The sequence below is a fragment of the Citrus sinensis genome, chromosome 5, assembly GCF_022201045.2.
Source record: "Citrus sinensis cultivar Valencia sweet orange chromosome 5, DVS_A1.0, whole genome shotgun sequence".
NCBI lineage: Eukaryota > Viridiplantae > Streptophyta > Magnoliopsida > Sapindales > Rutaceae > Citrus > Citrus sinensis.
Window position 1 is genome coordinate 32782914 of NC_068560.1, and position 121896 is coordinate 32904809.

General features: G+C 34.7%; 20 protein-coding genes, 1 long non-coding RNA gene and 1 pseudogene across 29 annotated transcripts in view; 14 read left to right on the forward strand and 8 right to left on the reverse strand.

The window, feature by feature from the left end:
- Positions 1-109, forward strand: part of LOC102619579 (DIS3-like exonuclease 2) — a 6242-nt gene extending 6133 nt beyond the window's left edge. For both annotated transcript variants that reach the window (XM_006472678.4, XM_006472679.4), the window contains exon 7: positions 1-109. This exon is cut by the window's left edge and continues 903 nt beyond it. The gene's annotated coding sequence lies outside the window, so the exon portion shown is untranslated.
- A 499-nt stretch (positions 110-608) lies between these two features.
- LOC112497738 (uncharacterized) lies at positions 609-3418 on the forward strand. Its single transcript, XR_008055287.1, has 5 exons — positions 609-998; positions 1097-1283; positions 1387-1507; positions 1759-2216; positions 2347-3418. It is a non-coding gene; the product is annotated as an uncharacterized LOC112497738 (long non-coding RNA).
- LOC102620057 (uncharacterized) lies at positions 3179-5581 on the reverse strand. The gene is made up of 3 exons (XM_006472680.4): positions 5423-5581; positions 5191-5284; positions 3179-3518 (listed from the first exon to the last, which is right to left on the reverse strand). Exons 2-3 carry the CDS (start codon positions 5238-5240, stop codon positions 3284-3286), a joined length of 285 nt encoding a protein of 94 aa, XP_006472743.1. The 5' UTR covers positions 5241-5284; positions 5423-5581; the 3' UTR covers positions 3179-3283.
- Positions 5582-6041: 460 nt separating this feature from the next.
- LOC102620335 (hypothetical protein) lies at positions 6042-8520 on the forward strand. Its single transcript, XM_006472681.4, has 3 exons — positions 6042-6307; positions 6926-6994; positions 8073-8520. Exons 1-3 carry the CDS (start codon positions 6107-6109, stop codon positions 8268-8270), a joined length of 468 nt encoding a protein of 155 aa, XP_006472744.2. The 5' UTR covers positions 6042-6106; the 3' UTR covers positions 8271-8520.
- A 123-nt stretch (positions 8521-8643) lies between these two features.
- On the reverse strand, positions 8644-10286 carry LOC102623322 (chalcone synthase-like; annotated as a pseudogene).
- Positions 10287-18400: 8114 nt separating this feature from the next.
- On the forward strand, positions 18401-19835 carry LOC102620619 (chalcone synthase-like). 2 transcript variants are annotated; one of them, XM_052442083.1, is made up of 3 exons: positions 18401-18623; positions 18721-19089; positions 19174-19835. In XM_052442083.1, the coding sequence occupies exons 1-3, from the start codon at positions 18446-18448 to the stop codon at positions 19728-19730; spliced, it is 1104 nt and encodes a 367-aa protein (XP_052298043.1). In that variant the 5' UTR covers positions 18401-18445; the 3' UTR covers positions 19731-19835. The 2 variants fall into 2 exon arrangements, with proteins under 2 accessions (XP_052298043.1, XP_006472745.2); XM_006472682.4 differs by having other exon boundaries at positions 18402-18623; positions 18721-19835.
- Positions 19836-31297: 11462 nt separating this feature from the next.
- LOC102620887 (protein NODULATION SIGNALING PATHWAY 2) lies at positions 31298-33050 on the forward strand. The gene has a single exon (XM_006472683.4). The coding sequence runs from the start codon at positions 31507-31509 to the stop codon at positions 32998-33000; it is 1494 nt and encodes a 497-aa protein (XP_006472746.2). The 5' UTR covers positions 31298-31506; the 3' UTR covers positions 33001-33050.
- A 6713-nt stretch (positions 33051-39763) lies between these two features.
- LOC102621176 (uncharacterized) lies at positions 39764-42331 on the forward strand. Its single transcript, XM_006472684.3, has 2 exons — positions 39764-40077; positions 40988-42331. Exons 1-2 carry the CDS (start codon positions 39820-39822, stop codon positions 42137-42139), a joined length of 1410 nt encoding a protein of 469 aa, XP_006472747.2. The 5' UTR covers positions 39764-39819; the 3' UTR covers positions 42140-42331.
- A 7396-nt stretch (positions 42332-49727) lies between these two features.
- LOC102621463 (hypothetical protein) lies at positions 49728-52003 on the forward strand. The gene is made up of 3 exons (XM_006472685.4): positions 49728-51021; positions 51335-51563; positions 51654-52003. The coding sequence occupies exons 1-3, from the start codon at positions 50039-50041 to the stop codon at positions 51816-51818; spliced, it is 1377 nt and encodes a 458-aa protein (XP_006472748.1). The 5' UTR covers positions 49728-50038; the 3' UTR covers positions 51819-52003.
- Positions 52004-59582: 7579 nt separating this feature from the next.
- Positions 59583-62270, forward strand: LOC102622239 (E3 ubiquitin-protein ligase RING1). 2 transcript variants are annotated; one of them, XM_052441398.1, is made up of 2 exons: positions 59583-61424; positions 61581-61919. In XM_052441398.1, the coding sequence occupies exons 1-2, from the start codon at positions 60386-60388 to the stop codon at positions 61613-61615; spliced, it is 1074 nt and encodes a 357-aa protein (XP_052297358.1). In that variant the 5' UTR covers positions 59583-60385; the 3' UTR covers positions 61616-61919. The 2 variants fall into 2 exon arrangements, with proteins under 2 accessions (XP_052297358.1, XP_006472751.2); XM_006472688.4 differs by having other exon boundaries at positions 59584-61424; positions 61578-62270.
- Positions 61929-66854, reverse strand: LOC102621756 (uncharacterized). 2 transcript variants are annotated; one of them, XM_006472687.4, is made up of 12 exons: positions 66688-66854; positions 65444-65503; positions 65290-65343; positions 65106-65166; positions 64871-64947; positions 64256-64305; positions 63500-63582; positions 63317-63387; positions 63080-63236; positions 62740-62882; positions 62534-62632; positions 61929-62296 (listed from the first exon to the last, which is right to left on the reverse strand). In XM_006472687.4, exons 1-12 carry the CDS (start codon positions 66724-66726, stop codon positions 62216-62218), a joined length of 975 nt encoding a protein of 324 aa, XP_006472750.2. In that variant the 5' UTR covers positions 66727-66854; the 3' UTR covers positions 61929-62215. The 2 variants fall into 2 exon arrangements, with proteins under 2 accessions (XP_006472750.2, XP_006472749.2); XM_006472686.4 differs by having other exon boundaries at positions 62534-62647.
- Positions 66855-68983: 2129 nt separating this feature from the next.
- Positions 68984-70263, reverse strand: LOC102622538 (ethylene-responsive transcription factor ERF014). Its single transcript, XM_006472689.4, has one exon. The coding sequence runs from the start codon at positions 70026-70028 to the stop codon at positions 69294-69296; it is 735 nt and encodes a 244-aa protein (XP_006472752.2). The 5' UTR covers positions 70029-70263; the 3' UTR covers positions 68984-69293.
- Positions 70264-76148: 5885 nt separating this feature from the next.
- LOC102622833 (uncharacterized) lies at positions 76149-79726 on the reverse strand. The gene is made up of 4 exons (XM_006472690.4): positions 78776-79726; positions 78538-78675; positions 76577-76816; positions 76149-76483 (listed from the first exon to the last, which is right to left on the reverse strand). Exons 1-4 carry the CDS (start codon positions 79709-79711, stop codon positions 76394-76396), a joined length of 1404 nt encoding a protein of 467 aa, XP_006472753.2. The 5' UTR covers positions 79712-79726; the 3' UTR covers positions 76149-76393.
- Positions 79727-80857: 1131 nt separating this feature from the next.
- Positions 80858-83322, forward strand: LOC102623139 (transmembrane emp24 domain-containing protein p24delta5-like). The gene is made up of 5 exons (XM_052441400.1): positions 80858-81221; positions 81606-81818; positions 81932-82008; positions 82465-82525; positions 83094-83322. Exons 1-4 carry the CDS (start codon positions 80988-80990, stop codon positions 82520-82522), a joined length of 582 nt encoding a protein of 193 aa, XP_052297360.1. The 5' UTR covers positions 80858-80987; the 3' UTR covers positions 82523-82525; positions 83094-83322.
- Positions 83323-84760: 1438 nt separating this feature from the next.
- Positions 84761-86999, forward strand: LOC102623413 (hypothetical protein). Its single transcript, XM_052441399.1, has 4 exons — positions 84761-85097; positions 85189-85278; positions 86071-86175; positions 86661-86999. The coding sequence occupies exons 1-4, from the start codon at positions 84768-84770 to the stop codon at positions 86736-86738; spliced, it is 603 nt and encodes a 200-aa protein (XP_052297359.1). The 5' UTR covers positions 84761-84767; the 3' UTR covers positions 86739-86999.
- On the forward strand, positions 86857-94627 carry LOC102623917 (WAT1-related protein At4g08290). Its single transcript, XM_052441355.1, is given in 10 exon segments — positions 86857-86982; positions 91852-92009; positions 92217-92279; positions 93545-93629; positions 93839-93952; positions 94079-94144; positions 94146-94238; positions 94472-94495; positions 94497-94548; positions 94551-94627. Coding segments are annotated over 10 exon segments (858 nt in total).
- A 4073-nt stretch (positions 94628-98700) lies between these two features.
- Positions 98701-101248, forward strand: LOC102623712 (WAT1-related protein At4g08300). Its single transcript, XM_006472693.4, has 7 exons — positions 98701-98979; positions 99129-99191; positions 99451-99567; positions 99993-100230; positions 100324-100482; positions 100558-100709; positions 100822-101248. Exons 1-7 carry the CDS (start codon positions 98768-98770, stop codon positions 101042-101044), a joined length of 1164 nt encoding a protein of 387 aa, XP_006472756.2. The 5' UTR covers positions 98701-98767; the 3' UTR covers positions 101045-101248.
- Positions 101249-102238: 990 nt separating this feature from the next.
- On the forward strand, positions 102239-105337 carry LOC102624007 (gamma-glutamylcyclotransferase 2-3). 3 transcript variants are annotated; one of them, XM_006472694.4, is made up of 8 exons: positions 102246-102485; positions 102624-102700; positions 103283-103336; positions 104043-104099; positions 104190-104230; positions 104323-104394; positions 104817-104896; positions 105000-105337. In XM_006472694.4, the coding sequence occupies exons 1-8, from the start codon at positions 102383-102385 to the stop codon at positions 105086-105088; spliced, it is 573 nt and encodes a 190-aa protein (XP_006472757.2). In that variant the 5' UTR covers positions 102246-102382; the 3' UTR covers positions 105089-105337. The 3 variants fall into 3 exon arrangements, with proteins under 3 accessions (XP_024952296.2, XP_006472757.2, XP_006472758.2); XM_006472695.4 differs by having other exon boundaries at positions 102250-102485; positions 105009-105337; XM_025096528.2 differs by lacking the exon at positions 103283-103336 and having other exon boundaries at positions 102239-102485.
- Positions 105338-105515: 178 nt separating this feature from the next.
- Positions 105516-110594, reverse strand: LOC102624672 (uncharacterized). 2 transcript variants are annotated; one of them, XM_006472697.4, is made up of 9 exons: positions 110376-110594; positions 109906-110011; positions 109042-109352; positions 108753-108858; positions 108314-108667; positions 108155-108231; positions 107951-108075; positions 106841-107110; positions 105516-105901 (listed from the first exon to the last, which is right to left on the reverse strand). In XM_006472697.4, exons 1-9 carry the CDS (start codon positions 110492-110494, stop codon positions 105876-105878), a joined length of 1494 nt encoding a protein of 497 aa, XP_006472760.2. In that variant the 5' UTR covers positions 110495-110594; the 3' UTR covers positions 105516-105875. The 2 variants fall into 2 exon arrangements, with proteins under 2 accessions (XP_006472760.2, XP_015384183.2); XM_015528697.3 differs by having other exon boundaries at positions 109906-109994; positions 110376-110530.
- Positions 110595-110917: 323 nt separating this feature from the next.
- On the forward strand, positions 110918-113578 carry LOC102624967 (uncharacterized). The gene is made up of 6 exons (XM_006472698.4): positions 110918-111376; positions 111605-111722; positions 111808-112019; positions 112100-112127; positions 112701-112809; positions 113217-113578. The coding sequence occupies exons 1-6, from the start codon at positions 111086-111088 to the stop codon at positions 113296-113298; spliced, it is 840 nt and encodes a 279-aa protein (XP_006472761.2). The 5' UTR covers positions 110918-111085; the 3' UTR covers positions 113299-113578.
- Positions 113579-114001: 423 nt separating this feature from the next.
- Positions 114002-118326, reverse strand: LOC102625253 (general transcription and DNA repair factor IIH subunit TFB4). Of its 2 annotated transcripts, none has more exons than XM_006472700.4 (11): positions 118038-118326; positions 117852-117940; positions 117465-117735; positions 117133-117179; positions 116685-116707; positions 116560-116605; positions 115587-115640; positions 115422-115490; positions 114900-114976; positions 114391-114486; positions 114002-114280 (listed from the first exon to the last, which is right to left on the reverse strand). In XM_006472700.4, exons 1-11 carry the CDS (start codon positions 118066-118068, stop codon positions 114202-114204), a joined length of 882 nt encoding a protein of 293 aa, XP_006472763.2. In that variant the 5' UTR covers positions 118069-118326; the 3' UTR covers positions 114002-114201. The 2 variants fall into 2 exon arrangements, with proteins under 2 accessions (XP_006472763.2, XP_006472762.2); XM_006472699.4 differs by having other exon boundaries at positions 116685-116722; positions 118038-118325.
- Positions 118327-118803: 477 nt separating this feature from the next.
- LOC102625707 (lysM domain-containing GPI-anchored protein 1) lies at positions 118804-121544 on the reverse strand. The gene is made up of 5 exons (XM_006472701.4): positions 120729-121544; positions 120250-120367; positions 119974-120135; positions 119812-119843; positions 118804-119304 (listed from the first exon to the last, which is right to left on the reverse strand). Exons 1-5 carry the CDS (start codon positions 121378-121380, stop codon positions 119021-119023), a joined length of 1248 nt encoding a protein of 415 aa, XP_006472764.2. The 5' UTR covers positions 121381-121544; the 3' UTR covers positions 118804-119020.
- Between the last annotated feature and the right edge of the window lie 352 nt (positions 121545-121896).

Consider the following 121896-nt stretch of genomic DNA (forward strand, 5'->3'; position numbering starts at 1 on the left):
GAGCTGTCAAATTTCATTCACTGCTTCTTAAGAGTGATCCCCCTTGCGTTGAAATGGAAGTGTTAAACAATGTGTGAGATTTTTTTTTAATGTTCTCCATTGCAGATTATTTTGTCGCGGATTTCTTCCTTTATTATTACTACAGTAATGTTTATGTTTAGCTGTTGGAGGAGTATAGACAAAGGGTGACTTGGGGATTGATGTGTTGTAAATTTTAAGTTATAGTTGCTGTGAGAAAAAATTGTAAGTATAAAATAAAAGCTAGTAATATACAGTAAATGTAAATTTTAAATAATAATTTTAATAAAATTATTAAAAATATAATAATTTTTTTATTATCATAGTTTAAAAGTTACAACAGTGAGTATTTATTAAATATCTTAGTATTGTAATTTTTTAAGCTATAATTTTTTAAACTACAACTACCTAATCTTAATTTCAAACACATCTAAATTACTGTAGTCAAATTGAGCTGTGATATGTATTTACAAGAATAATATGATATATTATTATTAAAATTTATACAATATAATCCATCACTATATTTTAAGACTGAACCCAATTTTAATTTAATTTAAAATATAAGATATTTGACGTTATCGTAAGTGGATTTAAAAAACAATAATGCTGAGATTTCATCATCTGAGCTCTAGCTCTAACATATTAATGGATCGTTTTGCAAAACAAGAGTAGCATAAAAGAATAGCATTACATGCTCCGGTACCGCTGGTGCTGTATCCGAACACCGGGATAAAGCCCTAACCGATATTAATTAATTAATAACGCGCCAAAAATGCTACTTGAAGTTGAGCGATTAGACTGTTCTCTAACTCTTGATAAAATTCTGAATTAAAATGTAAATTAGGCATGCATACTGAGAAATGACGTCAACAATCGGATGGTACGGACCATTGATCGATTTATCCCAAGCGGCTTCTCATTTCGGCGATTTCGTCGTTCAGCTTATCGTCTCCGTTCATTGCTCCACTCCCGTCCAGGTGTCTGTCTCTCTTTATTCCATATTCATACTTCGTGTACCCGTGTATTTATTTCTTCTTTTGTTAATTATTATTGATAACTGTTGTGCACCATCCAGTACATACCATCGAAAGGTGGACGGTGGGAGATGAGACGCTGCGGTTTTTCTCAGTTTCTTTGTGGCAAAAGCTATTGAGAAGGCAATGCGTGGCATTTGCCGGTGATGTCGTACTGTTACAAAGTAAAGATATTTCATCATTGCAATGTTCAATCAATCCACCCTTATGAATCACTTATTTCAAAAGGTACTGCATTCTGTTTATCTCAAAAGTTAAAAAGAGTTTGAAGCGTACATTGAACTTAGTTAACGCAGTTCAAAAATGTTTAGTCTTGTCTCCGCTCATGCAGGTGTTGATGACTTACTGGCTGGATCTCAAGTAGGAAATCGATAAAAGAGAAGCTATCGAAGGTCGCAGAATGGGTTCAGCGGACTAAGTCTGCTTTACAACTTCTAGTGCACAACTCCCAGGTACTTTCAGACAAAGAAGGTTTTCGTTTTCGCATGGACATACGCGTTACACCAAATTTTTTAACTGTTTTCATATGTACTAGTGCTTGTATTTGTACCATGTATCAACTAGTTTGTTGTCTCTTTCCTTTTTCGCCCTCTCCAATGACAAATAATAATCATATTTTTCTTCATGTGTGTGATCTCCATGTTAGACTGCACCATCCATAATTTTTTCAGTAGTAACTAATGTGTGGGAATATCTTGCGCAGTCGAAGGAGGCAACTCTCTAGGAATTGGAAGGTGCCTGAAGAAAGAAAATCAAGGGATTGTTTTTCGCTTTCAGAAGTATCGTGATTGACCAGTCCCCGTAAGGCAATTTTTCGATGCATGTACTGGTGAAATTTTTTCTGCCAATTACCTGGAAAGCACTTGGTGAATTTGGGTGTGAAAAAAATGTTCTTCAGCCGGAGACTATGTAGAACAGAGGATAAAGATTTAGTGGAAGATCTCATTTGTACAGGCTGCTAGCCATGTGGTTCGCAATTATGCAAGAAAATGAATTCTGAATGCTTTCTATAAGGCAATTGTTATGATTATCTAACTTTTTTTTTTGTCTTTTTCCCCCACACGGCAGGTCCACATTCGGGCAAAACTCTGTGCCCTACTCTACCGTGAACGATGCTCAAATCGCCGTCATGCAGTGGGCTTGATCTATAGGCCTTTTATGGTACAATTCATTTCTTGAATTTATAAGCCTGCGGCTTTCTTTTTGGAGCGTCGATTTAAAATAATGCAACTTTTTTCATTTGAACTTGTTGGCCATTGCTAATGCTAGTCTCTCTGGCTTTTTACTGCAGTTATATATGTCGGGGATGAATTGGAATACATGCCCCTCCTCATCAGAAACAAGGCGGCTGAATTTTTGTTCGGAAACATCAGGGCTGAAAGAGTCTACCAGTGCTATAGAGGTAAAGATCATGATCAGTCCCCTCATCCAGGAGGTGTTCAAAAGGAGAATCATTATACCCCCAAAGCTACTAATCTTCGCAAGATGACTGCAGAAGCATTTGTGGGGTCTTGCTTATTAGATGCAGATAAGACTCTGTAGGGGAAGGAAAAAAATACCAATGTGCTAGTAAGTACTTTTATCTGATTTGGATAATTCTTCTGAAAATGCTGCTGGAGCAAGGAAAAACAGTCCCTTGAAATTTCGGGTGATTATAAATTCCAGCTTACATAGGGAAAATGGAAGGCTTGAAATGGTTCCTGTCTGGGCTCCATGCTTTGTGATGAAATAGCGTTGTCACTAATCGCCGAAAAATATATTCATTAAATTTGGGTGTAAATATTATGTTACATGCTTGCGCTAAAGATTGGCCAAAAACTCTTCCATTTATAGTTTCTGATTTTTGACGACTTAAAGTGCACTCCAAATTAGGCTCATGCAAAGGAGAATAACTGGATAAATTGGAGGACATTTTGCGGTTGAATAGAATTGTAGAAGTGACGTGGAAAAGCACATCTCAATTCTCAAGCTTCCACCAACTCCTCTTGGCTGCCAAACGCAAGCACATTTATGAAAAAGCATCTCCTTTCTGGATGAACACTCTGATTTTTATTCGCTGATATTATAGTACGCCTGAACAACATCAAAGTCATTGATCGTGCAATGAAAAGACGAACGGAAAATCAAGGCAAAGAGAACTGATATTCTAAATGAGCGAGTCTCCTACAGCAAGAAAAACGAACTCAGAGCACCCTCATACAGAGATACATGGTCATCTAGACTTTAGTTCAAGTCTCAGTTCCTGTCTCAGTTAAAGAAGCATCGGCTGCAGCATTTTGGGCTTCCAATAGCTTCATTTGGCGTTCTGCATGTTCTCTTTCACAAGCACTGACCCCCATAATGATGTCAAGCATAGTACCAGTTGTGCCAAAAAATACAAGGGGCGCTAAAGATTTGCGTTTTATCCCAACCGGAATTGCAAGCAAAGCTCCGGCTACTGAGAATACCCATGTCCCCAATGCACTGCAGACATTCAACATCCAAAGAACACTCGATTGTGAAACACAACATAAATTTGGATCAATAAAAAGGCCATAAACTTTAAAATAACTTGGATATCAATTCTACCATGGGTAAGAGAATTTTGCGAGATATGAATGAAAAATGAGACATGTTGACGCTCTATTGAAGTATGCTGAGCAACATAAACTTGTGACCCTTTGGTATTTTATGTATATATACATGCTTCGTTACTAACTCTGACATACGAGCTCAAAATGAAAATCATGCTAGCTTTCAATGTTGCAATAGCAACTTCAATTTATATACAATTCTAGTATTTCATAGCAAAGATTTGAATTATTCTCATTTCTGTTTTACAGCTTGTGCCAGCTAGGGATATTATGGATCAATAACAATACAAGCCAAGCAATTGAAAAGAGAAGTACATTTTCAGAGCACAAAAATCACCATAATCACTAGCACGCATTGAATCATCAAAATGAAGAAACATTTCAGTAACGGTAAACATCACTGAGGTTAAGTGATCAAGATATGTGTGGAGCACTGCATCAACATTCTCCAAATAATGCTGAGTCAAAAACATCCAACCCTCATATTAGTTGACTTGTCTGGATACTACCACACATAGCTTAGAATATTACATATCATTCGCTATCCATGTTATTGCAAAAGATACCAATATAATGGTCGTATCTTAGATATCTGAGTTATTTACTTAGTATCAGAATCCAAAATGCATAATCGGCAATGGATGTGCTGGCCCACTCCCATGTAGTATGATATTGTCTGCTTTGAGCTAAGCCTTAGCCTGGTTTACTTTTGGATCCCTTAAAGGCAGTAAACTGTTCGAGCACGGGCTCTACAGATAAAGCCAACAACCTTGTCTCACCCAGTGATGTGGATTCAAGCACCCTCATCCTTGGGTGCTAGTTACTATGAAAGCGTGCAAAGTATTCATAGTTTACCTATTATCAATATGAAAAACAAATTGTGTGCACTTTTAAAAGTTCCAAGAGAAAACTCATCATTTGAGACCTCTGGAATGTAGAGAATTATCAAGAAATTGAATAAATAACACTAACTACTTATTGACAACACAAAAGGCAACCAACACAGCATCAGGAAAATAGAGTTGTTGGTATGCCAACCAAATTATAATATCATACAATGGAAAAAAAAAGCACTCGCTGCGTCGTTGAGGACTGTCTTGTGTCAGTCGAATATCACACAAGTTAGATAAATCAAGAATTCAAAAAAACAATGAAAAATATTATTGTCAGTTCCTTGTTTCAATAAAAACTAACTAATTACTTCTAACAACTCAACTCTAACAAAGAACACGGTGGCACTAAGAATTCATTAAAGAACATTTGAATTGCCAATCAGTCCAAATGAACATATAAATAAGCAGGCTACTGTTACATACCCTTTGTCTGTATTTTTTTCCCCCAAGAATTTCACAAAACCAGAGGGTAGCATAAGACTCCAAGAATCACAAAGATGGAACTTACTGTAAATGCATACAGTTCAAGCAAAACTTTCAAATACACAAATACTATAATCCAATTAAGAAAATAGCTTCAGTCTTCACCAACATATAGAAGAACAATTGCAGATTCGACTCCATTGAAATAGAAAGACAGATTAAAAGGTTTCTTGAAATATCACTGACTTGGAAACTGAGCAATCTTCAAGTTGCTTCACTGTCTCCTGACTAGCCATTGTCCTCACTCTTTTAACTGCTTGTGCTTGACTAGCCCAGTTATCTGCAAAAATGACAAAACTTTCAAAGTTCAAAAAAAAAAGTACACAAAAACAAAATTTAAAACAACGACGACATAAAAGATCATTTAATTTCTCAAAATTCTGGATACCCATATGATTAACTAAGATTCGAAACTCACCTGATCGAAGATTGAGCCTAGAGGAATAACACAGCGCCACTGTGTCTGTGTATGTAAGAAAACATTGAATTTAGTGGAGTCGCTCTTCTCTTAAACGTGAATTCAAAAGGGGTATTTTATCTTATTTTTTATAAATTCACAGTTAAACATAGAGTTTTGAAGTTTTTATCATATAGGTTCTCATGAAAGTATTATGCATTGTCAAATTTTGTTAAGAATTCACTCCTGAGGTAGAATGGTAGATATATTTGGACGGGTCCATCGTATTATTTTGTTGTTTGTGTCATATAACTCTATTATTTTTAAAGTTAAATTTACTTGGTGCGAGATTTATTATTTTATAAATATCAAATATAATCTAATAATTCTACTGTATTTATGTAATAATTTAATAAAATTATCTACCATATTTTGTAATAAATTATAAAAATATTCTGACACATTAAAAAAATTTGAAAAGATAAACAAATAAACAATACTTATAGACACAAAAACTCACGTTCTTATGACACATATCACTATTTTTATCAACAGAAATTACCAAATCTAATTACAGGGACTCAAACGAACAATAATATAAATAATATCCCTGTTTGTGGTTTTCTTAAATATCAGAGAGTATCGAGATATTGTAATTTGGTAATTGGCATCGTTTACACCGTACCGGGCTCCGGTGCGTATAAAATGGAAAATAAAACGAAGCTGGAGAGCGAGATAAAGATGAGAGGAATAGGAGGGCCACTCCTGACAATCGGAGATCTGTTAAGCGATGTGGGAGGAGAAACTGTTACAGCTTCTGACAGTTCCCATTCTTCTTCACCATCTTCGTTAGTTCAAGATTCCAATAGTACCCCTCATTCATTGGACCTCACCAAGCTTTTTCAGGTTCTCTTCTTCATCTATATTTTCATGTTCGTTTTTTTTTTAAGTTTATTTTTTTCCCCACCTTGTCTGACCTTGATTTGTTCGTTTTTTAATTAATGGGTAATTGTCAAAATGAAAAAAAGAAGAAGTTCTTATTGCTAGCTCAATGCCATCGAATTATGAGTAGCTCATATTTGTTGTTAGATTAGTCGTTCAAGTAATTTACTGAATCTTAGCCGAATTTACCCTGAAATTTACGAAGCGATGAAGCCAAAAACACTGTGTTGAACTTTGTGTCTGTTTAACATTAAGTAATAGAGCCTAGTGCTGTAATTTGTCCTTTTTAAATGACTTAGTTTAATCTGTTCTTGATTTGTTCTATTGAGAAGATAATTTTATTCATTGAGATGGCATCTTATGGCTTGCAAGTTAAATGCACATTAGTGTGGTGTCACTTGATCCCCTTCCTATGGTTATACAGGGGGATTGGCAAATTAAAAGAAATAAACAGGAGGCTCACCAACAGATTATGGTTATTGCATGGCAGGATAACTTGTATATGGTTCTACATAATATGGTTAACTTATCTAATTACTTCTCAAGATTGTAAGCACGTTCATTTCAATCATTTTGCTTCAGGAAAACTACGATCAATTAAACAAGGCATTTTCTGGTTCAGACCACTCATGGACAGCTCTAACACTGAAGGTAATGGATCATCTTTATTGAAGAATGTTTGTTATATGAAGAATTAGCTTTTCTTTAATGATCATATTTTATGGGATATTGTGTTCTACAGCTAATTGGACATGTATTGAAGTATGTATAGCACGTATTTAATTCAGTTATGCTGTAGGAACCATCATCATCTTATGTTATTCTTGATGTGGCACTGCTTCTTTTGTATCCGCATCCAAGGGACTGATGTTGATTCTTCTATCTCAAAAAACATGTTGTTTTAGTTTGACAGTAACCTTTTCTTCTATGTCCTCTTTTTTCTGTATCATTTTTTCATCTTGGGCGTGGCAAAATGGGAGAAGGCATAGATGAGTGGCAATTTGGGTTGGTGTGTTGTGGTTGTATCGTGCCAAGTTGAGCCTATATAGATCTGAATTGTTGGTTAATCATGTCAGGAATCCTGAACGCTATCCTGACACACATATAGGATGTGCTATAATTTTTTCACCATTTAACATAGTTTAAGATTTTTTTCTATAATTTTGCCCATTTAACATGTTTATTTTAATATGTTTTCCAAAATATTTGCAGTAATAACTACACAAATTTAATCAATTTTGGTCTCAATATGACTAAACACTTTAAAATATGATAGTTACAACATAATTCTATTGTCTATTGTAAAAAGTACGAGTCAACATGATATGATTAATTGTATAGTTAATTGTGTCATAAACAGGTTTGTGTGTAGGGAACTCTAAACCTGAACTTGACATGTTTAATAAATTGGTTATGAAAATCTAAATCCACTAATTTTGTACTGTGCTTGTATCAGTTTGATGGGTCTTGTTGCAAATTTCCACCGTTAGGCATAATGGTGGTTTGTGAACTTTATCTTTTATGACTTAAACAGGCAGGCTGTTCTTGACGACCCTCAATTTCCCCTTTATGTAATTCTTGCATACAACTTTTGCTCTAGATTTTAGGTTATTGCACTATTCTATACTCAGTTTGTTTCCTAAAAGGGCAGTTACTCGAGGAAAATAGTTATTTTCAGTTATCTGACTGTTTCCCTTTTTTTACTCATTTGTTTTTTCCCGGTTACCAGTTATGCACTGCTCTGGAAACTGCAAACAAATTGGTCCAATCCACAAATACAAATGTTACATTGTTGTCAGAGAAGGTTTTAGAGCTTGAAAGAGTTGTCAAGAGGGAAGACTCTGCCACAGCCGCAGCCAAAGCTATAAATGTCTCTCTGAACCGGAAGCAAGGACAATCTATTGGTAGTGATCAACATATGACATAGTCCAAGTCTTTCAGGATTAAGGTTTTTGTAGCCATTTATAGGATATTCACATTGTTTGTGAGGAATATATTCAGTCTGACCCAGTTTGCTGTTAATATTGTCTTCAAATTGATTCTGTAAAAATAGTGTGATAGATAACAAATTGTGGAGCTTTTCATGGTTTTGGTCCTTTTTCCTGGGAATGTTGGTTAATTTGGAAATGTGCTGGTCAACTTGATGGATTATTGAATGTTAAAAGCCAATTTCAGTACGCCAGGCATGTGTTCGGAGCAGTTTCTCTAACGTTAAGTTTTTCGATTCTGGCATTTGCAGCAGTGATTTAAGTTGCACAGATAATGCTCGAGTGATAACAATGAATTTGAACTTAGTGGATCTCTAATCTTTATTAAACCACTTAATAGCATTTCAGGTATGCCGGTGTCCTCCGCCAGATTTATTTGTAAATACATGAAATGCATGCTTTCGTTATCATTGCAATAGATTAAGCTTATTCAGCAAGTGGTTTCAACTCCTCAGTTAGAAACCATAGGGATGCTACGCAACACAATTGCTTCAACAGTGAGGCCTGCCTCGAATCCAAGCAGGACTCCCCATTCAAGTTCTTCTCCTGTGGTTGCCTTTCCTTCTTCCACCGATCTCTTCCTCATCTCATCCAGAACAAATAATACAGTGGCGCTCGCCATGTTTCCATACTCGCTTAGAACGTGTCGAGTTTCTCTGAGTTTCGTTTTCTCTAGTCCAAGTTTCCCTTCAATCTGGTCAAGAACTGCTGGTCCAATGGGATGCATCATCCAGAACAAAGAGTTCCAATCATGATCATTCAAGCTAACTTGATCAAAAGATTCGGCCAAGAACTTGTCAATGTTATCAGCAATCAATGGGGACTAGTTCTTTGACAAATGAACAGTCGGACCGACCTCTCGAAAATGCCCCTTGATTGCATCTTCCGAATCTGGAAGAATTGTCTGTGCAGTTGGCACAATGTGGAACAATGGTCGCTCTGTGTTTATATCAGGACAGGCACCAACGATCAGAGCTGCTGTACCGTCACCAACAATTGCCCGGTTTACAAGACATGACAAGTTTTCATCAGAAGGTGCTCGGAAAGTACCAACAGTAATCTCAGAGCAGACAACTAGAACGCGTGCACCAGCATTGCTTTCAGCAGTCCTTGGCGAGGCGTAGAACCGTTGCGCCAGCAGAACAGCCTTGCGCATACAACATCACTCTTTTAACAGATGGTTTAAGGCCAAGAAGTTTTGTAAGTTGATAATCTGCACCAGGCATATCTACACCTGAAACTGAACAGGAAATGAGATGAGTGATCTTTGATATGGGTTGTCCCCATTCTTTGATGGCCTTTGATACTGCTTCTTTGCCGAGTTTTGGTACCTTAGGAACTAGAATATCTTGACGAGCGTCAAAGATGGGGCATCATACGTGCATAAGCTTGGATTCTCCTTGAGAACTTCTTCAGTTAGGTACGTGTAGCGTTTCTTTACAGTTAGCAAAAAAAACACAAGATAACAGTGGCAAAATGATGTTTATTTGCCTGCGTGATCTATATAAAGCTGCTTATATATGATTCTACAACGAGTCATCAATAGATTGTTTAAGTGATGCATAGATGAACAACTAAATGTGCGTACACATGCGCTTGAATTTCTCCTTCAACTCTGTCATGTGATTGCTGCTAGTGATTCGGAAGTAAAAATCAGGATAATCAGTTTGGTACACACAGTTTGCTGGATTTGCTGTGCCTATGGCTTAGTATTGAAGCCAAACCTTGAGGTCGTTGGGTCTCTTGAAATTTCCCCAGCAATGCCATCGATTCCTAGCTACTTAGATTATTTCCACGTGAAATAATCTGCAACTTCTTTTTCCATTTTTTGAATTACTGATATGTATTTTACAATGAGACGTCTATATTAATTTTTATCGCCTAAGTAAAATTTATTGTGATATAGACTCAAGCAAATAATGATATGGTTAACTTGAGAATTTGAGGGGCGGCTTTGGCGGTTGTGTCCATTATAAACTTGATCCGACAGAACCTTTCAAATTCAACCACCAAACTGACGAACAGACAATAATTGTTGCGCGGGCTGAAACACGTTGTCATTTATTTTATCAACTCTAGCCTATCAATGTTGACCATTTTAACGTTGTCACAGTTTTGGTACGTGGAGCTTCTTGATCAAGAGCATATGCACGTTATGGGGAAAGCTAAAAATGGAGGCATCTTATCAATAATGTCTAGTAATGGGACTTGCTTTTTCTGACAAACTCAATAGTTGTATCATACATGTCCCTGCGTCAATTTAGTATTAAATGAAGTTGATGACTCTATCCAAAATATAATAAAGTGACTTGCTTTTCATCCTATCTTTTGTTAAGTTATATTCAATAAGGGATATTATCATTTTCCTACCAAAAATATTCTGATACATCATGTCAGTACCATAGTTTGGTAAAATCATCAAATTTTCACTAAACGTTTAAACTGTTAGTATTTTCCCACCATTCCGTTAAAATTCAGTTAATATGTAACGAAAAATTCATAAAAGATTAATTTTACTCCTGGAGCGTAAAAAACCATGTAATTAACCTTGAGCTTATAAAATTGAGCTTTTGCTTTATCTCAGCAACACATAACCTTGAGCTTATGTGATTTAAGAATAAAATATTAATCAAACTACAAAATTATGTCATTTAAGAAATTATATTTAAGTATTTACTTAATTAAAGTTTTAGTTAACCAACAAGTGACTTAGATTTAAGACTCTAGTTGATCCCTCATTTGAGAATGTTAATTCACTTACTTAGCATTATGTGATATTTTCTTTAAAGATTTTGAATTGTTTGATGGTTGTGAGAGTAAAATTTAAAATAATAAAAACTAATATAATTATCATGTTAATGTAATAGTATGAGTTTTAAAAAATTTTAAAAATAAATATTTTTTTCCGTGTGAAAAGGCTCGAAAAAAGGTTTATTCAACTAAATATTATTTGGTCCCTATCATTTTAAATCCTATGGTATTTCGCTCCAAAATTTTCAATTCTTAATTTGCCCTAGCCAGAGGACCCAATCCATTTTTTTTTAATTTTCTCCTAAAGATTATTTGGATGTGAATAAAAAACCTCATCCACTAAATTCGTGTGATAATTATATGGTCTTTTACGCTCCAGGGGTAAAATTGACCTTTTATGAATTTTCCGTTACATATTAACTGAGTTTTAACGGAATGGTGGGAAAATATTAACAGTTTAAACATTTGGTGGTAAATTGATGGTTTTACAAAACCGTGGTACTGACATGGTGTGTCAGAATACCTTTGGCGGAAAAATGATAATATTTCTATTCAATAATGGACACATATATATATAAGGGAAAACATCCACCATCCACCTGTTTTTTCTAACTTTTTCAAAAATACACAATTCCTTCTTTTTTTGGGCTGGAATCTACCTAAAGTTACATTTTGTTTCACTTTTCCACTAACGGAAACTTAAAAAAATGACCATTTAACCCCTCAAAACGAAATTTACAATTTCATCTTAAAAATTACAAAAAATAATCAGATTAAATCTAATTATTTTTTCCATCGGTTAATAAAGAAATTAATTCCACAACCATCAGGTGCAAGTTTTTTTTTTTTAAATATGTCTGTAATTAGAATGCTAAATTATAACAGTAGTATTAAAAATAGCTCAATCTCGCAAACCATCAACTGAATTTAAGATAAGTAGAGTTTTATTATTCATTGAGTGATAATCTCTAGTAGTTAAGATTTTTTTGTACTTCATTAACGTACCAATAATGATATTCATTATTAAATCTGATTATTTTTTGTATTTTTTAGGGTGCAATTGTAATTTTCGTTTTGGGGGTAAAATTGACATTTTTTTAAGTTTTCGTTAGTTTTCTGAACAGATTCCAATCGGAAGTGGAAAAGTGAAACAAAATGTTACTTTAGGTGGATTTCAGCAAAAAAAAGAAGGAAATGTGTATTTTTAAAAAAATTGTAAAAAATAGGTGGACGGTGGATATTTTCCCTATATAAAATGACAAAGTAGGTTCAAGAGCACAGCCCCAGAACACCCCCACAAATTTTTTTAAAAAATTAATCATATCATTATTTGTTTGGGTTATTTCATAGTAGATTTAATTTAGGTTGTTCCAGGAGATAAGAACAAACAAGAATAATAAAGTTATAAATCTCTATCCACATCTAATAATGTAGTCATGGGACTCAATATTGTTGCGCGAGCTGAAACACATTGTCATTTATTTTATCAACTCCAGCCTAACAATGTTGACCATTCTAACACTGTCACAGTTTTGGTACGTGGAGCTTCTTGATGAAGAGCGCATGCACGTTCTGGGGAAAGCAAAAAATGGAGGCATATTATCAATAATGTCTAATAATGGGACTTGCTTCTTCTGACAAACTCAATAGTTGTATCATATATGTCCCCAGGTCAATTTAGTATTAAATGAAGTTGATAACTCTATCCAAAATGTAATAAAGTGACTTGCTTTCCATCCTATCTTTTGTTAAGTTATATTCAATAGTGGACACATATATATAAAATAACAAAGTAGGTTAAAGATCACAGCCCCAGAACACCCCCACAATTTTTTTAAAAAATTAACCATATCATTATTTGTTTGGGTTATTTCATAGTCGATTTAATTTAGGTTGGTCCAGGAGATAAGAACAAACAAGAATAATAAAGTTATAAATCTCTATCCACATCTAATATTGTAGTCATGGGACTCAATATTGTTGCGCGAGTTGAAACACATTGTCATTTATTTTATCAACTCCAGCCTATCAATGTTGACCATTCTAACGCTGTCACAGTTTTGGTACGTGGAGCTTCTTGATGAAGAGCACATGCACGTGCTGGGGAAAGCCAAAAATGGAGGCATATTATCAATAATGTATAGTAATGGGACTTGCTTCTTCTGACAAACTCAATAGCTGTATCATATATGTCCCCACGTCAATTTAGTATTAAATGAAGTTGATAACTCTATCCAAAATGTAATAAAGTGACTTGCTTTTCATCCTATCTTTTGTTAAGTTATATTCAATAGTGAACACATATATATAAAATAACAAAGTAGGTTAAAGGGCACAGCCCCAGAACACCCCCACAAATGTTTTTAAAAATTAACCATATCATTATTTGTTTGGGTTATTTCATAGTCGATTTAATTTAGGTTGGTCCAGGAGATAAGAACAAACAAGAATAATAAAGTTATAAATCTCTATCCACATCTAATATTGTAGTCATGAGACTCAATATTGTTGCGCGAGTTGAAACACATTGTCATTTATTTTATCAACTCCAGCCTATCAATGTTGACCATTCTAACGCTGTCACAGTTTTGGTACGTGGAGCTTCTTGATGAAGAGCACATGCACGTGCTGGGGAAAGCCAAAAATGGAGGCATATTATCAATAATGTATAGTAATGGGACTTGCTTCTTCTGACAAACTCAATAGCTGTATCATATATGTCCCCACGTCAATTTAGTATTAAATGAAGTTGATAACTCTATCCAAAATGTAATAAAGTGACTTGCTTTTCATCCTATCTTTTGTTAAGTTATATTCAATAGTGAACACATATATATAAAATAACAAAGTAGGTTAAAGGGCACAGCCCCAGAACACCCCCACAAATGTTTTTAAAAATTAACCATATCATTATTTGTTTGGGTTATTTCATAGTCGATTTAATTTAGGTTGGTCCAGGAGATAAGAACAAACAAGAATAATAAAGTTATAAATCTCTATCCACATCTAATATTGTAGTCATGAGACTCAATATTGTTGCGCGAGTTGAAACACATTGTCATTTATTTTATCAACTCCAGCCTATCAATGTTGACCATTCTAACGCTGTCACAGTTTTGGTACGTGGAGCTTCTTGATGAAGAGCACATGCACGTGCTGGGGAAAGCCAAAAATGGAGGCATATTATCAATAATGTATAGTAATGGGACTTGCTTCTTCTGACAAACTCAATAGCTGTATCATATATGTCCCCACGTCAATTTAGTATTAAATGAAGTTGATAACTCTATCCAAAATGTAATAAAGTGACTTGCTTTTCATCCTATCTTTTGTTAAGTTATATTCAATAGTGAACACATATATATAAAATAACAAAGTAGGTTAAAGGGCACAGCCCCAGAACACCCCCACAAATGTTTTTAAAAATTAACCATATCATTATTTGTTTGGGTTATTTCATAGTCGATTTAATTTAGGTTGGTCCAGGAGATAAGAACAAACAAGAATAATAAAGTTATAAATCTCTATCCACATCTAATATTGTAGTCATGGGACTCAATATTGTTGCGCGAGTTGAAACACATTGTCATTTATTTTATCAACTCCAGCCTATCAATGTTGACCATTCTAACGCTGTCACAGTTTTGGTACGTGGAGCTTCTTGATGAAGAGCACATGCACGTGCTGGGAAAAGCAAAAAATGGAGGCATATTATCAATAATGTATAGTAATGGGACTTGCTTCTTCTGACAAACTCAATAGCTGTATCATATATGTCCCCACGTCAATTTAGTATTAAATGAAGTTGATAACTCTATCCAAAATGTAATAAAGTGACTTGCTTTTCATCCTATCTTTTGTTAAGTTATATTCAATAGTGAACACATATATATAAAATAACAAAGTAGGTTAAAGGGCACAGCCCCAGAACACCCCCACAAATGTTTTTAAAAATTAACCATATCATTATTTGTTTGGGTTATTTCATAGTCGATTTAATTTAGGTTGGTCCAGGAGATAAGAACAAACAAGAATAATAAAGTTATAAATCTCTATCCACATCTAATATTGTAGTCATGGGACTCAATATTGTTGCGCGAGTTGAAACACATTGTCATTTATTTTATCAACTCCAGCCTATCAATGTTGACCATTCTAACGCTGTCACAGTTTTGGTACGTGGAGCTTCTTGATGAAGAGCACATGCACGTGCTGGGGAAAGCCAAAAATGGAGGCATATTATCAATAATGTATAGTAATGGGACTTGCTTCTTCTGACAAACTCAATAGCTGTATCATATATGTCCCCACGTCAATTTAGTATTAAATGAAGTTGATAACTCTATCCAAAATGTAATAAAGTGACTTGCTTTTCATCCTATCTTTTGTTAAGTTATATTCAATAGTGAACACATATATATAAAATAACAAAGTAGGTTAAAGGGCACAGCCCCAGAACACCCCCACAAATGTTTTTAAAAATTAACCATATCATTATTTGTTTGGGTTATTTCATAGTCGATTTAATTTAGGTTGGTCCAGGAGATAAGAACAAACAAGAATAATAAAGTTATAAATCTCTATCCACATCTAATAATGTAGTCATGGGACTACATATTGTTGCGCGAGTTGAAACATATTGTCATTTATTTTATCAACTCCAGCCTATCAATGTTGACCATTCTAACGCTGTCACAGTTTTGGTACGTGGAGCTTCTAGATCAAGAGCACATGCACGTTCTGGGGAAAGCAAAAAATGGAGGCATATTATCAATAATGTCTAGTAATGGGACTTACTTCTTCTGACAAACTCAATAGCTGTATCATATATGTCCCCACGTCAATTTAGTATTAAATGAAGTTGATAACTCTATCCAAAATGTAATAAAGTGACTTGCTTTTCATCATATCTTTTGTTAAGTTATATTCAATAGTGGACACATATATATAAAATAACAAAGTAGGTTAAAAATTAACCATATCATTATTTGTTTGGGTTATTTCATAGTCGATTTAATTTAGGTTGTTCCAGGAGATAAGAACAAACAAGAATAATAAAGTTATAAATCTCTATCCACATCTAATAATGTAGTCATGGGACTCAATATTGTTGCACGAGCTGAAACACATTGTCATTTATTTTATCAACTCTAGCCTATCAATGTTGACCATTCTAACGCTGTCACAGTTTTGGTACGTGGAACTTCTTGATGAAGAGCACATGCACGTTCTGGGGAAAGCAAAAAATGGAGGCATATTATCAATAATGTCTAGTAATGGGACTTGCTTCTTCTGACAAACTCAATAGTTGTATCATATATGTCCCCATGTCAATTTAGTATTAAATGAAGTTGATCACTTTATCCAAAATGTAATAAAATGACTTGTTTTTCATCTTATCTTTTGTTAAGTTATATTCAATAGTGGATGCATATATATAAAATAACAAAGTAGGTTAAAAATTAATCATATCATTATTTGTTTGGGTTATTTCATAGTAGATTTAATTTAGGTTGTTCCAGGAGATAAGAACAAACAAGAATAATAAAGTTATAAATCTCTATCCACATCTAATAATGTAGTCATGGGACTACATATTGTTGCGCGAGTTAAAACATATTGTCATTTATTTTATCAACTCCAGCCTATCAATGTTGACCATTCTAACGCTGTCACAGTTTTGGTACATGGAGCTTCTAGATCAAGAGCACATGCACGTTCTGGGGAAAGTAAAAAATGGAGGCATATTATCAATAATGTCTAGTAATGGGACTTGCTTCTTCTGACAAACTCAATAGCTGTATCATATATGTCCCCACGTCAATTTAGTATTAAATGAAGTTGATAACTCTATCCAAAATGTAATAAAGTGACTCTATCCAAAATGTAATAAAGTGACTTGATTTTCATCATATCTTTTGTTAAGTTATATTCAATAGTGGACACATATATATAAAATAACAAAGTAGGTTAAAAGGCACAGCCCCAAAACACCCCCACAAATTTTTTTAAAAATTAACCATATCATTATTTGTTTGGGTTATTTCATGGTCGATTTAATTTAGGTTGTTCCAGAAGATAAGAACAAACAAGAATAATAAAGTTATAAATCTCTATCCACATCTAATAATGTAGTCATGGGACTCAATATTGTTGCATGAGCTGAAACACATTGGCATTTATTTTATCAACTCCAGCCTATCAATGTTGACCATTCTAACGCTGTCACAGTTTTGGTACGTGGAGCTTCTTGATCAAGAGCACATACACGTTCTGGGGAAAGCAAAAAATGGAGGCATATTATCAATAATGTCTAGTAATGGGACTTGCTTATTCTGACAAACTCAATAGTTGTATCATATATGTCCCCAGGTCAATTTAGTATTAAATGAAGTTGATAACTCTATCCAAAATGTAATAAAGTAACTTGCTTTCCATCCTATCTTTTGTTAAGTTATATTCAATAGTGGACACATATATATAAAATAACAAAGTAGGTTAAAGATCACAGCCCCAGAACACCCCCACAAATTTTTTAAAAAATTAACCATATCATTATTTGTTTGGGTTATTTCATAGTCGATTTAATTTAGGTTGTTCCAGGAGATAAGAACAAACAAGAATAATAAAGTTATAAATCTCTATCCACATCTAATAATGTAGTCATGGGACTCACGTTTCATCCCATCTCTTATAATGTCATATTCAATAATGGACCTATATAAATAAGAATAGAGCAGATTAATGAGCGAAATCGCAAACCATCCCCTTAAATTTTAAGCAAATCAACCATATCATTATTTGTTTGGGTTAGTCATAATAGACTTAATATAGGAGGCCCTGATATACAAGAATGAATAAAATTAATAAAGTTATAGATTAGTATCTACATTTGGTAATGGGCCTTGGTATATTATATATATATATAATATTTTGTATTCATAACGTTGTCATATTTACTAATGCTCCAAACACAATGTTATGGATACAAAATATTATATATAAAATATACCATGCTTTAAAAAATCCCATATCAATTAATAATACAAATTCAATTATGAATTAAGTATCATAAAATTAAAGCAATCCTCAACTCTTGAGTTGATCTTTGTATATGAGTTAATCATATATACTTTTACAAAAATTTACATGTTGGTAAGGGATGTGTGAAGAAAAATATACATCACGTGATCTACATGATTAGCATTCAATTTATGAAAATCTATCAATTAATTTACAACTATATACCAGCATTTTTTTCCCCTACTTTTTAAAATATTTTTTAAAAAAAAGAACTCTATAAATACCAGTATTGGAAATTGGTTAGCATGCCGTGTTCATCAAAATCAAGGTTGAATATATAATGGAGAAAGTTAAAGATGGGAAGAACCAACAGCAAGGAGGAGGGTTAGCCACGATCCTAGCCATCGGCACTGCAAATCCACCAAACTGCTTATACCAAGCTGACTACCCTGATTATTACTTCCGTGTCACCAACAGTGACCACATGACTCTCCTCAAACAAAAATTCAAACGCATCTGTGAGTTTATTACGTATTTTTATTTCATGCATGCACATTAATAAATTAACATTAACATATGCTTTTTCTCAGCATGGTTATTGTATGTGGTTTACAGGCGAGAAATCAAATGTGAAGAAACGCTACTTCCATGTTACCGAAGATATTCTCAAAAAGAACCCAAATATATGTGCCTACGACGGCTCCTCCCTCGATAGCCGTCAAGATATATTGGTTAGGGAAGTACCGAAACTTGGCGAGGAAGCGGCAACAAAAGCAATCAAAGAATGGGGCCAATCAAAATCCCAGATCACGCATCTCATTTTCTGCTCACTTGTGGGCGTAGACATGCCCGGGGCTGACTATCAGCTGACCAAAATGTTGGGCCTCAACCCATCTGTCAAACGAGTCATGCTATACTTTCAAGGCTGTTACATTGGCGCCACAGCCATCCGAATGGCCAAGGACTTTGCTGAAAACAACCCTGGTACCCGCGTTCTAGTCGTATGCTCTGACTTATCCCTTGGTACTTTCCGTGGACCTTCTGATGCCAACTTAGGCTGCCTTGCAGGCCAAGCCCTCTTCGGCGACGGCGCCGCAGCTTTAATCATTGGCGCTAATCCTGACACTACATTGTCAGAAAAGCCATTGTTCCAAATTGTGTCGGGTGCACAAACGATTCTGCCGGGCTCCGACTCAGATGTTGCGGGACAATTCCGGGAAATGGGACTCACAGTTCATTTGTCCAAAAACGTAGCCACGGTGGTATCCGAAAACATTGAGAAATGTTTGGATGAGGCGTTTAGTCCGTTCGGAATCAAAGATTGGAACTCATTGTTCTGGATTGTTCAACCCGGTGGCCCGGCTATTGTGAACCAAATTGAAGCCAAACTTGGGCTGAAACAACAGAAGCTCTCGGCCACGAGACACGTATTAAGCGAGTACGGAAACATGGGTGGGGTGAGTGTGTTTTTTATTCTAGATGAAATCAGGAGGAAATCGGCGGAGGAAGGGAAGGTCACCACAGGTGAAGGGCTCGAGTGGGGCGTTATGTTCGGAATTGGTGCTGGTGTCACTGTTGATACCGTCGTGTTGCGTAGCTTTCCCTTCCCTACTGTTACAACCTAGCTGGTGGACAGTGTCCTACTCGACACTCATCAGCTAGCTCTCAAAACTGTGTCAGTGTTTGCATTTACAAGCGCCATGCCATCCATCCAGGATTGATTATTATCACTTAGGCTTCATTTGGTTCTTATTCTACGAAAAATCTAGATGAATAACTTTTTCTAATTTATTAAGGTTACTAATTATAAGTCGTATTTACTATAATTAACAACTTTTAGTTTACGGCTAACTAAAATTTACTCTTCACAACATTAGGATTAGTATTTCTCAACTCTCAAGCCATAAAACATAATAATTTTGTTAACCTCAAGGTTGAATCAGTGTGAAATTTTAAATCTACATCTCTAAAGCAGCTATTCGCAATTTAAGGATACACATTCTGATTTATTTATTTATTTATTTATTATTGTTGATGTTTGTCTAAGAGTGTTGTTTCGATTAATGGTCAATATTTGTGATATATGGTTTAAAATTAGGTTACGGAATTAAGGGCTGTGATCGAATGATTATAAGTAGTTATCTTTGGTTGAACATTAAAAAAGAGTAGGTCTTTCGATACACGACAAAATTTCACATAAAATTCATTTTTAGTTTAAATTACCTAAATGATCAAATGCAAATGAATTCATTTTATGTTTTGAACGGAAATCAATTAAACACTGAAATAAATAATTATTTTCACAAACTTTTTACACTACCCCGTTATATAATTTATATTTATATTTTAAAAAATATTATTTTTAGAAAAGTTCAAGAGTTTAAATTTATGGAAATAAAATAATGTAATAAGAAGAAAATAATTTAAGATTTGTATATATTTTATAGATAAAAACTTAAAATAGATACTTTTTGAAGAAGGATACTATTTATGGTAAGATGGTTGATTTTAATATATAAATTTGTATATATATAAAATTAAACTGGAGTATTTTCAAAAGGGGTGTTATAAGGATTTTGGAGTGATGTTAAAACTCCACTTTTAAATGAAAACGCTCATGACTTTGTCAGTTACGCACTTGGATCCCGATGATGGGGTGTATTCGGAAGAATTCGTAAGTTTCATGGTCATACAAAGACATCAACTTTTTGTCCCAATGCATCAAGGCGACCTTGTCCCCTGACAATGTGTTGGGCGGGCCAAGTCGAAAAATTTTCACCGTCTTCATCTTGCATTTCGACTGCTAGTAATGTTACTGTAAAACCCATTAATTACTTTTATTGCACCTTTTTTTTTTTATTATTATGTATAATAAGATACAGTCAAGTACTCAAGTGCCGAGTTTTCCGGACATTTTTTTTTTAAAATTTTTTTATGGGTGCACCACATAAAGTCATTAACCAAAACTTTTGGGAAATTTACGAAAATAACCATAAAAATTTTGTTATTTTCACAATTAACCCTCTCAACTTTTTTCTATCAACATTAGCCAAACACACGCTTTTCTCCCCAAATTACCCTTCTTTACAGACCAAAAGCAACTTTCTTTCTCACATATCGTCAAACCAAAGGCAGCTTTCCACTCTTTAATCATCAACCAACGGCGACGGCAAAAGACAACGATAAAAGTGAAATCCGATCATAATCTATCCGGATCCAACACTAATCGGCATCACATGAGTTATTTTTTGAACTTGCTCGAGAGTTTCAGTGAACTGAGTCGTGGGTGAATATGGCGACAGGTGCCTGTCGCAAAAAAAACTTGGTGCGACAGGCACCTGTCGCACTTAGCTTGGTGCGACAGGCAACCTGTCGCACTTAGCTTGGTGCGACAGGCAACCTGTCGCACTTAGCTTGGTGCGACAGGCAACCTGTCGCACTTAGCTTGGTGCGACAGGCAACCTGTCGCACTTAGCTTGGTGCGACAGGCACCTGTCGCACTTAGCTTGGTGCGACAGGCAACCTGTCGCACTTAGCTTGGTGCGACAGGCAACCTGTCGCACTTAGCTTGGTGCGACAGGCAACCTGTCGCACTTAGCTTGGTGCGACAGGCACCTGTCGCACCAAGTTTTATTCGAGGATTAATCGCACCAAGTTTTGCTTTTCCATAAGTGCGAGCTACAGAGGGTCCAGCCTTCAACAAGTTCGGTTTTGTGTCACTTCGAAGCCATAAATCATTCCAAATTCTTATAGCTCAACGTCAAACTCAGCAACCCAGAACTTGAAAAGCCCCAAGAACGTGAAAGATCAATAGATTGAAGTGTAAAGCTAGTGATTTTCGATATTGCAAATAAAGAATGGTCATTTATGCGTGGATAGAGACTGAGATCAAGATGAGTTGTGTTTGAATATCGAATGAGAACAACTGGTAAGTGCTCTTGGCGAAGAGGCTTCAGTTTCTTGCAGTGCTTTGATTCTGTAATGTAAAACGATTTGCAAACCAACCTGTCGCACTTAGCTTGGTGCGACAGGCAACCTGTCGCACCAAGTTTTATTCGAGGATTAATCGCATTTGCTTGGTTATTATTTTGCTGGAAGAAAATAGAGTTGATGAAGATGGAAGTTCCAGAGGCACGCTTGCTCAACAACATGGCTTGGCACATTTTGTAGCTTGAACCTTTGGCCGTATTTGAGATGTCATATGTTACTGTTCTCTCTTTTTTTCTTTCTTAAATTTATTTTAAACGAATCATTGGTTGTCCAAGGTACTTGATTTAAAACTGCCAATATGTTCGTTTGGCTTCAGGCTTCAGGCACCAATTTCTAACAAATGAAAGATGAAGAAAATCCCAGAATTTGGAATCAGTATCCGAAGAAATTAAAAGATTCATGTTATCGATTATCTCAAAGTATCTATGAAAAATTTATTAACAAAACTTAGCATGAAAGAAAGATTGACTGCATTATTCCAAGAGCAGTACTCAACTGCCCAATCGTTCATAGAACAATATTCATCACTTTATGGTATCTTAAAAATTTTCTTCAGCACCTTAACCAAGTTCCAGTCTTTACGAGACATATCATCCTGAAAATTTGAAGCAACCGTAAGCAGACCAATATTACTGACATTTACCCCGTAAGCAGACCAACAAATTCAAAATTTGGAAAAACTGGATGCAAAAACATAAAGAATATAGGGTGCGAGAGGCTTGCTGTCGCACCAAATTGGTGCGGCAGTAGGGCGCTGTCGCACCAAAATTGGTGCGACAGTGGGGCGCGCATGCGCCCGCGCTGCTGCCCAGCGATGGGCGCCCGCGCGCGCTGCCCCCCACCCCCCCTCCCTCCCCACAACACTCAAAAATCCAAAAACAATACTCCCAAAACACCACCAACCACCACAAACACCACCACCACCACCATTATTCTCAAACTACAACCATTATTATTCTAAAATTTCATTTGAAATTAATGAAAATAAAAAAAATGGCTAATCTAGGTTTTGTTGAAAGTTGTAGATTGTAGATCGGACGTCGATGAAAGATGGAGCCACCGCCGACGAGGGCTGATGTTGCCGCCGATGATGGGAGTTGGTTCGGTTTGGGAGAGATGAGTGAAAGGGAGTGTTGGGGGAGAGATGAGGGAGAGGGGTATTTTAGTCTCAAAGCTTGTTTTATGGCTAATGTTGATAGAAATTTGTTTGGGGGGTTAAGATGAAAAAAACCAAAACTTTAATGGTTATTAGTGTAAATTTCCCAAAACTTTTTGTAGTGACAAATCTATCTACGCGTAAAGTTATTAAAATTTATGAGAGATAAATAAATACTAACCAAATAATATATTTTTAAATTTAGTAGATCTCCCCTTGGAGTTCCTTTCTTTTTGAAAGAATACCTGTATTAAACTTCTTATAAAAATTCGTTAAGAGTAAATATATATGTGTGTGTATTGAAGGAGTCTTATCGATTATTTTACCGCCATTATATACACCTCCCCCCCACCATTTTGTGTACTATTTACTTCAAAATAGATTCCTCAATAATAGATTGTCATTCTAGCCATGTTTTGCTAAATTATCTCAGGTTCTAACTTGATTTTATAAAACAAAATAATAATAATAAATTAAGGGGTTAAAAAAGGCAAGTGAAGGTGAAGGCCCGAAGGACGCATTTTTACTCTAATTTAATTCTTGAATTCTTACCTTTTAAGGCAAAACAAATCAAAAAATTCTCTCTTCCATAGTAAGGGATTTCTTAAGTTATTAGAGTATATATATATTGGGTCTTTTAACTTATTCTTTACCTTAATAACATAAGGATCTCTCATTATAATTTTATTATTCCTTACACACACACACACACACACACACACACACATTCTCATTTTAATAGAGTAAGGATGTCATTAGTAGATAAAAGAATACATATTTCAATACACTAACAGAGAAAAAAAAAAACATAGTCTCCAATGTATTGAAATATGTATTTTTTTTTTATATTTTAGTTATGCATCCTCAATATAACAAAATGAAAATGTCCTCACTAGAGAAGGTGTGTGTGTGTGTATAAAATCAATTTATATCTAATTTTAAACAAAAAAAATATAAATTCTTGCTGCATGAAAACATTCCATGGTTTAATTTTGAATATAAAATTTCTTCTTTTTATTGAAATGGAAATTTTAATTAGCTCAAAAGTTTGTCACGCCACCTAGAATGATTAATCTCTAAGTGATTACTCTCTAAATAAAATTTGAAAGCCATGAAAACAACATCCAAACCAAATTATTGTCATCGCTATCACTAAACTTCCAAAAACAAAACTCATCATCGCTGCTCTATTCAAAAAGAAAAGACAACCCTAGCAACAACCCTCTGTTTATTCTTTACTCTTTAAGTGTTCCAGTTTGCATGTTCTTTAACAATAACGTCACTATCTTAATTCCATAATTTAATCTTTAATGATGCTTCCACGGAAGCACTATTTTAAAGAATTAAACATAAAAAATTAAGTTGATTCTCTTCTAACCAGACAATTGTGTACCCATCACAGCCCTCTTTTAGTTTTCCAATTAATTAATCATTCATTTTTCGTTCATTATTAATTTTTATTCAGTTGATGGATCTGAGGCAGTGACATCACTGGCCTTCAGTTCTAACTTATTTATTATTGTTTCTTGACCGTACCTGATAAAAATTTTTATTTCGCAAATGACGTGTGCAAAAAAGTATGAAACTAGGTCAATTTTGCCAATTAAGAGACAGGAAAATTGAAATTATCGCTCCACGTGGAAGCTTACTAGACGGTCTGCCGGTGCCCAAGAAGCGCTTTTAAAACAAGTAGGAATCATTCCCGACCTCATTTTATTTATAATTATTTTACTAGTCTATATTCTATAATCTAATAACCAAAAGATCATGGCAAAGTACAATAGAGATGATTTTGGAAAGTTTCATTGTTTCGTTATCTTTTGTGTTTAGCCATTTTAACTTAGCAAAAGTTAATTATTTGGCTTTTGCTTTTCTAAATTTGCATGGTAACATTTCCCGTTGGGGGTTCATTGATAGGAATACAGAGTATCTCTACTGGTTAAGGTGATGCCTGTGCTACTTTAGGCTATAGGTCCCGCTAGTTCAGTTACGGGTGCCAGTATTCTTGGTCTCGTCGTTCAAGGCTTTTTTTTCTTTCTGGTGACTGCAAACAAAAAATGTATTGGTGATCATTCGAGCATCGAGCTAACCTATGGGATCGATCAAATTTATTATTTTTGTATCATAAAATTGATGAATGTAAACTCCTTAGAATGGACAAAGTTGAGATATACTTTATAGAGGTTTATTGTTATTCATGTTATTAGAGTAATTGGGTAATTTCAATATGATTATCGACCAATATGTTTCAAATGGAAAGTTATATCCTTATATGATGTTAGGAAATATGTCTCATTCTTCAATAAGGATTTGTAAATTCTAAATTATGATATTTCATATTCTTTTCTTATTTAGTTGTTTTCTTATTCAAAAGAATTCCTATTTAAGGAATAAATAATTTTCCATTTAGGACTTAATTTACTCATGGAGAAATATAACTTATATAAGAAAATGAATACTTATTCTATAAGAAATCATTATCATATATAGGGAAGTTGGGTTTACTTATTTACTTAACACAACAATTAGTTTTCTCTATAAGAAGACAATTTTTACCTTCTATTGTGAGAAAAACAATAGGTCCATTGAGAGAGTAGGTGTTATTGGGGTTTTGAATGTGATGAAAAATTATAAAGTAATTATAATAATTTTTCATATAGTAAATTTTCTCTCATTGTCCTTAATGGTTGTGGTTTTTTTTATAGTATAAGAGTTTTGCACATAAATTATTATGTTGTGTGATTGGTTTTATTTTCCATCTATTTTATTATTTATTATCTGTTTGATATTTTCGAAATTAAAATTTCCTAACGTATGAGTAAACATTTAAAAAAGACTCAGGGACCAAAACGTTATTAAACCAAATTTTTAATATTCATCACCCCCTTCGTTCAAAAGAAATATTTGTTTATCTCTGCAAGACTGCAATCCAATTGTTAGCTGAAGCAACAGTGTTTATTAATAACTTCAATCTATTCTGGGCCAAATAAATGTCAAAGAAAGACACCAAGAAAAACGAACCAGCACAAATTTCCAAATGCTTCGATTTGCCCAACAGTGTAAGCTGCAATAAATCTCTGCCGGTTGTTAAATGAACAAAACACCGGCAATGACCAATGAGTCATTCCTTCACTGCAACAACCAAAACCCGTGATTAATTTTTAACCAAAGTTAAATTAATCTTTCTAACAATTTGAGTCACCTTAATTGATAAATTTATGTTCACAATTCACTTTGAGCTGCCCAGAACTCTTTCAGTATTTTGAGTTTGTAAATGTATATGAACTCAGTGTAAGCAAAATTATCTTACTGTTTATGCTGGTCAGGACGCATGTATGACCTAAGTTTGCTCAAGTTGCAGCTGTTTTCAACTAGGGTTTTGCTCACTCTTTCCAATAAAAAAATAAATAAAAACTCTACGGCTCTTGGTCTGATTACGCCAACCCTGAGAGATTTCTTTTGCTTAAATAGTACAATGCACAAGAAATGTACTAAATTTCGTACAGCAGCAGCCGTTGATGATAATTATTTTTTACGTAGGGAATCTCATACGTGTTCTTGTTATATACGAGTAGATATTTATATTTAATTAAAAAAAAAATTTAAGTACGGTTGACAACTAGGGTTTTTATAATTATATGGTCAAAATTAATGGAATCTATAATTCTTTATTTTTTAAAATACAAGGCGTGTGTTACTGGCCAATGAGAGAGTGCTTTGACTCGAATAATGAAAGTTTTAATGTTTAAGCTTTCATCAGCATCCATTAATGTCTTGATGGTGATGGTTTTTTCTTTGCGAGGATAAATAAATACCAAGGATTAATTGGTAATAGAATTGATATTATAAATAGATCATATTTAATACCCAATTGGTAAATGTACATGAATCTGGCAGAGTTTTGACCATCGATTTAAATAATAACTTGCTATAATAAGTAAACTAATTTATATAGGTTATTTAGTTTCAATCCAAAAAAAGGGGGGTGATGAAGCAAATATTTTTCAAACAATTAATATAAGATTGAGGTGTTTATTGATTGGGGACATCATAAATGTTCAAATATTCGGTGATAGTAGTTTTTTGATTCGGAATTATAAAGTGCGGGAAATGTTCGAAAAAACTTTAAAACTGCGAGATTTTAAAAGTTTAAAACTTAAAGTGCTAAAACCACACGGTTTATACATTTTTCCGGACGTTCCTGCATTTTAAAATTCCAGATTAAAACATTTCTCTACGTGGTGATATTCGTGTTCCATTATAAATGTTCACATACAAATCATTCTCAAATGCAGGCACCCTTATTTTTTTAATGCAAGATACATTGGTAAGTAGTGTGGCTTAGTACAATTAATTTTCAATACATTATAAAGTCATATTGTTTAATAATATTAAAATCTAACTCTATTAAAATCTCACAGTTTAAAAGCGTGTCCGCATGAAAAAATTAATAATAAGAGCATCCGTGTGTATATATATGTGTGTGTAACATACCAAAAAGGCAAAAAAAAAATTCATATATTTTATATACTTAAAACAGCTAAATTCTTTCTATCTAAATCATTGAAATATCCATCGGCATTAAATTTCAGAAGTTGCTATAATATAGTATTAAAAATCGTGCTTGAATTCTACCTTCTTATATCAAACAAATTTTAAAAGAAAACTTTGCAAGATCAAATGCCAATCGGCTCATATTATAAAATTTCTTGTATGGTACCAGGGGTCTGGAAAGGCGACTAGGCGAGGAAGATCAAAATTTCATTTCTGTACATTCAATTCTTAATATAAAAAAAATCGTAACATACGCATATGTAAAATGTTACACACTTAGACAATTCATTTAAGCTTTTTAACTTTAATATTTTAACATTTTGGCCCTCTAGAGACAAGACTTCCAATTCTGGCTCCGACTTCAATTTACTTATCGCATGTAAATGGATAATTGACACTGATATTTTCTGAAATTTGTCACTAGCACAAAATTATAGGTAGCGTTCATTGAGTGATATGAGGCGTCAAGTTGCGATTAATAGCTAAATTAACAGATTAGCAGATGTCTTAGCTCTGGGTTAGGGATCAGAATTTGACCTGCACCCTAACTGCCGTCTAAAGTAGAGGACTGCGTGAGCTTGCCTCGCTTTCGCGGACCTGTCTGTATCAGTATTACATATTGCACGCCGGCCGTTGGACTTGGATCATTAAAAAACTATAATGATTCAATCAAGCGCCTCAGATATAGCCACGTCTTAGGTCATACACTACGCAATCCTTCACTGTACATTACAAATTTCCTTCTTTTTTTTTTTTTGCTTTCCCTGTTTTTACTTTCAGTCTTGCTTTTTACTATTTAATTTCTGTTTTACACTTTCGTCTTGAAGAATTTCACTGTCATTATCAAATGATTAGCAAGCTGACTTTTGACTAATTTAGCATTTAGATCCTAGAATCCCACTTAATTGTGATCGATCTCAGCCATCCATTTAATTGACATTTCTTTGAGGCAATCTTTTTTTGGGATAAGGATTTTCTGATGATATAATCATATACTGGACAAATAATTCAAATACTGATTGGTAATTAATAAATAAAAAAATTAAGTTTTATCCATATACATATATACTATCATTGAAAAACACATGGTAGGAAATCTTTAAAAACTAGTAGAGCCCACATCAGAAAGGATCCTATACCTTTCATTTGCCAATTAAAATGATGTTACTAATGTTTAATTATTTTGTACTTTAAACAACAATAACAACAATAATAATAATTTTAAGTTGCAAACCACACATCTCTAATTAGTGTCATTTAAGTTTGTGAAAAATTGGATGCACTTTCATATGATATGCCTTGTGGTGTAGAGAATAATAACTCTTAATTATGCAAAATCGTAATCTTTTTACTCAATTGAAATGACTTTATGTAACTTGCAAATATAGTAATAGATCTTCTACAAAATTCTCTTCAAAAGACAATAAACACTCGTCAAAATTCTATTCAAAAGACTAAATTGTTCGCCATAAATTAACTTTGACAGTTAATTTTTGCAGTGACAGGAGAATGTTGATGAGTTTTAAAACATGAATGGGAAAAAAAATTTATTCATGGGATTAATAACAGTTTTTTTAATTATATTTCCTAATCACATATAACGTAACAATCTAGGTTACGTTAAACTCATATGTAATTAACCTCGGACAAGTTATTAAATACATACACATAATTCACTACTTGTGTCGTCTTGGACTTTTATTATTAAACCACCCGTTCAAATTATTACAATAAGATTTAGTTGTATTTTTGTGGACATCTTTTACAAATATCAAGTAGTGTACTTATACATCGCACCACTAAAAACATGGCATAAAGTTTGCAACAAACATGCATGCATCAAGTACCCCATGCCAAAATTTACGATGAGCTTTATCTCATTTTATTTTTTCCTTGTCGCATTTTTTTTGGTTTCATCAAATTTTACTTATTGTTACATAATGTAATATTAACGTACAAAATTGAATTGATCCGGCCGAAAGTCATCCCGTATGTTCTATGGGGCCCATTGGTGTGGCTTCAAATCAACCAATCACGTCCATCAATATACATTTGACTGGAAACATTGTCGAAATTGTGGAGCCCTTTGATGGCGATTATCAGAACTGAAGCAAACATTCCCTATAAACTGAGTGTTCAGATCAGCATGCTGCATCCATATAATTTATGATTAATGATTTATTATTTTTTTTTCTAGAAATATGATTGGTGGGTTATGAGCAAGCAAGTAATGGGAGAAAATGGAGGTGAGACGGTGGAGCCGGCAGTGAGAGTGACGTGGCGGAGATGCTGACGTGGTCATACACGTAGTCATAGCAAATACAGACCAGTCAACTTAACTGAGTTTTGGAAGCACCATCTTTTAGGGTTTATCTGAATCGTAAGAGCCACAAGTGTGGGTTATGGCGTATGGTTAAAAAATGTCCAACTCAAAATCACTTTTCCACTTCATAGAAAAAAGAAAAAGAAGAATGGCGCTTTCCTCTAGCTGAGCTCTCATTCCGATGATTTCCACGCAAATTGATTCGATCTGTCCTTTCCATTAAAGTTGCTCAACTTTGGAGATTTTGCTGTTGTAGATCGGATTTTTCTGATATCAGTTATAAACCCCCCATTAGTTTGCCTCAATTTCCTTCATAACCACCAGCTTTTAATGTTGTAACCCGTAAATGATAGAGGTTAATGCTGAAGTTTTGCAATCTCTATATCAAAATTCATGCACATAACTAAAGTTTTGGCTCTTTTAATGATTGGTTGAAATGTATCCATGGTAATGTAGGGATTAAGAATTAATTAAAGTTTTTATGCTGAATGTACATTATTGAGTAGTTTTATTAATAATTAAGTAAGCATCAATTGAATTAGAAAAGCATCTTATGTATAAGTAAAAGTACTTTTTAAGTGTACTGAATGTCTAATAAGTGGTTTTTATAAGAGAAAAATTTTAGACTAAAAGAATATTTTTTTTCTAAAATATGACTTTAATCGTGTTCTGTTTTTTAAGACTTTAATTAGTTTACAATTGATTAAATTTTTAAAAAACCAATTGCGGCGCCTATTGAATAGTACGCAAAAAATAGTTCGGGGTACTCTAGGGCAATAACTCCAAAATAGAAGGGTTTTGATGTAAAGATTGGGGTACTCCTAAACATTGTTCATCAATATTTGTTTAATTGATTACGGCCCACTCGATTTTACATAAAGGAAAAATTAAGACCCCCTAATCATCGAGTATTTTTTTTTTAAAGAAATTATTGTTCGTGATATTTACAATTATATAATTATTGAGAATAATTTATATTAATTTTAATATAAAACAACTTAAATTAAAAAAAATTTAAATTAAACTTCTACAATACATCTTCACAAAATTAAACCACTTCCCTCACAGTTGTGAGGAAATGACTTTAACCACTGGGACAAACCCTAATGGTTAATCATCAAATATTTAAAACCAAACCAACAAAGGGATGTGCAGCCCATCTTATTCAATAATCAGTTAATAAAACTTTTAAGACTAAATCATTTTCTGCCTTCACTGTCTCTTGCTTCAGCTTCTTGCTCTCTCCTTACTCCCCCTCTATATATGCATCTCTATATACTCTATTTTAACGTTATAAAAAAACCCCTAAAAATAAACAACCTAAGACAAATAAACACACTACTCTCCTCTTTCTCTCTCTTCAGTGATTTCAGCCAGCATGGCCATGGCCATGGACTTCGATGATATCCTCCATCTTGATTTCTCCGGCTACAGCTCCACCACCACCACTACCACTACAGGCGACGACTATGCCTGTGACTGGAACGACTGGTCTCCGGTCGTAGACTGGGAAGCTCTATCTGGAGGTCAAGATGACTTTCACGACCTCATCGAGTCGATGATGGACGATAGCGGATTAAATCCTAATGCAAGAGTTGCAAATATTGCCCATGAGCCATGCAACTCTGTGTCAACTGAAACCAGTAGCAGCAGCATGGCCGTAGATGAAGAAACCAACGGCGAGGATTTCAAGGGCTTGAGGTTAGTCCATCTCTTGATGGCTGCAGCTGAAGCCCTAACCGGCGTCAACAAAAGCCGTGAATTGGCTCAGGTGATATTGGTTCGGCTCAAGGAGTTGGTTTCCCCTAACGACGGATCCAACATGGAAAGGTTGGCGGCGTATTTTACCGACGCCTTGCAAGGCTTGCTAGAAGGTGCCGGGGGCGTACATGGCAACAACAAACATAACACCAGCAACGGACCCCACCATCGTGATGACCATCATCACACGGACGTGCTCGCTGCTTTCCAATTGTTGCAAGACATGTCACCATACGTTAAGTTCGGACACTTCACAGCCAATCAGGCGATTCTCGAGGCTGTAGCCAATGATAGGAGAGTCCACATAGTTGACTATGACATCATGGAAGGGATTCAATGGGCGTCGTTGATGCAAGCGCTGGTTTCTAGAAAGGATGGCCCACCAGCCCCACATCTTAGGATCACGGCGTTATCTAGGGGAGGCAGTGGTAGACGTTCGATCAGCACCGTTCAAGAAACGGGGCGTCGTTTGGTTGCATTTGCAGCATCAATCGGTCAACCGTTTTCTTTTCATCAGTGTAGATTGGACTCTGATGAAACGTTTAAGGCATCAGCCTTGAAATTGGTAAGAGGAGAAGCGTTGATTATCAACTGCATGTTACATCTACCTCACTTTAGTTACCGGGCGCCCGATTCGATTGCTTCGTTTTTATCAGGAGCAAAGACCCTGAATCCGAAATTGGTGACTCTAGTCGAAGAGGAGACCGGACCCATTGGAGATGGCGGGTTCGTGAGCCGGTTCATGGACTCATTGCACCATTACTCAGCGGTTTATGATTCACTGGAGGCCGGGTTTCCAATGCAGAGCCGGGCTCGGGCTTTAGTGGAAAGAGTGTTCTTGGGCCCCCGAATATCTGGGTCATTGGCTCGGATCTACAGAACATGCGGAGAGGAGGAGGTTTACTCTTGGGGGGATTGGTTGGGTGCAGTGGGGTTCAAGCCAGTTAATATAAGCTTCGCCAATCATTGTCAAGCAAAGCTTTTATTAGGATTATTTAATGATGGCTATAGAGTGGAGGAACTAGCCAACAATAGGCTTGTTTTAGGGTGGAAATCTAGGCGTCTGCTCTCAGCTTCTGTGTGGACTTCTTCTCTCGATTCTAATTTGTAAAAAATAATAATAATAATATTATTAATAATTAGCTTGCTCATTTTTAGTTGCATCATTTGCTTCTTTGGGGTGGCCTATTTGTATTGTGTGTTTGTTAGAACTAAGTTATGGTTTTTGAACCTTCTCAGCAAAATTATGAACCAAAATCTTACTAAAATGTTGTAATTTACTCTTCAATTTGATTTTGCTGATTCGTTTTGTGTTAATGCGGCTTGTATAAGCTTTTGAGTTTTGAGTGTTTCACTTTCAGATGTAAGTTGTGCTTTATTTTAGGTGGATTTCAAAGAAAAATTATTGAATATATAACAATGACAGTCATCTAGGTGATGTTACAAATTGTACTTGTACACATACCGTTGTTTGTTTAAAAATTGGGTACCTGCTGTTTGTTTAACTGTGTGTATGCCTGTGCGCCTCTCTCTCTCTCCTTTTTTTTGGTAAGGAGTCACGAATCTATTAGAATTCTTACTTACATTATATATTGGATGTAGTATGATAAGTATAAAATTGGAGTTGTAACTTTTTACACCAAAAATCATTTATGAATGTATGTATAAAATTGAGAGGTCGTAACTTTTAAACAACTACAACTTTAAAATAAAATGACTAATTGTCATGTAAAAATGGATTGCTGGTTGACAAACATGAATTCCCAAATTATAAAAACAAATATTTATAGGTTATAAGTTATATCTCTACTATGAACTTAATCGTTTACTCCATATGCAAATTAGTTGCAACAAAAAAGAAAGGAATGTACATAAAAATACAGGTTATCTTTGAATTTGATAGTTGATGATTTTTTTATCACTTTTTATTATAGTTATGGGAAATTATCCCTCAAACATCTTTAAAATATTGAAAATGTAGGTAAAGTTTATAAAAAAAAAAGATTGATTGATTCATTTTTATTTATTTTTATCCAAAAAGTGTAAGTAACCACCATGAGTTTATGATAATATCTCTGTATTTCCTCAAGTTTTAGTCTTATATCCACCAACCACTTTTCCTTTAACTTCAATCACAATTAAAAAATATAATTTAAAAGACCATTTTTCCATTAAAATGAAAAAAAAGGAGTAAAATCTTTGTTACCATCTTAACTAAATCTAGGAATAAAATAATATTTTATCTTAAATTTTTTATTAATGACTTAAGGGGTAAACTGAAAAGTATCTAGTTGATATTAAAACTTGAGGTGATGTAAAAATATTATCAAAAACTCAGAGTGACTGCTTGAACTTTCGATATTTTTGAGGTGATTGGCGAATAATTTTCCTAAATATTAAGATGTCAACAATTATTTCAGTGTTAGAATCAATTCTCGTACAAAAATTACTCGAGTCAAAGCAATAATCACTCACCAAAAAATAATAATATATGCACCAAAAACAGCACAAAATTTAGAACAAAAGCCACAAAAGATTAAAAAATTTATTTTGTTGTGAATTTTTTTTTCTAATAATAATGTTCCATTTCTTCCACTACCTCTCTGCACATATCATCAAATTAACTTTAAAAGGTAATCGATTCTCTATAGCATCATTTACACCTACTCCAGCAATTGTCATTTTCCCTTTAAGTTCGGCCCACTATAATCTATAAATTTCAACCCAAAATAATAATAATAAAATTCACAAAATGAAGATCTTGGTATATGCTGAAGGGTGGTTCACGTTTCCCTATCTTTGTACGTATAAGCTTTGCTGAATCACATGATTAAGAGGCGAAGATTCTTAAGAATGTACCTTTCACAGCAATTCTATATAACTTTTCTTCGTCAATTTAAAAACATAGACAATCGACATGGTTTTATGATAATTTAGATCACCATCGTTGAAAAAATTAACATGATGTCATCCCAAAAAGTTCTCTTTTGTACATCATTCTCAGAAATGGCATCTAATTTCTCTGCTGATATCTGCTAATTTTGTTCATATGAATGCGTTTTTTTTTTAATTATTATTTCTCCATATAAAGCGTCGGCGTGTCATCAGCTTAATTTTTAATAAATTTGAATAAATCCGAGTGTATGATCAATCATGTAATCTGCAGTAATTAATATATTTTGGTCCAGTTACGTTGTTATTGATGATTTTTATAATTTTTGTATTTGGTTAATAAATCAAGATTCCATCGACGAAAGCTCAGTTCCCTGTCAAGAATAAGCCTGATACGTTGTGCAATTGCAGGCGATTGTCATGTATGAGCCCCTTTGACGATGCAACTACAGTCTACAGGCAACTTGGAGGAAGTCAAGGCCTTGAAAGTACAAGAACCAATAGTTTTAGTAAAGCTTTATTTGATGTCTAATGATTCCAAACATTGTCTTTTGAAGATGCCATGCGACCCTCCATATCGTCATGGTGGAAGTAAATAATTTGGACTTTAACTGCAGCGCATTGCCACTCGGTCAAAATATTCTTAAGTCCTTCTCGTTTGCGAAATGCGAGCAGAGCATAGACATCTCTCGTATGTGAGTATTATTTATTTGGATGTGTACTTCATAAAATTTAATGTAATAATGTAAGTCTCAATTATGTATATATGAGGGCATATACTTCATAATACAATAATCTGATATGTAATCAATATTAAAAAAAAAAAAAAAACTGCAGCGCATTGGTTCTCAAATTGTAACGTTCTACTGAGTAAAATATAATGCTGCGATTATTGATTATTAAGATAAACTTGTATAAGAAAATAAACTGCGCACGTACGTGGTACAGAATTGTATTGACATAGTATTGCAAGATTGTCATAAACATGTATTAAAAATGAGCTAGAGACCTACATTTATGTGTCCAATACGGTATTTAACAGTAATAACCCTTTATAATAACATGCATTGTCGGTGTGTCATCGCATTTCTAATGATTTTAAGAGTAATCGCACATAATCCTAATACATTATTTATCATACAAATGGTATGATTAATCATACAGTAATTAGGATTATAATTTATTTTTGTATCTAGTAAATAAATTAAGGATTTCCATCAAGAACCCAGTTCGCGGTTAGCAAGCCTTAGCCTGTTTGATGATTCAACAATTGGCCACTTGTCACTTGTAGCAAGTTAAGGCCTTGACATTGGACTTTGAATTTGTAAATTCTTTTATAAACTCCTGATGATTAAGTAGAATAATTACTTGCCTCTGAGAAGTATAAAACCCATATTAAGCCTGTGGACGAATCCTTTAGAATGCATCTTTCGCAGCAATTATGTATAATTCTTCTTTGTTAGTTTAAAGTTAGACCGCCCTCGTTGAAGATATTAGCATGGCGTCATTGTAAAAAGTTATTTTTTTGTATATCATTCTCACAATCAGTGGTATCTATTCACTACGCTGATTTTTTAAATTGAACTGAAAAAATCAAATAGACTTGCTTCTTTTAAAATTCCTCCCTATCTTCGATGCATCATCCTTTTCTTTTTAATAAATTTTAATCCTAATGTGTAGCACTACCCTTAATCATATACTTTGTAACTGTAAAATGACTGGTCTAATAAACCAAGGATTCCATCGACAAATGCTCAGTGAGCCTGCTCTATATATGTCCAATTGCATCAAATACTAATTAATAATGGAGGTACGTGGAGTTTATATTTCTTTATTTAAGATTTAGATGGAGATAAAAAGTACTCATAAAATATCAATCTTTGGTAATTGTAAGTAGTGAGCATTTATAATAAATGAAATTACTCTCGAGGCAGGATAATAAAGATGTTATGGTTAATTTAATAGAACAGGTGAAAATATCTCATATATAGTGTGTTTATCAAAGTATCTCCAGCTTAAATTATTTAAAATATCTCCTCCCCGACTCCCCCATCCCCGCTCAACAACAATAATAATTTTTTTTAATAATCTAGATTTTTGCACTAACTCAGATTATGGGTCTGTTTTACCTAGACTCTAAATTAGGGGATTAGTTAGGCACCCTAATTTGATGGCCATCCCATGATAAGACAATAAATGATAGAATTTTAAACTTACCAAAAGGGTCAATTATGAGACCTCCATACATTCAAGCATCAAATCCTAAGCCCTCAACCAATTGAGCTGCTCTTTGGGAGCCCCTCCAACATTAATTATTGATCTAAAATCACGGTGGAAACGACGATTAATGTTATAAATCTTTGAATTTTTTTTTTTTTTTTGGAGAAAGCGGGGTGTCTAAAGGAGAACATCAAGTTTTAAATTTAAGACATATGCTTCACGAGAAATGGGGTGTGGAGAAAGCTTTTGATGAGTTCATACAAATAACGCCACCCGAAGAAATTTAATGTATTGTCATGTGTAAAATTACAAAACAAAACAAAACAAAATGAAAGTAAATAAATAAGTTAGGCTCATGGCTATATCATGCAAATGCAATTTGTATGAGTAAGGCTATTAAAAGCTCCTAAAAACATTATGCATTTATTTATTTCATACCACAAGAAGGTTAGGCAATACTCAATAGGCAAAGGTTCTTGCTTAATTTTTAATCTACTAGTTTGCGTTGAATAACAGGAACATAAAATTACTGGTTTTTTTTTTAAAAAAAAAATTATATGTTGATAAAATCATATGCGTATATGAGTCATTTTATTTTAATTGAATGTATCAATTGCTTAAGATTGATTTTTCAAATGTTGTTTAAGTGTGATCGTAGGCTGAGATATTAAAAACAAGAAGATCTTCGATCAGAAACTGAAGGAATCAAGGATTGACCTAGCTAGCTAGCAGAAAGTAAGTATAATAGTGGGAAAAAAAATTAAATTAAATTAAAAATATATTAAATAATCATTTTGATGGTTAATATTTTATTTTTTATAATGAATTTTGATATCCTTGCTTTACATTGTTTGTCTATTAATAAGTGTCCGAAGAAGTGGCTTCATCAAGCACCGTGGCAACAACCGAGTCCTCGGAAGAAGAGCCAGTGGTATCCGATTTGACCGAGTTGAAAGGCAAGGTCAAAGAAGCTGAAGAAGAACACGACAAGTTGAGTGCCGAGCTTGAGAAAAAGCAGAAAGAAAAGGAGGGTCTGTTGAAAGAAAATGAATTTTTGACCAAGAGGAGAGATGATCTGCTGCATAAAAATTGAAGCGGAGATACCTTATTTTCATCAAAATATATTATGATGAGATGAAACTTTTTATTTGCAGTTGTAATAATAAGATTTTTAGAAAAAATATACTGCATGAAACTATTTTTTAAGTTTTATGCGACCGGCCCAGTTGCCAGTTTCAAATAAGTTTATTGAAATCAGATTTCAGATTCAAAAATTTCTTTAATAACGTTTTCTCACCGATAAATATTTTAAAAAAAGTCTGAAAAAAACATCAAATAGCTAGCCATTAACGTCTCAAAAACTCTATTTATTTTTTAAAAACAAAATTCCCAAAACAATTTTTCAATCTAAAATATGATCACTAACATAAGGCCGGCTAGAGCGTTTGTGACATGCAAAATGGGCCGAGTCAATTGTCATCAATTCATGGCGCAGTACTGTCGGTGCCTTTCACAACAATGAACCTAACCACCATCGTCGGACGGACATATTCACATATTGTCTGTCTCTCACTTAGAAGAGAAGTTCTCTTCTCTGCGCATCGTCTTAGCTCAAAATGGCATCTACTTTCTTTGATGACAATTCTGAATTCAAGTATAAAAAATGCGAAGACATAATTCTTAATTGTATAATTATAATAATCACACAGAAGCATTGTCGGTATCGGTGCGCGACGTCATCAGACTCATCACCACCTTTTTAATGATTTTAAGAGTAATCAATTAACCCTAACACGTTACTTATCATATGAACGAACTTAACTTGTAATATTAAATTTTGTACTTCTTGGTATTGGTTAAAAAAATTAAGATTCCTTTCCTTCAACTCAGGACCCAGTTCAGGATTAATAATATTTAACCTGTTTGATGATGCAAACATTTGCTACTTGCAGCGTGTTTAAGGTCTTTCAAAATGCAATTTTTTAAAATAAAATCCAGGTTATTAAGAGGAGAAGCTTTGCCTCTGAGAAAATTATTAAATAAGATTCACATATTGAACATGATGAGCAAACGCAAATAGGTTTCTACTTTCTGAGGATGCAAATGGAGAGTTAATAAAATCAGAGTTCGAGGGGACCAAGTCTGTTATCTCGGCGTAAGCACCGATTAGTGTAACATTTTGATGTGGAACTCCAGGAAATTAAGGATAAATAAATCGATAATGGGTGTCTCATGATTTGGTGGTTCCGTTCGTATGACTTGCGCAACAAATGGGGACTCCGTAACGGGCCCAAGACGATTGCATGGCCCAATCAGTAGCTATTTTGTCATGACTGCGTCTTTACACCCATCTAAACTTTTCATTAAGCCCCTTATAGACTAATTGAAATTACATGGACCAACTTATATGAATTTAGAATTATGGAGATAGGAAACCAGTTGATGAGAAGAAAATAATTTAAAATTTGTATAAAATTTAGAATTTTATAGTGAGATGGTTGATTTTAATTTTTTTAATTTTAATTTCATAACTTAAACAAAGGGGGAATATTTTGAAAAATAAAATTTAAAACCGGTGTTGTAATAATTTTAGAGAGGAGGGGAGTGTTACAGGCTCCCCTCTTTTTGTTATTGGACCGCTTTAAATCTGAACGGTAAAGAAAAGCCCAATTCTAGTGGTCAACCCAGCTGAGTGCTAAGCGGGGGCTACTAGTAAACAATCCATTAACCATTTAATCCAAGATCCATCATCTCTTTTACCCTCATTTGTTTATTCGGAAATATCAAGGAAATGGGAATGCAAAATTAGTCGTGAATCATGCAGTGTCAGTGCACCTGGACATGTTGTGAAAGTAAGATGCTTAAGCCGTCCGCCTTCGGGTCTTCTTTTTCTTCCTCAGCTCTGCTTTCGTTTTCGAAGCATTTGCATACAATAAGCATTACTGATTCTGTCAACACCAGAAGAAGAGGAATCAGTACCGCTTGCCCTAGGTACCCTTCTCTCATGGCGAGCTTGTCCACCGTTTCCACCAATCAAAGCGACACCATCCACAAGACCAATCTTCAGCCTCAACAGGTTTCCCCATTTTCCAATCTTTTCATTTTCAGCTCCTTTTAGTCAACGTCTGTGTCATCTGATCCGGATTGTCTCTGCCTCTGTGTGTGTGTCAAGATTTTAAGTCATTTTCTGATTTCTTGTTTCTTTTGGTATAACTGGTCAAATCAGTAGTTAAATTGTGAATTTAATTTCAGCTGGGAAATTTATTATTTTCACTAATTATTGATAGCTATGGTTATTTATTTTCGTTTGTTTAAAATATGAAATGGCGGGGGGGTACTTTGAACCCGTGTAGGGTTAATATCTGGCGTAGCATAACATCATCCCTACCTATATGCAATTAACCTGCTTAGTTGTCTTGACGTGGCGATGGTTTCACGCCAAGGTTGGAATCAGTTGAGAAATTGGAGCTCTATATTTCTGCGCATATTTGTCTCCTGCCCTATATGCTTAACTTAGTGAATGAGAGAATTCTGTTGATACATTATTGGACGTGAACACTATCATGATTCCAGAAAGCATTTTCTTTGACCTTGTGCTCTAGTTTTGCCAATTGATTCTTTTTTTTTTCCCCCAAATATTGAAGTTCGTTTTGTCGTTTCCAAATGGTGGGACAAATTATAACCAAATTTATTATCACTTTATGGTTCCAAGAGTCGTGCAATCATAATAGCAGTACATTATTGCCTTGGGTCAAAAATCTGCACTTGAATAAGTTTCTAACTTTAAACAAACGCTTTCTATATTCTCGCTGTCTTTAATCAGTCATCAGAAGCAAGCTATTCTATTTCCCTCCATGTGCATGATTGTGGCATGGCTTAGCGTTGCATAATTCAGAAGTCCTGTCACCTTTAATCAGTCGTGTCATAAACAAACAGATCTTGATCTGTTTATCTGTTTGTTTGATATATATGCCTCTATTTCTCAGGTTGCTAAGTGCTTGGAGAAGTTTAAAACTACAATCTTTACACAAATGAGTATGCTTGCCATCAAACATGGAGCTATAAATCTTGGTCAAGGCTTTCCCAACTTCGATGGCCCAGATTTTGTTAAAGATGCAGCGATTCAAGCCATAAGGGATGGGAAGAATCAATATGCTCGTGGACATGGGGTTCCAGAGTTCAACTCTGCCATTGCTTCCCGGTTTAAGAAAGATTCTGGGCTCGAGGTTGACCCTGAAAAGGAAGTTACTGTTACCTCTGGGTGCACCGAAGCCATTGCTGCAACCATCTTAGGTTTGATTAATCCTGGAGATGAGGTGATCCTTTTTGCACCTTTCTATGATTCCTATGAAGCTACTCTCTCCATGGCTGGTGCTAAAATTAAATGCATCACATTGCGCCCTCCAGAATTTGCCATCCCCATTGAAGAGCTCAAGTCTACAATCTCAAAAAATACTCGTGCAATTCTTATGAACACTCCACATAACCCCACTGGAAAGATGTTCACTAGGGAGGAACTTAATGTTATTGCATCTCTTTGCATTGAGAATGATGTGTTGGTTTTTAGTGATGAGGTCTATGATAAGTTGGCTTTTGAAATGGATCACATTTCCATAGCCTCTCTTCCTGGAATGTATGAGCGTACTGTAACCATGAATTCCTTAGGGAAGACATTCTCTTTAACAGGGTGGAAGATCGGGTGGGCAATAGCTCCACCGCACCTTACATGGGGGGTGCGGCAGGCACACTCTTTTCTCACGTTTGCCACATCCACTCCAATGCAGTGGGCAGCTACAGCAGCCCTTAGAGCTCCGGAGACGTACTATGAGGAGCTAAAGAGAGATTACTCGGCAAAGAAGGCAATTTTGGTGGAGGGATTGAATGCTGTTGGTTTCAAGGTATTCCCATCTAGTGGGACATACTTTGTGGTTGTAGATCACACCCCATTTGGGCACGAAACTGATATTGCATTTTGTGAATATCTGATCAAGGAAGTTGGGGTTGTGGCAATTCCGACCAGCGTATTTTACATGAATCCAGAGGATGGAAAGAATTTGGTGAGATTTACCTTCTGCAAAGATGAAGGAACTTTGAGGTCTGCAGTTGACAGGATGAAGGAGAAGCTGAGGAGAAAATGATCAAAGTGAGTGCTAAAGGCTATTTTATTTGAATCAGTTGATGTAGTGGATTAAAGATTTGAGTAGTGTGATGTTAAGCATGTGGGGATAAATGGTAGGTACTATCCCAACAATTTGAAGACAAACTACCAAACTTATGAATGAATCAAATTATTTGAATTAATGAATATGGCAGAAACTGGGCTTGCAATATTTTGAGAACTAATTATTATGTCCTGCTAAATTTGATTTACTCTTCCAATGTCAAACAGAAGTTTGGCATTGAGAGCAATATTTGAAACTACCAAACTTATGAATAAATGGCCCCATGCAGAACTTTTTTCCATGTAGTTGGCTGGGTGCTGTTTATCTCAACAATACCCAACTATTTTAGAAGCCACATTGCGCCATTAAAATTTAAACACGCTGGTCCCCTGGGCAATTCGCGAAAGAAACATGGGCTCCCCAATATTGACGCCCACTAAAAAAGCCCGTGGGCAGACGTGAACGCAACTTGAAGAAAAGCCCAAGGAAAATAGAGTAACCAGCGAAACGCGGGATTGTTTTCATTTCCTCTTGAGAGTTCAGATTACCAATTTTGACAGGAGTAACAAACAACGCCTGGCTCCCTATTTTCTTTTTCATTTTTTTCCTTTGTTGTTTTCCAATTGAGGACATAATTTATCCATTTATATCAAGTAGGTACCTATTTTCTGTTTGAGATGACTGAAATACCTTTCATATCCAGTGATAATTATGGTACGGTGGTAATATACATAGCAGTCGAGGACCTTTTTAATACAAATGAACAAAACATGTCAATATTTTGATACATATAAAAAAGTCAGGGATCCAGCGTAATAAAATATAGCCATGATAGTAGTAGTATACCAAAAACTGCACGCATCAAGAATCCTTCTTTGCAAGAATATAAAGTAATATGCAAGAAAGTGAAGAGAAAATAATTTACTCATAGAGAAAATCCGAATTTTGTCTACTAAGATTACAAAGATATTTATATGCGCAGAGATGGGCAAATAACCTAATTTGACCCAATCTGAAAAATTTAGGTTCCGATCATATGTAAATGAAGACAACTCGATCAGATCGGGTCAGAACCAATCCAATCGGAACACCATGCACACACAAACCGCTTATGACACATAGTTCGGACCAAATCACAAAATTTGGATTGAGTTTGAATTACCTTTTTCCCAATCGATTAACTTGAAATTCAATCGGATTGATCTAAACTCGATTCAAACTCAAATTTACCCACCCCTATACATGATTATCTGGAAATTTCTACATGCAACAAAAACGTGAGCTCAAACTTAGCTCAGGTCAACCGCCTTTTTAGAGGGAGATAAAAAAAATTTCAATAAACGAATAGCCTGCATAACAACTTGCCAGCATGGCAGTTGACTCAGCAACTTGCTTAATAAGTTGTTGACATAATAGCTGACTTCATTAGTTGATTCAGTAACTATTCTTAACACCACTAAGACATGGCTAAAGAAAACCTCAAAATGACTTGAGACTTTGAGCTAGCTAAACACTGTAAAAGCTCAATTGTATCACTTCCAGTTTAGAGTTAAATTTAATAATATTGTTTAATTCTTTGTAATTCGTTTCTTCATTTAGTTGCACATTGTGGCGTGTCAGTGAATCTATATATTTAATTTTACTGTTATGTTAATTAAGAAATATTAATACTAATTGTAATTGTATGATCAATTGTTGAGTTATGTGCTATATAGTAGTTAGTAACGAAGAGCTACTAGGGAGTATAAGCTAGTGGCATGAGTCCCTCGATACAATAGGCTAGTCTTTTGGGTAAGGTACTTTGGCATCTGAAGTCCAACCTCCTCCTCCAACAAATGATATTAGGGTCAAACTCTAACAGTCAAGTTATGGTAAAACAATATTTAGATATCTCAATTAGATGAAACATTGAGATTCAACGATAATTCCCATCCAAGGGGGGGTATACGGAAGGAGAATTTTTTAGCCATATCTCACATTATTTAGTAACAATAATTCACTTGTGCTAATAAATAAGATTCAGTTGGATACTCGGGCAAGCCCCTAACATGACTTGTTCTATGTATGATAATGAATTGCCATTATATAGCGGTATACAAATTGTGACGGTCAGAATTGTGCTACCGAAGTTAGCAAAACAGAATGGCCCCTAATCCTTGGCAAAGCCCAATGGCCCTGTCCTAATCCATAATGAAACAAATGAACAATGTTATCAAATATACGGAAATGTGTCACAGGCAATTGTACAAATGAAGGATATAGCTTCTATATTTATTATTGTTTTCTAAAATGACCCTATAGAGTTAAAATTTCTAGATCCAAATCTGGATTGGGCAGGCAGTGAGCAGCAGGGCAGCAAGGGCTGCTTGCTCATGGTCATCAAAAGAGCATAATAAATTACTGGCAGGGTTTTGATGGAATCTGCCAAAGCATTGTCTCCTCAATTTAGAATACTGATGTATGGGCAAGCTCTTTCTCATACAAATTTATAGAGTAGGCAATTAATTACCAACATTTATGACTGTTGGCTTTCCCCCTTGAACATACCTTTCTTATTCTTTCATCAAATGGGTAATTCTAGCACTCTTCTGAACAACTCTGCTTTAAATAAAATGTTTCTTCTCTTTCTTTCTCACTAGTCACTGCACTTTCACTGATTAAATAGTCGCATACTCTAATGTTAATTTGGACACAATTTTTTTTCTTTTTTTTTTTTGGGTTGAGTTTCCACTTTTTGCTTTTGAATTCGGCTAAAAAGTCTCATGTTGTTTAAGGAGGAGCTCCATAAATATATGATTGATCAGTGACTCTTTCTTGATGATGTGAGATTCTGACAACCCCTACGCTAAAAGAGTTTCATATTGTTTGAGAGGAAGCTCTTTATATATAATCATCAACTTCCTCTTCCTCGACGATCTGAGATTCCGGCCTTCTCTCTCGAAATGTTACAAAGTCTTGAATTTTAATTTCGTTTCAAGCATATCGGATTGAATGATTTGTTTGCAATCCAACGAAACTAACCATAATATTAATACCATATACTGTAAGCCAACAGCACATATTTGTAAATGTGCCAAAATGGTGATTTACTTGCTCATCATCTGTTAAAAATGAAACCAGTACTGGTACTGGTCTGTTGGTTGGGCTTACCCAATCTGGTGAAATATCATACGGGGTTCCATTTTCCCAATGGGCAGTGGGGTCAATAACATATTTTGTGTTCTGATTGTTCAACATACACATTTATATATATATTCGATAAGATAATTAAATGCCCTTCGTACACAGCAGGCCAAAGACAAGCCATCTGATATTTGCATATATAAAAAAATAAAAGTGAATTGAAAAACTGAAGTAACACTCCTTGACAATTGCAGGTCCTGCACGTCCCTCCAAACCTCATTGATCCTTCCGTTGCCAAGAAAAATCTCACTTGGGCCATCAGGATTTCCGGGCAGATAACAGATTGCATTTCATATATTATTATTTAGCTTTACTTTCAAACCTAGATCTTATATATTGCCCTAAATGGGATTCGTTTTGAAGGTTTAATACAGATTTGGGACAAGAATAACAATAATAATCTTATGATTTATATTTTTATTAGTCTTATATCCCTCTACTTAAAAGAAAATAATAATGATAATAATTATAATCTCTTTACTATACGATTAGTTTCAATAATTGGGTCAACACTCAACAATGGAATTTAGACCTTTGAACTGGCTAATAACAACGTAGCCCCTAGTTTATTCATTTGTATCAAATAGGTCCCTGATGCGAAGTCATCCCTAATGAAATGATCATCAAATTGCCCTTATAACATTGAATTCTGAGTTCTGACCAAGTAAGTAATTCACAAATGGAGGGCATTAATTTGGTCATTTGAATAGGGTATTCAATAAAAATGAAGGACTCTGTCTGTCTTAACCTTTTTTTTTTGGTTTCTTTCTTTTTTTTTTTTTTAGAAGTTATGAAAAATTAAATTTCCCATTGAATTGTTCAAAGAGCATTTCAGCGTGAAATCTTATTAACATTACCTATAATGCCATCGATGGTCAAAAAAACCAACAATTGAATTCATAAAAACTTTATTAGTGAATTTTTTACTTTTTATCAAAATTGTACTTGAAACTTACTGCATCAATCAAATATCTCAGTTTAAGATATGCCGCCACACAAAATCCCCACTTGCACCCTCCTGCTGCTTTGTCGCACATGAAAATTGAAAAGTACTTTTGACAACAACGCTAAAATAAAATTTTTTGTTGTTTAGAGAGTTAAAAAAAAAAACAAAGAAAAAAAAAATCACCATTCGTTCACCTTCTGAAAGTGACATCATGCCGTCGATATTTTGCTATTTTATTTTATAGTTTATAGGTTAGCCTCTAACGTGGGAGTCCGCAAATGTTGAAAAACATCAATCGCTTACAAAGGCTACTTATGTAATGGCGTATATTTTACTTTTCTCGTTTGACGCTGACATTCGCAATGAGGAAGCAATTAAGATTTTAGATCGGACCGATAAATTTTAGAATATATCAGAGATATTATGTTATTTATATAATAAATAATGATGTTATGACATGTGTGTATTTATTTTAAACTATTATCATATAAGTGGTGATTATATTAAATTTAATTATACATGTTATATATATATTAATTAATTGTAATATATATGATGCATTCTAAAATTTCTCATCAGGACAATTCTATGCTTAATTATTGATTATAACATGGGCGAACGAAGTATTGTGTCTGTTCAATAAACAAATATGTTATTATGAAAAAATTTACAAGCCCAAAAAGTTTGTGATTTAAGACTAGCCCAAAAAGGTCTTGCGCATAAACCTTTTATTTTTATTTTTTTTTTCAAAAATCGTACTCCAAAAATTATAACGAAAAAGTCATTTAGTGAATATTTGAAAATGCATAAAAACAATAACAAAAATAATATTAGTTATTAGGTAACTAGGCCCTCTTGTACGTCCATTGATTATAAAGTCAGTAGTGAATGCTTTTCGATTTTATTCTCAATAATGGAACTAATTTTTAGGTTAAAAATATAACGTAACAAATAAAGTAATGAAGTGGATACGAGTAAGGGATCACATGAAAACAGTTAACAGTAAAGATGGGTTGAATTTCCAAAGAGGTAATTAACATTTTTTTTTTCTTTTTTTCTTTCCTGGTTTCCTTAATGATGTATGGCTGAAATTGCATGGGATAATTCTGCTTTTCAAATTTCAATGGAGGTTTTGTGAGTTTTAGGTTAAAAATAATAATAATAATAATAATAATAATCTTCCAAGAAACATACACTGAACAGGCAAGAATCTAGCCTTTCACATTACATGACTTTTCAAAAAGACGGATTTGATCTTTGATTATATAATGAAAATTGCATTTCTTAAATGACGTAATTACGAATGGATCCCTATTTTCTATGTTTTCATAAATAGTGGCAAAGTTTAGCATTTTGTATGAAGTGGCCCATAGGTTCTTACTGAACCAAAATTCAAAAGGAAAGCTTATATTGGACAAACTCACAACCATTATATTTTTATTTTTTATCAACCAATCGAGAATAAAGACATATTTTATGTATAATAAAATGAAGAGAGACAAATTTGGTATAAATAGATAGATTATGTCCCTATTTTGAAAAATGTAAGAAAATACGGACCTTGAAGTTATTATGCCCAAATCATAATCTGTTACTTTCTGTCTACTCCACTCACTTTAATCCTCCATATCCACCGCCCTCTGATTATTACTTCGTGAAACCGATCCCTGTCCCACGCGACATCCCGTCAAAGCCCTCCAAAATTTGTCAAAACCAGCTAATCGTGGCCGTTCAACTCCACAATCACCCTTTCCTTAAATGATGTCCAAATCAACGGTGATGAGATTGTCAAATATTTTCAATACCACGGCGAACCCCGTTACCTTCTAGAAGCAATAATAATTTCGTATAGTAAGATTGCGAGAATAAATGCACCACTAATTTAATTAAGAGAACTTATCATTGCACCACTTTTATTTTATCTTATATTTATCTAATTATTATAAAATTTTAACATATATCTTGCACTACTTTTTTTTTAATATTTGTATCAATTAACCATTTTTATATTAACACTATTAAATTATTTTAATAAAATGACAATTTTACTCCTAAATAAATTAAAAAGACTATTTTATCTTATAAAAACTTTTAAAATTAAAAATTATAATCATAAAAATATCCCTAAATTTAATAAAATAAATAAATCCCAAATAGAGGTGCTCAACTGATTTTTATTAAATTTAGATTTTACAAAATTTTAATATAAATAAATGAATTTATTTATTAAAAAATTATAATTTTTTAAAATTTTATTAAAATAACTGAATTTATTTCTTAAAAGAATAAATCCTAAAATTTTAATAATTTAGGGGATTTTTATTAAATCCCAAATTTTTGTAATTATTTTTATAATTATAATTTTATATTAAAATAATTTTTATTAAAAATAAAATTTTAATTTTGGGATTTATTTTTATTAAATTTATGGATATTTTTATCATTATATATTTTTTTATTTTTTAAAGTTTTTATAAAATAAAATGGTCTTTTAATTTATTTGGGGGTAAAATTATTATTTTATTAAAATTATTTAATAGTGTGAATGCAAAAGTGGCTAGTTGACACAAATGTGAAAAAAAAAAGGTGGTACAAAGTACATATTAAAATTTTATAGTAATTGGATGAACATAAGACAAAATAAAGGTGGTGCAATGATAATTTTCCTTTAATTAATGTATCATAATTTGCATTAGCATAAAATTATTTGTTATTTTTTATAATCACACACACACACACACTTTCTTTTTATTATTATTATTTGTCTTAATGGCAATCCAAACATCTCGTAAATAGGAATTAAAATCCAGATCGTTTATGTTCAACACAAAATTTTTTTTTATATATATAATCATGGTTTTCTTTTGTTTTTGATAAAATATAATGATGGTTGTTTTATTGTTAAGTGGTTATTTTATCTTAAATTAAATATTATGTATGTTAACTCTCATCCAAAAAAAAAAGGAGGAGAAAGAAATTTATTTCCTAAAACGACATGGCTTCAGTTGCTTTTTGTAACTTAAAATTTCTATTTTAAAATCATATGGGTAAATACAATATCCAATTATGATAAGAGAGAGACGGGTTCAATCAATCTTAACCCTTCATTTCGGGGACCACTAGCAGTTACCGCAGAAATTTCAGATCAACGGTGAAGAAGAACCCGAAGCAATTGACTGGCGTATGAATGTGAAACACGTAGCACAATTTCAAAACAATGGTGGCACGTGCCGGCCTGCCACGGTAAAGCTAAAAAGGAGCGGGGCGGAATCTAGATCCGGCGACCGTATCCTTACCGTCAAGACCGGATCCAACGACTATAATCTTCCCTCTTAAATCAAAGCGTATAATCTTCGTCGGATTCTAATCTGACGGTCAAGATTGAATTACGTAGCCTCTCCCATTACAAGATAAATACCCAAAAACCCGGTCCAAATAGCCAGAAAAACTACTCGCCATCTCTTCTCTCAGTTCTCTCCAAACCAAAAAAAAAAACTCGGATAAATTTCTCTCATATTTTCTTCTTCTTCTTCTTCTCAGTTCTTTCTCTTTCCTTGAAAAGCGCTTGCTTTTTGATTTTGTCTAAGTTTGTACAGCTTGTGCGCACCGTTTCACTTCTCTTAATGTCGCTAGCCAAGCTCATTAGAACTATACTCGTAAGAATCTCCCGCTACCGGAGGGCCCAGTAGGAAAAATCAGAAAGAAGATTTTGATTAATCCAACGGTCGAGATTGGAAGATATCCAAATGGAGGGCCAGAAATCGCAGGCGAAGCTGACCAGGACACAGTCCTGGCTTCTCCGTTCGTCACCCACCATCCGATCCTCCATCCACAGCTTGAGTTTGAGCTCCGTCACCGAAGGTGAGATTAACAAAGACCACAGCCACGAGCACGTGGATGAAGAGCAACAAGCAGCAAAAGAGAACAACAACAAGAACAGCAACAGCAGAAGAGAAGAGGAACCGTTACTTCAAAAACAAGAGAAGAAGCGAAAACCACCCGGTTCGTCTAATTTCCATTTCCAAAGACGAACCGGTTCGGGCCGGTTCGTTGTCCCTGTTATTGCCATGGCTTCCCTCTCGTTTTTCACGCTCATTTCTCTTTTCCTTCTCGTTTACTTCTTGAATCTCAAACGAGAAGAGATACCCACATCGGAGAATTTGCTGTTAGCTCTGATCTTCATTGCCATCACTTTGTTTTTAGCCAACAAGAACAAGAGATTACTCAAACAACTTACTCAACAAACCACTAAAAGATTGAATTTTTCCTGTCGAAATCAACCAAAACCCATCCAATGGTTCATCGGGGAAGCCAACTCGAGCTTAAAGCAGAGAAATGAGAAAGAAAAAAAGAAAATAATACGGGAAGGCGTGGAGTTTTACAGCAACGGGGACTTTTACGAGGGGGAGTTCCACAAAGGGAAGAGTAATGGAAGCGGGGTGTATAATTTTTTTGTGAATGGGAGGTACGAGGGCGAGTGGATTGATGGTAAATACGATGGCTACGGAATTGAGAGCTGGGCGAGGGGGAGTAGATATAAAGGGCAGTACAGGCAAGGATTGCGGCACGGCTATGGCGTTTATAGGTTTTATACAGGGGATTCTTATGCTGGGCAGTGGTGTAATGGCCAGAGTCATGGCATTGGTGTGCAGACTTGTGCTGATGGGAGCTCCTATGTTGGCGAGTTTAAGTGCGGAGTCAAACATGGCCTTGGCTTTTACCATTTCAGGTATAATTTTAAATTTCGTTAGTAATTCTTGATGATTTTGATATGTTTGAAATCACTATTTTGGAGGTGCTCTGCTCCTTGATTGATATAACAGGGGAATTGTATTATTATTTATTATTGTGTAACCAGTTACTCTTTGAATTTGAAAGGGAGGGTTTTTCATTTGTTAGCTTCCTAACGTTCATGCATTGTTTGCTTGTATATCAGGAGATTGAGATGGATCCATTCATTAGGCTTGCCCTTTTTGATTGAATTTAGATTTTGTCATATTGAAAGATCCTATTCCTGACTGTAAATTTTTATTGTGTTCTAGAAATGGGGATAGATATGCTGGAGAGTATTTTGGAGACAAAATTCATGGGTTTGGTGTTTATCACTTTGCTAATGGGCATTGCTATGAGGGGTCATGGCATGAAGGTCGTAAGCAAGGCTATGGAATGTATACTTTCCGAAATAGGGATACGCGATGTGGTGAATGGGATGGCGGCACCCTCAAGACCCCTCAACCTCTGCTAACAGATGCAGTCCTTAGAGCAGTTCAGGTATTTTATTTGACACGTCATGTTAGTAATTTGACTTCCCCTGTTTCTCAGCTCAGTCTCTCATGGTATATGTTGGTTTGTAAATTGCAGGGTGCTAGGAAAGCTGCCGAGAATGCTATTCAACAGACCCGGGTAGATGAACAGGTGAACAAGGCTGTTTTGGCTGCTAATAGGGCTGCAACTGCTGCTAGAGTTGCCGCCATCAAAGCTGTCCAGAACCGGATGGACGGTAAATTTTGTGATATAGATGTTTAGGATTTTAGCTTTGCTGGAAAATGTAAATCTTTCTACTTTTATGTACTTGGAAAAGTTCAACCCGATTGGCAAAATGCTTATCAGAGGTTGAGGAGAGTGTGTTTGAGGTTGTTGATCAATCCGTAAGTTGTACATAGGCCATGTATATCATCAATGGAAGATAAAATGTTCCATAGTTTTGTTTCTATCTTGTCTCTTGCCCCATCAACTTGATCAGAATTGTGTGGGTTTGTTTCTTGGAACTCCATTATTATGTCTTGCAAGCTGCAATAATGATGAGTCATACTTTTGATCCCAACTTCTTGTCTGTTTCATAATATTATCATCATCAGCAAAAACTGTAATACATACGAAATCCTTATCTGCAAATTTGTACAATATGAAAGTCTTATCTGCAAATTCGGTAACCTTATCTCTAATAATTGGGCAGGGCAACTAAAACTTGATAAGTTAATTGTAAAAGAGATTGAACTCGTAATTAAGCCCCAAATATGGAAAGAAAAAGATTGCGAAAGATGAAAACGGAAAATTAAGCCCATGTGTGATGCCAGTTATATTCTTGCTTTTGATCAAATGAGCTTTGGTTTGGCCAATAAATTGACAGAAAACGTTTCTTTTGAGCTTCACTAGCTTTGTGCGAGTCATCTCTAGAGAGCTCCCCCATGTTTTTTCTGCCAATAAAAATGAACAACCAAGATTGACTTAAGAGTCCGCTTAGAATTGAGGTGCCATGATTTTTAAATTAAATAAAATGATATTACAAACTCTTAAATGATGGAGTATGGACTGGTGCACAATGCGAAACTAAGAAGGGGAGAGTGCGCTGCGTCGTATGCTTGTCATCCACACAAAATTTTGCCATCAACATATTTATTTTGAAATTACGTGAGAGAAATATCTTGCGCCACTTGTTCATCAGTGATAATATATGACTAAAATTTTGTTATTACATCTTTCTATGCTAATTATTATTAATTACCTCACCTGTGTTTTGAAAGAGAATCATGAACCGTACTCATAAATATGTGAATTGCTGTACTTTTAAAATTAAACCACGACACAAAACTGATCATTCATCCATAAATTTTTCTCCATTTTCAAAGCTTAAAATACATGTCCAGATATTTGTGTTTGCTGAACTCTATCCGTACAAAGAATAACTCCACCATACATGCCCATACCCAGATCAGAGAATGTCGACAGTAGCAACATGGTGATGGAAAAGATCTGGTATCCATGACCATGATACTTTGCTCGTTTAGTCAAAACCCTATCGCCATCAGCATGTGTTCTCAAACAAACCCAATAAAACTTAAAAGGACAGACAGGCTCTAATGCAGATTGCAGATGATTACTTAAAAGTTCAGCTAAAATATGGATTACGTAGTTGCCTACTACATGTATAATTAATAATTGTTTCGTTAATTTAACAACAGGAGGGCATGTGCCATCTCTCTTTGTGTAGGATAATGTTGGGTCTTGAGATTATTCAATCACAAAAGCACATGATGTGGTGGGTTCTTGTCTTTGTGATAATACTATTACTTTTCATGCATGCATGCTAGCTGCTGGATCCACAATCTTTAATTTTAAAAAAGAGTCACCATGGAAGAACTCTTTCTTTTCTTTTCTTTTCTTATGTTTGAATTTTAAAATGCAACTCTGTAGATTCTCCTCCTTGCTTCTATTATTATTATTATTATTATTATTTTGGATCATCTCTCCTATAGTTAGCTAGCTTCAAATCTACCAACCTCTAGCTGAAACTTTCAACTACTCCACATGCAATTTCACCAGCATAGGAAAATTGTTTTTTTTTTTTTTAAATAAAAAGAGAGAAAGGCAAGTCCACCAACGAAAAATACACTTGAAAGCATCTTATTATTTTGTTATTGAGATGCAGAGTTTGAGTAATTTTTTTTTTCCATTTTGAGAGTTTATTTTAAATTATACTTCAGTTATAGTACACCAATACATATTTTAGATTGTTATATCCTTATCGGCCACTTTATAATATATTATCTAATATAATATTAAAAAAATAAAGAAAGAAAAGTACAGTGTTTATTTAGATTCATTTTGGGGTTGTGTGTGTGGTGAGTTCATTTCTGCTTTCTTCTTTTTTGACTAATCCCATGGAGGCTTGGACGCTTGATTTTACCTCAGACCTGACGGCCAAACCCTTGTTTCCAACATAAAGCCCTGATTTTAATTTATTATTCATATATTGGGTAATTTTTAAAAATCTCTCCTGAAGTTTGGACTTGTTGTAAGTAGATGACGAAAATTTATTTATTTGTAAAAAATCTCCTACCGTCAGTTAACTTTAACATTGACCGTTAGTTGACTGTGCAAAGACAATATTACCCTCAACAACAATTTGTAGACGGAAATAATTAAAAAAAAATTAAAATTGTTAGCGCGAAAAGCACAAACCCTATTTTTTGACAATTTTATCCTTATCAATTCTAAAGATTTACAATATCATAGGTAAAGATTATAACTATTTCATTTTCAAGTTTTTAATTTTATCTTTTTTGTAGAAACTTTAAAAAAATATCAATAATTTAAAGAGGATTTTTAAAATTTTTAATTTTATCTTTATTGTAGAAATTTTAAAAAAATATCAATAATTTAAAGAGAATAAAATAGCCAACAATTTTAATTTTTTTTTAGTTATTTCCATCTATAAATTATTATTAAGGGTAATATTGTCTTTGCATAGTCAACTAACGGTCAATGTTAAAGTTAATTGACGGTAGAAAATTTTTTACAAATAAATAAATTCTCGCCATCTACTTACAACAAACTCAAACTTCAGGGAAGATTTTTAAAAATTACCCTTCATGTATTATAATTTATTGTTCTTGTTTGTGTTTATGATGGTCTCGTGGTTGTGGCAACATGGTCCCCACCACTACTAAATAAAAAATCTCTATTTGCAGCGATTATTGGCCAAGTAAGAGGTTTAATTAATAGCAAAGTTACAGTATTCGTTTGGGTGGTGTCTTGGGAAGCTGACACCTTTCGGGATGCTTGAGTAAATTATTTCTAGGGCTTGTTTCAAATGTATGGACTTTCTAACCTTGGTCAAATTATTTCTTGGGAAAAATCCCCATTTAATGCTCGTTAAAAACAATGAAGCTAAGGGAAGGGCTCGCCTCCGTGAAAAAAAATAAATAAACAAAGAGCACATCAGTGATAGTTAAGCAAATCTCAGTTAAAATCAAACTTTCTATTGGTTCTTGAGAGTTAATGACTCGTGAGAAATATTCTAAACTCAGGCATGTCTGGCTTCTTGCATTCATTATGCGTAATCTCCCCAGCATTTTCTTTTAAGAAACTGATGTTCAAGATTTATAAATAAACATTCAAGACATTATGGACAAGTGATATATACTGCAAGTCATATGCTGCCACATCATGATGATGAAGTTTGCTTCGACGTTGGTTTTGCGCCTGAAAATTAATTATTTCACGGGCCATACATATATATACATATGGCACATTATTATTGCAGCAAGGTGGCAATTGTTGTCCTAGCTGCAGTAAAATGTACCAACTACAGACAATTCCATTGAAGCTTCCCTCTTTTGCTTGCAATTTAATCAAACAATTGATAAAAGTGTTTGGACCCTTATTGGCCAATTGTTGTGGTTCCATAATTAGCCGGGCTAAGCCCCTCTGTTTGAACCACTTCTTTAAGTGCATTGTTAAAAACTACTTTCTTCTATAAGAGGTGCAATTTGTTTGGCTGCTGCATAAACTGGGAAACTTGCTTTATCCCATATAAAAGAAATTGGTTGTTCCAAATATTCGGTGTTATTGATTAAGGTGGGAATCCACAATCAGAAATGGTCTTTCTTAAAGCTAGATTAAATTTGTAGACCATGATGAGTAAAGCCCTTATAAAAACTGAGCAATTATAATCTCACTATATAAAAAATCTTTGGGAGTGGAAACAAAAATTCTATGAAAATACTACGTGGTACAAAAGTCCGTACGGAACAAGCTCTTTTACAATTAACACTACGTGGTAATGTTGTTTTTCATAATATATATATAAACAACACATTTCATTGAATTATTACTTGCCTATATATATATATATATATATATTAACTTGACTTTGGGTTTGTTGACGGAATATTTAGAATTGGCTTGAGACACAAGACAAGGGGTTTCTAACAAGTTTTCAAATTTTGTTAGCGGGTTCAAGCAAATACTTTGCTCTGACTTTACACGCAACGTCGTTTTCATTCCTTTTGTGTTGTTGTTGAGCTTTTAAACGTTTTTCAAATCAAGACCATTTTAAGTTTTTAAATCCTAACAAGTCCAAATTGACCATGATATATATCTATACATATATATGCATATACATACTCGCGCACATTAAAAAGCTTTAACTGTTGCAGCCAAATGTGTTACATTTCTTTATTTTCTTTTTCTTTCTGCAGTATGACGAACTTTCTTCTTTTTTCCGTCACAATTATGGAGCCTGTGAGCTTGGTTTAAGTCACCTAATCCTGTCTCCTTTTTTGACTTTGAGGAAAGTTGGGCACTCAATAATAATGTAAGGTTTCATTAATTTAGTAGATGGATCAAATCTCTCCACGCTTACTCCTTTTGCATATACATATAAAAAATATATATATATATTTGGTGTTGAGAAAAATGAGAAAACTAAAGAAAAAAAATGAAAGAGAGAGAGAAAGCAAATTTCTCTCGTCTTTTTCTTATCTTTCTCTACACCGAATATTACACTTAAAAAAAAAAAAGAACCTAATTATTTATGTTTATAAAATCTTTCTTCTGAACGATTAGTTTAGAAAATAGCAAACGATCAATACTTTTTTTTTTTTTGGTTTCCCTAATTTTGTTTGTAAATAGAATGTTTTTAAATTATAGACTAACATTTTCTTGAATTTCATGCATATTCTTTTTATAAAATGTTTCCTTAAAAAAAAAAAGAAATACTTGGCATACCCTGTATATATATATATATATATTGAAGTCAACCATGGATGATAATAAAAGTAATTAAATGGGTTTGAAAATAATTCCCACCCACAACCGTACGATTGAATGAGTTGGTGGGTCCGAAATTTCTGACAGCGAAGGGTTGACCGTGTGATTTGTTCAAAAATACGCGCGGCGCTTACGATGATTCAGCAACATTTATGAGGGTAGCTCCATGTCACGGTCTATAAAATCTTGATGTGGTCGGCTTTTGTTTATTATTATTATTATTATTATATATTTTATATTATCATTATATCGTCAGCCTCTCTTTTGCTTGCGAAACACTCTTCGTTTCCTTCTTCTCCGGCCTTTTAAACAATAAACATTCAACGTTCCTCTCGCCCTTTTAGATTGATTATACACTGCCGTCTTGTTATAATTTAACATTTTATTAATTAGAATAGTTGTCTAATTTTACGTTACCATTTTGAATCCGCTGGAGAAATAATTTTAATACACATATAATTGCGTGTGTATATTGAATTGATAGCTTCATAATGTAACCAAAAAAAATTATCGTTAATGGATATCGAACACGAGATCCCCGAGCCAATTTCGTCCAAATGATATAACTAAGATGATCATAACAATTAACTTTAAATAAAATGTAATTACTTATGATTATAATTTAACTATATGAACTGTTGTAATTGTTATTTTATTTGTGTAACTACATGCAAGTGCAAAAAGTTATTGGTTATTAACATAATATAGTATAGTTAATCAGCATAATACATTGATCAAAAGAGCCTTTTCTTTATAGAAATCGTTCAACAGTTTGATAAGTAAATCATTTATTTTTTTTCAGTCATGGGAAAGGAATTCGAAGCTTTTCTATATATGTGCATTTATGTAGGTTTAATTTTTTTTTTTTTAAAATATATAACGTAAGATCCGACTGTTCGTAGCTCAATATCTGAACTATTTTGGGGCAAAAAAAAAATTAGTTGATTTAGGAGGTTGGGTTGTGTTACTCTCTAATTTCTGGCAAAAGAATTGAGTGAAATATATTGATGTGAGGCATCTTCTTAATTACTAAAACCCACCCAAGTGATATCTATCATTTTTGCGCCTGCTTATGATATTATTATTCCTTTATCATGCTATCAATTACACAACACATATTTATTCTTTTTCGAGAGGAACTATTTTACATTAAAAGACTATGATTTAGTAGACAAAATTATTTAGTAGCACTACTATTTATGACAAGGCAATTATAAAGAATAAGTGAAATGTATACTTAATCATTAATCTCCCTATCCTGGCTAGCTCTTCATGAATCATGATCATTTTTCACTTATCTTCTCACATAATTAAGTTATTTGTCTTTTTCTAGCCATCGTCTCGTTAGATTTTTTTTTTTTTTTAGACTGATTTCATCAGATTACTGCATTACACAGATATTTACAACAACTGCTTATTGTAGCAGAGGTATTACACTGATATTTATAATCAGATATACATGATTGAGACTTACATTATTACAATAAATTCTATGAAGTACATGCCCAATACAAATAAACCCTCACAGGAGAGGATGTCCATACTCCACTTGCATTTCGCAAGGGAGAAGGATATAAAGAACATTTAGCCCCCACAATGCTTTTGTGGGGGCTAGAACCGCTGCCCTCACAATGCTTGTGAGGGCAGCAGCCCACCACTTCGGCCAAGGCCGAAGTGGCCGTCTCGTTAGATTTGCTTACACACAACCAGTCGCAAAGCTAATGGGGCTGTACCCCGGGCTAGACCTTGCAAATTTTTTTTTATTTAACTACAAAAATACTCTTATAAAAAAATAATCATATTAATTAATTACGCCGCCTCTCAACTATCATTAAATTCTTGTTAGAATTCATCCCACTCTAATATTTCTTTTTATTTACATTGCAGTTTTTTTTTTTTTTTTAATTTAGGTTTCGTATTTCGGTAATTTATTTGTATATAATAAAGATGTTGGAAGGTAAGACTTATTATGTCCCATATTTGGTGTATATTTAATTTCTTATCTCCTACAATATAAAAATATTGAATTAGGAAAATAAATATCTATATTTTCGTTTTTTAGTAAAAAAAAATTATAAATATTACACTACAAGTCAGAAGTTAAACAAGTTATAATTCTGTATAATCTAGATTGAATTTAGGTATATTGTGATCTGAATTTTTATGCTCATATGGTTTTCATTTAGCCTCAATATTAAGAGAAAAAAAAAATCTACCTCACAGACGACGAGAATCAAACATCGTCGTTGGTACTCAATCAAATAGCAGGCATATATATAAATATAAATCAGCAGAACAGGAGATGCGGTCACAAATTAAGTGTCTTAGGGATCACAAGCAAACAACCGTTGGGGTGATTGTTGAAGATTTGAAACAGCTCAAAATTATGGTACGATTTGGAGCATAGATTGGTCAATTACTAAAGGACAGGACAGATCAGCGTTCAGCCGTTCACCTAACACTAGCAAATCTATATATATATATATATTGAATTGGGATGAAAATGATGAATCGTTCCTTGGAATCATAAATACCTTGAACTTTAAAGTCTACCACTTCCACTGTTCCACATGCACATGAAGTAGTTAACTGAAGACACGTTTCCTTCCCAAATGCTGAGGTGACCATTTCTCTAATTATATATACCATTTGCTGGAGATGAGGGTCTGGTTTATTTTATCAAAATCTTTTGAGCATAAACTTGTAAATGAATGATAGAGAAAGATTAAAGATCCATGTCTTTCTTCTCAAAAAAAAAAAAAAAAAAAAGGATCAATTTCTTAGTGTATATTTTTAAACCATGCAATTATAATTCAGAGGTCAGTTATGTAATCATAATTCATCATAATCAAGCTGAGAAGTGAGAAACAAAAGCGAAATCATGTTATAAAACGCCTACATATAACTTTCAATACTATTGTCTTAGGTTGTTTCAGCCATCGAATTCTGCAAAATGGGCCAGCCCATTGGGCTTGGGCTAGGTCTCATGACTCGTAACCCCAATCCAAACTAGAAATGCAAAAATACCAGATTTACTTTTGAAGAACATAGAGAATTTCTCATAGAATATAGGCCCTAATTCCCAAATGCATCCGTAATCAGGAGGAGTCAACTATCGAAGAACCAAATGGGCAGTTACGTCAGTACACAAAGACTCTAACGCGTCCTCCCAGGAAGAAAGTAGTTAACCGTTACATTCCCTCCAAATTTCAATTTTCTGAAAAAGCCTCTATCAAACACAAAAGTATTTCGGTTTTTGTAAAATTGTAACCACACCTTCACTCATCCTTTCCTTAGCTTTAACGACAACAGTGCGAACAATGAGCCGGCAAAAAATTGCCCCTACCGAAACCAAACATAAAAAAGCGAGAATCGCTTTTTGCAAACCCAGAAAGCCACATATACTTTGCTCCCTTTCTCTCCATTCCTATTTCATAAATGTTTCCTTTCCTTATGTGCACTCAATTTCCCCCTTCATTTAATCTCAAAACCCACCAACAAAATTCGTTACCTCACACTAAAAATTTCAAAGAAACGTCATGTCTTTGAGCCCACCTAGAATAAGAATCAACGGCGCCAACGATGCTAATGGGGACGGCAATGGCAACGGCGCCAATAGAAACTACCCGCTTTACTGGTGCTACCAGTGCCACAGAGCCGTCAGAATTTCATCCACCAACCCATCAGAAATCGCCTGCCCTCGATGTTCGGGCCACTTTGTTTCCGAAATTGAGATATCTCGACCAAGACTAGTCGTTGATTTCACTGCTTTTGATCCTTCCCCTGAGGCACGTTTGCTGGAAGCACTCTCTCTCATTCTCGACCCTCCCATCAGGCGATTCGATCATGGTCTTTTTGATGATCAAGAAGAACCCACGCAAGCTCGAAGGCGGTCCTGGTTTCGCCGCAGAAACGTTAACATCGACCAAGAACCTGGTATTGGACGCAGCAATGTTCACAGGAGACCACGGAGAAATCGTAGTTTTGATGGCAACACAAATGAAGAAACGGATGCTCTGCCTCGTCCTCGGACTTGGATTATTCTTAGACATGCGGAGCCTCCAAATCTGCTGGAACCAATCTTGCGCCCCGGTCAAAATCCTTTACCTCCTGCTGTTAATCCGAGAGACTACTTTCTTGGTCAGGGAATGCAGCAACTGATTGAAGAAATAACACAGAATGACCGGCCTGGACCACCTCCGGTACCGGAGGCTGCCATCCAGGCGATACCGACGGTAGAGATCATGGAATCACATTTGGCCAATGACAACACTTGTCCGGTTTGTAAAGAGGAGTTTAAGGTTGGAGGGGAAGCGAGGGAGTTGGCTTGTAAGCATATTTATCACAGCGAATGCATTGTTCCCTGGCTGAGGCTGCATAATTCTTGCCCCGTTTGTCGACATGAGGTGCCAGTTAGCAGTGCATCCAGCAGCCACGATGTTGACAGTGATGACGAACATGGTGATGGTGCTCGGAGGAGGTGTTTGAGGTTGCGGCAGCTGGCCTTTTTATGGCCATTTCGGTCAAGGTATAATCAAAGAATTAATCCGGAGGGCGACAATATTGCTTCTTCCCAAGGTAGGAGAAATTGAACTATTGCTATCGGTAATATTTACTTTCATGCTTTCGATTTGATTGGGATGTTAAGATTGATCATCTTCTAAATGAAAAAAAAAAAAAAAGGCTATGTGTGACGGCGATGTGACACTGAAATTATCATGAATTTTTCAGCAGAAAACTCAGGATGGCGCCATTGCGGTATTCTGTAGCCTTGAATGCAACAGTTATTGCTCGGCGCGACTTATATTGACTTCTTATAGATGTAATATACGGAATTCATAAGTACGTAAACTAATTATGGGACGGTGATGGATACTTACTTGAAGAAACACTCAATTTCTTTGTGAAGCATTCATGGTGTAATTTGGGTTTTCAGCTTTGTATGCGTCAGTCCTTATTCGTCAAATTGAATTTCGACACCAGAATATATACTCAAACGAGATTGAGAATTCATTCTTTCTCCAGATTTCCCGTCTTTAATATGATCCAACCAATTATCTAGCTTCCAGATAACATGAACCATGAACTCAATATTCATCATGCATTGATAAATGGAGTGAACGTTAATAACATGTCACCTCAGATTGCAGCGAGCAATATGGAACTAAATGCTTAAATGAGTGCATATATGTGTTTTCACCAATATGGCATAAAAATGTTCTAACATTGACGTCGTTTTCCTTTTTGTTTCAATGGTTTGGGGAACAAAGAGTCGGAAGATGAGTAGGAGGCCGAAAGGGTTCATCACGAATCAGTTCACACATGCTTGAGTTGATTGTAAGTAGCAGCATGAAAGTGTTCTTTATATCTCATGTTCTTGGGCATTGTGTCAATGAAGATGCCTTGCCAGCATGAAACCCTTGGGTATACGCCGTGTTCTTGAAAATTGTCTGCAATAACAATTTCATTATTACCAGAGGGCAACCCAAACTTCTTGAATATAGATGCTTATGCACACATCCCAACCAAATGTAAAAAGTATTAATGCTGCAACCCATGCTTGAAAAATACTAAAATGCTCCACATGAACTACGCTAAATCATTAAGAAACTAATTGCAGCTTCCACAGGAAGTATTGGAAAAAGAAAAGTTCAGTTGTATGAAAAAAAAAAAAAAAAAAAACTTACAGCAAGGTTCTTCAACTCTGGGTAGTAGCATTTTCTCAATCTGTTGGCTATTTCATTTCCGAGCTCTTGCCCTTGCTGCGTGATATTTCCTTCCTTGGTCTGCATAAATAATTTCTTAAAGGTAATGAAAACATTACCGATTTCTTAAAGTGAGTACAACAGATTACCAATTGAGACAGATCAACATAGAATATTTTTTCACATACTTCTGAAAGTAGTTTAGCAGATATTCGGTCCAGAATCTCTTCCACAAATTTCTCTGCATCCGTGAAAGAGCTTGACGGATTTACAGCTTTGGCCGATGTGTCCTTGACATTCTGTACATCTTTGGCTGGCTTCATGGCTTTCTCTGCATCAAAAAAGAAAACAGAGAACTGCAGGTTCAGAAGCTCAATTGACACAGCATAAGCATTACAATTCTTGTACATACAAATGAGAGAGCCTGTTATTATTGTGAGATAGAACTATTGACATCAATATCACCTAACTGGGCTAAATAAAATTAGATTCTTTCAATGTCCACAGATGAGCATGGTGCAAATTTACCTGTGGCTGCTTTGGAGTTATTATTTGCATTGACATAACTTCCACCAGCACTTTGCACGGCGGATGCTTGCTCAGGAAGATCAGGCAGAACCGTAGAAGCAGATGGAACAAAAGCAGCGAGGTCGGGAGGCTGGTCCTTCCCGACTGCAGGGTTAGCCTACAAGCAATATAGATATACTTTAATAGACAATCTAACACAACTATTTGGTAAAATGGACAACAAACTACTGAAGTCACCTCCAGGTCAACATATGCTGGGTCTCTGCCAATTGATTTGAGAAACTTGTCAAGATCATTGGTGTTAAGAGCTGGAAACAGCAAAGATACATGAGAAATCAGATGCTTTTTAAAAAACTAAAATTTGGAATTAACTCAGAACAATTAAACCGGTGACAGCCTATAGAAATACTTTTCACTTACAGATTGACATGTCATTGGACAATGGGTGGAAGAAGCATCGATCCTGAGCTTTGAATCCTTTATCCAACAACAGTGCAACATCTCTTCACATGAGAAAGTTATAAGATAACATGCATATTAGATAAGCATGTAAAAAAAAACTATTAGAATAAGACATGCATGCCAATTTTTGTTATGTTAAAACACAGACTTTTTACATTGGGTCTTTTGGAAACAAAAAAAATAAGCCTAAGAACTCATAAAAGATAAATCAGGCTCAATTCTCATAACCACCAGCATGCTTGGTTCTCATCACCAGCATCTTTTTACCGTAGCCTTTCTACATGGTAATCTTGCACCCTCTATTTCATCTTCTCATGTATCTAACAACTTATCTATCATGCTATTAAAAAATATGTGAAATTAAGCTATTCTACAGCCAGGAGGAAATTGACCATTACACAACGATTCAACTGTGAGTCAACAATTGAATAACATGGTGTATCTAAATACTGAGAAAGCAGCAGCAAAAAGTAGAAACTGCCGGATCTTGCCTTTACAAATATGAAGCTATTTTAATTTATTAGAAATTAAACAAACACTACATGCAACCATGCCAACAATATGAACTGCATAAGATTGAAACCATTCAAACTAAAAACAAAACTTCAAATTGGAGGCAAGCAAAACAATTTGTATTCTGAACAGATTAAAAATCAACCATAAAAACAGGGAGTACAATGCAAAGTCTGGTCAAAATGAAGAGTTAATGCATACCGTGCAGATTCATTCACCAGTGCAAATGGAGTAACGCTTCCCAACGGCACCTTGAACAGTAAGCACATGCAAACCATCAGCCATTATGATTTATCTTCCTCCAAGTTCAATAACAAGTCATATATCACTTAGCCAAAACATGGAAACTCTCCCTTAATACAATAACCTAATATTAATATAGCAGAAAAGCATAAAATCAAAGTACAATATGTCTAAAGAACGTGGAAATTCTCTGCAAGCATCTTTACTCCCAACCGAATAATAATCAAACTGACAACAAAGTCTAATAGCGTTAATTTTAATATGTTGAACTAATGGATTACACATTATCCCAGAATTCGATCAAGCAACCAGTAACTTTGGGCCTCTACTTGTAGTCAACGAAGGAAACATGTTCCGATCAATTTTCTTCCAAGAGCGAAACATCGGAAAAGATAAGAGAAGAAAGCCTATTTTCCTTTGATAATAGTTTCCAATAAAAGAAAAATTTGTTGCTCAAACAGGTAAATAAGGGCGTTCACTCTTCAAACTGGTAAAATTTATATGTTAGAAATTAGAATCTAACATCAGTTTATAAAAGTTATAACCAAAACTGCGCAATAATCACACACCCACCTTAAGTATTTCAAGCATTGTCTCCTCAGGAGCCATCCTCAAGCCTCCCTTTCCCAGACCAAGTCTTTGAGATAAAACTGTTCAGACATGGGGGCCACAAAGAACTCTCATTAACTATCAGGAAGTATTTAACCACTCATGAGCGGAAACTAATAACATGAAAGAAAAATATGTGCGTGTCAATGCCGCCTCAATGTGCTCGTTTAAGCTTGTTATGTGATACTATACTCTATACCTTTCATATCTACTTTTGTATCTGCCAATGCAGAAACAATATAGAACCTATGTTTCTTGTCCTGCAAAAACAAGCATTTGAAATCATTCTTTCAGAAATGTGGAAGGTAAAAAAAAAGAAAGATCTATGGCTAGAACATTGAACAAATAACAGTCTCACATCAATATTGAGTATTATATTGCACCTTCAAGAACAAATTTTTACTGAGTCCGCCTCCTATGTTCCCAACATACTTTGCCTGAAAGAGAAACAAAATTCCTGCTGAAGTGTCTATGACCGACCATGCAAGGTGTGGGTGTTAGAAAATATATTAGCCAACCTCAGCATTCTTGTCTTACCTGAGCTTCAACTGTCATAACAGCAGGGTGCTCATATTGAGAAAATTCAATTTGAAGATCCTAAAAATCCAAATATGCATGTTATTAACAGAATTTAAAAGATAGACACTGCAACCTATAAAGAAGACTGCACAGAGAAATCTATGTGATGCATAGAACGTTCAACAGAATATCCCCATACTCTAATTAAAACATGTCTAAATTGATCTACCAATCAAAGGTACCAATAGATCATTTTCTCCCTCCCCCCCACCCCTCCCCCTTTTTTACTAGGATAATGACACCATAGAAGCCATCGAATAACAGAACCCAATTCAGGAAAAAAAAAAAAAATCCTAGCATGCCCAAACAAAACAAAAATAAATCTAGTCTCCTGTGAATTTTTCCCACTAAATGCGTTTGACCGTGAGAGAGGTTGTTGTTCTTTCCTATTAATTAGACAAAGGTTGTAAATATTTAGTGGTCCAGTAGAATCATTTCAATCATATTGAGGGATATTAGTATCCACTATTTTCTCCAATTGTTTATTTTATTTTATTTTTCACTTTCTCAAGTTTCAATTTTACATTGTATGACCCACCCTTAGCTTCTAACTTTTGTCAACAATCAATAACCGACATTAACAAAGTTTCTTCTTCACCAAGTTCAAATGCATAACTTCTATCATGCAACAGCTAATGGCATTAGACCCTAGTTTAGTACAATCTTTGGGCTACATCTAAGGGCATTACCGTAGCATCGTATCATCCGGTTATATCATTCTTATCACCAATATAACAATTATTGAAGCAATAACTCTCCACATTAGGCACAAGACCATCATTGACTAAACCAATTACCAATGTGGGATAACTTTTAACTCCCATGCGAACAACAAATATCCTAAGAAAATTTATACATTTACAGCCAGCTCAATTTAAAAAAGGAGCTTGCTAACTAAACAATGACATATTGCTTTACAAGTAGAAGTTAAAACAGTGTAGTCTTTTCCAAGATGAAAAAATAATAAACAAATAATTCAACAAATTCACATCCAAATATGTACTGCATAGAAATGGGACGTTTATGACAATATCAGCCTAAAATCATGAAATAATTAAACTGATTATAATCGCAATTATAGTCACGTGGCATATAATCTAGCGGGAAAATAATGAGAAACCAGGTTGAATTTAACACAAAATCATAGAACAAAATTGAGATCCTAGCTCCTAAAACAAATTGACGAAGACGAAAGAGGGAACCTTTAATCGAGCAAGCAACTGGTCCTTCGAATAAGCCATTATTCTCTTTCGTCTCAGTTCCCGTCTCCAAGTAAAGTCGCAGCAGGGAGCTACAGCCTACGGCGCAGAGAAAATGGTAGAACTCCGGGGGCTAGCCACCGGGTTCAGTTTCCTTAATAACTCGTTGAGTCATGGGTCTTCGACTCGAAACTTGGGCCTTGTAAAAGAAATGGGTTATTGAAGAGTGGTGTGGCCCATAATTGGAACCTACCTGTAAAACACTTGGGCCTTAGCTTTGCCCATCATTAAACAAAAATTAATAATATATAATAAGTATAAATTTTAAAATAATTTTGATAAAATTATTAAACATATAATATATTTTCTATTATACAAGTGAAAAATCATATCAACATAACTCCCAAGCTACAACAGTTAGTGTTTACCTAACACTTTAGTGTTGTAACTTAAAAGTTATAGTTGTCCAACCTTAATTCCAAACTCACCCTTAGTCACGGTTACCTTAACCTTACATAAGTTTTAACGTATATATTGCTATAGTAGGGTCAACTTCAATTTATCACCTACAATCTTTAATTTATTCTTAAAGTGTGAAAATATTAATTTATTAAGAATATTAAAAGAAAGAAAATTTTATTAATGGCTTGCCCTCATTTGTCATCATCTTCTTAACGAAAATAGAGATAGATTGAAATTTTTATAATTTTGAGTATAAACTGCAAATTATCATTCTATCTGGAGTAGATTGAAATTTATCCTTTTTTTGTCAAATTTTATACGTGAAGGTTGTGTGATTGGGAAGTATTTTATTAAAGAAATCAAGATACTAATTATTATTATAAGTTATCATGATTAATGTGTCTTAATAGGACCAAACCCGGATCATTCAAAATCATGCCTAATGTTGGATCTGATTTCTAAAATGCATTCATTTTCTGAAGCAGCCACTGTCTCTGCATTATGAAATAAGATACTATGCATATCACGAGATACAACAAATTTTTGATTGGGATAATGGCATTGAACTTGACAATCATCTATCGAAATGAACAAAATTAGGGCAATAGTATAGTATATTAAGAAATCTTGGTTTGATTGACTGTTTGGAACCACATGATATGTTGGCGACTTGATTGACTAGAATTGTCGTGTTAATTAGGAATCCCATGCGATCACTGATCACACCCACATACATATACGATTTCATGGCTACGTGGGACCATAATCCAATATGGGCCCGGGAGTAGTATTTCTATGACCCGCAATCTGAAATTCTACTGAACGACGCATTTCAACAAACACTTTCTGGAACGAGTGGCGTGGCCCATGTAAGGCGTAATGAAGAGGCCGAATACAATGTAGAAGCAACAATAGAGAATGGGACCCCAGTCACCCCATGCCCTTCAGCCATTGCGTAAGAGGACAGGTCATGTGCAATCTTGGCTTGAGCCAAAGGCTCAGCCCCTTGACCATGATCGAAGTAACCCAAAATTTTCAAACATTGTCAATCTATCAGACCGTAAATGAACTTGATGTGACCTATCGTAAGCATTTATACTTTATCTCATGAGTTTCTAAGAAATTTCGGTTAGTCCAAAATATTTTAAATGACATAATAAATTTGATATCGATGAATTCCAATACATGCCTCTGCTAAAACTGGGAGTATTTAAAAATAACTGTGATTAAGAATGTACAGTTTTGTTGAAGAGATTCCAAAGGCTAATACTATTATTGGATCAACAAACTATGAAACTAACTGGGTTCTACGGCAAAGATGGTGGTGCAAAAGATCATAAACAGTAGATGAAATTTGTCAACTTGTACGAATGCTCATGTGAGCATAACATTCCGATGTTGTAAACAACCCTGACAAATGAAATCTGCCTGATTGAGGCTATGCGACATCTTTCAATATGGTTTCCCATGATCAGATGTTACCACTTGTTGTAGTAAAGCGAAAAGTTATTTGGCTGATATTAAATGGGATGGAGTTCTGGATTCTCCAGAAAAGAGCATAAAGTAAAACAGCAGGTAGATCTTGTTTAGATTTTGATGTTGGCAACAAATATTTGGGGTTAAATTTGGCCTTTTAAGGCAGCCAAATTTGAGTACCAATAATAAAAGAAAGCACTGTTGCAAATGGTTTCAAGTTTCCACAACTCTCTGTACTTTGTTCCCAGTAAGATAACCATTTCTGACATCTCACAAGAAAGATCAATACTTTTCACATTTCCATGAGCCACGAGACTACAGTTTCTTTGAATACAATTTAGGACAAAAACAAAAGCATCAATTACAATAATGTTCTAATTGAAATTTTATTTATCATTTCTATTACAATGTAACGCACTTAATTTGCATAATTGATACAACAATATATATAATATTTAGAAACCCACATGAAAGAGTCCACCGAAAAAAAAAAAGGAAAAAGTCTCATCTTCATGTGAATTTCTTTTCTTTCTCTCTTAATCTAACTCAAAATACAACATATGTGAACTTATGTCATTGTCAGAAATATCTTCAAGCAACAGAGCACTGAAGATCATGAATGAATAATATTGGGGAGGAAAAAAAAAGAATATATTGATATTATTGTTTCATCAGCAGAAACTCCATAAACGAATATCTCCATCTTCCAAAAAATCATCGATCGTCGGGAGTAGTTGATCAAAAGACGAGAACATTTGATCAACATACTTTGGTGATTGAATCCCGTCAAAGTTGTACCATGAGAGTTGTTCCATCATTGGAATGGGTTCGCTGTAGGACCCAAGGGAATGCATCAGGGATACATCATCATCAACTTGATCAGGCGGTGAGGAGGACAATGATGGCGATGAGATTGATGATGACGATGATGATGATAAATAGGAGGAGGAAGGGAGAGGAGGTGATATTGGTGGGGTGGTAGTATCAATAGTGGTGGCATTATTGTCAATAATATTGTCATTGACAAAACGATTGGCAGCAGCAGCAGCTACTCTTTGGATGGATTTAGGAGACATAACAGTATCAGGAATGTAATGAGAGGAAGTGATGGGAAAGTTGAGATTTGCTGACGAACCTTTGAGGCATATGAGTGCAGCATCATAAGCCCTAGCAGCTGCTTCTGCCGTTGAATAAGAACCTAACCATATTCTTGTCTTTTGATTTGGCGCCCTAATCTCTGACACCCATGAACCCCAGCTCCTCATTCTCACTCCCTTGTACTTCTTCATCTTCTTGCACCCTGCTGCTGCTGCTGGTGATGATGATGATTTTGATTTTGATTTTGATGTTGATGGCATTTTCTTTGACGATATCTCTTGTTCGATCCTTTGCTCAGTCTTCACCATTGTAAGCAGACACCAACAAAGATAGATCAACGAATAAAATATGCTTTGATGAAAAGAGGGTGTTGAAAAATTATTTATTATGTGGGTATTATTGTTTTTCTTTTCCTTGTTCTTCTTTGTTGTTGATTAGCTGAGTAAAGCAATGAGGTCGGAAACTGAAGGTGAGGCAGGAGCAAGGTTGCTATTTATAGATGGGGGTTTGATTTTTCTTTTCTTTTCTTTTCTTTTTTTAATGCAACAGGAGGATCCCTCTGTCTAAGGAAAGATAGTATGAAATATGAAAAATGGGTGCATGACAGATATTTTTGGGTTTTAAAAAAACAGAAAAATATGTTGCTTCTTGCTTTCTTCCAAAATGACACAACGCTCCATCCGCGGTAAAAACTATTTATTAAAAATTTTAAAATATCAAATATCTGTATATTTAAAAACTTACAGCTGGGATGTTTTGAAATGTAAACAGAGTCAACATTATGTCGTTATTGTTTACACAAAATTTAATTTCTTCCTTTGTACTTCCGTAGAAAAAAGTGAAAGGTGCTTAAGTTTACAATGTGGCGGCATGCGATGACTAAAGTTGCTGTTAAAGTTGTACACAAAATAGTTGCACGACCTTTTTTTTTTTTTTTTTTTGTTTCTTTTTTACTTTTGCTTGGTGGTAATTATACAACTGACAAGACTTTTATTATCCAGCTTAAAAGTGTGAAATTTTCTGAAGGAGATTAAATCAACTGCAAACTTTTTGAGGAAAAAAAAAGCACATGGAACTAACATTTTAGAACCCATATGCACCAATCAAAGACCAGAAAAGCAAAGAAAGGCTTTATTCGTTTATTAACTTAATTCATATCTATGCAAGAGGATTGTTGATTCTAGAGTTTTTCTAACTTAAGCAGCAAGTCTCCCCTCCCCAGCTGACACCCGCCTTGTCTTTTTTTTTTTTTTGGTGAATAAGGGTATATATGCATCTAAACTCAATGGAAAGGCTTACTTTCTCATTATTTTTTTTTTAAAAAAAACTAAATAAAGTGAGAGAATTAAACCCATGGGCAAATAAGAAATTTCACCATCTGGGTTTTAGTAATTTTATAGATTTATCATGTATATTTAGTAAGGGTGTGCATATCTCACAATAAAATGAGTAATGAAATTATGAGAGTGAGTGACAAACATTGGATGCTTCATCCTAGAGGCAACTTCCAGGGATCTGCAGTTAACGATATTAATTAACACAAAAACTAAGCAAAGATATCAGAATTATTTTAATAAACACGCAAGAATTAAACATCAGTACGGGCAGTCTAAATAGTGAGAATACGTATTGTAAGTGAGAAAAAGAAAAAAAAAAAATGAAAACAGCTGTTGCTTCACTGTCTTGCATGCAGCTCTAAAACCGCGTAATGGGCTCTATGGCATGCAGCTGATGGCCCTCCCATCGTGCAAATTAAGCCAAAATCAATTCAATTTCTGTCGATCGAAAGTGATAATAATAAATTGAGACACACACATCTCAACCGTGTTGATGACATTTTTTTCTTAGCTGCTTACGCCTGCATGAATTGACCTTGCTCTTTTTTTTATTCTTTTTTTTTCTTTCTAACTAGCTACTTGTCACTCACTGTAATATCATATATAATCTTCTTTTTCATTGCGGAATTCGATGGGATTCGCTCGGTACGGTAACATGCTAAAATTGAACGCCTTTGATTTACTTTTGCAAATTGCCAGCACACACGGTCACATGCATGCTGACCATGTTATAGCTGCTGCATAATCCATATATGCATTGGAAGAAGGACAAGAGAAACTTTCTAAGCCGGGTCGACATATTTGTTTTCACACTTTGATTGAGATAGATCGATGGAGTCATAGAGTGACAAATTTGATTGTAACTTTTTTCATACTTGGCAGCATGGAGATGATAGGGGTTTGTCAACTTTCCAGCACAATTAAGTTCATCATGCACAATTAAGTCCATTTCGAGGCACTGTAGCTAGTATGGAAGCTGAAGCTGTTTTGTTTGGAATTGAAACTGCTCAACATGTGGCTTGCGTGCCAATGGTCATTGAGTCAGATTCAAAGGAGGTGGTGGATCTTTTATTAAACAGAAAGGAAAGCAAGATAGAAATTGAATGGATTATTGCAGAAATCCAGACAAAGCTTAGGATCCAGAGCCAAGCATCAATCCAATTTGCTCCAAAGAGCTGTAATATAGCTGCTCATTCTGTAGCAAAGAAAGCTTTAGACGTTGAAAATCAGTGTATTTGGCTGGAAAATTTCTCAGTTCATGTTTCGTTGTTACTGTCAAAGTTCTGTTAATGGAAAGCTTTACTTCCTTATCAAAAAAAAAAAAAAAAGTTCATCATGTGATAGCCGTTGATAATTAATGGTGAAGTATGAAAATTGCAAGGACAATTGTTGTTTGTCGAACTGTTGAAGAGTTTAGGACATCATGTCATGGCAGTTTAAATGATCTTTCAAGATAAATTAAGGTGAAAAAATTATGAAATTACAATTTATTTAAGTAGAACTGACACATCATGTCGGCACGATCATTTAATAAAATTTTAACACATGAACACATTTGTTTTGAAATTAATTAATTATGATTCTGATAATGATCATAATAAAAAAAAATATTTATTAAAATTTTTAGAATAATCTTGGACCGTGCCATATCCCATTTAGTTATATATTCTTTCTCATATTTAAAATATCATATGATTTTCACTAGAATTCATAAGCATGACAGTACAGTACTACCGTTAGAGATATAAATTTTGGTTCAAGTACTTCTAATATTCCTGAAGCACATCTACATCAAACTCTTAAATACAAGGGCCAGGGAGAAAATTAATGATGCTAGGTTTACTATTCCTAGTCTCTTGGCTATAAAATTTTGGTTGTCTGGTTGGTACCAATAAGAAGCAATTCAACAGTCAACTTTCCTCAAAACTTACTTTTCCAAAACAGCTCATAAATGCGTCAGATAATGTTTAACATTTGCATTTTCATGGCTTTTTTACGGGGAGAAAGTCAAATACCTTCTCGGTTTTCCAATCTCACCTTTGGCATTTGCCTCAACCAAATAAACTGGGCAAAAGCTTTGGAATTTCGATAGTTTCTCGAGGAACATCGCCTTTGTTTAATTTGTAACACTTGGTAAGTAGGGTAGGATTAGACCAACAATTTTCTCAAATAAATTGGTTAGGGCCTCAGCCTATTTTAAAATCAAGAATTCAAGTCATATCATTATCGTTATTATTATTACTACTACTACTACTTCTTCTTGATTTTGGATTTCAAGCTCACACAGATCACAACAGACATTAGATTAGTTTTGTTTTAAGGATATTTTAATTTCGTATCATTTTCTAAAATACAAGAATATTGATCTCTAACTATAAAAAGTTACAAAACTAACGAAAAACTTTACACTTCTCAGAAAATCAAGCAATCCTAGTCCTAGACAATATATGAATGCAAATTTTCTATATGCTCTCTTAGTCTTACTAATTTTATTCTATCACCCAATGTAAACTCAATTTTTCAACCAGTTAAAAGTGTAAACCCCAATTAGAAAAGGGAAAAGAAATTCTTGGGGGACAGAGAGAGAGAGAGAGAGAGAGAGAAATTAATATTTGGCAGACAAAATTTGCACTTGCCAATGATAATCCATGTGTGAAAAGAATAGTGTCGTCAATCCGTACGAGTCGTCTCCCTCGTCCCTCCTTCCTTCATATGAACACACATAAATTAAAAATCACAAAGAATCATAATAATTGCGAAGCATCTCTTTCTTTCGTTTTCTAATAAATTGGATTATTAATTCTTCCAAAAATAATTATACGTTACTATATTGTTATTTTATTATCAGGTGGCTGTCACTCCGATTCGCCCCATGTATGAGGTCATTTTTTATTGCTCCCCCCACATGTTCAAGCCACACTCCATTTTACTTCAATATTTATGAGAGAGCCTGTGTCAGAAACGTCGGAATGAAACAAGGGCTTTGTTTGACCGAAACTGAGAAGGAAATTTCATCGTCATATTTATGGTTATTTGCTTACGGCTAGCATGCATTAGGCACTACTCTTTTTTTTTTTTTTTGAAAGGGCATTAGGCACTACTTGGTTGACCAAATGGGTACTCAAAGCACAATTAACAATGACTGTGGTTCAATATATATACATTATATAGTTATACTTTTAACTGAGAAATTAGTCAAGATTGTGCTTGTTATTGGGAAAGTTTTGTTTACCAATTTCTTTATGTTTTTTTTGGCTGCAAGCTGTAAAACTAAACTAGAAACCGAAGTGAGCTTTAACAGAGATTCTAAACAAGCTAGGGTACTTTTGTTTGAAAATATTGTAGATTTGTGTTACTCGCCATTCGTCGTCGTCGTCGTTGTTGTTACTGTAACAAGACTTGTTATTTGATTACCCTACCTAGCTAGAGCTGGGGGGTTATTGAAGGAAAAGAGCAGTCACAAGTTCATTTCAATATATGTTTGATCAATAACTTATTCTAATTAAATTGAATGATTCCTTGGGGCGAATTAATTGGACATATTTGCTTAAACATTTGAGGGTATATTTATAATTGAGGATGCCTGGCTTCTCAACGTGCAATTGCGAAATTATTTACGAAACTAAGTAAAAGTATTTGTTTATCGAATACTTTAACTACTAGTTTTCAAAGTTAAATTGAAGCACAACAATTACAAATACACCTTTGAATCTACACTACTAAACCAAAAGAATTGTCCCTTTTTGACACTAGTTTGTACTTGTCAATCGTATACACACCGCCAACTCAGAGTCCCTACCTGATGATTAAAATGCACAATCATTAATGAACATGCATGCATGAACACTTCTTCATTTTCTTATCATATCTTGTACATTAATTGTACTACGTACATTATCTCTCACAAGAATTAGGACGCTCTCTGGTGAACTGGCAGCCCGTACCCCGATAAGCTTCCGTACATCGTCGCATAAACATACAAATACCATATTTCAAGGGTGTTGAGTCCAGCCAGCGGGAAGTAGGGCCTGTTTGTTGAGGCATAAAACAAGAAGTCGCACGGCGATATAATTCTTTTAAATAATTGAGACTTATTGTCACTTGCATTTATTATAGAAATGGGAAAAATGAAGAAGAGAGGATGGGCGAAATTGCAGAGAAGGATTCCGAAGTTTGAAGCTTGCTGGAGGATAGAGGGGCAAAATCCATGTGGGGTTAGCCCTTTGTAAGAATATCAAATCCTCTTTTAATTTATTTATTTATTCTCAGACAAGAGAAACTTCGAGGAAAAAGTGTATGACAGTATCAACAACCACCACCATATCCATAGTAATGGCTCGGGCAATGCTGAGGTACAGTTGTTTTATTGGTTTATTTTATTTATCATTTAGGTGGGTGCTTTTAAGTTACGAGGGGAGATGAGATGACGAGCAGGCTGACGCTTGAAGGGATAGATTAGAAACAGTGCGTGACGTGAGTTAGAGTTTACGAGATTTATGAAAAAAATGTTTTTCAGCAACTTGTGTTATTTATTATTTGCATATGTGGATTCTTAAATGTTTTTTGAGATTGTGTTGAATCTTTTCCGCAGGGCAAATCTGCGGACATGTGATCCTCATTTCTGGGTATTTAATCATCTTGTTTTGCATATATGATCTGGAAAACAAAGGGAAATCCCTCCAGATGCCGTAAACATTTTCTCTGGTTCCAGTGAAAAAATGCCATCTACAGGACTACCATTGTTTGATTCATGTGACGTTGCTTTCAGTGAAAATCTAATCTCATTGGAAACTGCTTAGAACTCAAAACTGAGGACAACCCAAACCCCCAACCACAACACCCAAAAAAAAAAAAAAAAAAACAACAAAGTCACCCACGTGGGGTTTGCAAACAAAATTTTCAATATCAGGAGTCAAATCTACAATGAATATAGTAAAAGCTCTGAAATAGTCAAAAGTTGCAGCCCGGCCAAGCTGACAATGGTAGTTCTACTCTTGCCTTGCTCGCAGTCAGCCTCCAAATAGTTGAGAGGGAAAAGGGAAATCAGGCAGCAAAGTCTCTATGGAAGGTTTACCACGGAATTTAATTATAAATAAAGTCTCATGGACAAAATTTATTGCTCATGCAAATTGCTGAAAAGACACATTATTGTGGACCAACTGGAAGTATAATGAACATGTATATAGTACAGAAACTGTACGCCAACCAAATGATATAAAAATACATATATCCCAGGGTGGTGAAGTGCATGCACTATCATATCAGGGTAACATCACCACCAGCCATGTTGACGCTCAGCGTGTGATATTGTCTTCATCAGCAACCAAATTGCATGTCTAACCAGATGGCTCCACAAAAGAACTCAAGGAACTGATTACAGATTCGTATACCTCGACTCCCTTCAAGAATACGGTATCTTTCAGGAACTGCAAGACAGAAGAAATAAGTCAGGAAAAAGAAAAGGAGCTGGCAGCAAATGCACACGCTACCTTTAAGTAAAATTGGCAAATCTGTCTAACCTCGTTATGGTCGTGCAATAAGATAGGGGTATTCGCCATCGGGGAGAAGCCAAGAGCAGGAATTCCCAACTGTCTCATGTAGCGTGCATCAGTAGTTGAAGCCAAAATTTCAGGCTTTCCAAGTTTTCCTCCAGCTGATGTCACAGCTTGCTTAAAGACCGACCACCAAGGATTGGAATCATCAGTCAGCGTCATTAGAGGACGGCCCTTGTAGTCTCTTATCGGTCCTTTCTCAATTATCTGCCATAAAAAGAGCAGAATTAGCTGATCCCTTTCATTGCCAAGAAAACAAAGGAGGATGATAAAACATATGAAAACTTGAAGTCAGCAACTTTGGACTCATTGTTAATAAAATGTTTGTACCAGTGAATCAAAAATAATCAAGTGACAAACAGAGGTCTATCATGCCAATATAAACTAGAATGTAAAGATAAAATGAACCAAATAGCAACATAATTGAATTGCACCAAACATGCATATTATTTCCATAAAAGATTTTAAAATGCTTCTCTGAGGTTTGAAGATTTCATTGAAATCATGTGATAAATATCCAGCTGATAACACATGGTACACTGAGTCTAGCACTATCAAGGCACTTTTGAATGAAGGATCCCAGTTCTATTTTGATGTAAGCCAGGGTCTTTTAGTCTCCCTAGTCTTGACCTTATTTGCTAAAATCTTCGAAGAGAAACTAAGGCCAACAAAATAAAACTGGAGTTCTCTGTTAGAACTTAATTCTTAGAAAGCTGAACAAAAATTTTTTGGGCAGATAATGAGAATTTGATCATAATAATTTTTATCAGAGCCATTGTTTGCGTAATAACAAGGAACGAGAATTCTACGAAAAAACAAGAACCCTTCAGCTATATGATTTCTAGGATAATATGGACCAAAATGAAGAAATCTTATTGCTCATTCACAAATAACAGGATAGAACAAAAGCTTTGAAAAACATAAGTTAACAAATCAAAACTTCCAGAAGCAAACAGGTCAAAAAGACAACACACCTTTGTACATATTACAGGATTATATTACCCTGCAGAGACAATGGCATGAATGTTTATTATTGCTTGATTCCTAATTGACACCCAGTAATATCTTTTGAGTGTGCATTCAAAGGACAAGTTGAAAGCACAAGAAACACACAGGTGTCTGGGATCAAAGAAACAAATTCCTAAGAAACCCATATTCATACAGACAAAATCACACATACACACACAGAGAGAAAAAAGTACCTCACCAGCTCACCTACTGCTCAAACAGCAGAAAGGTATAGAATGCAAAGTCCAAATCCTAATGATTATTGATAATCAACTTAATTTTTCAAACCAGTAATCCCCGAGTCTGATCAAATGGCACACCACTATTACATGTCCTGATGTTACAATGGCCCGTGGATGTGCAATTCCTATCTACTCAATAAAGCACCAACTTTTTACATAAATTGAGATGCAAAATTCTTGTTCATTTACGCAGAACATCTCTAATGTTTATCACAAAGAAGAAGATAGGTATTATAGAAGGATGCAAAGGAACCTCTATTCACAGAAGAAAATGTAAAGAGCTAGTAATTCCAATACTGTAATCTATCTTCAATAGAGCCTTGTAATCACTTACTGACAAACTGTGTCATTACTGAGCAACAGTACACATAATGTGGCATATACCAGGGCCCTCATATAATGCACCGTGTGGTAGTGAGATGATAAGAAAAGTAATCACTTGATGCATGACAATTTGTAATAACGCCACCCAGAGCTTTCCTCTAAGTAAGTTAAAATGCCTCTTGTAATCAAACGACGTAAAATCTTTGAATCCCAATTTTGTAAGCATATACTTGATGAAGCTGTATTTATAGGCACTTAAACAATAATTTCTCAACAATAGCCGATCAAATTCAATGAGCTGCACTATAAATTTGTATAAGTTAAAAACAAAATAACTGAAAGATCACAATTCACCTCATACGACATATTCCTTATAGCCGGGGCCCATTCTTCGGCAATTCTCCTTCTGATAAGATCAGGGTCTGCCGTAGGTGGCAATCTAACATCAAACCCGGCCTTAGCCTCCGAAGGTTGCATGTTCATTACAAACCCCTGCAAAAAGCACAAGCAATCCAACAATAGCATCACCCACGGAAGGAGGAAAAAAAAAGAAGGAAACAACCAATACCAAACTTCAAATGACAAATCTCACAGTTGGTGACGGAATGCCAGCTTTCAAATAAACCGGATTGACCGAAATGACCTCAGAGTTCGCCGCTCGTCCAGCCTTAACCACATCAAACTGGCTCTCTCTGAACTTGGTAATCATCTCAACGCTCTTCATCAAATTCTCCATCGCCCCATTATCAAACATCCTCGAACCATGCCCCGGCGCACCTTTAGCTCTAATTATCAAGTGCCACGGCGACCTGTCCGCGTAAAAGACCCTAAAATCATCGTTCGTCGAAGCCTGTCCTTCGTCCATAACAAACCCAACATTCAGTTCCCGAAACTCGTTAGACTCAACGAACTTCGCCATCCCGTCAAACCCTCCGATTTCCTCGTCGGGCACGCAGGACACGTGGACGGTACGGATTGGCTTGAAGTTTTTGACCAGTATCAAGTTGCGGATGGCTTCGAGGTACTGGATGGCGATGCACTTGTCGTCCTGGGACCCACGGGCAAATATTTGGCCGGTTTCAGGGGAGTGGAAGGCGGAGAAGGGAGGGTGGGACCATTTGTCTGGCTCGGCGGGGACGGAGTCGAGGTGGGAGTTCAAGAGGATAGAAGGGAGAGAAGGGTCTGAGCCGGGCCAAGTTAGGAGTAAGACGGGTTTATTCGGGACAAATTCTAGGGTCTTGAATTGAAGGCCAATGGATTGAGCTTGGGATACGAGGAAGGACACCGGAGCTGTGTAGTTGGGATTCGGGTGGGCGGTATTGAATCGGAGGTATTGTTTGAAGCGAGTTATGGGCTCTCGTTCTTCGTGTGATTTTCCAGATGAAGTGAAGGAGAAGAGGATCGCGGCTGCGAGCATCAGAAGCATATGGCGACCGGCGGCCATGGAAGTGACTGTAGACTGTAATAGAGTGGACTGTGATACTGTAGCAAAGAACTCGACGAGTGGGAAACTGTAAACACAAAGCATTAATGTTTGTCATTTCGTAGTATTCAATTTTTGGACCTATTTTGAAAACATTGTAAAATCTTATCCTCACTTGATTATTACCTTCTTCTTTTTTTGTTTTTTTAAGAGAGTTGAGAAATTATTTTAAGTGTAGGGATCTGAATGTTAATACTTGAATATAAATTATCTAACCTGCCAGTATAATTCTTTATCGAAATTAATTCATACTAATTTCAAAAACAAATCTAATTCAGATTTCTGTTCCAAGTTAGTAAAAATAAATAAAATCCTAATACACATTCACACATCACATGATATGAAGGAATTTGGGTAATATATTTTATAATTGTGGGTAAATCTTATGTTTAATGGATGCTAAGTAAAAAAAATTTACTTAGTGATACAAGAGATCATAGCTCATATAGAGTAAAAAGAGAATTACCATCATATTACAAAAAGATACACAATCCCACTATGACCATATATATCCTATAAATAAAATCTACTCAAAAATCTTTTAGAACATTTTATCACCAAAGAAAAACTTTCATTTATTATCTTTTTCTTGTTTCATATTACTTTTGTAAAGTAACAATCTATGTTGATACCATTTTCTTCATAATCATTATTTTTACTACAATTTTTCGTTTTTAGATGATTTTTGTGTAAAGAAAAAATTTAGATTCAAAGTACATAGTAATATCAATAATGATAGAACCATAATTTTTTTTTATACAAATTAGTATAACATAACAATGTTATAAAGCATGTATATTTCTTCCTTCCATAGATAAATTATTAATTATTTGGTTATAATGATTTTCACAACCTTTCAAAAAAAAAAGACAAAAAGATTTTCACAAAACATTTTCTCTTGCCGTGATTGTAATTGTGTAATTTTCGTCTGTCAACATAAGAGTATTTTTATATGAGACGAAATACTTCAATCATAGGCTAATCATAAAAAAAAAGGGTAAAACTTCGTACACAAAAAGAAAAGATATTTATATTTTCCCAGTGCTAGGATCGTGGATGCGCGTGGGAAATCTCATAGTCCAATTGACATGCAACCATCAATGTCCTAACTGGACCGTCCAACTCAAACGCGATTGGACAGTCACTCAAGACCTGTCGCGTCAAAAGCTCCGGATAGGCGGATACCGACCCCATCGGAAGCGACCAAATCACGCGCCCGCTTCGCGTGTTACTAACTCCTCTTCTCGACTTCTACAACCAAAACCAACAACAAGAACAAATCTCGTCGAAAACAAAAGACAAGTCTCACAGTGGAACTAGCATGGGAGAAACTCTAATTTCACTCGACCGAGCGACGGTGCTTCCGCTAATACTGCTGCTATGCTTAGCGTGTTACATCTGCGTCGTACCAGTAACAGAAGCTATATGGTTACAGATACCGAGTTCGGGGACCAAGTGTGTGTCCGAGGAGATAAATAGCAACGTCGTCGTTTTAGCTGATTATTACGTGATCGATGAAGCTCACCCCGAACACCCTCCCACTGTATCTGCCAAGGTACCTCTTAATCCGTTATTGAACAGTTGAATTCACCCATGAGATAAGCTTAATTATTGATTAAATCAGTATGGTTCATGAATTATTTATTTATTTATTTATTTATTATTATTGTTTTGTATATTGATTGACATGTGATAGTTGTATGTATCACTTGTTGTGTAAAATTGGATTTTACTTGCTCGCGGCAAAGGTAGATTTAAAAATTCCCAAGTACATAAATTTAAAAAAAAAATAAAAAAAATCTGTGAGTTTGGATCTATTCTCCATCATCTGTACCTGTGTCATGAATTGTTCTCTTACGATGAGTATGAAGGAAGATTCAAATTTCAGGATCGGTGTGATTTCTTTAGCAGCTTATAAGCTCTGCGTATGTTTATTTAGGTGACATCTCCCTATGGGAACAATCTTCATCACAATGAAAATGTAACTCATGGTCAATTTGCATTTACCACTACTGAGGCCGGCAATTATATGGCATGTTTCTGGCTGGGATCCAACCCGCAGAAAGTTGCAGACGCGACTCTGGGCCTTGATTGGAGAATTGGATTTTCTGCCAAGGATTGGGAATCAGTTGCAAAGAAAGATAAGATTGAGGCAAGTTCCTTAAACTATTCATTCCTACTGAAGCTAGAATCGGGACTAAGATTTTTACAGATTTCCGCTTGATTTCTTGTTTTTCTGTTCATGTCTATACTGCATGCCTCCAGGGTGTTGAGCTTCACTTGAAGAGACTTGAAGCGCAAGTGCAGTCCATCCATGAGAATCTGCTCTTCCTCAAGCACAGGTCTTCCCTCTTTCTCCCTCCATTTTGATTACTGGCAGACTGGAATATTAACCTACTACAATTAGTGTATGCTAGTAACTTTTATTCATAAAAATTTGAGTCAGAGAAACATGAAGTTTGCGTTATCATTGATTGTTTCGGGCTCTAATGTACAACGTGGCAATAACTAGATATATTGGCAAGAGTGAAAAGAGTTGAGCTGTTTGCTGATTCTGGCTCCTAATATAGGTATTGGTGCAGATACAATTACAATTAACATTATTTCTGATTCGCTAAATACACTTGTGAAGGTTTGACCTAGGGCCTATCCTCCCCATCCTTTTGCTACTCGAGTCAAACCCTGAGGGTGTCTCAACAAGTATAGTTACTGTGTGATTCCTAAGCATATATATGATGTGAATATGAAAAATATAAATTTGACTCTCGAGTAACTCTTTAACCTTGGTTAGTGGATAGTTTCATAGTGTTGGCAAGGATCTCCTCCGGTCGGACAGTTTTGAAGTGTGATTACTAAAAGGTAAAAACAACCTTTATTTAATACATTGAGGGAAAATAACTAAGAGAATACTGTTTTGTATTGACTTATATCAACAAATCAGTTACTTCGTCTAGGAAAAAAAAAATTATCAGTCATTTTTCAAAAGTGAGATTATCTTCTCGTACGGGGACATCAATTTACAAACATGTATAGGACCAGTTTCTGGTAATACTATGTGCATAATATCATTCTAAATTTTCATATTATGTAGATATATCTTAGAATGATAAGTTAATTTACAATAAGTTGGCTAAGATGCATGCATGCAACATTACAACCGCCAATACAGAACTTTGAAATCTCCAACTGTGTAGTTGATATCCTAACTTAAATCTCTAATACCAAACCTGAAAACCTTACCTGAAAGCCCTAACTCAAAACATGAAATCTCGGTTGTATTGTAACGATATTTATTTACCATGTTAGAGGGCCTACTATTACCAATTTGTGCTTTTGCTTGAAAACTCTTCGGTGCTGTAACTTTAATACCTTTGCACTTAGAATTGTTTCGAATTAACTTTCATTTTGTGATATGCGCAACACACAGGGAAGCAGAGATGAGGGAAGTCAGTGAAGTAACCAATTCTAGAGTGGCGTGGCTCAGTATTTTGTCGCTTGGTGTCTGCATTGCAGTTTCCTCATTGCAGCTGTGGTACTTGACACGATACTTTCAGAAGAAGAAGCTTATCTAGAGTATGCTGTCGAATTTTATTTGTCAATAGAAAGCTTGCCTCAGTCTGGGGAACTGAAATGCCCAAATCCATTCGTTCACACCATACCATAGTTTCTTTCTTTTTCTTCTATTTTTTTTTTATTATTATTTTTTCTCATAAGAATCGTGGATGGGAGTTGTGTCTTGGATGGATGAAATTGAAATTTGAAGGTATACAATGTTTACTTCAAACGTATAGAGAGAGAGAAAGAGAGAGAAATGACTTGTATGATTATAGTAACTATACAAGTAGTTGCTATACCTAGATTCTAAATGGGCCTTAGCATAATTATCTCTATTTTTAACACAATTCTCTACTTGCACCCTTTAATTTATTTTTTTAAAATTTTAATTATCTTATTCAACGCCCTGTTAAGTGATGAACACCCATGGGCGGAAGCAGTACTAAAAGGGACTCGTGAACATTAACATAGGAGTGTTAACGTAGTTTACTAACTTTAGTTGAGAGATACGCGGGCAGACATTTTGAGTGTCTGTTCTTCACGCAACAAAATGAGTAGAAGATCCTTCATTCATAATGGTGGCTGAGCAAATATTGTATTGACTTAAAATTGTGAAGCTTGCTTTACAATATTAAGATCTTGAGTTTCGATTAACTAGGATCTTGTCTTGAGTGTTAATTGCAGTCTGTAGCTACTATTTGCCTTGGATAAATTTTCATGTTCAAATTTTCCTTCATGCCTTGTTGCTGCTCCTTCAAATGCCTCTTTCTTGTGAAGTTTTCCCCCTATTTATAGTTTATGAAATTTGATTTGTCAATTTATTTGTGTTACAAGACTCTAAACATTGGCCTTTGTTTTATTTATATTTGTCCCGTATTTATTTAGCCCATACAAATTTGCTCCACTTTATCTGAAAATTGGGAACTAATGATAACTGTATTTAATTGTTAATTAAAATTTTGAATGTCGGATTTAAGAAGAAAAAAATGGTATATGATGATGTGCCTTCTTTTTTAATTGTTTAATGGTTTTTTTTTTTTTCCCATTTAATCAAACAGGGGTACATGCCTACATGGGAGTTTTAAAGGGGATTCTATATCACTTCTTTGTGCAAAACATTGTTGGCCCAATAATAAGCGATTAGACCAACACCATTTGGACCGAGCTTCTTGCGTCAATTAAAAATACTTATAATTCCTTTTTTTAATTTTATTTTTAAAATACTTCAATTTAATTTGTGAAAAATAAATTTTATATTAAAATCAATTATTTTCTCATGAATTCTCACTCAAAAAATAATTCTTTTAATTTTTTATTTATAAAATAATAAAAATCTTAAAATATTTTTATTACACAATCTCTATTTTCATAATTCTAAACTCTTATAATTTTCTCAAAAAATTTTAAATATAAATTATAAAATGAATGTGTAAAAAATTTATTAAAATAATAATTATTTAAATATTTCATTGAATTCTCATTTTAAAATAAAAAATAACAAATAAAAAATAATTTATATTTAGTTATTTACGTAATTTTAATTAATATGAAAAAAAAAAGAAGAGGAAACAGAACGGGCCCGAGAAAGAGTCTTGAGGCTAAGAATAACTGGAACATAATGGCTATTATGGCAGCAGCAACAGTAGCAACGGTAGTGGCGCGACCATTGTCATTAACATTGGTTAGCAGACGAAGATCCAGATGGGGTTTTTCTCCTTTGGCTTATTCATCATCATCATCATCTTCTTCATCTTCGACAAGAAAGCTAGTGCTATACTCAAAGCCCGGTTGCTGTTTGTGTGATGGCCTCAAAGAAAAGCTGCAGGCCGCTTTCTTACTCTCGGGCCCTGATTCCCTTCACGACGTCGATTTACAGGTTACCCATTTCTCCCACACACACTCTCTCTCTTTGTCTGTGTGTAGTAATTTGATTGATTGTGTTGAATGTGTGTTGTTGATTTTGTCAGGTGAGAGATATTACAACCAATCCTGAGTGGGAAAAGTCTTACCAGTATGAGATACCTGTATTGGCCAGAGTACTTTCTGATGGCACCGAGGTTATTTTATTTTATTTTTCTTTGATTTTCTGTTGGGCAATTTGTTCTGAAATTTAAGCTTTAGCTTTGTCTGCTGATTTCTGTTTCAAGATTCATTAATTTACACATTCCTATCACACTAATGAATTCATTAGAGAAAAGCACTAGAATCAAGGTGGAGCTTAAAAGGCTAACAGTCCAACACACCGTTGACTTAAAAATTTATTTTTCTAAGAACTCAAAATTTTGATTCTGTATACAAATTACCTAGGAGATATCAACTGCTTCAGCAGTTGCTCATTGAAAATGATAAGAGTAATTTCTTACTGAGAATAAGATGACGTTTTTTTCCCCCCATTTATATGGCTTTGGACAAGGTCATATTTGACCACCGAAGAATGTGAGTTCTGGAGTTATATTCATTTTTGTTTTCGTGGTGGCAGGTTACAAATGAAAGAAATGTGCTAATTACAGGGGGTTTATTTTGTGAATGATTACGCTCAGGCTCACAAGGATTTGGGCAGTCATTGTGACAGTTGATAAGATTGTATAACTTGATGTACAAAGATATCTTAAACAGATGGCTTGAGATTAAATCATGTGGAACAGTGCATGAATGACTCTTTCACTAGACGACCATAGATCATTTTTCAAATGAGAATCACATCCGTATTTAACTTAAGAAGTCTGTCTTGTGAGTTGTGACGGGGGATGGTAATAGATGTCTTTCATATTCCAATGATCATTGCAATATATTCACTAGTAATAATATCATGTGAGAGTTGATAACTCCCAAAAGTAAATGTTGAGCAGGTGCTGATGGCTTGGATCAACAGGTTTAGGATTGAGGCTTGGTTGAGCCAAATGTCACTCGACTGTGTAATGGCTTATCAGCAATTGAGTTTCTTAAATATTGTGGTCAGTAAATATATATATATATATATAATCAGTAATTGATGATGGATCTTCTGCTTCCGCATATTTCAAGTTGTTCCTGACCCTATATCTTTTGTGGTGAAAGTTTCTACAAGTTGAGGTCTTCTTGTCATCACTGATCAATCTGTTTATGTATATTTTCTCGTTATCCCTACTGACCAGATATTAAGATCATATATAACCAACATTAGAAAAAGTTTATATTTCACAATTAAAAGATATTGATGACTGATACCTACAGTTTCTCTTTAACGTGCGGTTTTGATTCTTAAACAAAATATTTTTTATGTCATCACCTTTGTCATGGCTTGTTTCATTCTTGACATCTGTTGTGCTTTATGCTTTTACTTTTTCCTTAAACCTGTTTGGTTGTATAAAATTTATAAACCTTTATTATCTGATCAATTTTGGAGGTGAACTCACATGATCTTTTTAAATATCTAACACAAAATTGTTCTTTCTTTCAGGAAGCTCTACCTAGATTATCTCCTCGGATCGGGGTGGAGTTAATTCAGAAGAAGATTGCAGCTGCTTTAAGACAATGACTGGCATATGTGCTATTAAAACTCAACTAAAATCGCTTTATCCGGAGGAAGTATCTTGAAGGTGACAGCTGGTTGTGTGGTTGAATTGTGATGTATTATCAACTTGAACTCCTGATGAATGGTGGCAACAATTTTCTGGTTTTTGTTCTTTCTAGCGAAAAAGTGTATCTTTATAGCCAATCACTGTGATTTTTATGGAAGTAGAGACATTGATTTGTTTTCTTCCATTGCTTTTGTGGACAAGGTGCAGATGTGCTTTCATTTTGCTCTTTTGACCAATCCATTAAGTTTGATCTCTTAAATCCAATCATCAGAAAACCTAAGGCAACAAAGATAACTTTATGTTGTTTGACTGCTTTCTGCTTTATCAACACCCAGGAGGCCAGGACCCATAGGAGGTTACTGACACATAAAATTGGGATAATCGGTTTTGTATTGTGTTATGTCATTGTCATCATCTATCACTGAATGAAATTTGTTTCCCTATTTTGTATTTGTATTTGTATTGTACTTGATAAAACTAATATCATTTAACTTTAGGTTCCGATAGACTTCGAGCACAGTTGTAACAACTCATTCTTATAGGGACTCGATTTTCTCCCAGTACTTAAAGAGTGTTAGTTGCTTCCCTGAAAACAGAATAATTTCCTCCTCAATAGTTATGATTATAAAATATTAATAGTATTGTATTTATTTTTAAAACGAACTTTTTACTCGAGACCAAGCCCAGCCCATTCTCAAACTATGGTGTCGCATTTTCGGAAGAGGATTATTCAATTCATTCAGTTTTTGTCTTTTTGGTTTTACAATCAGAAATCCACGTTTATGTATTTAAATTACAACTCTCTAGAGGCACTTTTGAAAAATATCCTTCAAGACTCTAATTAAACTGCTACATAATGCAATTCTTTCAGATTACTTTTCTTATTATTTATTTAAACTTTGGAAAGTAATGCTTTACTAATTAATTAATTAATAATCGAATTTGATCAAGTATTGTTGCATTACAGAAAAAAAAATGTCACTTAGCAGCTGAATGAGCCAAAAACCCAAAAGATTGTGGCAAATTATAAATTTGATAGATGCTAGTATTGCTGTTATTGGTAGTGACAACCATTATCGATGCCGTGGATTCATCGTGTGAGGAAAAGAGAACTCAAGACTATCAACAGATGTAATTTCTCCATTAAATAACGCTTCACTTTCACAACGTTATCTTATGGGATGCCAGACACTGAGTTTAGTCATTGTAGTTAATTGGGGCCAAAATTAAAAGGATATACTTAAAACTTTTAAGTAGATCTCTTTACGTGAAAGGACTTGAGCTTCGCCAAAAAAATGGGTCAAGATTGAAAAAATAAAAACTAATTGATACAAAATTAGCATGTGTGTGTCCAAACATGAGAGAGACCTTAGCTTTAGGTTGATAATTAAGAACTCAACGTTAATATTAAGACAAGTGTTAAGTACATCTTTCATACATTGGTCTAGCCAAAGTTCTGTCATAAACGCATTTACAGTATTTGGAAATAGAGGCTAGATATTTCTTCTATTTGCAAATCGTTGTTTATTATGATTACCTTTTTGGTTTCGGTATAATACCCATTTCATACTAGCATTAAAACAATAAAAGATAAAGTACATTTTTATATAATACGATCAAATAAATTATAAAACTTTGGATTTATGCATGCGTCAGATTTTTATTTAATATCAATTTGTGGTTAAAAAAAATTATTTATCTTTCAACATTCATCTTGGGATGTTGATCTAGATATTTATAAGAGACGAAAGAGACAAAAATTAGAGAGGAAAGCGCGTTGCTAATTAATTCTTACATTAATTTGGAAATTAACCAATATTGGGTTGTTGTTGCTCATCATAGATTATGCCGTTCTTGCCAACAATTCCTTTGCCAAAATTGGTTGGCAACGGTACCATCAACGATTTGGGTTTGGACGTGGGAAGATACGTAGTCTATTGATATTAACTTTTTTCTTTCTTTCTCAATCAATGCGTTATGTTACAATCTTTTTTTTCCCCCCCCCCCACGTTTTAATTTGTCTTTTTCCTTTTTCAGAGGAATTATTTAGTTCCAAGCCTATCCAAATTTGTATTCCCATGGATTAAGCATTGCATGACTGCAACATCCGTGCACAAATTAATAAATGAGTACGTGTACGCACACGTTCTGGATCAAACTAGCTTCGTGGCCTTTTGTTCATGATTCATGAATCATGAATCTTGAATCTTGAATCTTGAATCTTGAATCTTGAATCTTGAATATTCTATCGCTATCAATCATGCACGGGCTGATTGTAGGGTTAAAGTTTGCGGATTGGACTCGATATCACTAAGCTGGAATCATGTCAAAGCTGTTTTCTTGCTTTATCAATGGATCCCTAGCTAGCTGGCTGGCTAGTTCGCTTTTCTGACCATTAAAGCAGCTTTCTGATAAGCAATAATTTATTGAGACAGTCATGTAGTTGGCTAGCTAGTAATGGCCAAATTATTTGATTAATCATTTTAACGCTTTCTTCTCTCTTTTTTGAAAATGAAAAGAACTCTAAAGTAGTGTAAGACCAGTATATAGATCCTTTTTATCGACTTACGTGTCCATGCATGTAGCTTGAATGTGCATGGAGTTGTTAGAAAATTTATTAGAATGGTTAAATATCTCACTCACATAATAAGAATGGTGCATATATGTACTCAATTATTATTGTTTAATTTGTGAGTGCTTCAATAAAGCAGTTAATTAAGTAGCAGATTAACTAAGGCAACTAGAAAAATAAGATCGATTATAGAGCATATGACGTGCAAATGTGCACAACTTCTCTGTAAGTTTCGTTTTCCGTTTAATTGCAAATGGAAAACAACTCTTTCATTAGTTCATCACAATGGTACCTTTCTTCTTCAATCATTCTAAAGCAAATCAAACAACATTGAAGAAAAGAACAACCTTTTTCCCACTTTTTGACTGCTTTCCACTTAATTATGTAAGACCCTCTATCATCTTTTGGCTCTTTCATTGTATCGATCTGTTGTCCGACCATTTAATTCCTAATTGTATTCTGTGATCTTCCCCCACAAAACTCCTCTTCCTTTTTCTTAATAATGAATTTCTTAAACTAACAAAAGAGTTCATTCTTTTAAATTTGAGTGGGTCTTTTTACTTTGAGTGGGTCTTTTTAAGGTTAAAGTGGATGACATCGTATCAATCTAATAATTGTTGTTAATCAACTCCAACTTTAAACAATAAAAATCCATACACCTAGATAGACTGTGGCCTTTAAGATGTTGTTGCTTTAAGACTAATAGACTTTGTATTTGATAAATATTTTATGTTCTTTCTATTATTAATGGTAACTGAGATTTAAAAAAAAAAAATACTTTTCGCATATATTTTATTTATTTTGGTCATTGATGCTAAGGGAATTAGTTTTTGAATATCAGAATTCAGAATTGAGGCGAAGATTTGTTTTCTTTTGCCTATCAATATCATGCAAGCTGATTGGGAAGCAACTATACGCAAATTCATTAACAGCCGCTGCTTTATTTCTACCAATCAGCTATAAGAAAATTAAGAAAAGCTGAAATCACTGACACATCCCAATGTCTGGGGGAAACTTATCCCCAATTGCTTTGCTTGCTCCCAATTTCTTTCGTAGCCGATAAATGTATGTTTACACATTTTTAGGATATGACGATTCATGCTTGATTGATGTGTGTACCGGCTCCATTAGTGTAAAAATTTTTTTGGATAATTAATATTTTTTGGAACAAGAAATCATCATTTGATGATGATGCAAAATAATAGCACACGGTATATAGTTGCTTCATCTGTCCTATATCATTTTTTCTCCTACTCCCAAACCTTTATTACATATTTGATTAAATTTGTTTTGAGGATGAAAACGACACGTAATTAACTAACACTTAATTTGGAAGACAAATAATGAAGCACTCACCACCCCATTATGGGCTTACCTCACTACGCACTTTCGTTATTTTCTCCATTTATACACCATATATACTAATGTACTACCTATGATTAATAACTAATAATTAAAACTTAATTCTTTTTAAATGTGATCTCCGGGTAAAAAAAATCTTGATCAGGTACTCTATATATACGTATATGCATGGCCTGATATAAATAGGTTTGCTGTTTCTATTTTCCGCATCTTGCATCCAAATTAACTATATGTACTGATCGATGCCAGATGTTAAGTTCTAATTTGGTTTTGCAAAATGTTGCTAGTCTATTGTATATTGAGTTCTATGTGATAAGGTAAAATTAATGGATATGATTATGTCATGGTGGATTAATCAATTCGCTATATGCACGACAAGAAACTGCTTCCATCCAATTTAATTAACTGAAATTGAAGTCTGGTTAATTTTATGGAGGCCGAAGCACGAAAAATCATTTAATTTTTAGCTTGTTATGTACTCTTGGATTGTATCAATAATGATATATAATTTTATTGTTAGTTGGATCTTTTATCATAAAGAGTGTTTTGTAGATGGGAAGAATGGAGTGCCAACAAACTCGATTAAGAAGTTATTATTTTAAAAGATAGCTTAATAATACATGTTTGATAGTTTACCAATCAGTGGCAGAATTTGATTAGTTTACCAATAGTTGGTAGAATGTGGTTAACTATTAAGAAATCCATTACATATTTATGTATTCCCATATATGTGTATTCTTCTATAGAGAATGATAGAAATACTATTTATTTATTTTATTATATAGCACTTGTACTATTCATGTTGAATTACATGCATGAGAAACCTTTAATTTGCAATAGTCATCTAGATTATCATATAAGATTAGATTGAAACATTGATTGATATGTTCCGCTTCCTTTATTTTTAATGAAAAGATGAATTTCCCAACGATTAAGAAGACAAAAACAATCAGTTGAATTAAAAGTGCAAATTGATGACCAGAGCAACCGTATTATCTGAACAATTTAAGCGTGCTTCATGATTTTGCTCTATATAAGAAAGACCATTCACGCTATTTCACGTGCGAATCGTATAGAGTTTTCAGTTCATCAAATTATAATTTAAGTAATTAAGAACGGTCTTCGAAAATCTTAAGACATATTTGCTTATGATTTTCTTGCAATTTGGCTCAGCCGGAATGTTCATAATTAGCATGGCGACTCTCAATCAAGGCATGAATCGTTATGTGCCAATCGTTTATGGCAATGCTATTGCTGCCTTTGTCCTTGCGCCTTTTGCCCTAGTGCTTGAAAGGTAATTTATTAAAAAAGACTGAACTTAGGAGTAATTTAAAGTTTTGAATAATTTGGACGATATTTTGAAGGTAGTCTGATTATTTGGGATAATTTGAAATTAACTCTCTACTAAATATTTTCTTACAAAAGATTACTCTATTCTCTGTACTTTTTCAACCTTTTCCTTGTTGATTTTAATGCGTCTCCATTTCTTCATTTCTTACAGGAAAATAGGGCCTAAGATGAAGATTTCAAATTTCTTACTAATAATGACCGTGGGATTTCTTAAGTATGTTTTCTCATGCACCCACATAACACTTTACATTTTGACATGTTTTTAGCTAGTTAGAGTTGGAAGAGCACATTATTATTCTTTGAAATAGAAAATAACGAGTAAACGCTCCTTCAAATAGTTTAAATTAATAACTCATTCAGTCCATATATTTTAAAAGAGTATTGAAGAAGACATCTTGATGCTTTCATGGCTGAGCGATTTGACCCTTTCGAGGGTAAAATAATATTTTTCATAAAAGTTTATAGGTCTAACTCAATCTAAAAACTAACTCAAAAGTTGAAAGTTGTCCAAATCTTATATACTTAACCTAAATTCAATACTCAGTTGATGTGAGATATTTTCCATAGCACCCCCTGTCACGTGCATACCATCCTTTTGATTGGTCCTTGTCACATGATAAGATAGTGTAGGCCACTCGTACATTAATTTGGCTCTGGTAACATATATAAGCATGTAAACCTAACTCAACCTAAAAGCTAGTTTAAGAGTTTGGGGTTTACTCAAGTCTTATATACTAACTCAAGTTTTAATACTCAGTCGATGTGGACTATTTTCTCTAATATTTTTATCTTAAATAATTTATAATTCATATAAATATAACATGCAACAGGTGAGAAATATATGATAACTAAACAGATATACCTACACAACTAATTAGCTCAAAGTATAATGATATTTACACTACAAAATACATGTGGGTATTAATTGGTTATTACTATTAGTTTTTTAAAATATTAGGGTGATAATGGATTATTTAAAAAACAAAAAGTAGGGCCAAACACTACCCTTTAACAGAAGTGTTTTATTTTATTTTTTAAAAGAAAACTTTACACAAATATATCTGAAAAAAATCACTTTTATGAGGTGCACTTTGTTCTTTTTTTTTTTATTTAAATGGAATGCTCATCCTAAAATATGTACAGATAATTGCAATTTTTAAATTATACACTCAAATTAATGAAATGAATGGTGAGTTTTTAGATGTAAAATCTCGCTAGGATTCTTGTCGTACATATATTTATTTTTCCGCAATCGATGGTGTAGCACATATGACAAAGAATTTATTAGCAAGAAGGATGTATACTAAAATACTGGAAATATTCAAAATATATAAGTGTATTGTTTTTTTTTTGAATTAAACGTAAGTTTATTGATAATATTAAATAACATGGCACATATATTTTATCGTTCAATTAAAAGTCTCAGGTGAAATTATAACATTTATATTTTATGCTAAGTATATAGTACTTGATTCACAGACCAATCCTCGATCGAAGTTTCACGTACTTGGGAATGAAATTCACGTCAGCAACATATGCATCTGCAATTGATTATGAATGCAGAGTTAATTCTCTTTTAAATTATCGTATCCAGTGAATCTTTTCAAAAGACGCCGAAAAAAAAATCTGGTGAACCAACAGATTAGAGAGAGTAAATATGAAAGAGATTCAAGCATAGTCAAGCTAAGGTCTTCGTAGTGACTCCTGGAGAAGCTTTGCTGACGACAATACTCAAAACCCCTGTCCTTCATCTCCCATGCATGGTCATAAAAAACAACAAGCCACCGCGAAAGCAGCGGTGGCGACGACTCCGATAAACAGTGGGTGGCTGGAACACTCCTAATCCTTCTAGGTTGCGTCTCCTGGTCCTCCTCTTACGTACTTCAAGTAATCTTCTTGCGTGGCACCATAATTGTTTACAAGCATAAATTTGATATAATTTTTTATTTGACAAAATTAACCTTAAGCCCTTCTTCTCTATGATATATTTTGAATGCATGCATGGTAATTCAGTCGATAACGATAAAGAGATACCGGGCAGAGCTGTCTCTGTCGTCGATTATATGCTTGGCCGGAACTCTTGCAGGGTGCAGCGATTGCGGTTGCTGTAGAGCGTCGCTCCAGTGGATGGGCAGTCGACTGGGACTCTAGGCTCTTTGCCCCACTTTACACGGTGGGGACCTGCGTAGAAAATAATATAAAGTGTTTCCTTACATGTGGTCAGGGTTATAGATGTTATTAACCCATAAATTAACTAGTGTTTTTAATACGAATGTCAAATTTCTTATTAAAAACTTTACTGGTTACAATCTTGGAATGTCAAATTCCTCTATATATTCATGTATAAGACTTTACTATTTTTATATTACTTCACTAATTTGTGTTTTTGTAAAAATGCATTTACAGGGAATAGTTAGCTCGGGAATCACATAATTATGTGCAAGGACTTGTGACGAAGACAGAAGGCCCAGTATTTGTCACTGCCCTCGACCTCTTTGCATGATCATCGTTGCTATTGTTGGCTCCATCATCGTTACTGAAAAACTTCACCTTGGAAGCTAACATATATACATTTTCTACAAGCCAAAACTGACATTTTGGATTTTTAAAATATGAACCCCCGTTGGCTCAAGTTTAGATCGGATTCTGTAAGACTTAGAGTGCCGCATTGGGAAAAAAAAGAAAAGAAAATATAATAATAATAACTAAAAGTGCCACCACACTAAGGGCCAATTGTAAAATCAGGGTTAATTAATTAATTTTTCACGTATCTTAGGAAACAATTTAAAAACAACTAAGTTGAGAGATATTTTAATATTTTTTATTTTTTATTTTTAAAAAAGAAGTCGAACTAGAGACAAAAACATTATATAAAGTAACGGGCCATGTTGCACCGACCTCTTAAGAATAAAATAGGCAAAAACTCCACAGCAAATTAAATTAGCCTAACTATTTTGAAGTCGGGTGATCACACAACATGAGACCAGGCGGCGGAATTTATACCTCTACATGTACATGCATGCATGCATACATATATCAACCAAATAACGGGAAATAACATCATTAAGTTTTAAGAGATGATTTTTATTAATAAAATAATAATCTTTCAATAATTATTATCTTACTTTTTGATTTTCTAGCAAGTATCATTGGAGGGATTATCAGGCTCAGGCTTAGCACCATCCTGTACCGCAAACAATGATGCCCAGCAATTACCAATCACAGCAAGTAAGGGTGCTACTGGAATATCAGCGATTGACACAGTTAACAATACTGATCACAAAGCTGGAGAGTAATTACTATCTTCCCCACGATTTCCTGGTGCTGATCATATTTTAAAAATCCGTGTACATATATAGCCTTTCTTGAGGCTCTTCGCTCTTTGATTTTATCTGGGAAATTCATAATAATGTGTGATGTGAATGGATAATGTTGGTCCAAACTACGACTCTGTAATTGGTACTGTGAAGTCGGTGACTTTTAAGTCACAATTGTTGTGCAATAGAACATCTGTCTGTCCAACTAAAACCTGATAGGTGTTTGGGTAAACATGATGCTTTTTTTTTTTTTTTTTTAAATGAGTTGGGAAAACATGATTATTTGCCTTGATGCCAATAGCTTTCAATAATATAGGTTTAGTTAGTTTGATTGCCATCAATTGTGTGTTCTTCTTTTTGGTTGTTTTTTTGTAAATTTTCTTGTTTTAGTGTTATACATATATTATGGGGGCAAGACCTACTCTGTTTGCTATAAAATTGTTGTTATTTTCTCCTTTCTATTCAGTTGATTTATCACATTCGATAGTAATATTTCTTTTATATATTTAATCCAAGCATGCGACTCTCCTATGAACGAGTTTGACGTTGATAATAAAGAGTTGTACTTAGTGTAGAGAAAGATGAGAAAAATTTGTCCTCTCTCTCTCTCTTCCCTTTTCTTATTTATTTCTCTCATCTTTCTCTACACCAAGTATTTTTTTATAATTAAAACTGTCCATGAGACTAACTAATAGTTTTAAGTAGATAACATAGTTAAACGTAACTCAACCCTTATATACTTTTAACCCGATATTCATTTTCAGCCGCTGACGTGAATCCATCTCTCAAGCCGACAGTATCATCGAAGAGTTGTTTGTTCTCCAAACACATGCATCATGCCTTGACAAATCACAATCACGGCATCATCAATTTATACAAGTGCGACGCATTAAATTTATTAATTGGGAAAAAGGAGGAGTTGTGGAATCCAACGTGAGGTCATATACATAATGTTTCTGGGGTTGGGTTGTTTGCAATGTATCCTAAACCAAGTATAAAATATATTCCAAATTATTATCAGCTTAGTACCAATTGGTGTACTGGAGTATATATATGTCAAGTTTTGTATGGAATTAAGTTCTATTCCCTTTCGATTGTAATGAATCCTTTTTTTTTTTCACTTTAAATCTACCAAGCACATTTAATTTTATAGGATTGATGCTCACGAGTCACACCGCACCAAGAATAAAATCATATCCATTATGAGCTGAATCTGAGTTTTCTTGTAATAATATGGTAAAATCATAAGTGTGCGAAAATTAAAACAAATTTAGAAAATCACGTGTGTAAAGAGCTAATCAAAATGAAGCATATGGGATAGTTCTTTAATTTATACTTTTAGATATTAAGTTGGGTGAAAAATTCGGTTGTGGTTTGATTCACATGAAGAGGGAAGAATAAAGCAATTATTTGCCTCTGAGTGCCTCAAGTGATGTCAACCTTGATATCTGATACGGACGGTGGAATATGCAAAGCTTTGTCAGATTTTTTCTTTTTCTTTTCTTCTCTCTTTCTCTCTCTCTCGAAGAAGAAGAATATGAATGACGCGCACAACAAATTAAAAAATCATTGGTAGAACTCAATCGACGATACCAACGGTTTTAACAATATTTTACAACAAATATTATCCTACATTTTCGTTTTTGTCATATGAGATGTTAAATTAATATATAAAAAAAATTAAGAAGTAAATGCATATTGTTCAGTGACTGAACTAGGTTAAATTCGAAATATAGAAAACACAAACTTGAAAGAACCATCTGAGAATAGTGAAATTTTGAGGGGCCAAACATTATACATTCAAATACTCTAAACTTACCTTGTAGGCATAACATCTCACATGTCATTGTGTGTGTTTTATTATAATATAGATTGTTTAAATTTTTCTAATGATGAATGACCCCGATTGATAAGGAATGTTTTATTTACTACATAATATTAACTTTCATTTTATAGTTTACATTTGATTTATTACATCATTTAATTTAAAACACAATCTCCATTTAAAAGCGTTGACTCAAGAAAGGAGCACAAGAAAATGAAAAAAAGGTGAAAATAGGAGATTTATTATAAAGGGATAGATGAAAATGGAGAAAGCTCTCATGAAATGGCCAGTCGTTTAATTTGTTTGGTGAGTAAGCATGCAAAGATGAGGCAACTACCCATTTAAAACAGTAGATTATTCCTAACCACATGTCTTCAAAAAATATTTAGTAAAATAACGTTTTGTTAATTTTTCTTTTTGCACAATAAAAATTATTTTCTTTAAGCTTCGCCTAACAGCCACAAGCACTTGCTTGACATATCTTTGCAATGCTTCCCATTTGTAAGATGGAATTCCACCAACTTCGATTATTTCTCTCATTGGAATCCTAACGTGAAAGCACCAGCTTTATTTAAATTGCTGGACTTTTTGTCTCCTCATGTTTTTTCTTTGAGTTACTGCTTTTCTAAAGGTATATATTTACGTACGATTCCTCAATTAAGGACAATTTCATTAATTTTTTTGCCATCAGTACTGTATATTCTCTCGCTCTCACCGAAAAACAAAATGTTTACTTGAATGATGTTAGATTAGAGAAATCATGATAACTTCGAAGAATTTGAAAAAAAATTGAGAATAAAGGTATATATATGTGAAATTGGAAACTGTCTTTTACATGTACCAATTAATTAAATTATGAGTTTCATGATCAATTTCTTTTCCGAGTGCGTCGAATAAATCAGATTAAATTACTGCCGACGTCATTAAAACTAAGCTTTTTCTTTAATAAAGGTCAAAATGTAATTAATCACAAGTGAAATGAGGTGCCACGATTAAATCATGAGTTCAATAATTCAAATGTCTTTTTTATAAATGGCTTCCACTCTTCATTTCACTCACATGATACATCACGAAAAACCACTAAGCTTTTGCATTAAAATCATTGTACCAAGAGCACTAAACCTAAAAATCATTTGGTGGTCAATGAATCAAATCCCCACTTCTAATTTTTAAAAAAAAATTAAAAAAAGAAAAAAAAAAGAAAAGAAATTGAAAGCTAGCTAGCATCACTTCACAGAGATCTACAGAAACTCTTGTCTAACTTTTAATTAATTTTTATTTTATTATTTGTTTTGATTCTATCACCAAGGCGAGGATTCTCTAGTTGGTTGATGAGAATATGAGTTATTTTTGTTAATGGATAAGGGAATCTAGAACTGGACTGATAGTAAGTGCTTCTCCTAGGGGCATGTATGCGTGTAGTGTTGAAATGCTTCCTTGCTTTAATTATTTTAGCTTTTTTACAAGTCTATAAGAAGGACGCTTCCCCTTGAGTGCTAAGCAAACCACAGAAGTACTTGAGAGAGAAAAGCACTAGTTGTGCTTGTGAAGGAGAGAGAGATGGGCGACCAAACACCATTTGTTTCATTTTGCCTAGCTCTTAGCAAATTCAAACCCTATCTAGCAATAATCTCCTTGCAATTTGGTTATGCAGGCATGTACATAATCACCATGGTTTCTTTGAAACATGGCATGAGTCATTACGTACTTGCTGTTTATCGGCACGTGGTTGCCACGATTGTCTTGGCACCTTTCGCCTTCGTACTCGAAAGGTTTTAATCTTATTTAACCTTTCATTTACGTACATGCATTAATGCATACATATGTTCATGAATATGTATATGATTATATTCTTTGGCAAATACGATTCAAATGATTTTTAGCTAATTGATGAACTTAATTGCTTTTGTTTTGTTTACAGGAAAATAAGGCCGAAGCTGACACTCCCGGTCTTTCTAAGAATAATGGCTCTTGGTTTCCTCGAGTAATACTTCTAACATCTTTTTAATGTCTATTTCTTATAATCGAAACCTGAAAAGAGGTTCATTCATTTGAATCTAGCTAAAGAGCCTTAAGTGTACACAAGAGAAATACTAAGTAACAAAAAAAGGGTGCAATACACCAACAGTATTCAATAATTTTTTTTTTTTTTTCATAAAAGTTTAATGTATATTAACTTAAGAATCTCTTATGTATTCTAAAATTTCTCTGATAAGTTGATATATTAACGATGGATTTAACAGGCCAGTGCTGGATCAGAACCTCTACTACCTGGGAATGAAATACACTACAGCAACATTTGCATCTGCCACTGTCAATATCCTTCCAGCCGTTACCTTTATACTGGCGATTATATTCAGGTATATATTGGGAGATTCCAAATTCAGTACGCATCATAATCTTTTGTGCCCAATCATGCATTTCTAAAAGTAGTTTTTATGGCCACCAGGGCCAGCAATTTTTATAAAATAAAGCTAGCTTTAGAGCCACTACTTGTTATTGACATATAAAAATCTCACTACCATGGATACTGTGACAGTTACATCATACTACGTGACAGTTTAAATTTGCGGATCCAACATCATCATCCTACCATTAAAATAAATAGAAGTTTTTAAAAATATAAATTAAACGAATATATTCTCTTTTAGTGATTCCTAGAATTTAGCATCAATTCCCAACTTAGGTTTTTTTTTTTTTTTTTTTTACAAAACAGCCTCAAATAATTATCACTTTATTTTTTCCCCCTTGGATTTTATGATAATTATCATTATCTCATGATCAGGTTGGAGACTGTAAATGTGAGGAGGTTACAGAGTCTGGCCAAGGTAATTGGAACTGCCGTCACGGTGGCGGGAGCCATGGTTATGACTTTGTACAAAGGTCCGATTATCAATTTCACAAGCGGAGGAGCAGGTAGCCACCATGGAAGTAGTGTCGATTCCAGTGACAGTCATTTTTTCACTGGCACATTAATGCTTATAGGCAGTTGCTTTGGTTGGGCCGGCTTCTTCATATTGCAAGTAAGCACAGATAAATAAATTTATCTGTACTAAATATTTCGAACACCTAATCTATTGTACTAAATATTCGCTGTCACTGTAATTGTGAAACAGTCATTTACGTTAAAAAAGTACCCAGCGGAGCTGTCTCTATCAACTTTGATATGCTTAATGGGCGTGGTGGAAGGAGCAGCAGTGTCTTTGATCATGGAACGTGACATGAGTGCCTGGAAAATTGGTTTCGACTCAAGGCTCCTCGCTGCTGCTTACTCGGTGAGTGAGTGCTTTAGAAATCAATAAGAACTTGACCGAGCTGGGCATATTGATTAATTTAATCTAAATTTGCAGGGAGTGGTCTGCTCAGGCATTGCATATTATGTGCAAGGTTTTGTCAGTAAACAAAAAGGGCCAGTTTTTGTCACATCTTTTAGCCCTTTATGCATGATTATTACATCAGCTTTGGGAGTCATTATTTTGGCTGAGCTAGTCCATCTTGGAAGGTAACTTTAAACTCGCTAAATTTGTTTCAAATTTTACCCAATGCTTCAATTTTAAATTTTTAATTTGCTCCCAGAAATATATTAACTCTTGTTGTGATAAAATTTGTTGCAGCATACTTGGAGCAATTCTCATTGTGTTTGGACTATACACTGTTGTGTGGGGCAAAAGCAAAGATCCTCCAAGCTCAGCAGCATCATTCACTGATGAGAAAGCAGCTGCACAAGAGTTACCCATCACATGTAAATCAATTAATGTTGATGATAATAACATTGATGGGCCAGGTGGGATGCTGAAGACTAATCAAGCAAAGAGTACCTTAACTCAAGGAGCTTGAAAATGACATCGAAAATTTTTGAAGAAATTTAGCAGAAATTTCTCCAAAAGGGATCAATTATAATACTATTCAAAGCCTTTGCTCTCTCTCTCTCTCCACCCCCCAACTGTGTCCTTTTTTTGGTTTCAAATTAGTGTATGCTGAAATTTTAATGTGATCAAAAACCAAATTACAATAATATATTATATCTTTTTGGTGCTCTAATATTCCTTTTCCCTGTATTTGCTTTTATATATAGTTTATTAATTAGTCTAAATTAATTGGAATCACTTAACATGTTGGACCATTACTTCACATCACAATCACATTAATGGACCTTACAATAGTACGAATCAAATTCCAAGGAAAATAGATTTGCCCATGTCATGTTTGAGAATTGAGATACTAGATTTTTCTGAATATAACAAGGGAATTGGAATAAATCCTTCCTCTTAATTAGATACACATATTTTTAGAATCTGCAGCGTTCAGCTCTACAGAAAACATTTGCTTTTTCTTTCTCTTTGTTATTAAAATCAAAAATAGTTTGATACCTTGTGTTAATTCGAATCTCAAAGACAGAATGCAGTTGTATCTGGGGATTTTTTATCATATCATATATCATATCATGATGATATTAGTGACGTTTTCTATTAGTAAACCATTTAAAAGTTAAGAATCAAATTCTCCTTATAAGTAATTTGACATTCTGTCCAAAAAAAAAAAAATCTATAAACATACTAAATATAATCCTATGGAATCAATCTCCTTACTAAATTTAAATCTCAATTTGATTTATGCTCACTAACACCATCCACTCACAAACAAGTCGTATAAAGTTACAAAATAATATTGGGTTAGCTATTAAACTGAAGAATCTAATCAAAATTTTATTTCATTAGCTTATCAAGCATGTGCTCAACAAATTATATTGATAAATGCTTCATGCTTCACTTTTCAATTTTTATCTCAAATGAGATATTAATTCGTAATATACAGTTGTGTACCGACAAATTTTATTAGAAAAAACAAGAAGTCGGTGTATTTGTTTGTTTGGGCTTTAATTAAAGCCCAATTGAGCAGCTTAACAAGAAGAAGCCCAATTCAGAACAAGATTAACGGGTCCAAGATGGTATTCCGACCCGAATGCGACCTTCCAGGCCTCCAAAACCCAAAATACGTAACATTGTACGTGAGAAAAGTGCGACGCTCATTAGTTCTTTTATTTTTTATCCAATCAAATGAATTTCGTTTCCAAAAAATTAATAAAAACACATTACAGGTTTATTATTTGAGGCAATACATGAACTGAGCTGAAGAGGATCAGAATTTGAGTTAAAATAGAAAAAAAAAAAGGCCATGTGGGTATTTGGTTACGGGTCTCTAATATGGAAAGCTGGGTTTCATTTTGATGAACGTGTTGTTGGTTTCATCAAAGGATACCGCCGTGTATTCCACCAAGGTTTTTTTTTTTTAACCCTTTAATAAATTAACGAATTCTTTAATGAATGCATATGCAATTTGTTCTTTGAACTTTGATGTCTACGCAAATGAATTTTATATACATTTTTTGTCTTTTTTTTTGGGGGTCTGTGAACAGGAAGTACGGATCACAGAGGGACACCAAAGTTTCCTGGAAGAACAGTGACATTGGAGCCTGCTGAGGGCGAAGTTTGTGTATGTTTTCATCTGTTGCCCCCTTTTCTTTTCTATTCAGTTAATGATTTTAATGGTCAAAGTTTATTGGAGCAATGGAGCATCTTTAAATCCCCTTTAATGATGCTCCAACGACGTGGGAAGCGGGAACTTTGATTTATTGTCAGCGTCACTCTGTAATTTACTCTATATATGTTTCCACTAGTGGAGATTAAAAAAAGTATTGGTCATTCTCCAAATTTTTTTTTTAATGGTTAAATTGACTTACGGGTTTAAGGTGCATTACTGCAATGATTTTTGTGAGAACCGAGGTCTCTGAGGTTATTCTAGTTCACTTCTTTTAATTTATAGGTCAAAACTATGCTATTTATTGGTTCTCACACGTTGACAACGAAACAAACAATTGATTTTGATAGTTCAATGAATATGAACTTGGATCCATAGAGTGTATTAGGCAAGCTTATCATTTATATGTGAATGACAGGCTATATTGTGTCCTCTATTTGCTTTAGATTTTTAATGAGTCGTGTTCTTTGTTATAACCATAAGATTATCAAGTGAGATCATTTTGTAAAACAAATTCTTTGGTTTGCGAGTTCATAGTGGGGAGCTGCATACAAGATCACCAAAAAAGAAGATAAAGAAGTTGCGGTGACGGTATGTGCATTAAGTTAATTACTGGAATTGCTTTGTTGAATTAGTAAGATCCTTTTTGTCACAACCTTTTCCCATTGAATTACCAGCACTTTCCTCCATCATTTTAGTGCTCAATATTTGTAACTCATGATTCATTATTTAATCGTTCCTTGGTATTGAAATATTTATGGTCTTTGGTTAACTTAGCAGCAAAGAATAACCGTAATGACATATTGCCACCAAATCAACTAAGCCTAGGCCTTTTCAGCTATTTATCTGATAAACTTTAAATCATAAATCTTGCTTTTATTTGAAGTCCTAATTTGACTAAATATTCTTGCCTACTATTGTTCCAAGATGAAATATTCATTTTCTGGGTAAAACTGGACAACTAATGTCTTAGTAAACCTTTGTCTTACCATATATTTCACATTGGATCTGTTCTAGAAGTACCTTGTCGTGAGTATGATGGTGAAATCATCTTGTTAGAGGCACAAGAAATCAATTGTTAGTTATCAAATCCATAATTAATTAGAACTTATAAGCTTGCATAGTACCTGTCCTTCTCAAATTCTGAGGTCTACCTGATGTGTTGCAGCTATAATCTGATTGGTCCTTCTGAAATATCTTTTTTTTTTGGGGGTTTTGGTTTTTAACTCTGTGCTTGTATCTGCTTGTTTACACTGTTAATAAGTCTCTATCGTTTTTGTTTTTCTATGGCTTGCAGTATTTAGAAGTGAGGGAGAAACAATATGACAAGAAAGCTTATCTTGATTTGTTCACTGTGAGTTTTAAACGCCAATATCTCTGTAAGTTATAAATGCGAATATTTTAAGTTTACTGCTCATGTAACATCTGCTGAAATTTGTTTCAGGATCCCATGGCTACAACTCCAGCAGTTTCAGGAGTAATGGTGTAAGTTGAATAAACAAGTGTTGAACCATAAAATTTCTACGCATTACATTTACCAAAAGTAAACCAGATTAAATTGACACCATTATTCTTAGATACATTGCATCTGCAAACAAACAGCTCAACAGTAACTATTTGGGCCCTGCATCTCTTGAAGATATTGCCAAGTATGTGTCTTCTGCCTATTTACTTTAGTTTCCATTATGTGTGACATGCTTTTTATTCAATTCCTTGAGTTTTGAATCTCAACAAATGAACTTCTTTAGAAAATATTAGCACCTTTGATTTGTGTACATGTGACCAATTGGTGGGATTGAAAATTACATGATATGTGTGCATCTTGCTGCCTAGTAATAAAAAACGGCATGTGTTAGATGATCGGATAAACCTAGACTATCTAGTTTATTATCTTTCTTGTCATTGGTTAATCCTTGTGTGTAATGTAGATTCAAATATTAATGGCCATGAGATCATGTTTATTAATATTTTGGAGTAACAATCTCTTTATTATTTCCCATAACAATTTGATTTTGGGGCCAGCTTCTTTCTTTCATTCTCTCGTGCATTTTTCCTTTTTGGAATTTTGCAGACAAATTATTCAAGCTGAAGGCCCCTCAGGACCCAACAGAGATTACCTCTTCCAGCTTGAGAAGGCTCTTCTTGAACTCGGTACATTTCCTTGAGGATCCCTCGAAATTATCTACTATTACCTGAACTCCAATTATTCGTATTTCTTTTACTTTACAATAATGTTAATGTTGTTCATCATAAGAATGCTCAGGATGTGAAGACAAGCATGTCATTGATCTTGCGAATACAGTCAGGCGCATTCTTTCAGAGGAGGACTCGGCCTCAAAGTGATCTGAATATGAATCCATTAGAAGCAACTATTATTGGTAGATCCCATTCATCGTAGTTACAATTATTGGTTCATAATTTTATATTCCGTCGTATACAACTTTGGCTCCTGCATTTTTTAGTGTTTCTTTACTCAAGTGAGGAAGCATTCTAGGGTTATAGCTACTACAGAAGCGACAATTGCTGGCCACACTCTATTCATGAGATTTTATGAAATAATGGTCGCTCAGATGGCATTTTTGTGCTCTTATACTACGGTTTGTAGTGAACATTATTCATAAGTATCAAACACAGAAAGCAATCTTGACGAATCCAATTTTTTTTCCCAGAAAACAAAAAATTGTTTGCCCTTGTAAAATTAACGCTGCCACATTGAAGCAAATTATGAAATAGAGAAGAAAAAAAAAGTGACGTTATTTGAAGACGTTCCAAAAGTCAAAACCAAGATCAGCTATCTCAAATTATGGGGATACACCAAACAAGAAGGTCAACCAATTGTACACTTATAATCAAATATAACATACTTTGTCATCCAAACTATGGCTAAAAAAACCTACAAGAGAGACTTTCCAAGAAGTCGATAACTTTAATAATCATTAAATTGACTACAGTTTGAAAACTCTCAAGGCTAACCCGGAGAGCTGATTCTTGATCGAAGGTCACCTTTTCCCACGCCCAAATTAAACTACAATAATTTAAATTAAAAAAAGAACTGAACACATGATACAGTGTCATTTACTAAGATTGAAACTCTGTTAAATCAGTTATCTCCATGTCTGCTGATGCCGGATCAATCACTGTCTTCTGCCTCATCCTCTGCAAAATAAAGCGTAGAGGTCGTGTAAGCAAATATGCAAGTTGCTTTTAACATAGCCTACAGGAGAAAAACCACACTTCCACAAATGTCCTAGAAGACGTTCCACAAAACAGCTTTGGTTGTATGAAACGACTGCATAATAAAAAGATAATCTCATCGTTTTATTCCATATCTTATTCTATGTGAATCTAGCTTCTACATGGTAAAGATCTCAGTGCATATTAAATTACATGGTCATCATTCAGGTTTCAATGATTAACATTATCCTGCAAACTGTGCTTACCGATACAGAATTGCAGAGCAGATTGCACACTCTCATTTTTTAAAGTTGCAGGACTCTTTATAGGCCCAACATTGCAAGGGCAATTCATGATTTTCATTTTTCAGATCTATTCATACGTGTATCCTCATTATCTTCCAATTCCTCAAAAGTGTAAAAGTTATCCATATCGACTGAGAGCATCAAGATAATCGTGTAAGAATCAACGGACAAAAATGTCTGTCAGTAGTTTTTTTTAAAAAAATTATTATTACTCTTTTTTTTTTCTTTTTTTGCAGGGGATGGCGGGGTGGTATTGATCTTTTAAGAAACAAAGGAATTTCTGCTTATGGAGGCAAAGAAGAACATAATTATCTTATTTTATGGACCAAATAAAAATTCAGTCAGTCTCAGAATACGCCACACAATGAATATGACTTGATGAATTGTTAGGCATAGAACTTCCAGCAACATATGGATACTAAAATTCATTTATGATTGGTCCAAGACAGCATGGGCATAAGCAACAAACAAAACACAGTAAAGGACCAATAATCAGACGATGCAAGTCCTCTAGCAAGCAAGGGGCTTGACAATTGGTAATTCGCAATCCAATCAACACTTTAAATTACATAAACATTAAAAAAAAAAAAAACTTTAAATTACGTAGAAAGCTTACCTTCTTTTACCTCTTCACTCTTGCTTTCAGCATCACCATCATCGTTGCCATCATCCTCTTCGTTATCTTCGTCATCACTGTCGTCACTATCATTGTCCTCATCATCAGAATCTTCACTATCACCACTCTCACTTTCATCTGGTATTTTGGGCTTTGGAGGAGGTACAAAGCTCGTCGCAGACCTTCTACGTGAACTTGATACAATGTTACTCATGTCAATGCCCTCAAGTTCTCTTGCTCTTTCCTTCTTCTTTTTAACTTCCTTGATTTCTGAGGGCATATCATGAAATCAAAACCACAAATAGTCAACATTAGTGTGTGAACCTTGATGCACAAGTGTGAGGCTGTCCGTGCATACCCATGAGTAAACCAGGAAACCTACTTATGTAAACACCAAAACAAGACTCTAAAGGTGCATTGATAACCAACTTCCAGGAATAATGATATATTGATATGTAATAGTAATCAAAATCATACGTACGTAGGTAGTGGTATTTAAAGCATACATCACTATGAATTACGTACTGCAATTGTAGAATTCAGCTATCCCAGTAGAATGATTACCTGACTGCAAGCTCTCCCCAGGAATGAGAGGATAGTTTGATTATAAATCATCATATTTTCCATCACATCAAGACAATTTCCTTTTCAAGGTCATAGTCCCGCGGCCTCGACAACCGGGACAAGGTTATAGACCCTTTCAACTGGGGAAATTATAAAATGAAACTCTTGAGGAACATCACAGCCTCAGAAATCTATCATCCAGTCATTTGACCATCTGATATCTAAGTTACTATTTTAATAGAGTCAATCCTCTTATTCTTTTCAAGCTTGGAGTTTCAGACATCCAAGCACTAAGGGTTGCTAAATACAATAAACAAATGATCATCATCTCCCATACTAGAGTCAGTGGAGAAAGGGAAAATTTACAGGCCATACATCAAACAAGATTTCATCTTACAATTATTTTCCCCCTTTTACTGCTTGAAACAAGTGACTTGATGATAAAAAATATATATATACCTTTCCGAACTTCTTTTGTCAGCAAGCAAAATATGCTACTTATTGATAGGTTGTGCACTAAAGCTAGAAATATCATATCAAACCTACCTTTTTCTGAAGGGTTTGAAGACAATCCTTCCCTAGAAAGTATACCCTCCAATTCCTTTATTAGTTGAGCTTCACGTTTGTTCTCAGGTGCCTGCTTGACTTTCTTGTAAACTGAGGGAGGAATACTGTAAATGAAAAAAAAAAAGGTGAAGGCAACAATCGAGACAAAATTCAAAGCTCTAATATGGTTAGTTGAAATAGAACCTCATCGCGCATGATTTTATAACTGTTTTCAGATGTTCTACGCGTTTGCCATAAGCTGGAGTTGAAACTACCTTTTTCTGCATCCAATAACAAAATATAAGATTGAATCTGATCAGGTTTTAGATTTTGGTGAAATCTTGGACAAATAAAAAGGAAGACCTTTATAGGTTTTTCAGAAGATGACTGCGAGCGACCATCGTCAGAGACACTTCCACTTTCTGCATCATTATTGTCCTCTGACGCTATTTTCACAGCCTTGGTCTTCTTCTTGATAGATGCCTTGGTCTCCTTCTCTGGTCTTTTTCTTTTTTTAAGTCCTTCATTGTTCTGCACCTTTCCTTTCGAAACAATTTTCTTTCTGGGCTTCATTTCATCTTCCTCATCTACTTCGCCATCTGATGAATCAGAACTTCCTTCACTACTGACCTCTTTTGCTTTACTCTGATAATTTTTCTTAAGGCTTTTCTTCTTCTCCACAGTTGAAGGTTCCAAAACTTCAGAAGATTTCAATACCTATCAGAAAACAGAGATAATTACAGGAAAAGTAGATTGTCTGAGGTACATCTATAAGATAAATAATGCCTCCTAAACAACTCACCTCATCTAGTTCTTGACTAATCATTTTCTTAAATGAATCAAGAGTAAACTTATCAAGTTTAAGATCCTCTTCCAAAATTCGACGAAGCCCAGCCATTGTAACTTTCCTAAAATAAAGTGACAGCTATTTGTTTAATTGCCTGGACCCCATAAAAATGAATAGAAAAGAAATGAATCAACTAAAGACTCAAATTGACATGGAAACCATGTTCACACTAATAAGAGCAACTGTGCACAAAGGATGTAACAGTAATACAATTAATGACAATTGAACTGATGAAGTAGCATACTCGATATTAGTTTTGATATAAGCAGCTCTTTTTCTAATAGCTTTTTTTATAGCGCTCTCACTTGGATCTTCTTTATTTCCATCACCTTGTGCTTCCTCAGTTTCAAATTTAGTTTTTTTATTTCCTGTCATAAGGCCCAAAACAGGAGAGTCTTCCATTTTTTCATAATTTTCAGGGCAAGGTTCCTTTACATCTTTTGCAGACTGATATCCTTCGGGTGATTTTTCTTCTTCTTTTGTAGAAGAAACATTTTCTTTAGCACTTTCTGCAGAATCCTTTGAGGCACTGACACCACCAGCACCATCCATGCACTGCCATTAAATATTTATCAAAGCACAATGAAATACCAAACTTAAGAACAATTTGAACAGCTTTTATCAGCAATGAAATCTCGTGAAAGAGAAGCTAGCCATGCAAAGTCTAACTTAATGATGACGAAGACGAAGATACTAGTGGCAATAAAACTAAGGGGATTATCATAATACTGAAGGAATACCCCAAATGGAACAAATGGCATGCAATACCAACTCGCACTAAATTCCCAAATAACTGACAAGATTCTGCACAGCATTAATTTAGAAATATAATACCTTTAGAGCATTGATACAATAAATGAAAGACTAATAAATGGTGCGGTGAATTCTTACATGCCTAAATCCCATATTGACTACAAAAGATAAATATTAAGGTGCATAAGAAACATTGGCCTCCTTTTCCTGAACCCAATCCCGCCTTTTTCAGAGGCCATATTTTAAACATTACTAAAAAAAAAAAAATTCAGTGTGTACAAGATAAGCTACTGAACCCTGTCATTATTAGCTTAATTGACAACCAGTGTTCAAAAAATTTCTAGCACTAAGGTACCTCTAGCAAACACTGCTTTATAAATTTCTTATGAACATCCAAAGCATGTGTTTCCAACCCCAGGTCCTTCTCTATCAATCGCCGGACCCCTTCAAAAGTCAAAGAACTGCAATTATAAACGAACTGTTATAAATCATTTCAAATCAGTAAAATAATAATAATTCAAGCCAAGGCATGGATTCATTCCAGTATCAAGCAACAAACCAAGAAAGAAACCTAATTTGAAAGGTAGATTACTGTAGATACAAATAAACCCTAGACAGAAAACGCACTTCACTTCATAAAGCACAGAAATAATACGTTCAAGAGCAATTTTAAAATGGGAAGTAAAAGCTACAGCACAGGATAAATTAATCAAAGAAACAAAAAGGAGTAATTGAATTTGTAATGACTTGTAGAACAAAGGCAAAATATTATAGAGAGGGATGGAGAAAGAGAGACAGAGAGGAGAGAAATTGCGCGGGCGTTACTCGGCTTGTTCTTTGAAGTGAGAAACGCGAGAGATCATGGCCGCCTTAATCTGTGGCTCGATGCTATCGTGCGGATCGTTCTTCTTCACGGCCTCGCTATCTTGCGCTTCTTCTGTCATTGTTTTCAGTCGGTCGGCTCCGTCAGTGAGCTCAGTTTTAGTTCCTGTGCGAATGAGCTTAGAAATTAGAATGAAGAAGGTCTTCGTAGTGGGAAAGCCGAAATAAGGCGAAGGAAATGTTAAGGTGCATCCATACCCTGGCTTGGTATTGTCTATGCAATCACGACCGTCGGTTTGCTAGTTTTCCATTTTTTTCCCATTGATCGATTTAAATGCGCATGTCACATTCACCTCGCCTGACGTTACTGAATAGAAATCTAAGCTTAAACTATTGAATTACAGTTTGACCCCGTATATTGGAATTAATTTTCATTTCAGCCCCCAGGCGCTTTTTACAAATACGAACTTTCAGTTACTAAAAAATTTAAAAAAAAAAAACAAAAAAAAAAATACAACTTAAGTTTTTATCATTAATTCATTATCCTGCATCTGCGTGCGCTCTTTACAACACAACCTTCGCACACGCAACGACAACCATCACAAACGCGAAACGACATTTAAAAAAGGGAGGAAAAAAAAAAAAAAAAAAGAAGCCACCGGGCAACCTAGGGTTCCCTCCTGTGAAACTTTTTTTCTTTAGATCAAAACATCATGGGGGGCCACGAGGCGATGGAGGTAGCGAAGACCGTTCTGGAGGTGGCTGACGTGGCGTGGACAGCCGTCGAATGCTGCCACCACCTCCACGGTCACCAACACCACAACCACCACCACGATGACAAGTCGGTTGACGCTGATCAGATCGAAACAAAGCCTATATCTGGGGAAGAGCTGGAGTCTCTGAAATCGGAGAATCATCGTTTAAGGAAGTTGCTCGAGCAGAACCTCAAGTTGCTTCAGAATTTGTCTGAATCGCCTTGTTTGATAAACGACTGCCCTCCCGATGTGTGTATTTGTGGTTTCGTAATGCACTTTATTTTTGTGCTAATTTTCAAACATTAAAAAAAGAAAGGAACGATTTTTTCTTCATTTTTAATTATAATTATTCTATGTTATATTGGTACAATTAGATCAAAATTTGATTTTTACTTTTTGGTTTCTCTTAATTCTGTAATCATTTTGTTTCAATATAAAACGCGGTTAAATAAGCTTGAATCTATTTTGTAATTGTAGCTGCATGCTCGCCTAGTGGCAACGGTGGATTCTGAGGAATTCTTGACTCAATTAAAATCTCTACATGATAAATCGGTTGATGGGACTGGGATTATGTTTCCTTTCAAGGAAGCTACAGGTGTCTGCATCTGCTACTTTCTATTGAGTATGTAGTGTTATTTGCTTGTTACTTGATAATGACTTGGTCTTGGTATCGTGTTAAGGAGATGATGTGCGTGCGGCTGGAATTTTAGTTAACATTGACCAAGAAGAGCCAAGCTGGTGGGTATGGGTGACGGATGAAATGGTCCCGAGCAATGTTGAGGAATGGAGCGGAATTGATGATGAGAACTATGTTGTTGTTAGCGAGGAACATGTCATTGATGGGGTTGCCAACTTCATGGCTAAATGTGTTCTGTCAAACCCAAAAGCTCAGGTAAGGCGCTAGGAGATGTAAATTGTTTTGATTTGCTTTCTATGATGTATCTCAAGCCATCTGCTTTCTTGGAATTGCAGAATATGACGCCGGAGGAATTGCAGAAAAGTAAGTTTGTAGTTTTAATGTTTTATCTTAAAGCTTTACTCGCCTTGATTTTTATGCAAAACTACTGAAGGTCATATGGCTCCTTTTTTTTTTTCCTGGTGTCCATAATTGCTCCTTGGGGTTGGCAAAGACTTAAATAGTGATACTTATGTCTTAATTTTTTAAAAGAAGGAATTCAACCTACCCTGAAGTTAATCACAAATCTTCTTTTGTTTCTGAAAGTGATTACAGAGCTTTGATAAAATGTGACTCGGTTAGGCAGAAGAATGGTCGGTTCATATAGCATAACTTTGCTTTTGGATGGAAAATATATCTTATGGTGTTTAATCTGGATGTTTGTTTCGGTCTGCTGTTCACTCTGTGATGTTTCTTTCTTCCTTTCTTGAAATGGTGCCTCTATTTTTTGGGTACCATGGGAACTATTCATCTATTTTCTGAGTCTGATGACCTGAAATTTTTTTTTATTTTTTATTTTTTAAAGTTTCCTGGCTTTAACTTCAAACAACTAACACCTCAGTGTGATGGTATTGAAGGATATCATCACTCATCTTAGTAAATATTATTTATTTGCAGCTCTGGCAAAAGCATTGGGCAGCATGAGCAAAGTGGAGAAGATATTAAATATCTGGCATGGTGGGAAAATGTTTTATTGCCTCTCAACCTGGGGACTTGCTCTTGCAGGGTGAGTTTGTCTGGGTTTTCTTTATGAATGTACAGATGCGCTCTAAATTTGGTCATTTTACTTATTTCAATTGTTGATTAATTTATGAAAATGGATTTTAAAATAGATAAATTAATATGCCATTATATAAATTATGATTATGCCTCCTTAATATTTGATATGTAATCTTTATGAGGCAACACACAGGATATGTTATTTAGGTAGTTTCTATAAGCTGAAGTTAGTTTTATGAGTTATGAGGAATGATTCCCCTTTTTAGTTGTAGGAAGCTGAATGAATAATATGTAGGATCCAAACCAACGTTACACAAGTTTATTGTGTTGTTCTGGAAACAGAAAGGAAAAGATTCAAATATGTTCTATCCGTCTTTCTGTTACTTTTCCTTGATATGACTTTCTTGGGTGCAGATTGTACAGAAGTCGTACCGTGCTGAGACTTGCTGCAATGGGTGTTCAAACAACCAGCAAAGTTGTTCTTAGGACCCTCTGAAGATGACAGCCCCATTGAAATGGCAATACTAATTGTAAGAAATGCTGGGACTGAATTCTCAATTAGTATGTGGGCTAACTTAGTGGTTCTTCATATAGTGTTGAGTGTGGATTATTGTAAATATTGTAAATCATTTGGCTTCTGTATCATGCTGTTTTATTGAACAATATATTAATTGTTTTCGATCCATTCATGATCTTCACAAGAAAAACTCTATGAATCATTTGTCAAATGTACAAGTTGTTTCGAGTGAAAATAAATCTTTTATGCTTTTATGTGAGTTGATTTGTCAAACTTGAGTGTGAACGAAGCCTATAATTCATAACGCAATTTGATGTGCTTTATAAAATAGTTCATAAGGCCATAATTATCACCGGCACTGATTCACGATGATACTGTTTATTGGAAACAATTGATCAAGTTGATTGACAATTGAAATGTGAAAATGACAAGCGATTCAAAGATCAACAAATGTTTGTCTCAAGATTGAAGATCCCTCAATCATTACTTCATTGGTTTTAACCGTACAGAAAAACAGAACCACTTACTCATTTTTAACCTTAGTGAAGAAAAATGATTTTTCAATAAATTTTTTTTAATCATATTAAAGTCAACAACAAACAGAAAAATTATACACACACACACACATATATATATAGTTTATCTTACAACTAACTTAATTAGAAGATCACTTTGATGCAGATTTATCATATAGGTACTTTGCGAATCATTTATTGAGGATTTATCTTTTTTGAATAAAAAAATTTCAACATATAAAGTACGCTTCGTTGGAAAACATAAATCCTAAAAAAGAAACTGCTTAATTAGTTCTATAACACAATTTTTTTTTTTTAAATTTCAAAGCTCATTGTACCAATGCTAAATCTCAAAGCAGAATATGACTTATGCATCCGTTGTCTTTCTCTTTCGATTAGTTGCAGAAGGCTCGTCTGATTGGGTTTGTGCCTGACCAAATACTGACCTGCAGCACCCCACAGGCATAAACCCACAATCAATAACTTAAGCAAGCATAATGATGATGAAACACGTATCAGAAAAAACTGAAGAGCTGTGCATGTAATTCCAGCTTACCCGCACGTTGAGCATTTCTTGAGATGCTTACAATATATGGACAAACACACAGAGCAAATGTAGCCCATGTCAATTGTATTTTTATGGCAGAAACAGCTGCAAAATGAACAATTGTGACTACATTAATTACAAATTGAATTCAGAAGCAAGGAAGAAGAGAATGTTATCAGATAAAAAGTGTGGATAAGCATTTGAGGCATGTCACTTAAGGTTAATTAAAGATTTCTAGAAGCATACCAAAAATCGAACACTGAATAAAACGCATGATGTTATTCACCTAAACTTAACAGCAGCACTTAAACAATTTTTTGAGCAGGTAATAAATTCAAAGGTAAACTACATTGGCCATCGACATTATTTGGCGTAGCTCACTTGAAAAGAATTTTAGAGTTTGAGCTTTTGGTTAGATGTAAATATAAATTTCAAATAAGATGCTTGGAAGTTGCAAATAAATAATATTAATAAGGCAACAGACAAGAAAATAAATTACTGTAAATGGTTTAACTTACGATGCACGGAAATCAACACCAACAGGCTTAGGAAGTTGTAGAAAGTTGCGGGAATGCAAATCAGTTCCAAAAATTGTCTGCGTGTGTCAACCACATCAAATTATATTCATGAACCCAAAACTGAAAGCAGAACAAAGACCCTCTGACTTAAGACAAATGAGTTTCCATTCAGTCAATTGAAAATTGCCATACACAATAGAAACAAAGAACGTTTAAACGCGTGCCATTAACAGAGTTTGGATTTTTCATTAGACAACCCAGCTCATTTCCAACAATTCAAAGAAAGTCAATAGCAAAAATAAAAGTGCTTCAAGCTTGAAAATCCTCTTGTCTAGATTTCAAATCATCAAACTACATATCTTTATTTTGAATGAAAGATCCAGTTTTCAGATCAAATCCAAACATTGATGTTAAAGACTAGAAATTAATTTAAATCTTAGCGGACCACTGATTGATATGTTCCATCAGCAACTATAAGGAATATTAACAGTTACTACGTCCAAGATAAGGTAAATGACTTACCAAGAGATATTGAAAGAGCCCATCCAATTGTTGAGGCTTATGATGTACTCCACCAGTAATGTAAGAAGCCTGTCACTCATGCACTAGAAGCAATCAGGACAGATGGAGGGCAGACACTTATGTCCACTACAACAAAAACTAAAAATATGCACGAAAGACAGTTACCTGCTGCAGGAAAGCAGAATTTTGAGCCCCTAAATAGCAAGAGTCAATAGGAACCTACAAGAGGAAAAAAAAAACTAATAAATCATAAACAGTTTCAAAACTGAAAATATTATGAATCCAAGCACTAATAGTAGTACCTAAAACAAAAAATCCAAATCACAAACTTAACATTCCACAGTTATAAAGGTTTAGTTCCAAACTAGCCTCACATGACATGTTTGTTCACCGTGACCATATTCAACAACATTTTCCCTATTTGGTTTGAGTGACCATTTACTGAGCGTATGGCTTATATACTCAAATCAGCTCAACAGGCCTTAAACCTCTACTAGATGGGTTAGCTACATAAATTATTTTCCATCATCATATGCGATTACAGCAGTTTCCTCTGTTTAAGTCCCAAAAGGTAATGTCCTTTATAAGTTTTGATCAATGTTCCTTTAAGCCTTCCCCTTATCCATTTTGTGCTTTCTAATTGACTAAAGTCACTGCTTGAATGAGTATTTTAGGTTTTCACAACACATCACCTAACCATATTTCTTATTTTGCTACTCCGGGATCATAGCTTCCTCCTTGAAAATTTACAAATGTATATGTCTAAAACTACTTCTGTTGGTGCATCTAAAGCAACAAATTTTTCAAAGGATAATTAAGATCCCTTAAAGAGAATCCCTGTTCCTACTGAGGGGGATACACAAAATTACACAGAAACATTTTAAGAAGTTAATTTCTAAAAGGATCTGGTAATTTGCTATCCATTAACATGTAACAATCTCAGAAAGGATCTGGCAATTTCTTATCCACTAACAAAGAATTTAACATGTAGTTGCTCCCCCCCCCCCCCCCCCCCCCCCCCCCCAAAAGGGCGAACTTAATCAGGCAACAGTAGCAAACAGAATAGAAATTAAGAAGATAAACGTAAAGATAACTATAGCATAAATAACTGAAAAATGCAAAATGCAACATTAAGTACCATAGAGCGTTGGGCAGAGAATATTGCATTCATGATTGCAACATATCTGAAAAGAAGAAAATCTTTCAGTGTGGAAGTCAATGCAAAACCAAAGGAAACTGTTCAAACTATCATAAAGAACGTACTGTTCAGGTCCATCTGGGGATCCCTGCAAGCATAAAATCTGCTCTCATATATTAGAACCGTTATTACAAACATATTTTGTGTAAAGTAGAAGTCACAAGAATAAAGTTGTGCAGGTTTCAAAGAAGTAAACAAAATGAGGCAAGAAAAATAAATGAAAAGAAAGACTGCAACACAGCCAAAGGTTAACAGCCACAGCCATTGCATAGAGAAAAAGGGAGCTGTGATCAGGTCCAGCCAATGAAATCGTGACGTGTGGCCCGTCGAGCACATAATTGTGTGCAACGGCACGCACCAGATCATATTTCCAAAACAAGGATAATACCTCAGATATTCATACTATATCAGAGAACTAACTAAATATGGCAACTTATGATAGATTTCTCAATAGATGTAAAACAAATTAAACTTATCAAAGCCAGAAGATCGGTAATTTCAATAGATACTCACTCGAGGTTGCGGATGGAGCAATCCCGAACGGAAAACTCTCTGTATGTCTATTTGTAGAATTAAATCAAACAATCTGGAAAGTTAATTTCAACAAAGTCATGTTGTATCCTTCTCTTCACTAATTTCATATGCAAACCCATGTCAATATCTCACAGCAAGAACATCTATCATCAACACCAAAGACACATGCAGAATCATTTGTGTTAATGAGTTCAATTTATCTATTAAGATGACCCATTTTAAAAACTATGGCAAAAACAAGTGGTACATAACATACAATAAAGCCATTCAGCTCCCACAACTGAACACACGAACAAATCAACAAAGGATACAACAAAGAGCCATGGATAAGGAGCCCGACAACAAGGAACAAGCAATCCTCCCCTCTGGCTCTTGTTTACCAAGTTGCTCATCTTTATTCATAAACTCCTCCAAATTTTGCAACAAAGTCGCACATAAAGAGGGCATTCTACCATTTCCAACGCTCTGATTGCCCGTTGAGGACGAATCATAGACATAGTCACACGAATTATACCCAGTGGCAATAACCACAACTTGGTTAAGCTGATTTAGAGTCAATATTGCATTCAAAAACGCAAGAACCTGTTAAAATTAAATAATTACAATGAACTTACAATGAAATAAATAATTAAATAGTAACTAAAAATAGTTGAATTAGTTTAAGAAAATAAAAAAAAATAGAGAAAATTAGGGCTTACATGAGTGAGAAATTGAGAGAAGGATAAAGAAGAAGAGCTCCAGAAGAAGGGGTTTGTGTCTAGTAACACGACCACAAGGCTAACATCATCTGCGAACTCACAACACAATCAAATATTAATAGCATTGTATAATTATAAATAAACGAACAAGTGACTTTATATACTAAGAGAAAGTGAGAGAGAGACCTGAGTAGAGCTTTGAGGGAGCTGAAGCCATGAATCTTTTACATACAGTGTACTTAGACTTAATTAAGAGAGCCTAACAAAAAAGGGTAAGATTGTAACTTCTAAACTAAAATTGAAAGAAAATTACAACTCTTCTGCCTTCCAATTTCACCGATCACCACCGCCGAAACCAGAAGTTACCGCCGGCGCCACTTTACCCACTGATCACTACTCAATTCTCCACAAGACCATAACGTCTTTGCTTTTGTTTGGAATTAATTTAATTAAAGATTCTGGATGTGCGCGCACACACATACACATAAATGTTTTAAATATTTTAACATGTTAAGGGCATTTTTGTCATTTTATTGCTTTTATTTCTCCTTTTCGCGTTTCCAGCCGTTCATGATGGGTGTGTTCTCTTCTATCAATGTATGCAAAGGAAAATGAACATGAAACTTGACCATTTGGGTGAATTTATCTTCTACGGTTGTATATTTCACTAATTGATTTGGGTGAATTTATCTTCTATGGTTGTATATTTCACTAATTGAAGTTGATCAATATATTTAAATAAGTTGTGCTATAAAGCCTTTGCTTAAAAGTTTAAATTATGGAAATATTGCAGCAAACCCAGAGAAATGTCTGAATATACCGTAATTACAGAGAGTACATGAAGTGATTAAAGAATTGTGCAATTGCTGTAACCACAATCATAAGCATCCCCGAAGGCAACGAGCCCCGGGCAACCACTCAAAAATCAAAATCCATATAGTGATAACAAGGGAAACTGACAATATGCCCTCTCATTTCATAATTAAGCAAATGATTAGAAGAAAAATACAAGATGCAAGTGGAAAAGAATCCTCTGGTTCGCGGACTGTTTTAACATAGCCATAAATAGACAGGTTACATACAACAGATATGTGGAACTGGTCAAAAAACCAAGCAACCACACTGGCAAAAAACACACCATCCAGGCACACAGGTGAGAATCAAAATTACTATGAAATAGAGACGATGAACTTGACAAACAAATACAACATGAATGCAGGGGGAAAAGTGGATAATGAATTTGTTAAGGAGCAAGCAGAAGAAACACTCCCGCTAGGACCGCTTGCAGGGGGCAAACCAGGGATTGACCCAGATGATGGCACCACAGAAGACTTGGGGGTTGTTGCTCCAGCTGGACCAGCTCCATCTGACTGCGGGGCAGGTGATGGAGCATATGTGGAATCTCTGGTTACTGATGATGGTGGAGCTATAAGAGGAGGAAATTGCTGGGGTCCTGCATCATTTCCAAATGTCACCAACAAAAGTGAGAAGAAAATTATGAGACATTACAGGATTGTGCAAGGAAATGAAATTGTAACCACAGATGTCATCATTTAAACTTATTGGCCCATCATGCAATTGTCGGGAATATCAGCTGAACAGTGGAGATAATGCATAAACGTAGACAATCTATTGCGTTCCTAACGCATTCGTGTTTATATATTTACTTTTTGGAAACTGTTCAGTCTACATCCTACCAAAAGCAGAGCAGGTGTTTAGCGAGCCAGGAGAACACAGGCATGCCATAACAACTATTACATGCAAAAACAATACCATCATTACTCAAGAAAATTGAGAAAGCATCTACCGCAGTCTTTGATTTTTTTTAAATTTATTTATTTATTTTTTTTGGTATCATTGACTATGCAAAAGAAGTGAAAGAAAGAACCCCAAAGAGTGAATCTTAGATTTTCACGAACCTTCTAAAAGCTAGATAAACAAAATATTTGACAAAATTTACCTGGACATCGAGGTTGAAGAGATGTAGACAACCTGTAGGTTAAATACAAAAAAAAAAACCCCACAAAGATTAAAGAGTTCAACCATCAGCCAGAACTAACTAACCAGAATCATAATTCAGAATAAAATCAACAAAGCAAGAAGTTGGGAAGAAATAACTTACATAGTGACAATGGTGCCATTGACAAAACCACCATAACTACACGAAGTGACATTACACCCAGCACTACTCCGTTGAGTGGTAACATTCCCAAGCATGAGGTTACTATTTTTACATTGCATGCTTGAGCAAGAAACTGCCAATGAAGCAGGCATGCAGTACAAACTGTACAAGACAGATACCGCAACTGATTAGCACCAGACTATTACAAGCAAGAGAGGGCAAAAAGAAGAAAGCAATTATGCTTAAACTAAAATGGAAGCAAGACTACTTATTTACTTGAGATTCCCTGGCCCACAACTGCATTGCACACAGTGGCTTGCTGTGATTGCGTAGCTCCCATTTGGTACAATCAATCCATGATCCAAAGCATATCTAGGAAAATTAGTTGCACAGGCTGCAATACAAGAAAAATGTAAACTAAAACAACTCATATCAAGCAAAACCATCATAAATAAATTATTTTAAGCTAATACAAATAGTCATCATATATGCTTTAGCTAGGATGATCTCAAATCATCATATAAAAAAACTGACAATATTTTGTAACTAGAGCTGAAAAAATTGTATAACTTATATGGACATTTTAACACAAAATAATAAGAGGGCACTAGCTTTGAGTCTTGAAACATCGCAAATGAAAATAATTATCAATTCACAGATAATCGCTCGCATATTTTACAATAAAGTTCAAATTCAGTATCAGCAACACAAATTGCCATGACACCAAAAAAAGAAAAAAAAAATAAAGTATGTACCTGGCAATGGAACAGCAAGAATATCACCAGCCTTGACAGCAGTACTTCCCATAGCATTAACATTCATCAAATCAGTAAGCGTAGTCCTATACCTAGCCGCAATTCCCGCAAGCGTGTCCACATCTTTCACAACATAACTCAAGTAAACAGCCGGCAACGAATTATCCGTGCCATTAAAACAGGTACAAGGCAACGGCACAAGCAAATTATCCCCAACGTCCAAAACATCCGGGTCCTGTATATCATTAGCCTCCCTCAACTGATCAGCAGAGACCAAACCCGCGTAGACCTGGTTCGAAATCGAGGTAAGCGTGTCCGAAGGGCGAGTCTTGTAGTGGGTGGAAACGGACTTGCGAATCCCGTCGACGCAGGCGCAGGTGACGGGGATCCTGAGAAAGAGCTGAGAAGGGAGGATGTGGTTCTCCACGTCCGGGTAGGAAATGTCGATGGCGTTGGCGGTGAGGATGGAGACGGGGTCGACGTTGAAGAGGGAGCCCACTTCGGAGACTTTGAGGTCGGTGTAAAGAGTGTAGCCGAGCAATGCGCTGCAGGAGTCGGAATTGGAGCAGGGCTCGATTGTTGACTTGGGCGTCACCAGTACCATTGCTGCATTGCTGAAGAGGAGCAGGAGATAGAGTAGGGTTTTGGGCATTGTTGGTGAGTTGTTGTTAACTTCAGGTTAGGGTTTTGGAGTGTGTAAGGAGGGAAGGGGAAAGTTTTGAGAGTGAGCCGAGTTTGAGGGAGGAGACAACTGTGTTGCAGACATTAGTCAGATTCTCGATCTTCGAGACTGTAGACTGTAACATTGCTTTTTAATTGGACTAATTTGTCCTTTTCGTTTTTTCTTTTATCATTTGCTTTTGCAAATTGATGTTGGCTGGTCCGAGGTCTGAACGGTGTCGTTGTGAATGCGATGAGATGAGAATATTTTATGCATCATCCATTTTGTTATATATGAGCGAAATAATGTTTATTTGTCACAAATAACGTAAATATTCGGTTAATATAATTTATTTTTGTCGTTTTCTGCTACTTAAGTTGAGACAGGGGTATTTTGGTGATTGGTTGTTTGCTTTTTCATATTTGGGAGCATCTAATTGTACCCCACTTGCTTCTATTTCGGTTTCTTTTCAGGCGAGGAGGCAAAGAATTTCGGGTTTTTCTTGTT

Excerpts from the sequence above, each read along its gene's own strand:
- LOC102622833 (XM_006472690.4), bottom strand. The coding sequence starts at position 79,711 with ATGCTTTGTGTTTACAGTTTCCCACTCGTCGAGTTCTTTGCTACAGTA. Across the intron at positions 78,676-78,775 it reads CTGGCATTCCGTCACCAACT|GGGTTTGTAATGAACATGCA; the intron begins GTGAGATTTGTC and ends TGCTTTTTGCAG. Across the intron at positions 76,817-78,537 it reads TAAGGAATATGTCGTATGAG|ATAATTGAGAAAGGACCGAT; the intron begins GTGAATTGTGAT and ends TTTTTATGGCAG.
- LOC102622239 (XM_006472688.4), top strand. The coding sequence starts at position 60,386 with ATGTCTTTGAGCCCACCTAGAATAAGAATCAACGGCGCCAACGATGCT. Across the intron at positions 61,425-61,577 it reads CAATATTGCTTCTTCCCAAG|CAGAAAACTCAGGATGGCGC; the intron begins GTAGGAGAAATT and ends TGAATTTTTCAG.
- LOC102624007 (XM_006472694.4), top strand. The coding sequence starts at position 102,383 with ATGTGGGTATTTGGTTACGGGTCTCTAATATGGAAAGCTGGGTTTCAT. Across the intron at positions 104,100-104,189 it reads CTTATCTTGATTTGTTCACT|GATCCCATGGCTACAACTCC; the intron begins GTGAGTTTTAAA and ends AATTTGTTTCAG. Across the intron at positions 104,231-104,322 it reads GCAGTTTCAGGAGTAATGGT|ATACATTGCATCTGCAAACA; the intron begins GTAAGTTGAATA and ends CATTATTCTTAG.
- LOC102624672 (XM_006472697.4), bottom strand. The coding sequence starts at position 110,494 with ATGACAGAAGAAGCGCAAGATAGCGAGGCCGTGAAGAAGAACGATCCG. Across the intron at positions 110,012-110,375 it reads CACTTCAAAGAACAAGCCGA|TTCTTTGACTTTTGAAGGGG; the intron begins GTAACGCCCGCG and ends TTATAATTGCAG. Across the intron at positions 109,353-109,905 it reads TAAAGCAGTGTTTGCTAGAG|TGCATGGATGGTGCTGGTGG; the intron begins GTACCTTAGTGC and ends ATTTAATGGCAG.
- LOC102625707 (XM_006472701.4), bottom strand. The coding sequence starts at position 121,380 with ATGCCCAAAACCCTACTCTATCTCCTGCTCCTCTTCAGCAATGCAGCA. Across the intron at positions 119,844-119,973 it reads AATGGCACCATTGTCACTAT|GTTGTCTACATCTCTTCAAC; the intron begins GTAAGTTATTTC and ends TTTAACCTACAG. Across the intron at positions 119,305-119,811 it reads TCTTCAACCTCGATGTCCAG|GACCCCAGCAATTTCCTCCT; the intron begins GTAAATTTTGTC and ends GAAATGATGCAG.
- LOC102625253 (XM_006472699.4), bottom strand. The coding sequence starts at position 118,068 with ATGGCTTCAGCTCCCTCAAAGCTCTACTCAG. Across the intron at positions 117,736-117,851 it reads TCTCTCAATTTCTCACTCAT|GTTCTTGCGTTTTTGAATGC; the intron begins GTAAGCCCTAAT and ends TAATTTTAACAG. Across the intron at positions 114,281-114,390 it reads AAGAAATGCTCAACGTGCGG|GTCAGTATTTGGTCAGGCAC; the intron begins GTAAGCTGGAAT and ends GGGGTGCTGCAG.
- LOC102620619 (XM_006472682.4), top strand. The coding sequence starts at position 18,446 with ATGGAGAAAGTTAAAGATGGGAAGAACCAACAGCAAGGAGGAGGGTTA. Across the intron at positions 18,624-18,720 it reads ACAAAAATTCAAACGCATCT|GCGAGAAATCAAATGTGAAG; the intron begins GTGAGTTTATTA and ends TGTGGTTTACAG.
- LOC102620335 (XM_006472681.4), top strand. The coding sequence starts at position 6,107 with ATGGAAAATAAAACGAAGCTGGAGAGCGAGATAAAGATGAGAGGAATA. Across the intron at positions 6,308-6,925 it reads ACCTCACCAAGCTTTTTCAG|GAAAACTACGATCAATTAAA; the intron begins GTTCTCTTCTTC and ends ATTTTGCTTCAG. Across the intron at positions 6,995-8,072 it reads GGACAGCTCTAACACTGAAG|TTATGCACTGCTCTGGAAAC; the intron begins GTAATGGATCAT and ends CCCGGTTACCAG.
- LOC102621463 (XM_006472685.4), top strand. The coding sequence starts at position 50,039 with ATGGAGGGCCAGAAATCGCAGGCGAAGCTGACCAGGACACAGTCCTGG. Across the intron at positions 51,022-51,334 it reads CTTGGCTTTTACCATTTCAG|AAATGGGGATAGATATGCTG; the intron begins GTATAATTTTAA and ends ATTGTGTTCTAG. Across the intron at positions 51,564-51,653 it reads CAGTCCTTAGAGCAGTTCAG|GGTGCTAGGAAAGCTGCCGA; the intron begins GTATTTTATTTG and ends TGTAAATTGCAG.
- LOC102620887 (XM_006472683.4), top strand. The coding sequence starts at position 31,507 with ATGGCCATGGCCATGGACTTCGATGATATCCTCCATCTTGATTTCTCC.
- LOC102621176 (XM_006472684.3), top strand. The coding sequence starts at position 39,820 with ATGCAGTGTCAGTGCACCTGGACATGTTGTGAAAGTAAGATGCTTAAG. Across the intron at positions 40,078-40,987 it reads CCAATCTTCAGCCTCAACAG|GTTGCTAAGTGCTTGGAGAA; the intron begins GTTTCCCCATTT and ends TCTATTTCTCAG.
- LOC102624967 (XM_006472698.4), top strand. The coding sequence starts at position 111,086 with ATGGGGGGCCACGAGGCGATGGAGGTAGCGAAGACCGTTCTGGAGGTG. Across the intron at positions 111,377-111,604 it reads TAAACGACTGCCCTCCCGAT|CTGCATGCTCGCCTAGTGGC; the intron begins GTGTGTATTTGT and ends TTGTAATTGTAG. Across the intron at positions 112,128-112,700 it reads GCCGGAGGAATTGCAGAAAA|CTCTGGCAAAAGCATTGGGC; the intron begins GTAAGTTTGTAG and ends ATTTATTTGCAG.
- LOC102623712 (XM_006472693.4), top strand. The coding sequence starts at position 98,768 with ATGGGCGACCAAACACCATTTGTTTCATTTTGCCTAGCTCTTAGCAAA. Across the intron at positions 99,568-99,992 it reads ATACTGGCGATTATATTCAG|GTTGGAGACTGTAAATGTGA; the intron begins GTATATATTGGG and ends TCTCATGATCAG. Across the intron at positions 100,231-100,323 it reads CCGGCTTCTTCATATTGCAA|TCATTTACGTTAAAAAAGTA; the intron begins GTAAGCACAGAT and ends ATTGTGAAACAG.
- LOC102621756 (XM_006472686.4), bottom strand. The coding sequence starts at position 66,726 with ATGGCTTATTCGAAGGACCAGTTGCTTGCTCGATTAAAG. Across the intron at positions 65,167-65,289 it reads GTAAAAATTTGTTCTTGAAG|GACAAGAAACATAGGTTCTA; the intron begins GTGCAATATAAT and ends TTGTTTTTGCAG. Across the intron at positions 62,883-63,079 it reads TAACTCCAAAGCAGCCACAG|AGAAAGCCATGAAGCCAGCC; the intron begins GTAAATTTGCAC and ends TTTTTGATGCAG.
- LOC102623139 (XM_052441400.1), top strand. The coding sequence starts at position 80,988 with ATGGGAGAAACTCTAATTTCACTCGACCGAGCGACGGTGCTTCCGCTA. Across the intron at positions 81,819-81,931 it reads CAAAGAAAGATAAGATTGAG|GGTGTTGAGCTTCACTTGAA; the intron begins GCAAGTTCCTTA and ends GCATGCCTCCAG. Across the intron at positions 82,009-82,464 it reads CTGCTCTTCCTCAAGCACAG|TTTCATAGTGTTGGCAAGGA; the intron begins GTCTTCCCTCTT and ends GTTAGTGGATAG.
- LOC102620057 (XM_006472680.4), bottom strand. The coding sequence starts at position 5,240 with ATGGCTAGTCAGGAGACAGTGAAGCAACTTGAAGATTGCTCAGTTTCC. Across the intron at positions 3,519-5,190 it reads GAAGATTGCTCAGTTTCCAA|TGCATTGGGGACATGGGTAT; the intron begins GTCAGTGATATT and ends GAATGTCTGCAG.
- LOC102622538 (XM_006472689.4), bottom strand. The coding sequence starts at position 70,028 with ATGGTGAAGACTGAGCAAAGGATCGAACAAGAGATATCGTCAAAGAAA.
- LOC102623413 (XM_052441399.1), top strand. The coding sequence starts at position 84,768 with ATGAAAAAAAAAAGAAGAGGAAACAGAACGGGCCCGAGAAAGAGTCTT. Across the intron at positions 85,098-85,188 it reads TTCACGACGTCGATTTACAG|GTGAGAGATATTACAACCAA; the intron begins GTTACCCATTTC and ends TGATTTTGTCAG. Across the intron at positions 85,279-86,070 it reads TACTTTCTGATGGCACCGAG|GTGCTGATGGCTTGGATCAA; the intron begins GTTATTTTATTT and ends AATGTTGAGCAG.